We start from the raw sequence: 144179 nt of genomic DNA on the forward strand, positions 1-144179 counted from the left end.
GTGTCTGCGTGGGTTTTCTCCGGGTGCTCCAGTTTCCTCCCACAAGCCAAAAGACTTGCAGGTTGATAGGTAAATTGTCCATTATAAATTGTCACTAGTATAGGTAGGTGGTAGGGAAATATAGGGACAGGTGGGGATGTTTGGTAGGAATATGGGATTAGTGTAGGATTAGTATAAATGGGTGGTTGATGTTCGGCACAGACTCGGTGGGCCGAAGGGCCTGTTTCAGTGCTGTATCTCTAATCTAAAAACCTTCTCAAGGGCAGTTAGGGATGGGCAATAAATACTGGTCTTGCCAGTGATGCCCTCATCCCATTAACAAATAGAAACAAGATACCTATTGTTGAAATAAAAACAGAAAGTACTGGAAATACTCATCTGGTCAGGCAGCATCTGTGGAGAGAGAAGCAGAGTTAACATTTCAGGGCTGTGACCTTTCATCAGAACTAGCAAAGGTTAGAAAAGAATTAGCTTTTAAGGAAGTGAAGGGTCGGGGGTGGGGGTGTTGTTGATTGGGAAGCGGACAAAAGGGAAAGTGTGTGATAAGGCAGAGGACAGGAGAGATTAAATAACAATGCTGTAATGGGACAAAAATGCTTGTGGTGAAAGACAAAGCATTAGTCCAGATAGAGTGTTAATGACAGAATAATGAGCACTGTCTACATGAAAAACAGGCACATGTTAAAAAATAAAATAAAATAATAAAAAAAGAAAAATATAAAAAAAGGCAGTCATGCTCTGAAGTTATTGAACGCAATGTTCAGTCCACAAGGCTGTAGAGTGCTTAATCAAAGGATCAGGTGCTGTTCCTCGAGCTTGCATTGATGTTCACTGGAACACTGCAGTAGACCAAGGACAGAAAAATGGACATGAGAGCAGGGGGAGGGTGTTGAAATGGCAAGCACCCGGAAGCTTGCGGAGGTGTTCCACAAAGCAGTCACCCAATCTGGGTTTGGTCTCCCCAGTGTAGAGGCAACTGCATTGTGAGTAGTGAATACAGTATACTAAATTTAAGGAAGTACAAGTAAATCACTGCTTTACCAGGAAGAAGTGTTTGGGGGCCTTGGATTGGGAAGACAGCATTGGCCAAAGTGAATTGGGAGATTAAGTTAAAAGATAAGACGGTTGAGAAGCAGTGGCAGACATTTAAGGAGTTTTTAAAAATTCATTTATGGGATGTGGGCATCGCTGGCTCTGCCAGCATTTATTGCCCATTCCTAACAGCCCTTGAGAAGGTGGTGGTGAGCTGCCTTCATGAACCACTGCAGTCCTTAGGGTGAAGGTACACCCACAGTGCTATTAGGAAGGGAGATCCAGGATTTTGATGCAGCGACAGTGCAGGAACGGTGATATAGTTCCAAGTTAGGATGATGTGTGTCTTGGAGGGGAGCTTGCAGGTGGTGGTGTTCCCATGCATCTGCTCGCCTTGCCCTTCTAGGTGGTAGAGGTTGTGGGTTTGGAAGGTGCTGTCTAAGGAAACTTGTTGAGTTGCTGTAGTGCATCTTATAGATGGTACACACTGCTGCCACTGTATGTCGGTGGTGGCGGGAATGAATGTTTGTGGATGGGGCTCTAATCAACTGGGCTGCCTTATCCTGGACAGTGCCGAGCTGTTGGAGTTGCACCCATCCAGGCAAGTGGATAGTATTCCATCACACTCCTGACTTGTGCCTTGTAGATGATGGACAGGCTTTAGGGAGTCAGGAGGTGAGTTACTCGCTGCAGAATTCCTAGCCTCTGACCTGCGCTTTAGATGCCAGGTAGATGCCAGTGTTGTAGCTGTATTGGAACAGGTTTAAGAGTGGCGCATCTCGTTCTACAGCACAAGTCTTCAGTTGCCGGAATGTTGTCAGGGCCCATAGCCTTTGCAGTATCGAGTGCCTTCAGCCATTTCTTGATTTCATGTGGAGTGAATCGGATTGGCTGAAGACTCGTATCTGTGATGCTGGAGCCCTCAGGAGGAGGCCAAGATGGATCATCCACTCAGCACTTCCGGCTGAAGATAGATGCAAATGCTTCAGCCTTGTCTTTTGCACTGATATACTGGGCTCCCCCGTTTTTGAGGATGGGAATATTTGTGGAGCCTCCTCCTCCTGTTAGTTTTTTTGTATTTGTTTGTGGGATGTGGGCGTCACTGGCCAGGCCAGCATATATTGCCCATCCCTAATTGCCCTTGAGAAGGTGATGGTGAACTGCCTTCTTGAACTGCTGCAGTCCATGTGGGGTAGGTACAGCCACAGTGCTGTTAGGAAGGGAGTTCCAGGATTTTGACCCAGCGACAGTGAAGTAATGGCGATATAGTTCCAAGTCAAGATGGTGTGTGGCTTGGAGGGGAACCTGCAGGTGGTGGTGTTCCCACGCATCTGTTGCTCTTATCCTTCTAGGTGGGAGAGCTCGTGGGTTTGGAAGGTGCTGTCTAAGGAGCCTGGGTGCATTGCTGCAATGCATCTTGTAGATGGTACACACTGCTGCCACTGTGCGTCAGTGGTGGAGGGAGTGAATGTTTGTAGATGGGGTCCCAATCAAGCGGGTTTCTTTGTCCTGGATGGTGTCAAGCTTCTTGAGTGTTGTTGGAACTGCACTCATCCAGACAAGTGGAGAGTATTCCATCACACTCCTGACTTGTGCTTTGGAGACGGTGAACAGGATTTGGGGAGTCAGGAGGTGAGTTACTCACCGCAGGATTCCTAGCCTCTGACCTGCTTTTGTAGCCACAGTATTTATATGGCTATCCCAGTTCAGTTTCTGGTCAACGGTAACTCCCTAGGATGTTGATAGTGGGGGATTCAGTGATGGTAATGCCATTGAATGTCAAGGGAAGATGGTTAGATTTTCTCTTGTTGGAGATGGTCATTGCCTGGCTCTTGTGTGGTGTGAATATTACTTGCTACTTATCAGCTCAAGCCTGGATATTATCCAGGTTTTGCTGCATTTGTGCACAGACTACTTCCACATCTGAGGAGTCGCGAATGGTGCTGAACATTATGCAATCATCAGTGAACATCCCCAAACACTTTATGCTTGAAGGAAGGTCACTGATGAAGCAGCTGAAGATGGTTGGGCCTAGGACACTACCCTGAGCAACTCCTGCAGTGATGTCCTGGAGCTCAGATGATTGACCTCCAACAGCCACGGCCATCTTCCTTTGCGCTAGGCATGACTCCAACCAACGGAGAGTTTTCCCCCTGATTCCCATTGACTCCAGTTTTGCTAGGGCTCCTTGATGCCATACTTGGTCAAATGTTGCCTTGATGTCAAGGGCAGTCACTGTCTCCTCACCTCTTGAGTTTAGCTCTTTTGTGCATGTTTGAACCAAGGCTGTAATGTGGTCAGGAGCTGAGTGGCCCTGGCAGAACCCAAACTGAACGCATTTTATTGCTAAGTAAATGCTGCTTGATAGCACTGTCAACGATACCTTCCATCACTTTACTGATGATTGAGAGTAGACTGATGGGGCAGCAATTGGTCGGGTTGGACTGGTCCTGCTTTTTGTGTACAGGACAAACCTGGGCAATTTTCCACATTGCCAGGTAGATGACAATGTTGTAGCTGTACTGGAACAGCTTGGCTAGGGGCACGGCAAATTCTGGAGAACAGGTCTTCAGTACTATTGCCGGAATGTTGTCAGGTCTCATAGCCTTTGCAGTATACAGTGCCTTCAATTGTTTCTTGATATCACGTGGAGTGAATCGAATTGGCTGAAGTCTGGCATCTGTGGTGCTGGGGACTTCAGGAGGAGGCCGAGGTGGATCATCAATTCTGCACTTCTGGTTGAAGATTGTTGCAAATGCTTCTGCCTTATCTTTTACACTGATGTGCTGGGCTCCCCCATCATTGAGGATGGGGATATTTGTGGAGCCACCTCCTCCAGTTAGTTGTTTAATTGTCCACCACCATTCACGACTGGATGCAGCAGAACTGCAAAGCTTAGATCTGATCTGTTGGTTATGGGATTGCTTACCCCTGTCTATCACATGCTGCTTCTGCTGTTAGGCAGGCAAGTAGTATTGTGTTGTAGCTTCACCAAGCTGATAGCTCAATTTGAGGTATGCCTGGTGCTGCTCCTAGCATGTCCTCCTGCACTCTTCATTAAACCAGGGTAGGTCCCCCGGCTTGATGGTCATGGTAGAGTGGGGGATATGCCAGGCCATGAGGTTACTGATTGTGATTGAATACAATTCTGCTGCTGCTGATGGCCCACAGGCCTCATGGATATCCAGTTTTGAGTTGTTAGACCTGTTCAGAATCTATCCCATTTAGCTCGTTAGTAGTGCCACACAACACAATGGTGGGCATCCTCAATGTGAAGTCGAGACTTAATCTTCACAAGGACTGTGTGGTGGTTACTCTTACCAATATTGTCATGGACAGATGCATCTGCAACAGGTAGATTGGTTAAGTAGGTTTTTCCCTCTTTTTGTTTCCCTCACCACCTGCCGCAGACCCAGTCTAATAGCTGTGTTCTTTAGGACCCGGCCAGCTTGGTTAGTAGTGGTGCTACTTGGTGAAGTCCACCATCCAAAGTACATTCTGTGCCCTTGCTTCCCTTTGTGCTTCTTCCAATTGGTGTTCTACATGGAGAAGCACTGATTCATCAGCCGAGGGAAGGGTAGTAATCAGCAGGATGTTGCCTTGCCCATGTTTGATCTGATGCTATCAGACTTCATGGGGCCCGGAGTCAATGTTGAAGGCTCCCAGGGCACCTCCCTCCCAACTGTATGCCACTGTGCCACCACCTCTGGTGGGCCTGTCCTGCCGGTGGGGCATTACAGGAATTCATAATGGATAACAAGGAAATGGCAGAAACGTTGAACCGGTATCTTGTGTCGGTCCTCACTGCAGAAGACACAAAAAAAATCCCAAAGATACTTTAATAACAAGAGGTAAAAGGGAGGGAAGAACTTAAAGCAACCACAATCACCAGGGAAAAGGTACTGGGAAAAATATTAGAATTAAAGGCTGACAAGTCCCCAGGGCCTGATGGCGTGCATCCTAGGGTTGTAACAGAAGTGCTTGCAACGATAGTAGATGCATTTGTTGTGATCTTCCAAAGTTCCCTCAATTGTGGAAAGGTCCCAGTGGATTGGAAAATAGCTAATGTAACATCTCTATTCAAGAAAGGAGGGAGAGTGAAAGCAGGAAACTATAGGCCAGTTAGCCTAACATCTGTCATAGGGAAAATGCTAGGATCCATTATAAGGAAGTTATAGCAGGATACTTAGAAAACCATAATGTGACCAAACAGAGTCAACATAGTTTTGTGAAGGAGAAATCATGTTTGACTAATTTTTTTAGAGTTCTTTGAGGAAGTAACAAGCAACGTGGATAAAGGGGAACCTGCAGATGTGATGTACTTGGATTACCAAAAGGCATTCAATAAGGTGCCACATCAAAGGTTACGACCCAAAATAAGAGCATATGTTGTTGGGGTAACATATTAGCATGGATAGAGGATTGGTTACCAACAGGAAGCAGAGAGTAGGGATAAATGGGTCATTTTTGGGTTGGCAGGATGTGACTAGTGGAATGCCACAGGGATCAGTGCTGGGCCCTCAACTATTTACAAATCTACATTAATGACTTGGATGAAGGGACCGAATGTATGGAAGCTAAATTTGAAGCTCACACCAAGATGGTAGGAAGGTAAGTTGTCATGAAGACATAAAGAGTCTGCAAAGGGATATAGATAGGTTAAATGAGTGGGCAAAAATTTGGCAGATGGAATGTAATGTGGGAAAATGTGAACTTGTCCACTTTGGCAGAAAGAATGGAAAAGCAGAATATTATTTAAATGGAGAGAGACTGCAGAACTCTGCAGTACAGAGGGATTTGCTTGTCCTGGTTCATGAATCACAAAAAGTTAGTGTGCAGGTACAGCAAGTGATTAGAAAGGCAAATGGAATGTTGTTGGTTATTGCAAGGGGAATAGAATATAAAAGGAGGGAAGTTTTGCTACAGCTGTACAGGGTGTTGGTGAGACCACATCTGGAGTATTGTGTACAGTTTGGGTCTCCTTACTTAAGAAAGAATAAAACTGCATTAGAAGCAATTCAGATAAGGTTCACTTGACCAATTCCTGGGATGAAGTTGTTATCTTATGAGGAAAGGTTGAACAGGTTGGGCTCATACTCATTGGAGTTCAGAAGGATGATAGGCGATCTTATTGAAACATATAAGAGACTTGACCGGGTGGATGTTGGAAGGATGTTTCCACTTATGGATGAGACTAGAACGAGGGGACACAGTTTAAAAATAAGTGGTCTCCCATTTAAGATGGAGACGAGGAGAAATATTTTCTCTCAGAGGGTCGTTAGTCTGTGGAATTCGCTTACTCAGAGAGCAGTAGAGGCTGGGTCATTGAATATATTCAACACTGAGCGAGATAGATTCTTAATAGACAAGGGAGTCTAGTGTTATGAAGGAAAGACAGGAAAGTAGAGTTGAGGCCACATTCGAATTGCTAATGTTGTCCCCTTGTTTAAGAAGGGTAGCAGGGATAATCCAGGTAATTATAGACCGGTGAGCCTGACGTCAGTGGTAGGGAAGCTGCTGGAGAAGATACTGAGGGATAGGATCTATTCCCATTTGGAAGAAAATGGGCTCATCAGTGATAGGCAACATGGTTTTGTGCAGGGAAGGTCATGTCTTACCAACTTAATAGAATTCTTTGAGGAAGTGACAAAGTTGATTGATGAGGGAAGGGCTGTCGATGTCATATACATGGACTTCAGTAAGGCGTTTGATAAGGTTCCCCATGGCAGGCTGATGGAGAAAGTGAAGGCGCTTGGGGTCCAAGGTGTACTAGCTAGATGGATAAAGAACTGGCTGGGCAACAGGAGACAGAGAGTAGCAGTAGAAGGGAGTTTCTCAAAATGGAGACGTGTGACCAGTGGTGTTCCACAGGGATCCGTGCTGGGACCACTGTTGTTTGTGATATACATTAATGATTTGGAGGAAAGTATAGGTGGACTGATTAGCAAGTTTGCAGACGACACTAAGATTGGTGGAGTAGCAGATAGTGAAGGGGACTGTCAGAGAATACAGCAGAATATAGATAGATTGGAGAGTTGGGCAGAGAAATGGCAGATGGAGTTCAATCAGGGCAAATGCGAGGTGATGCATTTTGGAAGATCCAATTCAAGAGTGAACTATACAGTAAATGGAAAAGTCCTGGGGAAAATTGATGTCCAGAGAGATTTGGGTGTTCAGGTCCACTGTTCCCTGAAGGTGGCAACGCAGGTAAATAGAGTGGTCAAGAAGGCATACGGCATGCTTTCCTTCATCGGACGGGGCATTGAGTACAAGAGTTGGCAGGTCATGTTACAGTTGTATAGGACTTTGGTTCGGCCACATTTGGAATACTGCGTACAGTTCTGGTCGCCACATTATCAAAAGGATGTGGATGCTTTGGAGAGGGTGCAGAGGAGGTTCACCAGGATGTTGCCTGGTATGGAGGGCGCTAGCTATGAAGAGAGGTTGAGTAGATTAGGATTATTTTCATTAGAAAGACGGAGGTTGAGGGGGGACCTGATTGAGGTGTACAAAATCATGAGAGGTATAGACAGGGTGGATAGCAAGAGGCTTTTTTCCCAGAGTGGGGGTTTCAATTACCAGAGGACACGAGTTCAAAGTGAAAGGGGAAAAGTTTAGGGGGGATATGCGTGGAAAGTTCTTTACACAGAGGGTGGTGGGCACCTGGAACGCATTGCCAGCGGAGGTGGTAGATGCGGGCACGATGGAGTCTTTTAAGATGTATCTAGACAGATACATGAATGGGCAGGAAGAAAAGAGATACAGAACCTTAGAAAATAGGCGACATGTTTAGAGAGAGGATCTGGATCGGCGCAGGCTTGGAGGGCCAAAGGGCCTGTTCCTGTGCTGTAATTATCTTTGTTCTTTGTTCTTTGTTCAGATCAGCCATGATCTTATCAAATGGCAGAGCAGACTCGAGGGGCTGAAAGGCCTACACCCGTTCCTAGTTCGTATGTTTATATGTTAACTGTCTAGTTGCACACATTAAATACTCTCTGGCAGTTTCATGGTGGGACGGACCTGTGTACACTATTGGTCCAAGGAAGATACTCTCATCGTGTGTTACTGGTATGGACGTTTTCTGATTTACTTTTTGACCAGCTGAAATTTATTGAAATGCTCATTCACATAACCCAGGTCAGCGTTACTGTCCCTGAGAGCCTGGGCTGATAGATTCCCAAAGTCCAGGTTAGTGTTACTGTCATTGAGAGCCTGGGCTGATAGATTCCCACAGTCCATGTTAGTGTTACTGTCACTGAGAGCCTGGGCTGATAGATTCCCAAAGTCCATGTTAGTGTTACTGTCCCTGAGAGCCTGGGCTGATAGATCCCCAAAGTCCATGTTAGTGTTACTGTCACTGAGAGCCTGGGCTGATAGATTCCCACAGTCCATGTTAGTGTTACTGTCCCTGAGAGCCTGGGCTGATAGATTCCCACAGTCCATGTTAGTGTTACTGTCACTGAGAGCCTGGGCTGATAGATTCCCAAAGTCCATGTTAGTGTTACTGTCCCTGAGAGCCTGGGCTGAAAGATTCCCACAGTCCATGTTAGTGTTACTGTCACTGAGAGCCTGGGCTGATAGATTCCCAAAGTCCATGTTAGTGTTACTGTCCCTGAGAGCCTGGGCTGATAGATTCCCAAAGTCCATGTTAGTGTTACTGTCCCTGAGAGCCTGGGCTGATAGATTCCCACAGTCCAGATTATTGTTACTGTCCCTGAGAGCCTGGGCTGATAGATTCCCACAGTCCATGTTAGTGTTACTGTCACTGAGAGCCTGGGCTGATAGATTTCCACAGTCCATGTTAGTGTTACTGTCCCTGAGAGCCTGGGCTGATAGATTCCCAAAGTCCATGATAGTGTTACTGTCCCTGAGAGCCTGGGCTGATAGATTCCCACAGTCCAGATTATTGTTACTGTCACTGAGAGCCTGGGCTGATAGATTCCCACAGTCCATGTTAGTGTTACTGTCACTGAGAGCCTGGGCTGATAGATTCCCAAAGTCCATGTTAGTGTTACTGTCCCTGAGAGCCTGGGCTGATAGATTCCCACAGTCCAGATTATTGTTACTGTCCCTGAGAGCCTGGGCTGATAGATTCCCACAGTCCATGTTAGTGTTACTGTCACTGAGAGCCTGGGCTGATAGATTTCCACAGTCCATGTTAGTGTTACTGTCCCTGAGAGCCTGGGCTGATAGATTCCCAAAGTCCATGATAGTGTTACTGTCCCTGAGAGCCTGGGCTGATAGATTCCCACAGTCCAGATTATTGTTACTGTCCCTGAGAGCCTGGGCTGATAGATTCCCACAGTCCAGATTATTGTTACTGTCACTGAGAGCCTGGGCTGATAGATTCCCAAAGTCCATGTTAGTGTTACTGTCACTGAGAGCCTGGGCTGATAGATTCCCAAAGTCCATGTTACTGTTACTGTCACTGAGAGCCTGGGCTGATAGATTCCCAAAGTCCATTTTAGTGTTACTGTCACTGAGAGCCTGGGCTGATAGATTCCCAAAGTCCATGTTAGTGTTACTGTCACTGAGAGCCTGGGCTGATAGATTCCCAAAGTCCATGTTCGTGTTACTGTCCCTGAGAGCCTGGGCTGATAGATTCCCAAAGTCCACGTTAGTGTTACTGTCCCTGAGAGCCTGGGCTGATAGATTCCCAAAGTCCATGTTAGTGTTACTGTCCCTGAGAGCCTGGGCTGATAGATTCCCAAAGTCCATGTTAGTGTTACTGTCCCTGAGAGCCTGGGCTGATAGATTCCCAAAGTCCATGTTAGTGTTACTGTCCCTGAGAGCCTGGGCTGATAGATTCCCAAAGTCCATGTTAGTGTTACTGTCCCTGAGAGCCTGGGCTGATAGATTCCCAAAGTCCATGTTAGTGTTACTGTCCCTGACAGCCTGGGCTGATAGATTCCCAAAGTCCATGTTAGTGTTACTGTCACTGAGAGCCTGGGCTGATAGATTCCCAAAGTCCATGTTAGTGTTACTGTCACTGAGAGCCTGGGCTGATAGATTCCCACAGTCCAGATTATTGTTACTGTCCCTGAGAGACTGGGCTGATAGATTCCCGAAGTCCATGTTAGTGTTACTGTCACTGAGAGCCTGGGCTGATAGATTCCCACAGTCCAGATTATTGTTACTGTCCCTGAGAGACTGGGCTGATAGATTCCCAAAGTCCACGTTAGTGTTACTGTCACTGAGAGACTGGGCTGATAGATTCCCACAGTCCATGTTAGTGTTACTGTCCCTGAGAGCCTGGGCTGATAGATTCCCACAGTCCATGTTAGTGTTACTGTCCCTGAGAGCCTGGGCTGATAGATTCCCAAAGTCCATGTTAGTGTTACTGTCCCTGAGAGCCTGGGCTGATAGATTCCCAAAGTCCATGTTAGTGTTACTGTCCCTGAGAGCCTGGGCTGATAGATTCCCAAAGTCCATGTTAGTGTTACTGTCCCTGAGAGCCTGGGCTGATAGATTCCCAAAGTCCATGTTAGTGTTACTGTCCCTGAGAGCCTGGGCTGATAGATTCCCAAAGTCCATGTTAGTGTTACTGTCCCTGAGAGCCTGGGCTGATAGATTCCCAAAGTCCATGTTAGTGTTACTGTCCCTGAGAGCCTGGGCTGATAGATTCCCAAAGTCCATGTTAGTGTTACTGTCCCTGAGAGCCTGGGCTGATAGATTCCCAAAGTCCATGTTAGTGTTACTGTCACTGAGAGCCTGGGCTGATAGATTCCCACAGTCCAGATTATTGTTACTGTCCCTGAGAGACTGGGCTGATAGATTCCCAAAGTCCATGTTAGTGTTACTGTCACTGAGAGCCTGGGCTGATAGATTCCCAAAGTCCATGTTAGTGTTACTGTCCCTGAGAGCCTGGGCTGATAGATTCCCAAAGTCCATGATAGTGTTACTGTCCCTGAGAGCCTGGGCTGATAGATTCCCAAAGTCCATGTTAGTGTTACTGTCACTGAGAGCCTGGGCTGATAGATTCCCAAAGTCCATGTTAGTGTTACTGTCACTGAGAGCCTGGGCTGATAGATTCCCACAGTCCATGTTAGTGTTACTGTCCCTGAGAGCCTGGGCTGATAGATTCCCACAGTCCAGATTATTGTTACTGTCCCTGAGAGACTGGGCTGATAGATTCCCACAGTCCATGTTAGTGTTACTGTCCCTGAGAGCCTGGACTGATAGATTCCCAAAGTCCATGTTAGTGTTACTGTCACTGAGAGCCTGGGCTGATAGATTCCCAAAGTCCATGTTAGTGTTACTGTCCCTGAGAGCCTGGGCTGATAGATTCCCAAAGTCCATGTTAGTGTTACTGTCCCTGAGAGCCTGGGCTGATAGATTCCCACAGTCCAGATTATTGTTACTGTCCCTGAGAGACTGGGCTGATAGATTCCCAAAGTCCATGTTAGTGTTACTGTCACTGAGAGACTGGGCTGATAGATTCCCACAGTCCATGTTAGTGTTACTGTCCCTGAGAGCCTGGGCTGATAGATTCCCACAGTCCATGTTAGTGTTACTGTCCCTGAGAGCCTGGGCTGATAGATTCCCAAAGTCCATGTTAGTGTTACTGTCCCTGAGAGCCTGGGCTGATAGATTCCCAAAGTCCATGTTAGTGTTACTGTCCCTGAGAGCCTGGGCTGATAGATTCCCAAAGTCCATGTTAGTGTTACTGTCCCTGAGAGCCTGGGCTGATAGATTCCCAAAGTCCATGTTAGTGTTACTGTCCCTGAGAGCCTGGGCTGATAGATTCCCAAAGTCCATGTTAGTGTTACTGTCCCTGAGAGCCTGGGCTGATAGATTCCCAAAGTCCATGTTAGTGTTACTGTCCCTGAGAGCCTGGGCTGATAGATTCCCACAGTCCAGATTATTGTTACTGTCCCTGAGAGACTGGGCTGATAGATTCCCACAGTCCATGTTAGTGTTACTGTCCCTGAGAGCCTGGGCTGATAGATTCCCACAGTCCATGTTAGTGTTACTGTCCCTGAGAGCCTGGACTGATAGATTCCCAAAGTCCATGATAGTGTTACTGTCCCTGAGAGCCTGGGCTGATAGATTCCCAAAGTCCATGTTAGTGTTACTGTCCCTGAGAGCCTGGGCTGATAGATTCCCAAAGTCCATGTTAGTGTTACTGTCCCTGAGAGCCTGGGCTGATAGATTCCCAAAGTCCATGTTAGTGTTACTGTCCCTGAGAGCCTGGGCTGATAGATTCCCACAGTCCAGATTATTGTTACTGTCCCTGAGAGACTGGGCTGACAGATTCCCACAGTCCATGTTAGTGTTACTGTCCCTGAGAGCCTGGGCTGATAGATTCCCACAGTCCATGTTAGTGTTACTGTCCCTGAGAGCCTGGACTGATAGATTCCCAAAGTCCATGATAGTGTTACTGTCCCTGAGAGCCTGGGCTGATAGATTCCCAAAGTCCATGTTAGTGTTACTGTCCCTGAGAGCCTGGGCTGATAGATTCCCAAAGTCCAGGTAAGTGTTACTGTCACTGAGAGCCTGGGCTGATAGATTCCCAAAGTCCATGTTAGTGTTACTGTCACTGAGAGCCTGGGCTGATAGATTCCCAAAGTCCATGTTAGTGTTACTGTCCCTGAGAGCCTGGGCTGATAGATTCCCACAGTCCAGATTATTGTTACTGTCACTGAGAGCCTGGGCTGATAGATTCCCACAGTCCACGTTAGTGTTACTGTCACTGAGAGCCTGGGCTGATAGATTCCCATAGTCCAGGTAAGTGTTACTGTCACTGAGAGCCTGGGCTGATAGTTTCCCAAAGTCCATGTTAGTGTTACTGTCACTGAGAGCCTGGGCTGATAGATTCCCAAAGTCCACGTTAGTGTTACTGTCACTGAGAGCCTGGGCTGATAGATTCCCACAGTCCACGTTAGTGTTACTGTCACTGAGAGCCTGGGCTGATAGATTCCCAAAGTCCATGTTAGTGTTACTGTCCCTGAGAGCCTGGGCTGATAGATTCCCAAAGTCTAGGTTAGAGTTACTGTCCCTGAGAGCCTGGTCTGTTTGTTTCCCGTGCACTAAATACAGCAACATTCTCAGTGCAATAAACATATTGTGCATTTCAACAGAAATGATTGCAATTTCCTTGTTATGAACAACGCCCAGATGAGTGCAATTTGAAATAATTACAACATAACACAAACTTCCTCAGTAATCTGTTGAACAAATCTACAGAGAATTGTGGTCTTTTTTCAAGAAGATTAAGGGACAATCTAATTGAGGTGTTTAAGATAATCAAAGGAGTTGATTGGGTAGATAGAAACTATTTCCTCTGGTTTGGTAAATCCAGTACATAGAGGCATAGCCTTAAAATTAGAGCTTGGCTTTTCAGGGCTGATGTCAGAAAGCACTTCTTCACAGTGTAGCAGAAATCTGGAACTCTCTCACCCCAAAAAGTTGTTGAGACTAGGCCAACTGAAAATTCCAAAACTAACATTGATGGATTTTTGTTAGGCAAGGGTAATAAAGGTTAGAGAATCAACGCGGGTAGATGGAGTTAACATTTAGATCGGCTAAGATCCAACTGAATGGCAGAACAAGTTTGAGATGTTGAATGGCCTAATCCTGTTCCTATGTTTCTACGTAAATACTTTGCCTTATTTTGCTGCTGGGATTGAAGGGCATCAATTAATGTGAATTAAGGAAATAGTTATTTCAAATGTTAACATCACATGATGTTACAGGGATACAGAAAGGAGGCAGTCCCATGGAGCTTTTGTTAGCTTGTGTTTTGGATCTTATAGCTTCTTCATGTTTAAAGGAACTGTCATCAGAGCCCTTGAGGACTTCAGTATAGCTTCTGTCCCAAGAGTAAAAACGGAAAACTAAATTTTTAATTCTTTTGTTAACAACCATTAATTAAGACATCAGGTTTTCCTCTGAATTACTGCCTGTTTTGTGGTAGATTTGAAGTATTAAATAGAGTAAGATGGGGTACAGATGACTAGCACCTCAAAATCGTCAATTCCCTTTAGGGCCTGGCAGGAGCCTGCTCTTCACATTTAAATGGGGTCAAGTGGGGGTGACTAACCTCTACAATCCATTTCCCCAAATTCCACCCCAATCTAATGGGCATGATGATACAAGTGGCAGTAGGAGCACCAGTAGGGTATTTCTGAGGTGGCTATTACATGGAAGAGACCATCATGTCTGATACAACTGAAGATTGGTGTTACTTTGCCCGTGCATTGAATAGTTTTGTATTTGGTTCTGTCAGGACAGGAAATTCATTTCAACACCACCCCCCTCCGTCCCTCATGGAAGAATGGTACAATCCCCCTCTTTTACCCACAGTTCATTATGCTTGCTAGTGCTTCATGCCTCAGCCAATGAAAACCCCTCTGACTCACTAACTACTTCTTCCTGAGTAGGTGTCTCTGTGCTGGTGCGTGCACAGGTAAGATACAATGACAAAGTGAGTGATGAAGTGATAGACATTAGGGGAACACAGGAACAGGAGTTGGCCATTTCGCCCCTTGATCCTTCATTCAATGAGCTCATGACTGATTTGCAGCCTAACTCCATATATCCATCTTTTCCCATATCCCTTTATACCTCTGGCTAACAAAAATCTATCAATCTCAGTTTTAAAATTAACAATTGATCTCGCACTTCATTTCTGAAAGGTCTGGCTCTAACCTCTAGACTATGGCCCCTAGTAGAGCAGGGAGCAGTAGTTGTGAGGGCAATCGCAGCTGTTGAGTTTGTGAGTGGAACGAGAAAGGGATGTAGTGAAATGACCCCGTCCACGGGATTTGGGCTAGGTTCTCCAGCCTAGGGCAAGGGTAGGTGTGGGCTCTGCCTCATTGACCTTGCCACAACAGAAATAATTCCAGAAATTTTGGGGCAGTAGTATTTAATCATGATTCAGCGTTACTCAAAAGCATCTTAATCCAGTGTAATATGCTCAATATATATGAAGAAACCACTGAATGCACTGGATACAGCAAAGACAATGGGCCCTGACAACATCCCGTCACTACTACTGAAGACATGCTCCAGAACTAGCCACACCCCTAGCCAAGCTGTTGCAGTTCAGATACAACACTGGCATCTACCCAACAATGTAGAAAATTGTCCAGGTATGTCTTGTCTACAAAAAGGAGTACAAATCCAATCTGGCCAATTACTGCCTCATCAGTCTACTCTTGATCATCAGCAAATTGATGGAAGGTGACATTGCTATCGAGTGGCACTTACTCAGCTATAACTGGCTTAGTGATGCTCAGTTTGGATAGCACCATAGTCATTCAGCTCCAGATCTCATTACAGCCTTTGTCCAAACGTGGTCAAAAGAGCTGAATTCCAGAGATGAGATGAGAGTAACTGCATTGACATCAAGGCAGCTTTTGACTGAGTGTGGCATCAAGAAGCCCTAACAAAACTGAACTCAATGGGAATCAAGAGGAGAACTCTCCACTGGCTGGAGACATATCCAGGACATAGGAAGATGGTTGTGATTGTTGGAGGCTAATCATTTCAGCCCCAGGACATCACTACAGGAGTTCCTCAGGCCCAACCATCTTCAGACGCTTCATCAATGACCTTCTCTCCATCATAAGGTCAGAAGTGGGGATGTTCACTGATGATTGCACAACGTTCAGCACCATTCGTGACTTCTCAGATACTGAAGCAGTCCATGTCCACATGCAGCAAGACCTGGACAACATTCAGGCTTGTGCTGATAAGTGGTAAGTAACATTCGTGCCACACTTGCTTAATCGGAACCTCATCCCCCACCTTAGACATTCACTCCCTCCACCACTGGCGCACAGTGGCAGCAGTGCATACCATCTCCAAGATGCACTGCAGCAACTCAGCAAGGCTTCTTGGACAGCACTTTTCAAACCACCTGGAAGGACAAGGGCAGCAGACGTGTGGGGATACCACCAACTGCACGTTCCCCTCCAAGTGACACATCATCCTGACTCAGAACTATATCGCTATTCCTTCAGTGTCGCTGGGACAAAATCCTGGAACTCCCTCCTGAACAGCACTGTGGGTGTATGTACACCACATGGACTGCAGCAGTTCAAGAAGAGGGCTCACCACCACCTTCTCAAGGGCAATTAGGGATGGACAATAAATGCTGGCCTAGCCAGCGATGCCCACAACCCAGGAACGAATAAAAAAAGTCCTAGACACCTGCAACCAGTAGAAATAATTTCTCTCTACCCTATCTCTTCCCTTTAATATCTTGAAAACTTTAATCAAATCACCCTTAATCTTCTAAATTCCAGGGAATACAATCTTAGTTTGTGTATCATCTCCTCATAACTGAACTCTTGGAGTCCAGGCAATGTTCTGGTAAATCTACGCTGCACTTCTTTCAAGGCCAGTTTATCATTGCAAAGGTGTGGTGCCCAGAATCTCTCAGTTTTCCAGGTGTGGTCTAACCAGGGCTTTGTGGAGTTGGCACATAACTTCCACCCTTATGTATTCTAGTCCTCCAGATATAATGGCCAGTATTTCATTAGCCTTTTTGATTATTTTCTGTACCTGTTCATGATATTTTAATGTTCTATGTACCTGGACATCTAATTCCTTTTGGATCTGCACTGTTTCTAACTTTTCACCATTTAGAAAGTACCCTGTTCAATGCTTTTTAGGTCCAAAGTGGATGATTTCATATGTGCCTACATTGAAATCAATTTGCCACAGTTTTGCACATTCACTTAATCTATCAATAGCACTGTAATTTTATGCTTCCATCTTCACTGCTTACAATGACACCTATCTTTGTGCCATCAGCAAATTGTGGCTTCCTATTACATCATCTAAGTCATTAATAAATATGGTGAATAGTTGAGGCATCAACACGGATCCTTGCAGGCCACAGTCATATCAAACAACAACAACTTATATTTACATAGCACCTTTAACATAATAAAACATCCCAAGGCACTTCACAGGAGCATTCTAAAACAAAATATTACACTGAGCCACAATAGGTCAGATGACCAAAAGCTTGGTCAAAGAGATAGTTTTTAAGGAGTGTCTTAAAGGAAGAAAGTGAGGTGGAGAGGTGGAGAGATGTAAGGAGGGAATTCCAGAGTTTAGGGGCTAGGCAACTGAAGGTTGGCCACCAATAATACAGTGATTAAAATTGCGGATGCTCAAGAGGCCAGAATTAGATGAGCGCAGATATCTCAGAGGGGTTGTAATTATTTGTATAAAGAACGTTTATTTGGGCTGTACACTCTAACCTGTCCTGCTGTAATGTTTAACTCACATGTTTCTTATTTCTCTCTCTTGGTTTAATCACTTTACATCTTTTAGTTTTATTTACTTGTGGTGCCTACTCTCTTCACTTTTGTTTGTTTTCAAATTATTATCTATATTCTTTTTCCACCTGAGGCCTCCTCCCACTTATTCATTTAAAGTTCTTGTGATTGCCCTATTTATCTTTTCCGCTCGGATGCTGGTCCCAGCCTGATTCAGGTGGAGTCGATCCCAATGGTACAGTTCCTTCCTGTCTCAATCCTGGTGCCAGTGTCCTATTAAATGGAACCCCTCTTCAGCCACAGGTTTACCTCCTTAATCTGCTTATCCATATGCCAACTTGCATGTGGCTCGTGCTATAAAACAAAGATTATAATCCTTGAGGTCCTGTTCTTTAATTTAGTTCCCAGTTCCGAGTACTCTCCAACAGGACCTCTTGCCTACTCTTTCCAATATTGTTGCTTTCAACATGGAGTACATCACCTGGATCCTCCTCCTCCTTCTCCAATATCTTTTCAAGATGGTTCAAGATGTCCCTCACCCTGGAACCAGGTGGACAACATACCATGAGGGAATCTCAATCCTGCTTACAAGGGATGCTATCTGTTCCCCTAATAATTGAATCCCCTACAACTAAGACAATATGCTTCCCTTCCTCCTTTTCCACCTCCTCCTCACTTTGGACAGTTTCCTGCTCTAAGGTGTCATGGCCCACAGTCTAGCTGTCCTTTCCACAGCCTTTATTCTTATTCTCACAGGTGGCAAGTATATTGTACCCGTTGGATAGGATTAGTTTTTGCTGATCCTTATTCCCTATCTAACCTGGGTTCCCTTTCCTCTACACTCTATTGGTCACCCCACCCCTGTTTTGAACCTGCACCTCTCTATGACCGAAGTCTAGCGCAAATTGTTCGGATACTGCTACCCCACCCTTATCTATTGGAGTGTTTCCAACTCATACCCCAGCTCAACGACTCTGAGTGGGAGGGATTTAAGATGGAGACATCTATTGCAAATGTTTTCACTGTCCACAAACTCTCATATATTGCAGCCCAGACACACAACCTGCTCTGCCATACCTCAGTCTAGATTATATCTTTTTAGCTGGTTGTAAGCTTTCTTTTTCTACACGCTAACTTGCACTAACCACTAACACAATGGAAAAATGTTAAATGCTTCTATTTATTAGACTACTATGTAAACTTACCAGAAATAAACTTAAGTCTAGCCCCTGATTTGATTTGGAAAAGAGATGCTCACTAGTTACTTACTATTCAGCTCCTTCCCTTGTGCTGACATCTCTTTATCTTTTTTTTATTATATCTCTCTTTTTGATGCTGATACTCCCTTATCTCCAGGCTCTCCGATTGAGGCCTACTCTCACAAACTCGCTACTAATTACTCTCCCGCTCCTGTCACTGTAATCTCTTCCCTCTCATTTGCTTTTGAACTGTGATCTGCTGCTTTTTATACTCTTGTGATCATTTTCCTGCTTTCTCCCACCACTGTTGACTCTCAAAGTTGCTCTCTCGCTCTCTCTCTCTTTCCCTCACCCCCCGCCCCACCACTTTCTACTCTTGAAGTTGCTCTCTTGCTCCCTCCCACTGCTTTCTACCTCGGAGTCTTTCTCTCTCTCTTCCACTGCTTTATACTCTCGGGACTGCTGTACTGGACATGACTGCTGTTACGACTGAGGCAGAAGGAGTGCACTGTTTATTCTAGTCCCACTTCTCCACAGGTCACAATGTATAATTTAAAATTTTCCTACTTACTGATACAGTCAATCATATACTCTATTTTTCCCAGAATAGAACACACTAACCAGATTTCTTTAATGAACAACAAAATTAACAGTTTATTATAGAACAAGGCTTAATTAGTAATGAATTAAAGCATAAACACAGAGATAGAAATTTTTAAAGTTCCCTTTTTACCTCAACCAACTTTTAAAGTCCCTTTTTTTTACCTTAGCCTCACACACCCACACACACACATATACACTGTTTAACCAAAAAAAAGGGATTTTTAAAAATTCAGAGCTCTGTTACAGCCAAAAAGCACTTGGGCTGATTACTTACTCATTGTTAAAGAAAACAGCAGATGAGATGTGTTGTTCCAAAACTGGCATACAGTCTAACTTCCGAGTACATGTAGCAATCCAAGGGATTGGGGGAATGAGGAATTGAAGAAAATTAATATTAGTAATAAGGTTGTATTGGAGAAATTAATGGGGCTGAAGATTGATAAGTCCCCAGGGCCTGATATTCTACATCCCAGAATGTTGAAAGAGGTAGCTATGGAGATAGTGGATGCATTGGTGATCATCTTCCAAAATTCTATAGATTCTGGAGTGATTCCTGCAGATTGGAAGGTCGCAAATGTCACCCCACTATTGAAGAAGAGAGGGAGAGAGAAAACAGGGAATTACAAACCTGTTAGCCTTACATCAGTCTTTGGGAAAATGCTAGAATCTACGCTAAAGGATGTGATAAATGGACATTTGGATAATAATGATCTGATTGGGCATAGTCAACATGGATTTATGAATGGGAAATCATGTTTGACGAACCTGTTGGAGTTTTTTGAGAATGTTACTAACAGAATTGATAAAAAGGGAGTCGGTGGACGTGGTATACTTGGATTTTCAGAAGGCCTTTGATAAAGTCCCCCACAGGAGGTTGGTTAGCAAAATTAAAGCACATGGGATAGGAAGTAATATACTGGCATGGGTTAAGGATTAGTTAACAGGCAGAAAGCAGAGGGTGGGAATAAACGGGTCATTCCCGCATTGGTAGGCTGTGACTAGTGGGGTACCACAGGGATCAGTGCTTGGGCCCCAGCTGTTCACAATATATATCAATGATTTGGATGTGGGACCATATGTAGTATTTCCAAGTTCGCAGATGACACAAAACTAGGTGGGAATGTGTGGTGTGAGGAAGATGCGGCTTCAAGGGCATTTGGACAGGCTTAGAGAGTGGGCAAGAATGTGGCAGATTGAATATAATGTGGAAAAATATGAGGCTATCCACTTTGGTAGGAGGAATAGATGTGTATTCTTAAATGGTAAGAGATTAGAAAGTGTAGATGTACAAAGGGACCTGGGTGTCCTTGTCAATAAGCCACTGAAAGCTAACATGCAGGTGCAGCAAGCTAATGGTATGTTAGCCTTTATCGCAAGAGGATTTGAGTACAGGAGTAGTGAAGTCTTGCTTCAATTGTATAGAACCTTGGTTAGACTGCATTTGGAGTACTGTGTGCAGTTTTGGTCCCCTTACCTTAGGAAGGATATTATTGCATTGCATTGAGGGAGTGCCACGAAGGTTTACCAGACTTGTTCCTGGGATGGCAAGACTGTCCTATGAAGAGAGATTGGGGAAACTGGACCTGTATTCTCTAGAGTTTTGAAGAATGGGAGGTGATCTCATTGAAAGCTACAAAATACTTAAAGGGATAGACAGGGTAGATGCAGCTAAGATGTTTCCCCTGGTTGGGAGTCGAGAACCAGGGGACACAATTTCAACATAAGAGGGAAGCCACTTAGGACAGAGATGAGGACAAATTTCTTTACTCAGAGGGTTGTGAATCTTTGGAATTCTCTACCCCAGAGTACTGTGGAAGCTCAGTCATTGAGCATGTTTAAAGCAGAGATTGACAGATTTCTAAATACAAATGACATAAAGGGATATGAGGATAGTGTGGGAAAAAGGCATTGAAGTGGATGATCAGCCATTATCATATTGAATGGCAGGGTAGGCGCGATGGGCTGAATGGCCTACTTCTGCTTCTATGTTCCTATGTCCTTTGTTCTTGCAGGTCACTGGGATCTTTTAGAACAGTTGTTTTCAGGCGGCATTGAGAATTAATGTAGCAGGCTTTCTTTAAAGATAGGAGGCAAGATGAACTGACACAGTGGACTTCTCAGGGTCTTTTAGAGATTTGCTGGAAAACGAACAGGGTTGTGGTCTTCTCTCCTTACTTCACTACTTCTTCAGGCTAACTTAATCAGCCATTCACTCCAGAAGGTAAAACACACTGTGACAAACAACCAAAAGCTTGTGAGTTTTCTGCCCGCTCAGGTGTGCTGTGCTACTGCCGGGCTTGCCCAATCAAGGGGCGTGACTGTCTTCTCTGCCCACATTTTTCTCCTGTTACCAGAGTTTCTGTTCTATTTTTAACTTGAGTCATGCGACAACCAGTATACGTTGTTGCTAAATTAGTTCTTTCAGTGCCCTCTTGAAAAAAAAACTGGTCCAACATTTATTCAGTTTGACTATGAATTCCTCAAAAAATATTTTGTCAAAAAAAAACAGAATCACTTGCATAACACAGCATATTGGGATTTGGGAGTGCCAGGATGGAGTAGACAATTTTTTGCTGCAAGACACACCCTATGGTGAAATATAGAAGTATTTGTTTAGCTGCATACATACTGACATTCCCCCTTGTATTGCAAACTTTTGAGAAAGGTCATAAAGCTGCCACTATGATAATCAATTCACAACTTTTACCAACCTTCTGTTTTCACCTTGCCTCCAAACATGCCTTCTCCTATACCTTTCCTGTTTGACCATCAATAATTTCCAACAATAACAACTATCATTTATATATTAACATAAAAACAAATACTGTGGATGCTGCAAATCTGAAATAAAAAACAGAAAGTGCCGGAAATACTCAGCAGGTCAGGCAGCATCTGTGGTGAGAGAAACAGAGTTAATGTTTTGAATGTTAACTCTGTTTCTCTCTCCACAAATTCTGTCAGACCTGCTGAGTATTTCCAGCACTTTCTGTTTTTATTTTGTATTTATATAGCACTTTTAACATAGTAAAACATCCTAAGGAGCTTTACAAGAGTGTTATCATAAAGCATTTGGCACTGAGCCACATAACAAGATGTTAAGTCAGATGACCTAAAGCTTGGTCAAAGTGGTAGGTTTTAAGGAGCATCTTAAAGGAGGAAAGAGAGGTCGACAGGCATTTAGAGAGGTATGTCCAAAGCTTAGGGCCAAGACAGCTAAAAGCTGGAGCAATTAACATCAGGGATGCACAAGCGGTCAGATTGGAGGAGCACAGATATCTCGGTGGGTTATGGAGCTGGAGAGACTGCAGAGATGTAGAGGGGCGAGGCCATGGAGGGATTTGCAAACAAAGAGGAATATTTTAAGATCAATACATCGCTTAACTAGGAGCCAGTGTAGGTCAGTGAGCACAGAGGGAATAGATGAACGGGAGTTAGGAAAAGGGCAGCAGAGTTTTGAATGAGCTTGTTTATGGAGGGTGGAAAATGAAAGGCTGTCCAGGATTGCGTTGCAATAGTCATAGTCTGGAGGTAAAAAAGGCATGAATGAGAGTTTCACCAGCAGATGAGAGGAGGCAGTGGTGGAATCAGGTAATGTTATGGAAAGTGGTAATAGGCGGTCTTAGTGATGGCTCGGATACGTGGTCAGAAGCTCACCTCGGTGTCAAATATAACATCAAGGTTGTGAACAGTCTGGTTCAGCCTCAGACAGTTGCCAGGGAGAATGATGGGGTTGGTGGTTAGGGAACAGAGTCTGTGGCTGTGAGCAATGACAATAGCTTCAGTCTCCCTAATATTTAGTTGGAGGAAATTTTTGCTTATCCAGTATTGGATGTCTGTCAACTTAAAGGCTTTGAAAGAGGTGTGTGGTAGGGTACAGCTGGGTGTCATCAGCATATACAGGGAAGCTGGTGCTCTGTTTTTGGATGACATCGCTGAGGGGCAGCACATAGATGAGAAATAGGAAGGGGCTAAGGATAGATCCTTGGGGAACACCGATGTAACAGTGCAGGATTGCAACAAGAAGCCATTGCAGGTGATTCTCTGGCTACAGCTGAATAGATAAGATTTGAACCAGATGAGTGCAGTTCCATCCAGATGAAAGATAGTGGAGAGATTTTGGAGGAGGATGGTGTGGTCAGCTGTGTCAAAGGCTGCAGACAGGTCGAGAAGTAAGAGGAGGGAAAGTTTGCCTTTGTCACTGTCACAGAGGATGTCATTTTTGACTTTGATAAGAATCACTTTGGTACCTTGGCGAGGTGCAAAACTGGTTGGAGGGAAAGATGGACATGGATTTGGGTGGCAACTGTACATTCAAAGACTTTGGAAAGGAAAAGGAGGTTGGAGATGGGGCAGCAGTTTTCAAGGACGGTAGGATCAAGAGTTGTTTTTTTGAGGAGAGGTGTAATGATGGAAGATTTGAAGGAAAGGGAGGCAGTACCTGAGGAGAGAGAAACCCTTAACAACACTGGCTAACATGGGGATCAAGAGCAGAAGTTAGATGGTCAGCAGTTTTGTGAGAATAGGGTTGAGGGAGCAAGAGATGGGTTTCATGGACAAGATGAACCCAAAGAATGTTATGACAGAAGGTGGGAGAGAAACTAGAGGAAGATGCGCGTTCAGGGCCAGGGCAGGGGGAACCTTAAAAGAAGTTTGGCCCAGTGGACTAGGGGAAGGGAGGGAAGAGGCAGTGGCAGCTGCATGGCTGGCCTCAATCTTAGTGACAAAGAAATCCTGGAGTTCCTTACACATTGTTGGAGGGGAGGCTGGAGGATGCAGGAGAGAGGGGTTTAATAAAGCATTTTGCAGTAAAGAAAAGAAGCCAGGGATTATCTTTACATTCCAGGATGATCCTGAAATAGTGAGCAGTTTTGGAAGAGGAGAGCAGGACCCAATAGTGCTTTATGTGGTCCAGCCAAATCTGGTGATGAAAGGATAAACCAGTAATTTCCAACACATCCTATTCATTTTGACATAGGTTTTTCAGTGATAGCACTCCTCCTCCAGTTGCATTTACATATTACATAGAATTTACAGCACAGAAGTAGACCATTTGGCCCAATTGGTTTATGCTGCACATGATCTTCCTTCCACTGTACTTCATCTAACCCTATTAGCACCACCTTCTATTCCTTTCTTGCTCATGCACCTATCTAGCTTCCCGTTAAATGCTTCCATGATATTTCTCTGGTGCTGATTATTGGACAATTTTTCCTTTGGAAGGAGAGAATACTAGTTAAATGCAAATCAGTAGCATGGACACTTGACCCATATGAGCACATGCATCCCATGATAAGAGGTGAAGGTGTATTGTCCCCTTAAATGAAACGTCCCTGGAAAATAGAAGTGAACCTTAGAGTTGCCAGGGTTGCTAGTGTTGCTATCTTTAACTAAAGATTGGTTGAGTATTTGCAGAGGTTTCCCTGTGAGTAAGTGAGTTCTCCTGACTCCGAGGCTCTACCAGAGAAACTGTATAATAGATAAGGAGGTGAGTGAAAACTCTGTGGAAAATGTGGATTGGCAACAGAGCTTTAATTAATTGGCCACCCTTGAGAAGTATTTGAACTGCTTTCTGCACTGTGCTACAGTTCTTGGGGTGACAGAGGTGTACTGATTGCCTTTGCCATGCCCTTCCATATAGTCCGAACCACCTTCTTTTGGCACTTCTTGTTCTCAGTGTCCAACAGTTGTTCCTTTCTGATCCTGACTTCAGCCAGCCACAGCTCAAAGATATATCCAGGCATGTGGAAGCCCTACCTGCTGCTGATCCTCCTGAGGCTGTTGCTGCTAGAGACAATGTTGCATGTTTAAAAAAAAATTGCCCGAGGACAAAACAAAGCAAATCGCATCACAAGACAGGTACAACTGCATATGCACGAAAATGCTTGTAAATAGAGAACATTGGATTCCAGTCTAGTTTACTGAAGTAAGTAGTGACACCAGTATGCTTCATACATGAGCAGAAAGTCCAATTTGTGCTCTACAAATGAGCTTCCCAGCGGGTCTAGAGGGAGAGTATCGGCAAGCTATAGTAGAAATCAGGTTGTGTGGCCCCTGGAGGTTATTGGAGCAATGTTCCTGGGGAACCAAATGTAAAGTGAAATTGCCCTGAATGAGCAGCTGCAGCCAGCAATTCTGTCAAAGCCCTGGTTTGGTCCTGGATAAATGTGGCAGTCCTACTGATGTACTCTTTGCAGAAGCTTTACCAATTAGTACCAATGAATATATGCTGTGCATTCAGCTCCATTGGGAATTGGGCTGGGAGGCTGCCCAGATACATTTCATGTCATTTAGCTTCAGAAAGTGGAGATTTTCATCTTATCAGTTTGGACTGGATTCAGCAGGCTCAGGAGGTGAAGGAAAAAAATTCAACTGTTGGTTGCACCCAATCCCTTGACCCTGGTATTCGCAATGTCACTGGAAACAATCCATGATTCAACCATAGGATTATTTGTACACTTCAAAGAATCTGACTGAAAGATAAATGGACAGCCATCCCCACATGCACAAGTCAATACACAAACCTAAAATATCAAGCCAAAACATCAGTTGAGTGGTGAATAATGCCCAATAATGTTTGATGTAAATGGAATTGCCTAGACTTCAGGAATGCTGTGGAAATATTTCAATTCTATACGTAACTATACATTCTTTTCCCCCAAGTTTCCCTGAAAGTCCTGACTCCTTGCTGAAGTACAGTTCTAAAAGCATCAGTAGACCTTCCTTTAACTTGATCAATTGGTCATTCCTCATGTATAAAGCTCGATAATGAAGAACCAAAATTTCTCAATCCTTCTCTGCTGCCATAAGTGTATGGAATAGGAATATTCATCTGCCAGTAATCTGCACTCTTGACCCTTCTGGAGTTTGCAGGGTTAAATTTAAATAAATCCAGGAAGTGCCCATCGGACGGATACTGCTAAAGGGGGAGAGGAAGATATGATGGGTACATGCTGTGTGGGAAAGCAGCCAACTGGCCACATGCTCATCCATGGTAAACAAACCCATTTATAATTGGGGCAACTTCATGCAGCCAACTTTGGGAGTATTCAAAGCCATGACTCCAGCCTCTTAAACCTCTGTGATCCCAGTTCCGTCATTCCATTGACCTGAATGTCAGTACCTTCACAGTACCTACGTCACTCAGTGCAAAAGAAGCAGAAGCAGTGAGAGTTTGCGCTGGTGATACCATCCCATCAGGCCCACCTCCTTTTATATATCAGGCCATCACTGGGGGATATGGAACCTCTGCACATCTCTGTTTCCAGTAGAAAATCCTTGATGGAATATCTTCAAGGGTTTTTTTTAGTTGTTCTTGCTGACAAAACCACATTTATTTCCCCTTCCTGATTGCCTTGGAAGGTTGTGGTGGGGTTTTAGCATGAACCACTGCGGTCCTTGTGGTGATGATGTTCCCACAACTGTGTTAAGTAGGGAATTCTACATTGAAGAAACTATATATGTCCAATTCAGGATGGTGTATGACTTGGACAGGAAATTGGAGGTATTGCTATTCCCATGAATTTTTTGGTCTTGCTCTTCTTGGTGGTAACGGTTATGGGACTATGAGGTAGTGCTGACAAAACCTGTAGATAGTACATACTGCAGTCATAGTCAGCAATGCTAGGATAATACTAAACACTGTGTTTATAATAGTTTTGTCTTGAACAGCACTACATAGATCTGCACAGAGTGGTGCAACATGTATCCCACTGTTTTCGCACCTTTCACAAGATTACAAGGCTGTGTGTTTTTTGCATATTATTGGCACAGCAACAGAGTGCCAGACAGTACAGGTGTCTCATGAATTTGATCTTGGTAGTTACGACAAACATAAAAGGACTCAGAGAAAATGTATGGAGTTATTAACAGGCAAATCACACATTTCCTAAAGGCCACAACAAAAGCAAAGTACTGTGGATGCTGGAACGACAGGCCATTGACCTGGAACATTAACTCGGTTTCTCTCTCCACAGATGCTGCCTGACCTGCTGAGTATTTCCAGCATTTTCTATATTTATCTCAAAGACCACAGGTGTTTTTACCTTACTTTCATGTTTTGGGATATTTCATCATTTTTTTTTTCTTCACCGAAGTAATCTAGGAACGAGTTGTGTTTAAGCCAAAAGCAAGATACCAGAAATCTGAAACAAAAACAGAAAACATTAGAAACATTCAACAGCTCAGACAGCATCCTTGGAGAGAACAAACTAAAGCCATCATCAAAGGGTCTATACCAGAAATGTTAACTTGACTGTTCGGTCAACAAAGGCTGTCTTATCTTTAAGACATGTGTTTCAAAACAACGTGAATTTGCACAGATTTTTTAAAAATTTAATTAAGTTTAATTTAAATTGCATATTAATGTTGGATTGGTCAGTTCATGGAATATCTCAGCTTACTATCTAATTCAACGTAAAAGTGTGAGAGTGAATTGTTTAATCCCCAGCTCATTAAGTCAGGATGGCTCATGTTCATTTTGAGAATGATGGGGTAGAGTTTCTGCAATGGACACAATGGGGAAAATTTTCATGAACCAGTGTATTTGGGCAGTGTAATAGAAGGTAACCTGTCATGCTTAGAAAGCATCTCTCTTAAAATGTGGGCTGTGGAGATCTGGTTTCTTGACTTTAACAGCTGGGGAAGGTGGGGTCCTCATCCTTCAAGAAAGGACTCCCTTTCTCCTGACTATCCACGTTCTGTAACTCACCACTTGCACTGCCCTCCCATCTAAATCAGCCAGGGTGGATGTATTGGAAGTGATGGGTGAGTAAGGTAAATACAGTGAGGGTTTGCTAGGTTTGCTGCTACTTCTCCTGGGGATATCGTCAAGTGAGTCCCAGGATGGGATAACACCGGAACCTGTAAGCAATGCTGCACGGACAACAGCACATACAAAAAAGTACTGAGAATGCTCATACTGACTTGGCAGAAGCAAATATTTCACATGTTTCTAGCTCTCCTAAAATGATTGTGTGAAAGCCCTTTAGATAGGGTTGTGGTATTCTGCAAAGAATCTTGGAATACTAACTGAAAATGCTGGAAATACTCAGCAGATCTGGCAGCATCTGTGGAGAGAAAAACAGTCTGACTTGAAGTGGTAATTTCCAGCATTTTCTGTTATTATTTCAGATTTCCAGCATCTACAGTATTTTGCTTTTGAATAATTGTACGGGGCTTTGGTGAAACTGCACCTGGAATCATGTGTACTATTTTGGTCTCCATATCTAAGGAAGGATATACTTGCATTGGAGGCAGTACAGTGAAGGTTCACTAGATTGTTTCCTGGGATGAGGGGTTGTCCTATGAGGAGAGTCTGAGTAAATTGAGTTTATACTCTCTGCAGTTTAGAAGAATGAGAAGTGATCTCATTGAAACATATAAGACGCTCAAAGGGCTTGACAGGGTAGACACTGAGAGTTTGTTAGCCCTGGCTGAGGAATTTAGCACATGGGGACACAGTCTCAGGATAAGGGATGGATCTTTTAGGACTGAGATGAGGAGAAATTTCTTCACTCAAAGGCTTCTGAATCTTTGGAATTCTCTACCCCAGTGGTTTGTGGATGTTCCATCATTGAATATATTTAAGGCTGAGATAAACACATTTTTGGTCTCTCTCAGCCAATTAAGAGATAGGGGAGTGGGCAGGAATGTGCAGTTGAGACAATAGATCAGCCACGATTGTATTGAATGGCAGTACAGGCTCAATGGGCCATATGGTCTACTCCTGCTCCTATTTCTTATGTTGTTCTATTTTTAAGATGGCAGCGAATGCTTCAGCCTTATCTTTTGCACTCATGTGCTGGGCTCACACATCATTGAGGGTGGGAAAGTTTGTGGGACCTCCTCCTCCTCCTATTACTTGTTTAATTGTCCACCATTATTTGCTACTGGATGTGGCAGGAGTGCAGAGCTTTGATCAGACCGTTGGTTGTGGGATCACATAGCACTGTCTATAACATGCTGCTTCTGCTATTTAGCATGTTTGTAATCCTGTGTTGTAGCTTCACCAGGTTGGCACCTAATTTTTAGGTATACCTGGTGCTGATTCTGGCATGCTTTCCTACATTCCTCATTGAACCGGGGGTTGATCCCCTGGCTTGATGGTAATGGTAGAGTGAGGAATATGCTGGGCCATGAGGTTACAGATTGTGGTGGAATACAATTCTGTTGCTGCTGCTGATCCACAGCACCTCATGGATGCCCAGATTTCAGCTGCTAGTTATGTCCTGAGTCAATCCCACTTAGCATGGTGGTAGTGTCACACATCACAATGGAAGGTATCCTCAGTGTGAAGACAGCTCTTGTCTCTACAGGGACTGTGTGGTGCTCACTGCTACCAATAGATGCATTGGTGACAGATTGGTGATGACAAGGTCTAGTAGGATTTTTCCCTAGTGTTGCTTTTCTCATCACCTGCCTCAGAGCCAGTCTAGTAGAGATGTCCTTCAGGAATCGGCCAGCTTGCTCAGTACTGGTGCTACCAAGCCAGTTTTGGGTCAAGGACATTGTAATCCCCAACCCAGAGAACATACTGTGCCCTTGCTACCCTCAGTGCTTTTTTCAAGTGAGGTTCAACATGTTAGGAATACTGATTCATCAGCTGAGGGAGGGCAGTAGGTGGAAATCAGCAGGAGGTTGCCTTGCCCATTTTTGACTTGATGCTGTGAGACCTCATAGGATCCAGAGTCAATGTTGAGGACTCCCAGGACCACTCCCTCCCAACTGTATACCACTGTGCTGCCACCTCTGGTGGACCTGTCCTGCCGATGGAACAGGACATAGCCAGGGATGCTTGCTGAAAGGTGTGAATCTGTGAATATGACTGTCAAGCTGTTGCTTGCCTAGTCTGTGGGACAGCTCCCCCAATTTTGGCACAAGTCCCCAGATGTTAATAAGGAGGGCTTTGCAGGGTCAACTGGGCTAGGTGTGCCGTTGTCATATTTGGTGCCAGGTGGACCATCTGGTTTTATTCCTATTGTAGATTTGCGTAGCAGTTTGATACAACTGAATGGCTTGTTAGGCTATTTCAGAGGCCAGTTAAGAGTCAACAACATTGCTGAGGGTCTGAAGTCTAGGTAAAGACAGCAAATTTCCTTCCCTAAAGGACATTAATGAACCAGATGGATTTTTATGACAATCCAGTAGTTTCATGGTCTCCATTATTGATGCTAGCTTTTTATTCCAGATTTATTTAATTAACTGAATTTAAATTCCCCAGCTGCCGTGATGGAATTGGAATCCCTATCACCAGATCATTAGTCAAGTCCTCTGGATTGCTAGTCTCGTAACATAACCACTATGCTATTGTGCCCATAATGAGGTGCACAAACAATCACCTTTTATTTGTTGAGAACCACTACCAGCCATTGCCCTACTTTTCCCCTTCTCACAAGGTCAGTAGACTTTCGGCTCCACATCCATGAGGGGATTTAGATGGTATAATGAGAAATCAGTACTTTGCTATTTGCTGTCACATGTTATGTCCAGCTGTTTGTCCCAATGTGAGGTACAATCCCACCTTCTGCCTCTCACAGCCTGCAGCAACACTTCGATGCTCATGGATCGCTTTGCTTTTTCTTCATGCTGCTGCCGCCTTAGACAATCAAGAAATTGAACTTGAAATACAGCAATGGCACACACATTCCAGGGCAAACTTTTTATGGGCCTTTGCACTGAAAGTTCCTGTCAGCTAACTTTAAAAAAATGAAGTGCCCTCAACAGAACATCTAGGACCTATGTATCTCCTCAAGCAATCAGACTACAGAATTTTTAATGAGCAGCACCAAGTGTGAACCACAAAGTATCAGTTAGTATAATTAATACAATGTCAAATCATGTAGAGAAAGCAAACCAAAGAGATGGGAAGAAAGACTGGATTAAGAGAAGAATAGATAAAAGAGAAAGAAAAAGTAAAAAATTATTTTTTTACTTTTTAAAATCGCCAACAATAATTAAAATTGAAAGAATGAGACACTTCACTTGTAAAAGTTAATTTTCAGTGCTAAAGAAGTTGTTTGGCAGTAATTAAGACTAAACATGCCTTTATTGGAATGGACAAGCCCTAACCATTTTTGGCATGTTTATCATGCAAGTACAGCAACTTCACGCTGTTGCATGCATTTCAATGCCGAGTCTCTCGGTAAGGTATGGAATATAGGAATAATAGGCTGAATTAAGTAGAATTTGAAAATAGTTTGTGTACTATGCCTTTTAGAAGTAAAGATTGAATAAATGGTCAGTTTATAGAACTCACTGAAATTCCCCTTTAAGAAGTTAGAAAGTTTCAAGGTCCCTGTTAGAATAGAATTTTTGTTGGTAGGGAATCGGAAGGTAAACACACAAATTGAAATATCCTGTGTGACCTCAGTAAGAGGTAGCAATAAACTTAATTAGTTTACTGGGTTGTTGATGCAGACAAATTGGCTCCGGAGGTTGCTTTAAGGTACCATAAAAAAAGACAATTATAGAAAATGGACTTACAGGAATAACAGGTCAAGTGAACACAATTATAAACATTTTGACCAGATAAAGGCTTACAACTTCAGAAAACAGGGGGTTTCCAGTAAAACATTAAGTGGAAATGGTAATTAAAAATATGGATTTTAAGAGGAACACAGGAAGGCCACATCTAAATGCTGAAGTCATATGACCCCTTAGAAATAGTATAAAAATGAGAGGTTTTGAAAGCAAAGTTTAGGGGTGTTGTATCCTCAAACAACACTTTTCATCCCATGCCTTGCTTGGGGGATTTAAGGAAAAAGTTTACTTTACATTTTGATGGATATTCTGGATATTCTAGGATAGTTTTGCTGTAACATTAGCAAGGTTAAACTTTTGGCTTCTATGTTAGAAATAAGAATGTGTGTTACATCTCCCAGTAATATTTGATATTGTAATATACTTAAATCGTCTCATCTAGTATTCTGCATACAACTACAAGAACACCCTCTCTGTGTCTCTTTAAGTGGAGAGATATGTATTGAAGAGAGTTTCTCAGAGCCTTATAATATCTGGGATATTTATGACTTAGCCATAAATATTAAAAATAGGCTATCCAAAAGATGATAATATTCTCTGTTGGTTTTCTTTCTTTGAGGGAAACTAGTTCAATTCTTTGGATCCAAATAAGTGTTAGAATTTATCTGGTTTGAACTTGATTAAAGGCGATTTATAGGGATGTACTTCTGATTTGGTTTAGTCCCTTTAAGGGATTAAAGTCAAAAATCACTTCAAGTACTGTTTCTGGGGGAGAAGGGAAACTTGAACAGCAACTTCCTGATTTCTGTATTTAACCATGCATGTGTGACTGCCAGAAGTTGCTGTCTGATTTCTTTCTTTTGGGCCTCCTTATCTCGAGAGACAATGGATACGCGCCTGGAGGTGGTCAGTGATTATGGAGTGACCTCTCCATGGCGCATGCCTGGGCAAATTTATGGAGGTTGAGAGTTGCCCAGTCGTCAAAACCCCCCTCTCGGCCTTTCTGGTGGGGTCCAAAGGAGTGCAGGACACGACGTTTGGCACCAGTATGGCTGCAGGAACTGCCGGAAACATGCCAAAGGTGACACATGACCGCCTACGGGGTTCCGCTCCGGATTTTCTGTTAGGGTTTACTCCCTTAGCCTTGGTCTCTCCCGAGACGCCCACAAGGCAGTGGGGTTGTTGGGGCCCCTACACAGGTGTAGGATGGTGCCGGTGGGAGGAGGGGATGCAAGGGGGAGGGGTAGAGGGAGGGGGTGGGGGGGGGGTGCAGGGGAAGGGGGTGCGGGGTGAAGATGGTGCGAGGGGGGGGCGGGCTGGGACGGGGTTGTGAGGGGGTGAGCTGAGAGGGTGGAGCAGGGAAGGGGACGGGGGTGGGGGGGGGGTGGAAGGGGGGTAAAGGGGGGGGGAGGGGGGGTGGAATCTGGTGCAGGTAATAAGCCATTTCCTCAGTGCCCACCATCGACGTCCGGAAAGCTCATCCACGTCCTTCGGGAGGTGAAGCATCATTTGGCAGACTTAGAGGTGATTACATTTGCTAAGGGTTTTTTTTTTGCAGTGGTTTAAATAAAGGCATGCAGCATTGCCGACAGTGCGCTGCAGATGCTCTCCGAGCCATCTCCCGCGGGCGCTTTGAAGTTGCGGCCGGGGGGGCCGCTCGTGGATGTTTTGGGTGTTCGGGGCACCTTTTCACAGGACTTCTCTCGGGTCCCGCAGCTCCTTCTTCACCTCAATGGACTTACCGCATGCCGTGGCTGCAGACACTCTGGACTGTGAAGACAGCAGGATCGGAGATTGAAGTATCGGCAGCTGTGCTCGTCAGTTTCATCCGGATCAATTTCATTGAGAAAACAAAGAGCAGGTGTGGTTGGGGGAGGGCAGTGGGCCCAGGTAACATACACTAAACTAACTGTTAACTTTTAGATAGGGCTAAAATGAACTGATTTAAAGAGCCAGGGGAATTTAAACAGTTTAAGAGGGCAGATTGGGGGAGAAAACGTTAGGGATGGGAGCAGATGGCCATGGATAGAGTTGAACAGCAAGGGAGCTTCCAGCCCAGGAGCCATCTTGAAAGGCCCTGGAGAGCCCCAGTCCTGCTGTCTGATTTACACTGTAACAATGGTGAGTGCTGTTAGCCTCATTGTTACTTCTACAGCAAAGACCAGCCCATTCATTTTTATCCTAAACTTTTAGCCAGATTCAATTTTTTTTTACTCTTTTAACTATCACTTATACCTTCGTCCAAGCACCCGAGGGCCAATAAATTACAATTGTTCAGCTGTGCATCCATGATCTTCTTGGCCCTCGAGTCACTGACAAACTTTCTAGAATTCCATGCTGTGCATACAGTTCACCCAAATATAACCCACCAGGGAAAATTGGCCTTATTTGGTATGTCCATATATCATTCATGGTGTGCATAGAAGTAATGTAAGCACTCGTATCATATATCACAGTATATATCACATAAATTAGTAAGTACAACTTTTTTATTCAAGACTTTGTCAAGTGATAAGTGTCAAGTGTCTAGGATATTTTTATTGAAGTCATTGCACTGCAACTTTACAAATAGCACCCCCCACCTCCCCAAAAAAATCTATTTTACTCTCTTTTACTCTTTCTGGAGAATTCTGTTACTGAAGATGGCGAATTTAAATTAACTTGTGATATTTTTGGGACCTGTAGAATGAAGGATGCTCGAAACACAAGGCCAGCACCTAGGACTTCCAAATCATTGATTACCTGGGCTAAATGCAGAGTAAAGCTACTTCAAAAGAACACTCCTATATGAATGTGATCAATGGTGCAAATTATGAGTTCTGGACTTGCACCAAGTCTTATTTTATATGACAGCTTTACAGTTTTCAGATTGAAAAGACTTTCACCCCATTAGTCAGGTAATGATTAAACTTGCATTTCTGAGGCAAGAGATTAATTTCCTCAAATACGAGTTCCTTATTTGCACTTTTGTACTTCATTAACTCTCCAGGAACTTGTCAGATTCCCCAAGCTATACGAAAATCAGCAGCTGTTACTTTCTCTTTAAACATAAGTCCCCGTTTTAACCTCAGACTTCAGCTTATAGCATATTATTTATTAGAATGAGACATTTCAAGAGTTTCCACTGATATAATCTAAGATTGAAATGATGTCATTATTTATTCTGGGAAATGACAACCAATTTTGAATTTCCTTCACAACTAATTGTGCTAATGGATAAATGTTCCCTGCGAATGCACAATTATTTTAAAAGCATATCTTACTGTCTAGTCAGAAAATGAATCAGTGTTTGGTCACAAGTCAGCTAGTGTGTGTGTGTGTGTGTGATGAGGGCATGGGGATGTGGGTGACCTGTCTGCATACACATGCTGAGGGAACATGGGTACATTTCTGCTTTTTGTTCCTCAGCAGTTCCTTAGTGAAAAAGCAAATAAAGATTTTCATTTATATAGTGCCTTTCATGAGCACAGGACATCCCAAAGCACTTTACAGACAATTAATGACTTTTGAAATGTGATCACAGAGGACAATCGGCACCAGTTTGTGTATAGCAAGCTTCCACAAACAGCAATGTGATAACCAGATAACCTTTTTTTGTGATGTTGATTGAGGGATAAATATTGTCCAGGACACCAGGGATAACTCCCCTGCCCTTCTTTGTAATAGTGTCATGGGATCTTTTACCTGAGAGGGCAAATTGGGCCTCGGTTTAACATCTCATCCGAAAGATGGCACTTCCAACAATGCAGCACTCCCTCTGTACTGCATCTGGAGTATTAGCCTAGACTGTTGTGCTCAAGTCCTGGAGTGGAACTTAAACCCTCAACCTTCTGACTTAGAGGCGAGAGTGCCAGCAAGTGAACCGCGGCTGACACAATATCGTATGGATTGGATCCTGGTGGCTAGATGATGATGGTATTGAATATTTACCATGCAATTCAGGGAAGGCCGGCTTACAAATCAACCTTTGGCATAGAAATCTAACAGAGAACAAGCATTATAATATTGGCCAGGATTTTACAGGACCTGGCAGAAAAGGAAAGGCAGAACCAGAAGTGAGTGGTGAAAGCCCTCCCGCTCCCTTGTCCCTTCCCATCGTGACCTCTTGCCAGCCGACCAATTAACGGCCGGCAGGTGGGGTGGCCAACTGCTCAGCAGCCTAAGGTGGCGGCTGTGCCTTCACCTGACATGCAAAGAAGTCCTGACGGCATGTTTAAAGGGCTGCCAGCACCTAACCCTGAGGCAAGTGTTCTTTGCTGCAGCACTCATCCCTGAACAGTCAGGCCTGCAAACCTCCTCTGAACATTGAATCCTCCAGCATACTTGGAAGAAATTCATTCCTCCCTCTCTCTGGTTCTCCTCACTGGAGGACCCTCCTCCTGAATGAACGATGCCCATGGCACTTGGATATTGCCAGTCTGACTAGGCCACCCTGTCAGTACCTGCTGCAAAGCAGCCCACCCCACCCTCTCAAGTGATTCCCCCTACCAGGGCCACAATGGCATCAAGGTGGGGGCTCAAGACCAGATCAGTGGCTTCATAATTCCTTCCTACCTATGAATGAAAAATGCCTCATTCCACAGTTGCCAAATGCTGCAATGACAGCAGCTGCTGCCCCGTTACCACTCTTTAAAACCTGATGAGGCTCCAATGGCCCATGTCCCCCATGTATTCACTGTTAAAACTGAAGGGGCCTGTAAAGCTTCAGTGTATTACCTCGATAACTATCTTAAATGACTGTCCATTGCTCCTTGTGAAAATGCAAACAGTATCCCCGTGCAGCTTTTCATCATAATATTCAGGCCTGTCGTGATAAGCTTGGGGGGTGCGAGCCGACGCCATCCCACGCAATGTAACAGTTGCTGGCTCCATTGCTGTCTATTTCTGCAGCACAAATCTCCTTCAGAGATTTCTTCTGTTGCAGCTGTTTATTTTTTTTTAAAGCACAGACTTGCCTTGTGCAGCCCAGATGTTGCAGTGTTCACCTGTTTTCTCTATTTTGGATACAAACATACACACGTTAGGTACTGTGGGTGTGATTGCCTGCAGCCTTCACAGGAACAGTTCTACAGCTCTAGCAGCACGGAGTCTCCTTCCTCTCAACCTCAAATGTGCTGCAGGGTTGGAGTTTGGACTGTTTTCTTGCTCTGTCAGTTTGACAGTTGTGTGTATTGTTCTGGGCTTTCTCAATGATCCTCTTTAATGCTGGGACGTTCTATTAATATGAGGCAGGTATCATTCTGAGAACTACATATCTCTGCATATAGAAACAGATCAACGTAGCTGTAGATAACTTTTTTTTTATTTGTTCATGGGATGTGGGCTTCGCTGGCCAGGCCAGCATTTATTGACCGTCCCTAATTGCCCTTGAGAAGGTGGTGAGCTGTCTTCATGAACTGCTGCAGTCCATGTGGGGAAGGTACACCAACAGTGCTGTTAGGAAGGGAGTTCTATTATTTTGACCCAGCGACAGTGAAGGAATGGCGATATAGTTCCAAGTCAGGATGGTGTGTGACTTGGAGGGGAGTTTGCACGGAGTGGTGTTCCCATGCATTTGCTGGCCTTGTCCTTCTAGGTGGTACAGGTCACAAGTTTGGAAGGTACTATCTAAGGGGCCTTGGTGCAGTGCATCTTGTAGATAGTACACACTGCTGCCACTGTGCATATATTTTGCTATTTCTGAAAGGTTTTCCATTGTTATCCCCCCTATGAGTAGAGTCCGTGAAATAAAACAGTAACTCCTGCCCACTTTACTGTGGCTAGATGCTCATGTGGTGACCTAGGTTTTTTTTCCCCCTCAGCTGTGAAGCATGTAACTGTAGGGCTCCTAGTCAACAAGGCTGTGTAGAGCACATGACAAAAGTGGAAAGTGCAGTAAAAACATACTGAACACAAACATGAAATATAGACACCATATTCACAAACAATAAAAATAACAACCTCGCATATATGTTGCAGCATTTATTGGACAAGCAACTGTACAACAATAAAGTAAACTAAGTATATTCAGGATTTTCCAGAAATTAAGCAAGCAGGCTTATTTATATGCAATAAAAACATGAAATGTTGGAAACAGTGCATTGCAAACAAATGGGCTTCAGTTACCTGCTCAATGCAGTAATGGCTAACACTGAAAACTCGTATAATAATTGCCAGCATCTGCAGTATTTTGCTTTATTTAAACTCTTATAATGTCCAGAATGGTGTCTGGAACGTCAATGTTGCATACAAGTTGAGGGCAGTGGTGATCTTCAATACTATGAAAGTATGGAAGGTTGATTATTCCTGTCCCTGGACTAATTCACTGCATAGTTGATTCTGCACAGGATGCACAGAGAATGCATTGTGTTCTTGGGCGGCCTTCTCCTGTAAATGCATTGTGAACTCTGATCGTGCCCACAATGACCACTGTATAAGTTCTATATGGTTAAAAATACTTTGCCAATGCTCTGCTTATAGTTTCTTTCTTATTATTCTAGGTTTTCTGACGGACTTGGATGTCTATTGCTACATTTTCTTATGTGTTTACTGCTACAGACAAGGTACTGAATTGTTTTTTTTTTAGATAACCTAACAACAGCTATCAGTTGACTATGGTGCTAAATTCCCAGTCACTGAAGTGTGTCGCATTAAATGTCCTCCCTTTGTGCCCAGCTTCCACACTGCCAGGTGTCCATGGCTGGAGACTATGGGTCAGTAATCAACACCTGAAAGAGCAGCAAGGATTCTTAAACCTCCCTGTGAACAAGGGAATTGCTACAAAATCTGTCCATGCATTCTAAAAACAAATTCTCAACTAATACTACAAGAAACAAGGCAGGAAAACACAAAGCATTCTGTTGTGCAAATTTTTTCAGTGACAGCTATTTCTTTCAGTGATGTAATATGATTTAATGACAAAGTACATTGGAAAAATGCTGCAGAGACTTTCTGTTCATAGATTCAGTGAAAGCTATTTTGTTTGTGTTATTTCATGCCCTGGGGTGGTACTTGTGACAGATGCAAATTGTAACACTACCAAAGGCATAGGTATTAGATGACACTTTTAAAAGTCTGTGCTTACTGGTCCATAATATTTAAATTGAGACTTGGGGGGGGAAATGGGGGACAGTACATAAAATTGCATGTTGTACCAAATCACTTTCCTTGTGTCTAATTTTCCTGCAATCAAAAGAGGAACACTTCCTGACTTATGCTAACTGTACATGTCAGAAAATGGAAGCCTCTTCCATTGTTATATTTTATGATTTATGAAGTGGTTCAAAGCAATGTTTAAAAATAAAAACATGCAGAAAAAGTTAAAGTTTTACAAAACATTTTTACAAATTAAGCAAATCACTGCATTGAATACAAAGTTTTGAGAGCATTAAGAGATAAAATGCTGGAAATGCAGGCTACACTTTGGGGTGCAGATCCTTCTTCAAAATTTAGGGCTTACTATTTTTAGGTGCTGGTGGACGTTTTGTGTGTTTCCAGCATTTTCAGCTGCATAAAAGATTTCTACAGTCTCAAGGCATATGAAGATAGGAGCAGAATCGAGGAACTAGATGTGGAGCAAGCCATCCTGCAGTTGCTCTGACTACTGGAAGTGGGTGTGATTTTAAAAGGCAGTACAGGTAGCTTGGTTTTGTCATTAAAATACAATAAAATAATTTACATAATTTATTCAAATATAAAATGCAAGAGAGTTTTATGATTGCAACATTTCTTTAAAAATTATTTTGCTTTAGTCTGGAATCCATTTTCAACCCTCAAAAGGACAGGAATGAATTTCACTGGCACAAATTCTCCTGTGAATTGGGAGGCAACAATGGACTGATACTAGTCCTTATGCCAAAATGGAGAACTGATTTGGCATTCAGCACTAAATCAGTTTAAAGATACAGCACTGAAACAGGCCCTTCGGCCCACCGCGTCTGTGCCGACCATCAACCACCCATTTATACTAATCCTACACTAATTCCATATTCCTACCACATCCCCACCTGTCCCTATATTTCCCTACCACCTACCTATTCTAGGGGCAATTTATAATGGCCAATTTACCTATTGTATCTCCAATCTTTACCGTATCTCCAATGCAGAAGTCCTTGAGGCAGCCAACATCCCCAGCATATACACCCTACTGAGCCAGCGGCGCTTCAGATGGCTTGGCCATGTGAGCCGCATGGAAGATGGCAGGATCCCCAAGGACGCATTGTACAGCGAGCTCGTCACTGGTATCAGACCTACCGACTGTCCATGCCTCCGCTTTAAAGACATTTGCAAACGCGACATGAAGTCATGGGAGTCAGTTGCCAGTGATCGCCAGAGCTGGCGGACAGCCATAAAGGCGGGGCTAAAGAGTGGCGAGTCGAATAGACTTAGCAGCTGGCAGGAAAAAAGACAGATGTGCAAGGAGAGAGCCAACTGTGTAACAGCCCCGACAACCAATTTTATCTGCAGCGCCTGTGGAAGAGTCTTTCACTCTAGATTTGGCCTTTATAGCCACTCCACAAACCACCTCTAGGCTCTTACCCATTGTCTCTCGAGTCAAGGGTGCCAAAGAAGAAGTAGCAGCTAACTATTTAGTATATTCTTAAAGGTCCAATGGTAAATATATAGGGTAGAAAGTTGCTCGATCGGAGGATGATAAAAATTCTTCTCTGCTCAAAAGCACAGTGATAATTACATGCTTGGAGAAGGAATTAAAAAGGGAGCACTATTTTCCCTCATTTGGCTGTTCGTCATGGATTTACTGCTGCCTAGAAATCCAATTGTGAAGCGCTTTCCCTTTTTTAAATACAAAGATAAATACAGGGATTAAGCACTGTTGAAGTTTACAATCACAGCTGCTGTGCTGAGGATGGCCCGAATGTCCAAAGATTGTTTCCCTCCTGTGAATTCTCTTTCATCATCACCTGATATTAGTGTTCTACAAGTGCCATCACCTCTGTGCTGCCTCATTCAAAGTCCAATATTAATGTGTGATTGGAAACTAAGTCTGGAACTTTCAGGCCTGTATAACATAGTGCTACAACTTCTGGTTCATTTAGTCGTTAGAATATTGGTGGAGTTGTCGCTCATTTTTAAATAAGCTTGTTTAATTATTAAGAAATTGAAGACATAAATCTATGTTCCACTCCTTTTCCCCAATAAGCATCCATGCCATAAAATGGCTCTATTATTGTCCTGTTAACAGCAACACAGTCAGCCCTTTCCTTTCTCAACAGGTAAGGCGGGTAATACAGTACAATTGGCAAATTTGTTGTTGATCTCACTACCAAGTGGTTTATCCAAGGACTGTTGGTAACAATGCATTCCCCAGTTAACACTGTACAGATGACATTTCCTCCTTGGCAGTTGGTCTTTCATTCTCCATCTTATTCAATAATAGGTGCACGGGGAGCTGTTTGCTCTGTATCGTTAGGACAATCAATATCTGCACCACCTTTGTTAATCTTTGCAGGTTCGTCTGTAGCCAAATAAAGAAGAGTAAGCAGCATTCCACACAAAATGCAGTAATTTACAACTCTAGAAAGTTTCACAAATTTAGCTTTTTCTAAAAAAAAAATTAACACATCATTGACAGATTAAATGGGGAGGAGAAATGCAAATAGCCCTGGGAAGGATGACTTTTTTTTGTCAAACAAGTTTGCTCCAATCTTGAAGGTGAAGGTGCTGATTCATACTGGGGCACAATTCTACAAGCATTAGTTGTTTTCGTGTATTTCATCCATGTGATCTCTCTTCATCTGTGAGCCTAGACTTCAACAACTACAACTACTTGCATGCATATAGCACCTTTAACATAGTGAAATGTCCCAAGGCATTTCACAGGAGCATTATCAAACAAAATTTGACACCATGCCCCATGTGATGATGTTAGGGTAGATGACTAGAGGCTTGGTCAAAGAGGTTGGGTTTTAAGGAGTGTCCTACAGTAGAAAAGATGGGGAGGTGAAGAGGTTTAGGGAAGGAAGTCCAGCGTTTAACATGACTGTTGAAGACATGGCCGCCAATGACGGAGTGATAAAAATCAGATGTTCCAAAGGGCAGAACTGGAACAGTACTGATATCTCAGAAGGTTGGAAGGCTGGAGGAAATTCCAAGAGATAGGGAAGGACGAGGCCATGAAGGAATTTGAAAACAAGGGCGAAATTTAAAAAATCGAGGCATTGGTTCACTGGGAGCACAGGGGTGATGGGTGAATAGAATGTGGTGCAAGTTAGGACACAGGCAAAGAGTTTTGTATGACTTCATGTTTATGCAGGATAGAAAACAGGAGGTTGCCCAGGGGTCCGTTGGGATATTCACATCTAGTGATAACAAAGGCGTGGATACGGGTTTCAGCAGGGGCGCAAGTTGTGCAATGATAGAGGTGGAAATAGTGATGGTACGGATATGTGGTCGGAAACTCATCTTGGGATCAAATATGACACTGACGCTGCAAACGGTGAGATTCTGCTTCAGACAGGCAGTTACCAGGGAGAGGGACAGAGTCTAGGAAGCAGTATTTGTGGCGGGGCTGAAGACATTGGCATCGGTCTTCTCAATATTTAGTTGGAGAAAATTTCTGCTTATGGAGTATTGGATGTCAGACAAGTAGTGTGACAATTTAGCGACAATGGAGGAGTCGAGAGAGGTGTTGGTGAGGTAGAATTGGGTATTATCACTGTACATGTGGAAACTGGACACTTTTCAAATGACATCGCTGAGGGGCAGCATGTAGATGAGAAATGGGAGGGGACCAAGGATAGATCTTAGGGGAACAACAGAGATAATGCTGCAGGAGTAGGAAGAGAAGCCATTGCAGATGATTTTCTGGCTATGACTAGACAGATAAGAATGGAACCAGGTTATGTGCAATCCCATCCAGTTGGATGATGGCAGAGAGGCACTGAAGGAGAATGGTGTGGTCAAATATGTCAAAGGCTGAAGACAGTGTGAGGCAAGCCCCCTCCACCTGCTAAGAATGAGCAAAATTAATTTCGCCACATGAACATTGATTTAAAAAACTATTGAAGAAACAAACTGCTTTAAAAAAAAATTGGAGATTTTGGCTGGAGAGAGACATTAACATATCAACAGACAAGTACTTCAAAAGGTCAAAGGAGCTATTCCCTGCTCCAACTTAATCCACAATGGACTTTTGATTACCAGACGTTGAAGGTGGAAAGGCTAGCATTCCAGGTTAACTGCTAAGATGGCCAAACACACAAACAGACGTGGTCGGACCAGTTTAGTCACGACTGGCTGACTGTTGGAGTTTTTTGAATTTTGAACTTGCCACAGAGTGTTTGAAACTCAGAAGGCTATAAGTTCCTGGACTGGAAAAGACCTCTCTCCTGTCTGCTCTCATCTCGCTCTCACTAGCTTTGGAAACCACTGAAGACATATGAACCCCGAGAGAAAAGTCTCCTACACTGAACAAGGTTTAAAAAGAATACTGGGCCCCAATGAAAAGTAGGAGCTGTCTACAATCAAGGGCTCTACGGCGAGCTGGAAACACAGAAACAATAAACAAGAAACACCCTTTACAGACTACCTTAAACCTCTCCATTTTATTTTGCTTCTGTTCTTTCCTGTCCGTATTTGCATGTGTGTATCGCATGTGCATGCTAGTGTGGGCGCGTCGTATATCCGTAGGCGTTAACTGTATTAGAGTTAAAATTTAAGTTTTAATAAAATGTCACCTTTCTTCTTTAAACCTAACGAAAACCTGGTGTGCTCATTTCTTTGCCTTATAATTGGAAAGTGGTGAACAAGGATTCACAAAGGGGGAGCTCAAAACACTATGTGTTTAAAAATTAAACCCTGTTACAATAAGACCAGGTGAAGACAGTAAAAGACCCCTCGACACCTTCCTCGCCTGGCCGTAACAATAGGTTGAGGAGGAAGAGGATGGACGTTTTACTTTAGTCACAGTGAATGCCATTTGTGACTTTGCTAAGAGCTGTTTCTGTACTGTGGCAGGAGCAGAAACCTGATTGTAGAAATTCAAGCATAGAGTTTCGGGAGCGATGGGCATGGATTTGGAAGGCGGCAACACATTCAAGAATATAAAAGCAAAATACTGCGGATTCTGGAAATCTGAAATAAAAACAAGAAATGCTGGAAATACTCAGCAGGTCTGGCAGCATCTGTGGAGAGAGAAGCAGAGTTAACATTTCAGGTCAGTGACCCTTCTTCAAAACTAGCAAATATTAGAAATGTAAAAGGTTATAAGTAAAGCGGGGGTGGGGTAAGAGCTATTGTTTGCCTTTGCTCCACGACCTTTTGGTCAGCTATTCTGTGACCTCTCCTATTTACACCTTCTCCTTTGTTATCTCTTGCCCCACCCCCGCTTTACTTGCTTATAACCTTTTACATTTCTAATATTTGCTAGTTCTGAAGAAGGGTCACTGACCTGAAACGTTAACTCTGCTTCTCTCTCCACAGATGCTGCCAGACCTGCTGAGCATTTCTTGTTTTTATAACACACTCAAGGACTTTGGAGAGGAAAGGGAGGTTGGAGAAGGGGTGGTAATTTGCAAGGAGAGAGGGATCAAGGGTTTATTTTTGAGGATGGAGTGGTGACGGCAAATTTGTAGAAGAGAGGGACTGTCCCTGAGGCAAGAGAACTGTTAACAATATCAGATAACATGGGGACCAGGAAGGGAAGCTGGTGCACAGCACTTTAATGGGAATAGGGTCAAGCGAGCAGAGGTGGGTCTCATGGACCAAGAGGAGCTTGCAGAGAGCAGCAGGGGAGATAGGAGAGAAACTAGAGAAAGATGCAGGTTCAAGGCTGGGACAGAGAGGAATATTATGTGGGCAGGCTATTTAACAGTTGAGGCCATCACAACTGAGCCATGTTTTGTCCTCAGCAGATGCTCTTAAGTACAATTGCAGCAGGTGTTACTGAATAACATTCAGCAAGAACAGCAATCGGCAAGAACAGCATTCGGCAAGAACAGCATTCGGCAAGAACAGCATTCGGCAAGAACAGCATTCGGCAAGGGGATCCCTGATTGTGTTTTTCCTTTCTTGGGCGAATTGCCACCCTAGCTAAGATGACTGAAAGCCCTTTTATATTCTCAGGATATCTCAAGGTGCTTCAGAGACAATTATTAACTTCTGTAGTCACTGTTATGTAGGCAAATAAGACAACAAAGTCCCATAAATTGTAGCGAGATAAATGAACAGTTAATTTGATTCATAGAAACATAGAAAAATAGGAGCAGGAGTAGGCCATTCGGCCCTTCGGGCCTGCTCCACCATTCAATATGATCATGGCTGATCATCCAAACTCAGTAACCTGTTCCCGCTTTCTCACCGTATCCCTTGATTCCATTAGCCCCAAGAACTATATCGAACTCTTCCTTTTTATATATTTAATGATTTGGCCTAACCATCAGCCTCAAGAAAACGAACATCATGGGGCAGGATGTCAGAAATGCTCCATCCATCAATATTGGCGACCACGCTCTGGAAGTGGTTCAAGAGTTCACCTACCTAGGCTCAACTATCACCAGTAACCTGTCTCTAGATGCAGAAATCAACAAGCGCATGGGTAAGGCTTCCACTGCTATGTACAGACTGGCCAAGAGAGTGTGGGAAAATGGCGCACTGACACGGAACACAAAAGTCCGAGTGTATCAGGCCTGTGTCCTCAGTACCTTGCTCTACGGCAGCGAGGCCTGGACAACGTATGCCAGCCAAGAGCGACGTCTCAATTCATTCCATCTTCGCTGCCTTCGGAGAATACTTGGCATCAGGTGGCAGGACTATATCTCCAACACAGAAGTCCTTGAAGCGGCCAACACCCCCAGCTTATACACACTACTGAGTCAGCGGCGCTTGAGATGGCTTGGCCATGTGAGCCGCATGGAAGATGGCAGGATCCCCAAAGACACATTGTACAGCGAGCTCGCCACTGGTATCAGACCCACCGGCCGTTCATGTCTCCGTTATAAAGACGTCTGCAAACGCGACATGAAATCGTGTGACATTGATCACAAGTCGTGGGAGTCAGTTGCCAGCATTCGCCAGAGCTGGCGGGCAGCCATAAAGACAGGGCTAAATTGTGGCGAGTCGAAGAGACTTAGTAGTTGGCAGGAAAAAAGACAGAGGCGCAAGGGGAGAGCCAACTGTGCAACAGCCCCAACAAACAAATTTCTCTGCAGCACCTGTGGAAGAGCCTGTCACTCCAGAATTGGCCTTTATAGCCACTCCAGGCGCTGCTTCACAAACCACTGACCACCTCCAGGCGCGTATCCATTGTCTCTCGAGATAAGGAGGCCCAAAAGAAAGAATGATTTGGCCTCGACTGCTTTCCGTGGTAGAGAATTCCACAGGTTCACCACTCTCTGGGTGAAGAAATCTCTCATCTCAGTCCTAAATGGCTTACCCCTTATCCTTAGACTGTGACCCCTGGTCCTGGACTTCCCCGCCATCAGGAACATCCTTCCTGCATCTAGTCTGTCCAGTCCTGTTAGAATTTTGTAGGTTTCTATGAGATCCCCTCTCATTTTTCTAAATTCTAGCGAATACAAGCCTGATCAATCCAACCTCTCTTCATACGTCAGTCCTGCCATCCCAGGAATCAGTCTGGTGAACCTTCACTGCACTCCCTCCATAACAAGAACATCCTTCCTCAGATAAGGAGACCAAAACTGCACACAATACTCCAGATGTGATCTCACCAAGGCCTTGTATAATTGCAGCAACACATCCTTGCTCCTGTACTCGAATCCTTTTGCTATGAAGGCCAATATACCATTTGCCTTCTTAACCTGCATGCTTACTTTCAGCGAGGGGTGCACAAGGACACTTAGGTCTCGCTGCACTTCCCCATTTCCCAATCTATCGCCATTCAGGTAATAATCTGCCTTTCTGTTTTTGCCACCAAAGTGGACAAACTCACATTTATCCACATCATACTGCATCTGCCATGTATTTGCCCAGTCACTCAACCTGTCCAAATCACACTGGAGCTTCTCTCCATCCTCCTCACAGCTCACACTTCCACCCAGCTTTGTGCCGTCTGCAAACTTGGATATATTACTTTTAATTCCCTCATCAATATCATTAATATATATTGCGAATAGCTGGGGTCCTAGCACTGATCCCTGCGGTACCCCACTAGTCACTGCCTGCCACTCAGAAAAAGACCCGTTTATTCCTACTCTTTGTTTCCAGTCTGCCAACCAATTCTCTATCCAGGCCAGTACCTTACCCCCATCCCATGTGCTTTAATTTTGCATGCTAATCTCTAATGTGGGACCGTATCAAAGGCCTTCTGAAAGTCCAAATACACCACATCCACTGGTTCTCCCTTATCTATTCTACTAGTTACATCCTCAAAAAATTCCAGTAGATCTGTCAAGCACGATTTCTCTTTTGCAATGTGATTCTGGTGATGTCAATTAAGAGATAAATGGTGTAATAGAGTCATAGAGTTATACAGCACAGAAACAGGCCCTTCGGCCCATCATGTCTGTGCCGGCCATCAAGCACCGAACTCTTCTCATCCCATTTTCCAGCAGTTGGCCCATAGCCTTGGATGCTATGGCGTTTCAAGTGCTCATCTAAATACTTAAAAGTTGTGAGGGTTCCTGCTTCTACTACCTTTTCAGGCAGTGCATTCCAGATTCCAACCAAACTCTGGGTTAAAAAGTTTTTCCTCAAATCCCCTCTAAACCTCCTTCCCCTTACCTTAAATCTATGCCCCCTGGTTATTGACCCCTCCACTAAGGGAAAAAGTTTCTTCCTATCTAACATATCAATGCCCCTCATAATTTTGTATACCTCAATCATGTCCCCCCCTCAGCCTTCTCTGCTCTAAGGAAAACAACCCTAGCCTATCCAGTCTCTCTTCATAGCTGAAATGCTCCAGTCCAGGCAACATCCTGGTGAATCTCCTCTGCACCCTCTCCAGTGCAATCACATCCTTCCTATAGTGTGGAGCCCAAAACTGTACACAGTACTTCAGTTGTGGCCTAACTAGCATTTTATACAACTCCATCATAACTCCATCGGTGACTGCAGCGTTGATAGCAACGGAGGTGCGTGAACGGGCTTACAGCTGAGAAGTCAATTTCAGCGTAAGTTTAAAAGTGAATTCCCTTTTGTTTTCGGAGGACCAGGGGACTGCTGGGTAAGGAAAAGGGTATATATTTGTGTGGTTTAGAATCTCTTTCTTTTAGTTTCGGTGACTGCAGCGTTGATAGCAACGGAGGTGCGTGAATGGGCTTACAGCTGAGAAGTCAATTTCAGCGTAAGTTTAAAAGTGAATTCCCTTTTGTTTTCGGAGGACCAGGGGACTGCTGGGTAAGGAAAAGGGTATATATTTGTGTGGTGGCTGTACCCGAGACACTACACGTGTAGTGTCTCCCACCCACCCTCCTCCTCTAACCAAAAAAAAAGGACTCTGGTGTGTTGATAAGGTAAACTTTTTATTTGGGAAGTTCTGTCCGTTGAATTGCTAACCTAACAAGTTTTGACTTTTTGTTTTTTTGGTTCTTCAGTAGATTTGTTGGGAATTTGGAATAGTGGGAATGGAGATTAAGGCAGTTGTATGTTCCTCCTGCAGAATGTGGGAGGTAAGGGTCGCCAAGAGTGTCCCTGCTGACTGCATCTGTGGGAAGTGCACCCAACTCCAGCTCCTCGAGAACCGCGTTAGGGAACTGGAGCTGGAGCTGGATGAACTTCGGATCATTCGGGAGGCGGAGGAGGTTATTGAGAGGAGTTATGGGGAGGTAGTCACACCTCAGGTAAAAGAAGTAGGTAGATGGGTTACCGTCAGGGGAAGGAGAGGGAACCAGCAGGCAGTGCAGGGATCCCCTGTGGCTGTTTCCCTCAACAACAGGTATACCGTTTTGGATACTGTTGCGGGGGACGACTTACCAGGGGTAAGCAATGGGGTACAGATATCTGGCACAGAGTCTGTCCATGTTGCTCAGAAGGGAAGGGGGAAGAGGAGCAGAATATTAGTCATTGGGGACTCCATAGTTAGGGGAACAGACAGGAGGTTCTGTGGGAACGAGAGAGACTCACGGTTGGTATGTTGCCTCCCAGGTGCCAGGGTTCGTGATGTCTCGGATCGTGTTTTTGGGATCCTTAATGGGGAGGGGGAGCAGCCCCAAGTCGTGGTCCACATAGGCACCAACGACATAGGTAGGAAGAGAGATGGGGATTTAAGACAGAAATTTAGGGAGCTAGGGTGGAAGCTTAGAGCAAGAACAAACAGAATTGTTATCTCTGGGTTGTTGCCCGTGCCACGTGATAGCGAAGCGAGGAATAGGGAGAGAGAGGAGTTGAACACGTGGCTGCAGGGATGGTGCAGGAGGGAGGGATTTGGTTTCCTGGATAATTGGGGCTCTTTCTGGGGTAGGTGGGACCTCTACAAACAGGATGGTCTTCACCTGAACCAGAGGGGTACCAATATCCTGGGGGGGAGATTTGCTAGTGTTCTTCGGTGGGGTTTAAACTAATTCAGCAGGGGAATGGGAACCCAAATTGTAGTGCCAGTGTACAGGATGTGGAGAGTAGTGAGGTCAGGGATATGGTTACAAGGAAGCAAGAGGGCACTGGCAAGCAAGAACCTGGTTTAAAGTGTGTCTATTTCAACGCCAGGAGCATCCGGAATAAGGTGGGTGAGCTTGCAGCATGGGTTGGTACCTGGGATCTCGATGTAGTGGCCATTTCGGAGACATGGGTAGAGCAGGGGCAGGAATAGATGTTGCAGATTCCGGGATTTAGATGTTTCAGTAAGAACAGAGAAGATGGTAAAAGAGGGGGGGGGGGTGTGGCATTGTTAATCAAGGAGAGTATTACAGCGACAGAAAGGACGTTTGAGGACTCGTCTACTGAGGTAGTATGGGCTGAGGTTAGAAACAGGAGAGGTGAGGTTACCCTGTTGGGAGTCTTTTATAGACCTCCGAATAGTTCCAGAGATGTAGAGGAAAGGATAGCGAAGATGATTCTCGACAGGGGTGAGAGTAACAGGGTAGTTGTTATGGGGGACTTTAACTTTCCAAATATTGACTGGAAATACTATAGTTCGAGTACTTTAGATGGGTCAGTTTTTGTCCAGTGTGTGCAGGAGGGTTTTCTGACACAGTATGTAGACAGGCCAACCAGGGGCGATGCCACATTGGATTTGGTACTGGGAAATGAACCCGGCCAGGTGTTAGATTTAGATGTAGGTGAGCACTTTGGTGACAGTGATCACAATTCGGTTAGGTTTACCTTAGCGATGGGCAGGGACAGGTATATACCGCAGGGCAAGAATTATAACTGGGGGAAAGGAAATTATGATGCGATTAGGCAAGATTTAGGATGCGTAGGATGGGGAAGGAAACTGCAGGGGATGGGAACAATCGAAATGTGGAGCTTATTCAAGGAGCAGCTACTGCGTGTCCTTGATAAGTATGTACCTGTGAGGCAGGGAGGAAGTTGTCGAGCGAGGGAGCCGTGGTTTACTAAAGAAGTTGAAGCGCTTGTCAAGAGGAGGAAGAAGGCTTATGTTAGGATGAGACGTGAAGGCTCAGTTAGGGCGCTTGAGAGCTACAAGCTAGCCAGGAAGGATCTAAAGGGAGAGCTAAGAAGAGCAAGGAGAGGACACGAGAAGTCATTGGTGGATCGGATCAGGGAAAACCCTAAGGCTTTCTATAGGTATATCAGGAATAAAAGAATGACTAGAGTTAGATTAGGGCCAATCAAGGATAGTAGTGGGAAGTTGTGTGTGGAATCAGAGGAGATAGGGGAAGTGTTAAATGAATATTTTGCGTCAGTATTTACAGTAGAGAAAGAAAATGTTGTTGAGAATACTGAGATTCAGGCTACGAGGCTAGATGGGATTGAGGTTCACAAGGAGGAGGTGTTAGCAATTTTGGAAAGTGTGAAAATAGATAAGTCCCCTGGGCCAGATGGGATTTATCCTAGGATTCTCTGGGAAGCCAGGGAGGAGATTGCAGAGCCTTTGTCCTTGATCTTTATGTCGTCATTGTCGACAGGAATAGTGCCGGAAGACTGGAGGATTGCAAATGTTGTCCCCTTGTTCAAGAAGGGGAGTAGAGACAGCCCTGGTAATTATAGACCTGTGAGCCTCACTTCGGTTGTGGGTAAAATGTTGGAAAAGGTTATAAGAGACAGGATTTATAATCATCTTGAAAAGAATAAGTACATTAGAGATAGTCAGCACGGTTTTGTGACGGGTAGGTCGTGCCTCACAAACCTTATTGAGTTTTTCGAGAAGGTGACCAAACAGGTGGATGAGGGTAAAGCAGTGGATGTGGTGTATATGGATTTCAGTAAGGCGTTTGATAAGGTTCCCCACGGTAGGCTATTGCAGAAAATACGTAAGTATGGGGTTGAAGGTGATTTAGAGCTTTGGATCAGAAATTGGCTAGCTGAAAGAAGACAGAGGGTGGTGGTTGATGGCAAATGTTCATCCTGGAGTTTAGTTACTAGTGGTGTACCGCAAGGATCTGTTTTGGGGCCATTGCTGTTTGTCATTTTTATAAATGACCTGGAAGAGGGTGTAGAAGGGTGGGTTAGTAAATTTGCAGATGACACTAAGGTCGGTGGAGTTGTGGATAGTGCCGAAGGATGTTGTAGGGTACAGAGAGACATAGATAGGCTGCAGAGCTGGGCTGAGAGATGGCAAATGGAGTTTAATGCGGAAAAGTGTGAGGTGATTCACTTTGGAAGGAGTAACAGGAATGCAGAGTACTGGGCTAATGGGAAGATTCTTGTTAGTGTAGATGAGCAGAGAGATCTAGGTGTCCAGGTGCATAAATCCCTGAAGGTTGCTAACCAGGTTAATAGGGCTGTCAAGAAGGCATATGGTGTGTTAGCTTTTATTAGTAGGGGGGTCGAGTTTCGGAGCCACGAGGTCATGCTGCAGCTGTACAAGACTCTGGTGAGAACGCACCTGGAGTATTGCGTGCAGTTCTGGTCACCGCATTATAGGAAGGACGTGGAAGCTATGGAAAGGGTGCAGAGGAGATTTACTAGGATGTTGCCTGGTATGGAGGGAAGGTCTTACGAGGAAAGGCTGAGGGACTTGAGGTTGTTTTCGTTGGAGAGAAGGAGGAGGAGAGGTGACTTAATAGAGACATATAAGATAATCAGAGGGTTAGATAGGGTGGATAGTGAGCGTCTTTTTCCTCGGATGGTGATGGCAAACACGAGGGGACATAGCTTCAAGTTGAGGGGTGATAGATATAGGACAGATGTGAGAGGTAGTTTCTTTACTCAGAGAGTAGTAAGGGCGTGGAATGCCCTGCCTGCAGCAGTAGTAGATTCGCCAACTTTAAGGGCATTTAAGTGGACATTGGATAGACACATGGATGAAAATGGAATAGTGTAGGTCAGATGGTTTCACAGCTCGGCGCAACATCGAGGGCCGAAGGGCCTGTACTGCGCTGTAATATTCTAATTCTAATTCTAATAACCTCCCTGCTCTTCTATTCTATGCCTCGGCTAATAAAGGCAAGTATCCCGTTATGCCTTCCTAACCAACTTATCTACCTGTGCTGCTGCCTTCAGTGATCTATGGACAAGTACACCAAGGTCCCTCTGACCCACTACTTCCTAGGGTCCTACCATCCATTGTATATTCCCTTACCTTGTTAGTCCTCCCAAAATGCATCACCTGACACTTCTCAGGATTAAAATCCATTTGCCACTGCTCCGCCCATCTTACCAGCCCATTTATCTTACCATGAATCAGGTTGGCACTAAACTGACTGCTAAAGCAGGTCCACAGATCTAATATCTATTAGCACACAAGAGAATATAAACTATTCCTTAGAAAACTAGGATTTATACTCCTTGCAAATTATGAATACTATAAAATTTATGAGTGCATTAGCACCACCACTCTAATCATGGCATGTGCTGTACCTTTTCAAATTATGCTTGACTAGTTGGAGTTGTGGAGCTATAACGGCAGATGCTTGTCTCTCTGGACAGCAAACTGTGGATATGTAACAACATTCACAAATATAGGGCTGAATTTTATTCATGCACCGCACTTCGAACTCGACGGCCTTCCAGCACTGAAGTGCCGCCGAAGAGCCTCTGCGATATTACGTGCGGGGGCTCATTTAATTTTGCGCCGGCGCCATTTTTAAAGGGCTTCAAGCCCTTCACTTACATTTCAATGGTTAAAGTGGCAGGTTTTGAAAAAGTTTGAAAAAAATGTTATGCACATTTCAAATCCCCTCTCCCAGCCGCTCAGCGAATATTTAGAGTCCAACCCCCCAAAAAACATTAAAGTTGCCATAACAACCTTCCCTTCCCGAACTTTTATTTCCTTTAAATTTCAATCCCTTCCCACCATCCCCTCACCCAATCACCATTGTTTTTGCCACTCGCCCCCCACCCCCCCCACCCTGAAAATTTTATTCCTCCCCCCCAACCAGGTTCTTGCCTCGGAACTCTGTATGGAGGATGAATGGTGGCCATAAAATTGGCGTGGGACATCCGCCGCCTGCAGGGAATATGCCTCATTGAAGGTAGGCAAAAAAACGCAAGAAGCCATTCGCCCTTTGCAGTCTGGTCCCAAGGAAGTTGGCACCCCCAAAATTCCTGGGAACCAATATGAGAAACTGGATATTTAAAATTGGGTATTTATTTTGACTCAGTGGAGCACTTGTTTGCCTCGTCAGAAAATTGTGCATTAAACTCCACTCCCCAAAACATGAGCATGTTACCTAGACTGACACCTCAGTGCAGTACCCCGGGAGTGCTGTATTGTCAGAGCTGGTGTCTTTTGGATGAGACATTAAAGAGAGGTCATGTCTCCCTCTCAGGCAAGATTCCATGTAAAGGATTCCATGCACTATTCAAATAAGAGTAAGGGAGCTATTTTGGTATCCAGGCCGACATTTTTCCCTCAACCAGTATTGCTCTCCTTATTTAAGGAAGGATGTAAATGCGTTGGAAGCAGTTCAAAGAAGGTTTACTAGACTGACACCTGGAATGGGCAGGCTATCTTATGAGGGAAGATTCGACAGGCTATGCTTGTATCCGCTGGAATTTAGAAGAGTAAGAGGCAACTTGATTGGAACATATAAGATCCTGAGGGGTCTTGACAGGGTGGATGTGGAAAGGATGTTTCCCCTTGTGGGAGAATCTAGAACTAGGGGTCACTGTTTAAAAACAAGGGGTTGCCCGTTTAAGACAGAGATGAGGAGAAATTTTTTCTCTCAGAGGGTCGTGAGTCTTTGGAATTCTCTTTCTCAAAAGGCAGTGGAAGCAGAGTCTTTGAATATGTTTAAGGCAGAGGTAGATAGATTCTTGATAAGCAAGGGGGTGAAAGGTTATCGGAAGTAGGTGGTAATGGGAAATCTGTTCAGCCATGAACTTATTGAATGGCGGAGCAGGCTCGAGTGGCCTACTCCTGCTCTTAATTCGCATGTTTGTATGTACTAAAACAGACAATCTGCTAATTTATTGCATTGCTGTTTGTGGGGCCATGCTATGTGCAAATTAAATGCCACATTTCTCCTTATTACAACAGTAGCTACACTGATCCACCCATTTTATAAAATAGATATAAGGAGTACAAATATAAAGTCTGCAGATAATACAAAACTTGATAATGTAGTAAATAGTGAGCAGCGTGGCAGCAGTGTGTACCATCTACAAGACACACTGCAGCAACTTGCCAAATCTCCGTCTATAGCACCTTTCAAACCCGTGGCCTCTGCCACCTAGAAGAACAATGGCAATAGGCACTTGGGAACACCGCCATCTGCAAGTTCCCCTCCAAATCGTACAACATTCTGACTTGGAAATATAATCACCATTCCTTCATAGTCACTGGGTCAAAATCTGTAATTTTCTATTTATCAGCACTGTGGGTGTACCTACATCACATGGATTGCAATGGTTCAAGGTGGAGGCTCAGCAGCATCTTCTCAAGGGCAATTAGAGATTGGCGGTGATGCCTACATCTCATGAATGAATTACAAAAGTATAGTTGCAGATATCAGGAGGACTCAGACAAGACTGGTGAGATGGGCAGATGCAAACAAATGCGGTTAAGTGTAAAGTGATGTACTTTGGGAGAACAATGTGGAGAGGCCATATAATCTAAATGGTACTATTTTGTAGAGGCTGCAAGAGCAGAGGGACCAAGAGGTGCAGAGTCACAAACCCTCGATGATGGCAGGGCAAGCTGATAAGGTGGTTAAGAAAGTGTTTGGGACACATGGTTTTGTAAATAAGGGCACTGAATAACAAGAAAGTCATGCTAAACCTTTGCACATCACTGGTTCGGTCTCAGCTGCAGTACTGTATACAATTCTGGGAACCACACTTTAGGAAGGATGTCAAGGCTTTGGAGAGAGTACAGAGGAGGTTTACCAGGATAATATGAGGGGATGAGGGAGTTCAGTTATTTGGAGAGATTGGAGAAGCTGGGATTGTTCTTTTTGGAGCAGAAAAGTTTAGGGGGAAGGGGGACCTAATAGAGGTATTCAAAATTATGAGATGTTCTGATAAAGCAAGTATGGAGAAACTGTTCCCTCTTTTGAAAAAAGAACTAAGGGGAAAGGAGAAATTTTCTCCCCCACAGTGGGTTATGATGTGTGGAATGTACTACATGAAAGGATGGTGGAATCAGATGCCATAGGAAGACAACTGAACAAATATTTGAAATTAACTAATTTTCAGTGTCATGGGAAAAGAGCTGAGGTATGGGTCGAAATTGGATAGCTCTTTCAAAGAGCCAGCATATGCACGATAGATCGAATGGCCTCCTTCTGTCCTGTAAAATTCTATAGTGAGTGCAGCACATTAGATTTCAGTTGACACAACACATGAGAAGAAGCACCACAATTCTTTCAGAAATGCCTGGAATCCCACCTCGACCCCCACCCACTCTTACTGTTAGAATTAGGTCAGGTCTAGTCTTTTCTGGAAGATAATTAAGCAAGAAAACAGGAAGCAGCAATTACTCAGTAAGGGCTGTAAGATACTTGATGCTGGACTGTTTTGACTTGTCAACTCTTCTGAATTGTCTAAACAAATAAAATTATAAAAATACACATCACAGAGACGAAGAAGAAGAATATTTATGATTACTGATGATAGCAGTAGGTTGATACCTTGTGATGCTTCAGGATTTAGAGGTTCACATGCGTCTTGGTCTTTACTCTCAATGGCAGCTAAAAAAAAAAAATCAGCTTTATTATAAATTTATGGCATGTCCATCAAAAAGAACAAGAAATCTGGAACAATTACAGATTGTTAATCTTGCATGCAGATTCAGAATCTGAAAACAAAAAGTGCGGGGCGACATTTGTTTTCTGTCCATTGTGCGTTACGTTGACCATGGATTGTGATCATTTGTTATCTTGAATGCTTGTCGATGGTGAAGCACTCAGCTTCTGGATTGGAGATAACCTGTGACAGAACACCACTCCTCACTGTGAGAGGCAGTCTCTTGTTCACTAATCATGGAATACCTTGCTGCTGGTATGGAATGCAAAAGTGAAAAAAAAATCTCACAGAGATACTAACAGCAACCATAGAGTTAGCTGCCACTCAGCTCCTCTGTTTCCCCTTATATATTTTGAAATTGAGCTGTCAGAGATTAGGGAGCACAGATACTATATTATATTTGATAGGTGAACGGAAGATATCCCATTTATGTATAATTAGGATTTGGTTAACTCTCAAGGTTTTTGCTTTCTGTTTAACTTGCGTTTGCAAGTTAAACAGAAAGCAAAAACCTTATGAGAGCTTGTGGATTTGTACTGTAGCTAGAAATAATGAAATGGTTAAGTTGTTCATTCCCAGGATGCTTTAGGGTTTGATGCATTAGTGCACAATTTAGCTTGCTGTGCTGTTGAACTGCAGGATGTGAGATGTCTGTCTGTTTGACTAAAACGTGAATATATTTTGAAACAATGGACCCTAGATGGTGCCTGTTACTATGCGAAAGTATTGTAGGAACTCTCATTTCTCAGGGTCTCATTCACAATAACTATAATCAGGACATAATGAATCATCTAGGACAACTTACGCAACTGCAGACTATAAAGATCTTGAGCTTTCCTTCACAAGTTGCAGAGACACAAGAACAACAGCTTTGATGAAGCTTATATCTCTGCCAGAAACAACTGTGTTTTATTTCTCTATATGACTACTGCTCTGAGACATTGAGAGTGTCAAGACTCAGTCAAACACAGTACAAGATTTAAGTTGCAAATTGTATTTGATGCCAGATTTGAATTCTCTCACAGGATACATTTGATGGAAATGTTATTCAGATAAATAGTCTCAAGCGAACAATGAGTGAGGAGTTATTGATGTCCTGTTTACAAGCTGTATAAATATTACATCCGAAGGGACCTCTCTGTTTTATGTTTATGCTATGGTTTAATTGTTTTGTGCAAGAATATTAAAATGGGTGAGTTTTCCAATTAAATGGTCTTGTATTTAAATCAGGTAGCTGGGTGCTGCTTCTAGTGTGGATTTTATTCTGAATGGTAGCATAGTGGTTATGTTATTGGACTAGTAACCCAGAGAACTAGACTAATGATCCAGTGACATGGGATCAAATCCCACCACAGCAGCTGGGAAATTTAAATTCAATTAAATAAATCAGGAACAAAAAGCTTGTATCTGTAATCATGACTGTGCAACTACTGAATGGTCATAAAAACCCAACTCATGCACTAATGTCTTTTAGGGAAGGAAATCTGCTGTCCTTACCAGGTCTGGACTATATGGTACACTGGATCCACAGCAATATGGGTGGTTCTTAATTGCCCTCTGAAATGGCCCTGAAAGTCATTCAGTTATTGAGAAGGTCATCTACTGCCATCTTCTGAAGGGTAATTAGGGATGGGCAATAAATGCTGACTTTGTCTGCGACACCCATATCCCGTGAATGAATAAAAAAGGCAAAAAGGTCCCTATGGTGTGATTCTTGAGTTCCATTTCCTTTGAATAATGATTTTGTTTTTGCATATTTTGAACAGTATTATAATTTTGTCAGGATTTCCTTTTTCTAACCATCTGTCCTGATTGCCTGATTTCTATTAGCTAATTTTAATGTTTTTTGTTAGAATTATTCTTTTTTTTTTGTTAGAATTATTCATCATTTTGCTCAGAGAAGTTCTCCAGGATGAGTCTTATTGCTATTACTTGTAACAGTAATTCACTTAGCAAGGGAAACGTGTCCTGTCTTGGTGTGAGTGCCTCAAAAAAGCCATTAACAAGTAAGTGTGGCAAGTTTAATGAGGCTATGGTAGTGTAAGATAATATAAATAGACTATATCAATGTAGTCTGTGACAATATTGAAAATGCTGGTCCCTTTAATTAAACAGGACTCATTTCAGTGTTAATAGAGAGCAGGTGATGCTCATTATAGTTTTGTATTTAAGGGCTGGGTTTTCCCCCAGTTGGGGAGTTGTCTCTGGACAGAGAGTTAGTTTGGAAGGAAAGAGTGAGAATTGGTGTTTGGACTGAACTATGAATTGCCAATAAAACAGTTGTGGATCAGAGACTGTCATTGGCTTCCTCATTTTGGTGACTGGACATCTGCCTGTTTAACAGTCTGTACCAACAAAAGTCATTTAGGAAGAGAAGAACTCAGTGCCATTAAGCTGACATCACTGGGTTGGGGCATTTGGGGTTAAGGTTGTGATTGTGAGTGTGGAGGAGGAATGTAATAGCTGGAAATGGCTTTAATTTTGGGTTGGGAGCAGCACTCCTGTTCCTCCTGGTTCCACATTCAGGTAAGTAGCTTTAACAAACTTATTTTTTGGATGGTGGCCTGCAGTGGTTGCTTCAAAGATCATTTGCTTGGTCACAGGTCTTCTGAATGAAGCTGGGGTCAACTGTTTTGGGAAAACCAATATTGCAGGAGGCCTCTAATAGACAGTAGTCCCTTTATTTACCTGTGCAAAATGATCAACACTGGTTTAGGGGCCTGGATGTCTTTTTTATTTGGATAAGACAGTAACTGAGCTCCAATCTGCCTTCTCTGGTAAGATTCCACATAATAGATTCCATGGCACTCTTCAAGAAAAAGCAGGTGAGCTCTTCTGGTATCCTGGCCTTCATTTATCCCTCAATTACCAACACTAAAATAGACTATCTAGTATTTCACTGCTGTCTGTGGAACCTTGCTGTATGCAAATTAATGCCATATTTCCCTGTATGACAACAATGGCTACACTGCTCCAACTATTGTGCAAGATGGTTGAGGAGTTCAATAGATTTCAGTTCAGTCCACAACAAATTTCTGAAAAGAAGCGCAACAATTCTTTCCAAAATTCCCACAATTTCACCCCCACCCCTATTGTTTCAGAATATCTGGTCCAGTCTTTTCTGGAAGATAATCAAAAAAGAAAACGGAGCTGCAATTACCAAGGGCTGTAATACACTCTATGCTGGACTGTTTTGTCATATCAACTCTTCTGGGATTTTTTTTTTGAACAAAAGAAATTCTTAAAAATACACAAAATAGGAAAAAGAATATTTGATTACTGATAGCTGTAGAAATTATACCTTGTGATGCTTCAATGTTTAGTGGTTCACTTGTGAATTCCTTAATGCTTGCTAAGAAAAGAAAAAACAGATTTATAACAAATTTATGGCATATCTATCACAAAGAACCACAAGAAACCTAGAAAAATTATACTGATTGGTGGTGCAAAACCATCAAATTTCTCAGACATTATCTTCCTCCATGGCTTAGCAATGGTTTTTTTTTCAAATTCTTATTTCTCCACTAATTTTCCTCTGCATAGTGGGGGGGGGGGGTGTGTTCAGATGCAGGACAAAGGATAGAGTGGTGAATTGGGGTGGGGTGAAGGGGCTTTCTGAACATTTCAGCTACTACACAGATTTTATTATTTTAAAAAAAGCAAGGTGCAGTAGGAAATGCATATATTCAGATCATGTTTACACATTTCCTGTTGACTTTTTCTTCTAGAAATTCCTATGTCTACATAAACCTGTCATACTGTAATTATATTCTAACTGTAGTGAAGACACTGCAGCATTACTGCATGACAAATTTACACTGGTAATTTTTGTTAAATGTGGACAAAGCAATTTGTAAGGGAAATGTAAAAGTAACAATGGATGCCTTTTAAGATGGGCACTGAATGGACCTGGGTATGCAGATCTCAATCATCCTGTAACCCCACTTCCCCTGGAGAGTACACTTGGTCTCAATTCTCTTGGCACTCATGACATTTCACAGGAGATTGATGCCTCATGGTACTGTAACTGAGGATTCAAGATCAAGTGTGGTCTCCAAGTAAAGTAAGAGGGCAGAGCTAGACAAGAGCATACAGATCTAATTCAGTTCCCATTTTAATGTCATATTCTGTGCATTTTTATACAATACTTGCATTTTGTTATTTAACTATAAAATACAAAATGCATCAGTGGAAGTGAAGATTTTCTGCAATGTAAGCTCTGGGGCTGAGATGAAACAAATCACCATCACTGGTAGGAAGGTGTAATTACAGGGTGATGAGCTTAAATTGGCAGTTTCCATTATAAATGTAGATGTGGGAATTTTGTAATGGAATCATTTGGAGTGTGCATAGAAGTAATATTTTTAATGCACAAAATAGAAAACTGCTTCACTGGCAAAACATTGAAGATTAGCTTTGCCAGTTAGGAAGGCAGAGGTGGTGAATACCTACCTTTCCTTTGCTTTTGACGATAGCAGGTTAAGTAGCCAATGACGCCTAAAATAATGAAAACAACCACCACCACCACCACCACAATGGCATTATGGGCACGCCCATTTCCTAAAGAGAAAAAACAAAACATGAGATCCATTTTTCAGAGTCTGATTTAATACATTTTTAAAAGTTATTTTGAGAGCCCCTAATGACTCAGTGGGTAAATACTGTGCGGTACCGGTTAGGAAGGTGCTCGGTTCAATTTCCAGTCTGTCTTACTTTAGCTGATCTCAACCAGGGCACCAGTGAAACAGATCTCTGATTTAGGCCATCTTCTGCATCAGGTAGATCCAGGCAATGCATGGTAGAACTCTAATCTCCCATAATACACCTGGGTGCACCATACATTAATGAGTCTTCAGAGTCAATCATCTGTGACACTCTGAACAGTAGGTCCAACAAAAGCATAGCCTAAGATCAAGTGAAAGCCCAATCATCCTTTGGCAAAATTACTTTACCAAACAAAAAAAGACACCAGTACTATAATAGGAAGATGGGAACAGAAGCAGGCCGTTTAGCCATTCAAGTTTGTTCTGCCATTAAATGAGTTCATAGCTGAACTGCAACCTACTCCATATACCTGCCTTCTGGAATGTGTTTTTGCAAAGTAGGTGTGGAAAGGGAGGCAGTGGTTTTTGTTGAAGTTCATCCCAAGCAGCTCTAACACAGGAGTCTGTGGGCTGTTCCCAGGGATGCACACAGAGATAAACGTCAACTGCTGCTGGAGGACTATCACTTCGGTGAAAGACGCCCTTTGGTCTGCCTGAAACTTGCTGGTCTTCCAGCACAAAGAGTTGTCCATGACCGAATGTTGCAGACTGGCACATTCCAAGGTCCAGGACTACATGCTGAGGGACGCACTAAAGCTTGGGGCAGCCGCAGCAAAGGATTAATGGGGAAAGATCACTAAGGTCCCCCCACCAAGCTGAACAAAGGGGCTGGATCCATGGGAAACTCCTCAAACTGTATCAGGAAAATTTCGTGCGCTGTAAAATGTATATGGCATAACAAATGAAATGGAAGGGTTGTGAGGCAACTCATGAATGTATTGAAGGAAACTGATCACCTTTGCACTGTTTGTAACTGTTCGGTAATGTATTTTTTTTTTTACAGATTTTTATGAATAAAGTATATTTTGGAAATTAAAAAAAAAAAATGGGCCTTTGCCCCATATCTCAATACCTTTGGTTAACAAAAACCTATCAATCTCAAATTTAAAATTAACAATTGACCCACTGTCAACGGCTGTTTCCGGAAGAGAGTTCCAAACTTGATGTGCATGTGGAAATGCTTCCTCACTTCACTCCTGCCTTAAAGGCCTGGCTCTAATTTTCAGGCTATGAACCTAGTCCTAGAGACTACTACAGACTACTACAACAACTTATAGCATATTTTAACAACTGAGATTTATATAGCACCTTTAATAGAATAAAACGCTCCAAGGTGCTTTCAAAATTAGATACCAAGCCACATAAGGTGCTATTAGGTCTGCCCATTCCCACCTCCATAACAATCACCCAAATTTGCCCCTGCCTCAGCTTGCCCACTGCTGAAACCCTCATTCATGCCGTTGTTATTTCTAGACTTGATTATTCCAATGCACTCTTGGCTGGCCTCCCACATTCTACCCTCTATAAACTTGAGGCCATCCAAATCTCAGCTGCCCTTGTCCTTGCTCACACCAAGTCCTGTTCACCTATCATCCCTGTGCTCACTGACCTACACTGTCTCCCAGTCAAGCAACGCCTCGATTTTTAAAATTCTCATCCTTGTTTTCAAGTTCCTCCATGGCTTCGCCCCTCCCTACTTCTGTAATCTCCTCCAGCCCCACTAACCTCCGAGATTTCTTGCACTCTAATTCTGGCCTCTTAAGCATCCCTGATTTTGATTGCTCCATCATTGGTGGTTGTGCCTTCAGTTGCGTAGGCCCTAAGCTCTGGAATTCCCTCCCTAAACCTCACCACCTCGCTTTCCTCCTTTAAGACACTCCTTAAAACCTACTTTTATAACCAAGCTTTTGGCTGTCTGCCCTAATATCACCCAATGTGGCTCGGTGCCTAATTTTGCTTTAAAATGCTCCTGTGAAGCACCTTGGGATGTTTTATTATGTTAAGGACACTATATACATTGTTGTTGTAATAGAAAAGAAGTTTAATGCTGCAGTTATATTAGCGAGCTTTTCGCTAGAGGCAGAACCTCATCCGTAGCCCTGAACTTGAGATCTGATTTGCATAAATATTCCTTCTAAATTAGGTTTGTGTGTACTTGTAGCTCCGTTGGCTTGCTCACTGCAAATTGCATTTTGCAAAATAGGTGCACTGTGAATCAAGTGCCCTCGGTGAGGGATCTAATTCACCCGGCATCAGTGAGGCTTTTTGCCATGGAGGTAAAATGTACTTTTCTGATTAGATTAGATTTTAATTACTTTTGGTCGTTTTATTTACAATTGCTTAGGGCAGGCTAATCCTCCCTGGGATCTATGTGGTGCCACACCTTTTGGGGGATGACTGGGTAGAATTCTTGTGGAAGGGGGAATGGGCTTTGCCCATTCCCACAGTCCCATTACAAAATGGGGTCCCTTGCAATGATCTATTTTCCTGTTGATAGGGAGTCCATGTTCCATTTGCATATGCAGTGCTGCAAACTACAGGCTCCATTTCATTTCTCTAAGTGCATTTTAAATTTTTAGTTATCTTTCCCAGTACCTCTATTTACCCAATTGGCTGGCCATGCAAATCACAGAATGTCCACCATTGATAGTTCCAGAATGTACAAGATCACTGGACATGTTTCATCCAGCTGCTTGATGTTTCCATTTCTAGTTGGCATTCACATGATTCCTTAACACCAACAAGAATCTCTCTGGATTCCTTCAGTGACCAGTGGGTATGGCATGAAAATTTTGCTTTGATTTGCCACAATTTTACTGTTTTGATTTTATTTTGTTATTTTAGAAACATTACAATTTCAATGACCACACATTCATCTAGTTTGCCTTTCTGTTGTCCTAGAAGTTATTACATAGAAATAACTGCATAGAAACATGTGATTTGGACTAACTGGTCTACATCCATGTTTATGTTCCATACAAACTTCCCAACAGCCTGCTTCATCTAAAGCTATCAGCATACCCTTCTATTCTGAACATACGAATTAGGAGCAGGAGTAGGCCACTCGATCCTTCGAGCTTGCTCTGCCATTCAATAGGTTCATGGCTGAACTGATTACTCCACATTTCCACCTACCCCTGATAACCTTCCACCCCCTTGCTCATCAAGAATCTATCTACCTCTGCCTTAAAAATATTCAAAGACTCTGCTTCCACTGCCCTTTGAGGAAGAGAATTCAAAAACTCACGACCCTCAGAAAACATTTCTCCTCATCTCTATCTTAAATGGGCGACCCCTTATTTTTAAACCGTGACCCCTCGTTTGAGATTCTCCCACAAGGGGAAACATTCTTTCCACATCTATCCTGTCAACACGCCTTAGAATCTTATATGTTTCAATCAAGTTGCCCCTTACTCTTCTAAATTCCAGCAGATACAAGCCTAGCCTGTCCAATCTTTCCTCAAGACAGGCCACCCGTTCCAGGTATTCGTCTAATAAACCTTTTCTGTACTGCCTCCAATGCATTTACATCCTTAAATAAGGAGACCAGTACGGTTACACAGTACTCCAGATGTGGTCTCACCAATGCCCTGTATAGCTGAAGCATAACTTCCCTACTTTTGTATTCGATTCCCCTCGCGATAAACGATAACATTCTATTAGCTTTCCTAATTATATGCTGTACCTACATACTAACCTTTTGCGATTCATGCACTAGGACACCCAGATCCCTCTGCATCGCAGAGCTCTGCAATCTCTCCATTTAGATAATATGCTTTGTTATTCTTCCTGCCAAAGTGGACAATTTCCCACTTTCCCACATTATACTCCATTTGCCAGGTCTTTGCCCACTCACTTAACCTATCTATATCCCTTTGTAGCCTCCTTATGTCCTCTTCACAAGTTACTTTCCTACCCATCTTTCTCCCTCAAATATTTATCTAACTTCCCCTTAAAGGCATCTATTTGATTTGCCTCAGCTACTCCATGTGGTTGCAAGTTCCACATTCTAACCACTCTCTGGTAAAGAGGTTTCTCCAGAATTAATATATTGCTCTACAACTTACTAATCCAACATTGCACTGCAGTCAACGAAAATATTCTCTATAACCTCTGTAGAATTCTAATGAGCTCTACAAGAAAAAAAGGCACATCCAAATATATTGTTTCAACAGGACCCTAAGTTAGCCACAAAAGAAAGCCTCAAATCATTTTTCTAGAATGTGATAAGCTACCAATTCTACGTGGCTTTCAATGAAGTGATTCAGCTGTAGGAGGCTGTGGAGAAGTAGATGAAGGGTAGGGTAGGAGTGAAAATAATTTTGATAATGCTTAGTATCGCACCAAATTAGGAAAAAAACTGAAACTTCAGCATAATCCAAGGGAAACAGAACCAAGACTTCTCCTGGTGATGATTGTAACTTTGTAGTAAAACCGTAGAAGTTTCTGGAGATGCCACACTGCCGCCAGATTAAAGAAATGATTTGTGAATTGTTGCTAAAATATCTGCATTCCCTCAAGATTCTGGAGTTCTACAAATAATGTTTAATTAGAAAAATCTCACCTTTGTTTTCTATGCAATCCTGCACACGAACGGGGTTACTCTGACTGCTGTTTTCTGGTTGATTCATGATACAGATAAATTCTTCAGGAAATTTTTGAGGGTTCAATATTGTTAAATGTTTGTTCTCATCAGATAAAGCAAAATTATCATTTGACATTACAGCAGCATTTTGATATTCCCATTCAGAGGTAACATGGGAACCAAGGCCATTTAGATAGCAACTGAGAAAAACAATGGAGGCATTTCCAGTGCAGTTAATTTCCGGCATTGCGAGTGGTTCTACAATTTAAAAGAAATGAAAGAGCAATAAGTCTTCTTCATACTTTGAGTAAACTAACATTCTCTAAAATAATTGGTAAATTGGATAGGTAACTTTCAAGTCTTATATACGTTACATGATCTGCACGCTTTGTCAGGACAACTCCAAAAAGTGTTGTCTCCACAGTCATGCTCTATATCGATATCCTGACCTTCAGACAGAATTGAAGGATGTGATTCTATCAATTCTATTTCTAAAAGTTTTAACTCTTCAGCTGGATTAGCTGAATTTGGGTAGAGGGAGCACACTATCAAAACTGGCTGATGATACAGAAGTGGGAGATTTGTTAAAACAGCAAGGGAAGATTGTAAAAGACTTCAGAAAAACAGACAAATTAGATAAATTGCAGACAAATGGAGAAGTATGACAGAAAACATTTTGGAAGGAAAAAGCAATGAATGGGAGTATACACTGAAAAGATGCTGAAGAGTGTAGATATTATAAAGCGAGATTTAAGATACTAGAGCTATTTCCACTGGATAACAGATTTCACAGAGGTTTTAAGAAATTTTTTAAAATTCATTCATGGGATGTGGGCGTCACTGGCCAGGCCAGCATTTATTGCTCATCCGTAATTGTTCTTGAAAAGGTGGTGGTGAGCTGCCTTCTTGACTGCTGCAGTCCATGTGAGGTAGGTACACCCACAGTGCTAACAGGAAGGGAGTTTCAGGATTTTGACCCAGCAACAGCGAAGGAACGGCAATAGAGTTCCACGTCAGGATGGTGTGTGGCTGGGAGGGGAACTTGCAGGTGTTCCCATGCATTTTCTGCCCTTGTCCTTCTAGGTGGTAGAAGTCACGGGTTTGGAAGGTGATGTCTAAGGAACCTTGGTGTGTTGCTGCAGTGCATCTTGTAGATGGTACACACTGCTGCCACTGTGCAACAGTGGTGGAGGGAGCAAATGTTTGTAGATGGGGTGCCAATCAAGCAGGCTGCTTTGTCCTGGATGGTGTCGAGCTTTTTGAGTGTTGTTGGAGCTGCACCCATCCAGGCAAGTGGAGAGTATTCCATCACACTCCTGACTTGTGCCTTGTAGATGGTGAACAGGCTTTGGGGAGTCAGGAGGAGTTACTCACTGCAGGATTCCTAGCCTCTGACCTGCTCTTGTAGCCACAGTATTTATATGGCTACTCCAGTTCAGTTTCTGGTCAATGGTAGCCCTTAGGATGTTGATAGTGGGGGATTCAGCGATGGTAATGCCATTGAATGTCAAGGGGAGATGGTTAGATTGTCTCTTGTTGAAGATGGTCATTGCCTGGCACTTGAGTGGTGTGAATGTTACTTGCCACTTATCAGCCCAAGCCTGGATATTGTCCAGGATTTTCTGCATTTCTACACGGACTGCTTCAGTATCTGAGGAGTCACGAATGGTGCTGAACATTGTGCAATCATCAGCGAACATCCCCACTTCTGACCTAATGATTGAAGGAAGGTCACTGATTAAGCAGCTGAAGATGGTTAGGCCTAGGTCACTACCCTGAGGAACCCCTGCAGAGATGCCCTGGAGCTCAGATGGTTGACCTCCAACAACCACAACCATCTTCCTTTGCGCTGCTAGGTATGACTCCAACCAGCGGAGGGTTTTCCCCCTGATTCCCAGTGACCTCAGTTTTGTTAGGGTTCCTTGATGCCATACTTGGTCAAATGCTGCTTTGATGTCAAGGGCAGTCACTCTCACCTCACCTCTTGAGTTCAGCTCTTTGTCCATGTTTGAACCAAGGCTGTAATGAGGTCAGGAGCTGAGTGACCCTGGCAGACCCCAATCGGAGCATCACTAAGCAGGTTATTGCTAAGCAAGTGCCGCTTGATGGCACTGTTGATGACACCTTCCATCACTTTACTGATGATTGAGAGTAGGCTGATGGGGCGGTAATTGGCCGGGCTGGACTTGTCCTGCTTTTTGTGTACAGGACATACCTGGGCAATTTTCCACATTGCCGGGTAGATGCCAGTGTTGTAGTTATACTGGAACAGCTTGGTTAGGATGTGGCAGGACTGCAGAGCTTAGATCTGATCCGTTGGTTATGGGATCGCTTAGCTCTGTCTATCGCATGCTGCTTACGCAGTTTGGCACGCAGATAGTCCTGTGTTGTAGCTTCACCAGGTTGACACCTCATTTTGAGGTATGCCTGGTGCTGCTCCTGGCATGCCCTCCTGCACTCTTCTTTGAACCAGGGTTGGTCTCCTGGCTTGATGGTAATGGTAGAGTTTGTGATATGCCAGGCCATGAGGTTACAGATTGTGGTTGCGTACAATTCTGCTGCTGCTGATGGCCCACAGCACCTCATGGATGCCGTTTCGCATTGCTAGATCTTTTCGAAATCTATACGGTAGTAGTGCCACACAACACGATGGAGGGTATCCTCAATGTGAAGGCGGGACTTCGTCTCCACAAGGACTGGGCGGTGGTCACTCCTACCAATACTGTCATGGACAGATGCATCTGCGGCAGGCAGATTGGTGAGGACGAGGTCAAGTATGTTTTCCCCTCTTGTTGGTTCCCTCACCACCTGCCGCATACCCAGTCTAGCAGATATGTCCTTTAGGACTCTGCCAGCTCGGTCAGTAGTGGTGCTACCAAGCCACTCTTGGTGATGGACATTGAAGTCCCCCACCCAGAGTACATTCTGTGCCCTTGCCACCCTCAGTACTTCCTCCAAGTGGTGTTCAACATGGAGGAGTACTGACTCATCAGCTGAGGGAGGGCAGTAGGTGGTAATCAGCAGGAGGTTTCCTTGTCCATGTTTGACCTGATGCCATGAGACTTCACGGGGTGCAGAGTCGATGTTGAGGACTCCCAGAGCAACTCCCTCCCTACTGTATACCACTGTGCCGCCACCTCTGCTGGGTCTGTCCTGCCGGTGGGACAGGACATACCCGGGGATGGTGATGGCAGAGTCTGGGACATTGTCTGTCAAGTATGATTCCGTGAGTAATATTATGTCAGGCTGTTGCTTGACTAGTCTGTGGGACAGCTCTACCAACTTTGGCACAAGCCCCCAGATGTTAGTAAGGAGGACTTTGCAGGGTCGACACGGCTAGGTTTACCATTGTCGTTTCTGGTGCCTAGGTCGATGCCGAGTGGTCCGTCCAGTTTCATTCCTTTTTATTGACTTTGTAGCAGTTAGATACAACTGAGTGGCTTGCTAGGCCATTTCAGAGGGCATTTAAGAGTCAACCACATTGCTGTGGGTCTGGAGTCACATGTAGGCCAGACCAGGTAAGGACAGCAGATTTCCTTCCCTAAAGGACATTGATGGAGGGTATCTTCAACGTGAAGGCTGGACTTTGTCTCCAAGGACTGTGCGGTGATCACTCATACCAATACTGTCATGGACAGATGCATCTGCGGCAGGCAGATTGGTGAGGACGAGGTCAAATATGTTTTTCCCTCTTGTTGGTTCCCTCACCACCTGCCGCAGACCCAATCTAGCAGTTCAAATGCATAATGTTCTGAAAGTAAAAGAGCAGGTAGATAAAACCATAAATTATGTAAACAGTTTTTTTTTAATATAAAAAGGAGTATAAAACACAAGTGTAAAGAGCAACAATAAATTGGTACAAAGCAATGGTTAGGTCACAGTTGGTATAGCATATGCAGTTTTGGATGCCCTATTATAGAAAGTGCAATAAAGTTGTGCAGACTGTACTGCATGCATTCACCAGGATAATGCCAGGGATGGGAAATTATGGCGAAGGAGAAACTTGAGATATTGGCACTACTTTTACTGGTGCAGAGAAGGATCAGACAAAATTTCATAGAGGCTTTTGACATCATTCAGGATTTTATAGGGTAAATAGGGAAAGACTTTTCCCTCTGGGGTGGGGGGGGGGGGGGGGGGGGGGGAGAGAAAAGAATGTTTTGGTCAGTAATGAACAAAAACAACAATTATCTAGCAACTAGAAGACTTCAGGGTGCCATGGTGACTGAAGGGGCAATCCATAGTACTGCAAGAAAATGTAATTGGTTGATTTAACTGAAAGAGGAATAAGTAGGCATTTATCCAGTATTAAGACATTCCTCAGGTGTAGCAGTGATGGTCATTCATCCAAGTAGCCTGAGCATCTTGCAGTTGGGCGGGGGATGGAGGGGGGGTAGCGGTAACAAGATTCCCTTGTGATCTGAACGGGCACCCGTTTCATTTTTGTATGTTTTTTCAATCTCATATAGACAAACTTAGAAAGCATGGTGAGATTAAGCCAGATAAGCTACCTTATTTCATGGAACGTGATCATAGAGCAACAGTTATGATCAGATTCACTCAGTGCAACTTGTCTTCAGGTAATAGCACAAAATAATGAATATGCTATGCTTCCCCACAAGTGCTTCATCTCATTTAACAAAATAACTCCCAACTACCCTCCTTCATGCTAAACTTCACCTGACCAATTCTTAACCTTACTGCTTTCGGTTTAAATCCTTTAGCGGTGTTTCTAGATGTTTCTTTTTCTTAACCCTGTCCTCGCAGACAGGAGAAACCAAAGACTTCCCAACACAATGGGTGTGAGGCACTTATTGAGTGATGCGAGAGGCCAACCGATTGCTCATTGTTTATAGACTATGGGGAAACAGCATCAAAGCTTAGCTCATTAACAATTTAACCATTGGCTCAATGTTTCTCTTTTCTAAAAAAAAACACATGTAAAAGCAACTTTTTTTCCCCCAAATCCTTTCTGTAAAATCACAGAAAAATTCCAAATGTGATATCTAGTCTTCTAGCTGCCTTGACTAAGGCATAGGCCATCATCTCAAATGGAGGGAGCACTACTCCCCAAATATTAATAACGGGTGAGGGTGGAGGGAGGATCAGTTGCAGCATCTGTGTGCCTCCTGATGTTTGTTCTTTTATCTGAATAGAGAGATGGAAATGCAACAAGGAAAAAGCAAGAGAGAAAGCACAAAACTAGTAGTTCTTTTTACAGACTCAAAACATCCATTATATATAAGCTTAACAAATTCTCCTACATTCAGTGGGAAGTCATGAGCAAGAACATCTTCACGCCTTAGAGTCTCATTCATCTGTGCATCATACCAGCACATCCTACCATTATTATTGCATTCTCTTACCGAATAGTGACAGTTGCAAGTGTCTTCTGTTGTGGCTATGGAGGTGGGAATATAATAAAATTTATATTGGTAATGAAAACCCAGTGCTTAAAACCATCGGCTCTATAGTTTTAGATAACTTTGGGTTTTTTTAAAAGAGGGCTTACTCAAATAATTATATGGTGCAGAAACACAACTTGCAGTGTCAAAGGGTTGGATAGAACACAAAGTTCAAAATGAAGCAAACCGAATCGGTACAGACACAAGTGCATTTTCAGATTCAACTTCTGCATGATTAAATACACCATTATGAAATAAGAGATTAATGTATGTTTAGTTAGAGTACAGCAAGAGAAAGACCATCAGTATTGCTGAAAATAGACGTTATCGAAGCTTTTCGTCTTGCACTCATCAGGGCAATATGCAAGAATAACCAATGTAAGGGAAAACAACAACAACTTATACTGCATGAGAAGAGAGTGCTGATTGGTTGGCAAGTGAACTCTGCTACTGGTGCAGGCCGTATCCAAGCAGCCCGTGCTTGCAAAACTCAAAACATAGTGTCCAACATTAGATGTGATTCCACGATTGGACAACATCTGCTAAATAATCTGCTGTGTGCTAAGAATTATGCTGACAATCAATTTAAGATTGTCAGTAGGGCATGCAGTGTGGTGTATCTACGTGTACTGGAAGCGACATATTAATACACAGGGTTCTGTTCTTTGCAGACAGAAAGAACATGTACACACATTGCGCCTGTTTTAGCTGAACAAAACAAATGACAGCCATTTGCTGGTTCATTCCTCGGGGCAATGCCTTGACCAGAGTCAAACTGCCTGGTTTAAATTTCAAACAAAGCTTGGCAGTTAACTGTCAGTCACAGTAAACTGGTGCATTCTCTATGGCAATGCGTCTCCCAATCAGAGCTCACTTACCAACCAATCAGCCCTCTCTTCTCAAGCAGTATAACCTGTTGTTTTGCCTTAGATTGGTTATTCTTGTGAATTATTGGTTATTCAAGATGAGTGCAAGACGAAAAGCTTTGACAGCATGTCTCTATTTTCAGCAATACTCAAGTTCTGTACTACCAAACTACTATTTAGGTAGACCATCATAAAACAGATTACTCACCAAGCACTATGAGGGAGATAACTGTTTTTGTAATGTGCCCATCTTGAAGTATGAACTCTAGTAGGTACTCCCCGGTATCATTCTTCTGTAATTCCTTCAGCAACACACTCTTTTCTTTGAGCTCAGTTCTTCCCTTATATGATCCAAAATATTGTGTGTTTTTCTCTGTTTCCCATTCAAAAACCTTGTTTCCATCAAGCTTGCACACAATTTCAGCTGTATTAATGGGTCTTAAGGCAGGGAGAGATACAGAATGGTCCAAGAATCCATAGATTTCAAATTTTGTTGAGTTACATGTAGAAACTGGAGGAAGAAGAAAATGTGAAAAATAAACAAATGTTATGATGAATAATTATTAAAATAACAACTTCCTGTAAACAAATTAAAAGTTTGACCATATTAGTTGGCAATTGGAAGCTATTATAAAAAAAAAACAAATTTGCAGTTGCTTTATCCAACAAAGGCATTCACAGATTATGCAAGTAGATAGTAGAGAAAAGGGACCATGCCACCATATAATGTTTACATTTAACAAAAACATGCCAACTCTTTACTCAGTTCTAAGATCCCGGTAGACCCAAAATACAGAAGTTGTTCAAACTTGAGTGCTGGCTAGAATAGGGCTAAACTGGTACACGACAGAAAGGATGAATTTCATTCAAATTCACATTATAAGAAGTTTAGATTTTGTGTACATTCAGAAAGAGAATGGGTATCATGACTTACCTCTTCCGCTCCCCCACCCCCAACCATCTAAAACTTGCCCCTGTCTATTTTCTGGACATAATCCATGAGGCTGATAGGACCACCACTATTATGATGACTTGCATTTATATAGTGCCCCAAACACAGAAAAAGCATCCCAGCGTACTTTAAGGAAAAATGGAGTCTGATGCAAAGGAGGAATGGTCAGAAACTTGGTAAATGAAGTGAGATTTTAAGATTGGTCTTTGCCTTCCATCTTGCACCCTTCATAAACTGGAGTGCACCCAAAACTTGAAACAAGTCCCATTCACCAATCACCCCTGTGCTTGCTAACCTACATTGGCTCCGAGTCCAGCAACGCCTCAGTTTTAAAATTCTCATCCTTGCTTTCAAATCCATACAAACATACGAATTAGGAGGAGTAGGCCACTTGGCCCCTCGAGCCTGCTCTGCCATTCAACAAGATCATGGCTGATCTGATTGTAACCTCAACTCCACATTCTCGCCTACCGCCGATAACCTTTCACCTCCTGCTCATCAAGAATCTATCTACCTCTGTTTTAAACATATTCAAATTCTCTGCTTCCACTGCCTTTTGAGGAAGAGCGTTCCAAAGACTCACGACCCTCAGAGAAATAACTTCTCCTAAGCTCTTTTAATGGGTGACCCCTTATATTTAAACAGTGACCCCTAGTTCTCCCGCAAGAGGTAACATCCTTTCCGCATCCACCCTGTCAAGACCTCTCAGGATCTTATATGTTTCAATCAAGTCGCTTCTTACTCTTCTAAACTCCAGTAGATACAAGCCTAGCCTGTCCAACCTTTCCTCATAAGACAACCCACCCATTCCAGGTATCAGTCTAGTAAACCTTCTCTGAACTGCTTCCAATGCATTTACAACCTTCCTTAGATAAGGAGATCAATACTGTACACTGTACTCCAGATGTGGTCTCACCAATGCCCTGTATAGCTGAAGTATAACCTCCCTACTTTTGTATTCAATTCCCCTTGCAATAAACCTACATGCTAATCTTCTGCGGTTCACGCACGAGTACCCTCTGAACACTCTGCACCTCAGATCTCTGCAATCTCTCACCATTTGGATAATATGCTTCTTTTTCATTCTTCCTGCCAAAATGGACAATTTCACATTTTCACATTATACTCCATTTGCCTGATCTTTGCCCACTCACTTAACCTATCTATATCCCTTTGTAGCCTCCTTATATCCTCTTCACAACTTACCTTCCTACCTATCTTTGTGCTGTCAGCAAATTTAACGACCATACCTTCTGTCCCTTTATCAAGTAATTTATATTGTCATGATCCTGTTTTTTTTCTCCTCGGGAAATATACAGACTGTTCTGGCACCTGAAGGAAAGAGGAGAGCTCTCCCTCAGTCTATTTAAACCCTATTTATGATCTTTCAAAATTCTGAAAAGTCAAACCAGATTAATTCTTTTCAAAAATAATAGCAACAGATTGATCTGCTGTGTTCATCGCTGGAAAGAGTAACACTTCAACTGCTGAACTGGACTTCTGAATTTCTTATCGTTGAAGAACCTTTTTTTTTTACCCCCATCAGACAACTGCGAAGACATCAAGCAACCTTGGACTGTGTCTACATTGAAGATTCCATTCCGTCAGGAACGTAAATCAACAAAAACTTTGTTATTTCTATGTTTCGGGCAGCTAATGAAATACCAAACTACCGATAATTTGGGTACATGTATGCGAATGCTGTAGTTAGATTCCTTAAATAAGTTATAAGGTCTTTCGATATTGGTTTATTTTAGCAGTGTTTAAGATTTTAGTTTTTTTTTAAATGAACAGTTAATTGGTTGATATCTAAAGATACCTTGTTTGGTTTGCCTCATTCGGGGTGACTAGATTATTTCAAGTCAGCTGTGTCTTGCTTTGATTTGGGAAAGCTTAAAGATATGTATGATGCGACCTTGGAGCGACAGTGCAGTGCTCCCAACGCAATCAGAATGATATATTTTGACTGGGGACTTTGTCTTGAGCAGTTGTGTCATAACAATATAACATTGTAAAAAAGTTCAAGCCCCAGCACTGATCCCTGCGGCACACCACTTGATACATTTTGCCAACCAGAAAATGACCCATTTATGCCTCCTCGGTTTCCTGGTGGCTAGCCAATCCATGCCAATAAGTTACCCCACACCATGAGTTTTTATTTTCCACAATAACCTTTAATGTGACACCTTATCAAATGCCTTCTGGAAATCTAAGAACAGAACATACATCAGTTCTCCTTTATCCACAGAACATGTTAGTTCTTCAAACAACTTCAATAAATTGGTTAAACATGATTTCCCTTTCACAAAACCATGTTGAATCTGCCTGATTACCGTGAACTTTTCTAAGTGCCCTGGTATAGCGTCTTTAGGAATGGCTTCTAACATTTTCCCTAAGTGATGTTAAGCTAACTGGGCTGTAGTTTCCTGCTTTCTGTCTCACTCCCTTTTTGAAGAAAGGAGTTACATTCACTATTTTCCAATCTAATAGAACTTTCCCCATATCTAGGGAATTTTGGAAAATTAAAACCAACGCATCAACTATCTCACTAGCTACATCTTTTAGGACCCGAGGATGAAGTCCATTAGGACCAGAGACTTGTCAGCCCACAGCTCCAACAATTTGCTCAGTACAACCTCCCTGGTGATTGTAATTTTCCAGAGTTTCTCCATCACTTCCATTTCCTGATATACAACTACTTCTGGGATGTTATTTATATCCTCTATTGTGAAGACCAATGCAAAATACATGTTCAATTCATCTGGGATCTCCTTATTAATTCCTCACTCATTTTCCATAGGACCAATGCTCACTTTGTTAATTCTTTGCTCGTTTAAATGTCTATAGAAACTCTTACTGTTTTTATAATTCCAGCTAGCATTCTCTTGTACTCTAATTTTTCTCCCCTTATCAAAATTTACTCATTCTTTTCTGTTTTTTAATATTCTGTCCAATCTTCTGACCTGCCACCCATCTTTGTGTAATTATATGTTTTTTCTTTAAGTTTGATACTATCTTTAACTTTTTTAGTTAACCACGGATAGTGGGTCCTCCCCTTGGAATTTTTCTTTCTCGTCGGAATGCATCTATTCTGTGTATTCTGAAATATCCCCTTAAATGTCTGCCATTGCATCTTTATTCACCTTAACCTAATTTGCCAGTTCACTTCAGCAAGCCCTTCTTTCATGCCCTCATTTAAAGTTTAAAATACTAGTCTTGGACCCATCCCTCTCTCCTTCAAACCAAACGTAAAAATCAATCATATTATGACCGCTGCTACCTAGGGGTGCCTTCATAACGAGGTCATCAATTAATCCCATCTTGTTGCTGTTATGTGAATGTTTCTATTTTTCTTTGCAAAGTGCTTTAAGAGCTGATATTTGAATTGTGGACTGAGTGAAGTGTGCACAGACTGCAAGGCACCTGTTTCCAAGCAGCTCAACAGGGAAATGACAGGAAGATTTATGATTGTCACATGACTTGACTGTGGGATTTAATTTCACTTTGCATTGTGAAAGAAGTGTGGGTTGGACCAGCAGCATGCAGTGAGCTGGCTGGGACCTGTTTGCAGACCAAAGAAAAAGACCTACTCTCTGTAAAAGACGACTTGCCTTTTTTGGGGATAATAAATCCTACATTTGAGGTGGTGGCTGTGGTCTGCCTGGAGAGAGAGAAAAGATCCAGGAAAAGAGGAGCTGTTGCTCTCTGTGGAGGAAAACTGCTTTGCAGAGAGAAATCCCTGCATTTCAAAAGTAGCATTCCTATTGCATCCAGACTCTGAAAAATCCCTGCCATTTGTGTTTGGGAGATCCTGAAATCTCCAAGAAAGCTTCTATTGCTGGACTGATACTTCAAAACCCCAGCAGACCTGGTGCTACACCGTTTTGCTGAAAGATCTGTGTGACATCTGCTGCAGAGGATTTGCATTGAATGTCTACCCATCACAGACTGTTCAACAACCTCGCCTGGAGAGACTTGGAGTGGCATCCAACTATTAGACTCTGGGACACCTACCAGACCGTGACAACCCAAATATATTATACTGAAGAAATAGCTATAAACTGAAAAAGCTTTTTTCCCCCTACCCATTAACTTTTTTAAGACTGTATGTATGAGTGCATGAGGGTTAGGAAGCATAAGAAGTTTTAAAAGAATCTTTCACATAGAGTTATCTCATTATTTTTTAAGACTTAGTTTATTAATAAATCATTAACTTTATTGGTGTTGAAAGAAACCTGGATGGTGTGCTTTATTCTGAGGGACATCATAGCCTTACATCAGTCGTTAGGAAAATGGTAGAATCTATTCTAAAGGCTATGATAAATAGACACTTGGATAATGATCTGTTTGGGCATAGTCAACATGGATTTATGAATGGGAAGTCATATTTGACGAACCTGTTAAAGTTTTTTTGAGGATGTTACTAACAGAATTGATGAAGGGGAATCAGTGGATGTGGTATACTTGGATTTTCAGAAGGCTTTTGATAAAGTCCCCCACAGGTGGTTGGTTAGCAAAATTAAAGCACATGGGATAGGAGGTAATATACTGGCATGGCTTAAGGATTGGTTAACCGGCAGAAAGCAGAGAGTAGGAATAAATGGGTCATTCTCACATTGGCAGGCTGTGACCAGTGGGTTTATTTTTTATTCATTCATGGGATGGGCGCATCGCTGGCCAGGCCAGCATTTATTGCCCATCCCTAATGGCCCTTGAGAAGGTGGTGGTGAGCCGCCTTCTTGAACTGCTGCAGTCCATGTGGGGTAGGTACATCCACAGTGCTGTTAGGAAGGGAGTTCCAGGATTTTGACCCAGCGACAGTGAAGGAATGGCGATATAGTTCCAAGTCAGGATGGTGTGTGACTTGGAGGGGAACTTGCAGGTGGTGGTGTTCCCATGCATTTGCTGCCCTTGTCCTTCTAGTTGGTAGAGGTCGTGGGTTTGGAAGGTGCTGTCGAAGGAGCCTTGGTACGTTGCTGCAGTGCATCTTGTAGATGGTACACACTGCTGCCACTGTGCGTCGATACTGGAGGGAGTGAATGTAGATGGGGTGCCAATCAAGCAGGCTGATTTGTCCTGGATGGTGTCGAGCTTCTTGAGTGTTGCTGGAGCTGCACCCATCCAGGCAAGTGGAGAGTGTTCTGTCACATTCCTGACTTGTACCTTGTCTATGGTGAACAGGCTTTCGGGAGTCAGGAGGTGAATTACTCACTGCAAGATTCCTAGCCTCTGACCTGCTCTTGTAGCCACGGTATTTATATGGCTACTCCAGTTCAGTTTCTGGTCAGTGGTAGCCATAGGATGTTGATAGTGGGGGATTCAGCAATGGTAATGCCATTGAATGTCAAGGGGCAATGGTTCGATTCTGTCTTGTTGGAGATGGTCATTGCCTGGCACTTGTGTGGCGCGAATGTTACTTGCCACTTATCAGCCCAAGCCTGGATATTGTCCAGGTCTTGCTGCATTTCTATACGGACTGCTTCAGTATCTGAGGAGTCACGAATGGTGAACATTGTGCAATCATCAGCGAACATCCCCACTTCTGACCTTATGATTGAAGGAAGGTCATTGATGAAGCAGCTGAAGATGGTTGGGCCTAGGACACTACCCTGAGGAACTCCTGCAGCTCAGATGATTGACCTCCAACAACCACAACCATCTTCCTTTGCGCTGCTAGGTATGACTCCAACCAGCGGAGGGTTTTCCCTCCGATTCCCATTGACCTCAGTTTTGCTTGGGCTCCTTGATGCCATACTCTATCAAATGCTGCCTTGATGTCAAGGGCAGTCACTCTCACCTCACCTCGAGTTCAGCTCTTTTGTCCATGTTTGAACCAAGGCTGCAATGAGATCAGGAGCTGAGTGGCCCTGGCGGAACCCAAACTGAGCATCACTGAGCAAGTTATTGCTGAGCAAGTGTGGCTTGATGGCACTGTTGATGACACCTTCCATCAATTTACTGATGATTGAGAGTAGGCTGATGGGGCGGTAATTGGCCGGGTTGGACTTGTCCTGCTTTTTGTGTACAGGACACACCTGGGCAATTTTCCACATTGCAGGGTAGATGCCAGTGTTGTAGCTGTACTGGAACAGCTTGGCTAGGGGCACGGCTAGTTCTGGAGCACAGGTCTTCAGTATTATTGCCGGAATATTGTCAGGGCCCATAGCCTTTGCAGTATCCAGTGCCTTCAAGTCGTTTCTTGATATCATGCAGAGTGAATCGAATTGGCTGACGTCTGGCATCTGTGATGCTGGGGATTTCAGGAGGAAGCCGAGATGGATCATCAACTCAGCACTTCTGGCTGAAGGTACTGCAGGGATCACTGCTTGGGCCCCAGCTGTTCACAATATATATCAATGATTTGGATTGGGGACCAAATGTAATATTTCCAAGTTCGCGGATGACACAAAACTAGGTGGGAATGTGTATTGTGAGGAAGATGCAAAGCGGCTTCAAGGGGATTTGGACAGACTTTGGTGAGTGGGCAAAAATGTGGTTGATGGAATATAATGTGGAAAAATGTGAGGTTATCCACTTTGGTAGGAGGAACAGATGTACAGAGTATTCTTAAATGGTAAGAGATTAGAAAGTGTAGATGTAGAAAGGGGCCTGGGAGTCCTGGTCAATAAGTCACTGAAAGCTATTATGCAGATGCAGCCTTTGGAAGGGTATTATTGCCATAGAGGGAATGCAATTTAGGTTCACCAGACTTGTTCCCGGGTTGACAGGACTGTCCTATGAGGAGAGAATGGGGAACTGGGCCTGCATTCTCTAGCCTTTTGAAGAATGAGAGGTGATCTCATTGAAACCTACAAAATACTTGAAGGGATAGACAGGGTAGATGCAGCTAAGATGTTTCTCCTGGTTGGGGAGTCTAGAATCAGGGAACACAATTTCAAAATAAGGGGGAAGCCACTTAGGACCGAGATACGGAGAAATTTCTTTACTCGGAGGGTTGTGAATCTTTGGAATTCTCTACTCCAGAGGGCTGTGGAAGCTCAGTCATTGAGTATGTTTAAAGCAAAGATTGATAGATTTCTAAATACTAATGACATAAAAGGATATGGGAATAGTGTGGAAAAAAGGCATTGAAGTGGATGATCAGCCATGATTGTACTGAATGGCAGGGCAGGCTCAATGGGCTGAATGGCCTACTCTTGCTCCTATGGTCCTATGTTTAATTTGGCTACTTTCCAGTAGGTGGGTAGGTAGGTGCTATGACCTGTGGAGTAGTGGGACTGAATTAACAATGCATTACTCCTGCCTTGGTTGTAACATATTAATTGGGGACTCTTGACGGAATAGTTTCCAAAGCTAATTACAATAATTGTGACGGGAGTAATAATATGAAAGAGAAAAAAATAAAAGAACCAGGTTTCTTGCATAATAGGGTACACCATTAGATGGCATTAGCAGCTGCTGCGGTTTTTTTCTGGGAGAATGTGTTCCTCAGTGACTTGACAACTTTAACCAAGATTAAACTAAAAGAGTTGGCGGCACAATTGGGGTTAGAATTGAAATCAGGTGCTAAAAAAGCAGAGCTAATTGATGTAATAGCTCAACATTTAAAATTGAAAAAGATGATAGCAAGTCAGAGGGTGATGCAGTGGAAGTGGCTAAGATTCAGTTAGAAATGTAAAAACTTAGGCTTCAACAGGAAAAAGAATTGAAAAAAAACTTGAGCCTGAGAAAGAGTTGACAATGAAAAAGCTCTAATTTGAAAACTAAAGGGAAAAAGAGAGCATTTCGGAAAGAAAATGAAGAAAGGGAATTCAAATTAAGAGACATTGAATTAAGAAAGGGGTAGTCTTGACTCCAGGTAAAATTCTGGTCAGGAAGAATCTATATTCAGCCCAGGACCCTTCGAAAAGTTGTTAAAAATTTATTCAAGCTCTCCCTAAGTTTGAGGGAAAGGACGTAGAGGCAGTTTTCATATCTTTTGGAAAAGATAGCCAAACAAATGAAACGGCCAAAGGAAAGCTGGACACTCCTTATGCAAAGCAGGTTGATGGGCAGAGCACATGGCATTTATGCCATGCTTCCTGAAGAGGCTTCTGCAGATTGAGATGGCAAAAAAGGCTATTCTTGATGTGTATGAGTTGAGCCCTGAAGCTTACCGTCAGAAGTTTCAAAATCTCCAGAGATTGACTGGCAGACTTATGTAGAATTTGAGGGTGAAGCAAATTAATTTTGATCGTTGGATACGAGCAGTAAAGATGGAAGCAATGTATGAGAATCTTAGAGAACTGATTTTCTTGGAAGAGTTTAAAAATTCAATCACTCCAGTAGTGAAACTCATGTAGAGAACCAGAAGGTTTCAAAAGCCAGGCAAGCAGCGGAAATCACTGATTTTGAGCTTGTGAATAAGCCAAAACCCTTTGTCCATCACCCCCACAAACCCGAGAATGATAGAAAGTGGGACAGTGAAAAGGCGGCAAGTAGCCGGGGACAAGAAGGAACAGCTGGCAACACCCCAGGATCCCCTCGTCAAGCCAGAAAGGAAGGTGCTGAGGGTGGAAGTGAGGTCTGCAAGCCAAAGTGTTATCATTGCCTCAAGGTGGGACATCTTCATTCAGAATGCTGGAAGTTGAGGTAAATCCTTGGGACTTGTTGGGGTACACAAAGCTAATGCAGGGATAGGGGCTCAGAGTACAGTAGATCAGGCTGTTGCTTTAACAGCACCTGTAAAAGCAGATACAACAATCAAAGAGTGTAGAGGCTGGGAATAAAATACCTGAAAGTTATAATGAATTCTTGTCAAAAGGGAAAGTAACTCCATATGCCTCAAGTGAGGTTGGCAAACCTATCGTTCAACATAAGGATACAGGAGCAACCCAGACTGGGGAAAGGAATAACATTTCCACCAGAGAGCGCACTGAATGCTGACGTTTTAGTTAATGGTATTGGCGGGGAGTATATACCCGTACTTTTGTATCCAGTGCACCTAGAGTGTGACCTAATGTCTGGGATGGTAGCTGTAAGAGTTGTCCATAGTTTGCCAGTAGAGACAATTGACCTACTCCTAGGGAATGATTTGGCCGGAGCAAGAGCATCAGTTTCTCCTGTAGTCAGAGAAATCAAGTCAAGTTAAAGAAACGGAACAATTCCAGGAACAAGTTCCAGGAATATTTCCTGCATGTTGTCGAAGGTAAAATTGGCATCATAAACAGAGTATCTGAAACTTTCCTTGGGGATTTAGATAATCCAAATGAGATGTTTAACAAGTCTTTGTTAATCGCAACACAAGAAGCTGATCCAGAGTTCCACAGAATAGCACAGTCGGCTCTGACAGAAGCTGAGGCAAAAGGAGTTCCAGAAGGCTATTATGTTGAAGATAGGGTTCTGAGGAGGAAATGGAAACTGCCTCATAGACCTGCGGATGAAGAATGGACAATTGTTCGACAAGTAGTGGTACCACCTAAATATCGCCAAGAATTATCATCATTAGCACATGACATTTCTTTAGCAGAACACATGGAGATCTGAAAGACCAAACCATGTATAAGTCAACATTATTACTGGCCAGGCCTTACAAAGGACGCAAGGCAGTTTTGTAGGACATGCCATACGTGCCAAATGATGGAAAAACCACAACCTACCAGAAAACCAGCACTTCTAATTCCCATACTAGTTATTGAGGAACCATTTCATAGTGTATTGGTAGACTGTTTAGGACCCTTGACAAAAACAGAAGCAGGATATCAATATATACTAATCTATCATGGATATGTCTACTCGACTTCCAGAGGGCATTCCCTTGAGGACAACTACTGCTAAAGTAGTAGTATAGAAGTTCACCCAATTTTTTATTCATTCAGGGATGTGGGCGTCACTGGCCAGGCCAGCATTTATTGCCCATCCCTAATTGCCCTTGAGAAGGTTGTGGTGAGCTGCCTTCTTGAACCGCTGCAGTCCACTTGGGGTAGGTACTGTGCTGCCACTGCCACAGTGCTGACAGGAAGGGAGTTCCAGGATTTTGACCCAGTGACAGTGAAGGAACAGTGATATAGGTCCAAGTCAGGATGGTGTGTGACTTGGAGGGGAACTTGCAGGTGGTGCTGTTCCCATGCATTTGCTGCCCTTGTCCTTCTAGTTGGTAGAGGTCATTGGTGTGGAAGGTGCTGTCTAAGGAGCCTTGGTGCATTGCTGCAGTGCATCCTGTAGATGGTACACACTGCTGCCACTGTGTGTCGGTGGTGGAGGGAGTGAATGTTTGTAGATGGGGTGCCAATCAAGTGGGCTGCTTTGTCCTGGATGGTGTTGAGCTTCTTGAGTGTTGTTGGAGCTGCACCATCCAGGCAAGTGGAGAGTATTCCATCACACTCTTGACTTGTGCCTTGTAGGTGGTGGACAAGCATTGGGGAGTCAGGAGGTGAGTTACGTGCCTTAGGATTCCTAGCCTCTGACCTGCTCTTGTAGCCACGGTATTTATATGGCTACTCCAGTGCAATTTCTGGTCAATGGTAGCCCCTAGGATGTTGATAGTGGGGGATTCAGCAATGGTAATGCCATTGAATGTCAAGGGGCAATGGTTCGATTCTCTCGTTGGAGATGGTCATTGCCTGGCACTTGTATGGCGCGAATGTTACTTGCCACTCATCAGCCCAAGCCTGGATATTGTCCAGGTCTTGCTGCATTTCTACATGGACTGCTTCAGTATCTGAGGAGTCACGAATGGTACTGAACATTGTGCAATTACCAGCGAACATCCCCACTTCTGATCTTATGATTGAAGGAAGGTCATTGATGAAGCAGCTGAAGATGGTTAGGCCTAGGCCACTACCCTGAGGAACTCCTGCAGTGATGTTCTGAAGCTCAGAGGATTGACCTCCAACAACCACAACCAACTTCCTTTTGCACTAGGTATGACTCCAGCCAGTGGAGGGTTTTCCCTCCGATTCCCATTGACCTCAGTTTTGCTAGGGCTCCTTGATGCCATACTTGGTCAAATGCTGCCTTGATGTCAAGCGCAGTCACTCTCACCTCAAGATATGGATTACCAGTTGAACTTCAATTGGATCAAGGTTCTAATTTTATTCTAAGATATTTCAAGAAGTTATGGGAAATTTGAGTACCAAACAGTTAAAATCTTCAGCATATCACTCAGACACAGGGAGCTTGAGAGAGGTATCATCAAACTCCCAAAACAATGATTAGAGCATACTGTCATGAATATCCCCATAATGGGATAAAGGGCTACGCTTCCTTTTATTTGTCACTAGAGTTTCACCGAATGAGTCTACAGGTTTTAGTCCTTTTGAATTGGTTTATGGACATGAAATAACAGGTCCTCTAAAACTCATCAAGACAGGTTCTTAGAACAAAGGAATGAATCTTCGAAACTAGACTATGTATCTGGGAAAGGCTCACAAAAGCTTGCAATGTATCTCAGGAACACCTTACATCATCCCAAGCCAATATGATATAATAGGCAGACAAGAACGCTAAGAGCTGAAATTTTCAACCAAGGGATGAAGCATTAGTATTACCGTTACAGGGTGAACCATTAAAAGCACAGTTTAGTGGTATGTATAAAGTGATAAAAAGAGTGGGTAAGGTAAATTACTTGATTGGTTTTCCGGCAATTGGGGGGTCAATCAACTGTGTCATATCAATATGTTAAGGCAATATTATCGCAGGGAGCAGGATAAGCCGGTACAGGTATGTCAGGTAATGGGAACTGTTGAAGGAAAAGAATAGTGAGGATGAAGCAGAAGGAGGCTGAGACTATTCTCAGGTTGAGCCTCTAACGATCCAGTTAGCTAATACAGAATGGCTAGGAAAATTGGATAACATGGTTTTGTACTTGGATGCAGAACAACGAGAAGACCTAACAAGGCTACTCATAGCATTTAAAAGAGTGCAGGGATAAACCAGAATGTACAACCTTACCCACACATGATGTGGATATAGGGGAATCCATTCCTTTAAAACAGCATCCTTGACACTTGAATCCAGACAAACAGGCCCAAGTGAAAGCAGAAGTCCAATCCATGCTGGAAAACAATTTAATTGAACCTAGTCAAAGCAGCTGGAGTTCACCAATAGTATTGGTGCCTAAACCTGATGGGTCAACCAGACTTTGCATAGACTGCAGAAAAGTTAATACAGTAACGAAGGCAGGCTGCTACCCAATTCCTCGCTTAGAAGACTGTATTGACAGAGCGGGCAGTGCCAGGTTTCTTACAAAGATAGATTTGTTAAAGGGATACTGGCAAGTTCCTTTGACACATCGAGGTAAAGCAATATCAGCTTTTGTCACACCAGATGTCTTTATCAGTGCTGAGTGATACCATTCGGGCTAAAAAACGCTCCAGTAACTTTTCAGAGACTAATGAATCTTCCCAACCGTGTCGTGTATCTTGATGATGTACTAATCTATGATAACACTTGGTAGGAACAGAGGTAGAAACTCTGTTTAAAAAATTACAAGCTGCTGATTTAATGGTAAATCTGGCAAAAAGTGAATTCGCAAAAGCAAGAGTGACCTACCTTGGACATATAGTGGGGCAAGGACAAGTCTTGCCAAGAACGGCTAAAGTACAAGCCTTAGTGGAGTTCCCTATTCCTGAGACTGAATGTGAAATCATGAGGTTTTTGGGAATATGTGGTTTCTACAGAAAGTTTGTACCAAATTTTAGTGCTGTAGCTGCTCCACTAACTGACTTGCTACAGAAAAAGAAAACCAAGGTAGTGTGGTCAGGTGAATGCCAGGCATCTTTTGAAAAGCTAACAGCAATCTTGACTAATGAACCAGTGTTGGTTGCTCCAAATTATGTTAAACCCTTCAAGGTAGCGATTGATGCTCATGACCGGGGAGTCGGGACAGTACTATTGCAGGATGACGAATCGGGCATAGAAAAACCAGTAGGGTACTTTAAGAAAACTGAATTGCCACCAAAAAAGGTATTCCACTGTGGAAAAAGAAACATTAGGACTATTGCTGGCTCTTAAACATTTCAAAGTATATGTCCGCCATGACTACAAAGAAACATTAATATACACTGACCATAACCCATTAAACTTTGTGGAAAAATTTAAAACTGAAAATGTCAGAATATTGCCAGTTTATTGTTACAGCCTTATCACTTGGAGTGTACACATTTCAGGAAAAAACAAGGTTATTACTGATGCTTTGTCACGAATTTAACCTTACTGAGTTATGAGTAACAATGGTACAAAGCAAAATTTTGTTAGCTACCAGTAAAGTGAATGATAGGCATGAATGGGAAAATATGTTTAAAATGTTTTTTCAATTTCTGTTTTACATTGTAATGTCAAGCATCCAAGAATGGCATTTCATTTCACCAAGGGCAGAAATATTATGTGAGTGCTTCTGTTTTTCTTTGCAAAAAGTACTTTAAGAGCTGCTATCTGAATTGTGGACAGAGTGAAGTATGCACTGACTGCAAGGCACCTGTTTCCAAGCAGCTGAACAGGGAAATGACAGGAAGGTTTGACTGTCACATGACTTGATTGTGGGTTTTAGTTTCACTTGCATTGTGAAAGAAGTGTGGGCTGGACCAGCAGCATGCAGTGAGCTGGCTGAGACCTGTTTGCAGACCAGTGAAAAAAAAACACTCTCTGAAAAAGACGACTTGCCTCTTTTGGGAAAAGAAATCCTACATTTGAGTTGGTGGCTGTGGTCTGCCTGGTGAGAGGAAAAAGACCCAGGACAAGAGCAGTTGCTGCTCTCTGTGGAGGAAAACTGCTCTGCATAGAGGAATCCCTGCAATTTAAAGGCAGCAGATTCCTATTGCCTCCAGTCTCTGAATAATCCTGGTCTCAGGAGTGATTCCTATTACCTCTTGTATTTTGGGAGATCCTGAAATCTCAAGAAAGCTTCTATTGGTAGACTGATAATTCAAAACCCAAGTAGACCTATTGCTCTACCCTTTTGCTGAAAGACATGTATGACGCCTGCTGCAGACGAATTACCATCAGGCTGTTCAACAACCTCGCCTGGAGAGACCTGGAGTGGCATCTGACTATTCGACTCTGGGACACCTCACTGATCCAGAAATATCCTACCAGATCGTGACAACCCAATTATTTTATTATTCCTGAGAAACTGTTGTAAACCGAAAAAACCTTTACACCATGTTAACTATTTTTTTTGAATGTGTGTGTATGAGGGTTAGGAATAATAAATTTTAAAAGAATCTTTTTCACACAGAGTTCTCATTATTGTTTAAGACAGTTTGTTCATAAATAGTTAATTTTGTTGTTGTTTAAAGAAACCTGGTTTGGTGTGCTTTATTCTGAGGGACAAATAGTGTTTAATTTCGCTACTTTCCAGTAGGTGGGAAACTTTATTAATATACTATGACCTGTAGAGTAGTGGGACTGAATTAACAGTACATTATTCCCGCCGTGGTTGTAACACTGCACAATACCAGTCTAGTATAGCCTGCTCTCTGGCTCCAGAACGTGCTGTTCTAAGAACCTATCCCAAAAACGTTCTATGAACTCATCATCTCTGCTCCCTTTGCCCATCTGAGTTTTCCAGTCTGCATGTAGATTAAAATCCCCCTTATTTATTGCTGTACCTTTCTGACAAGCTCCCATTATTTCCTCCTTAATACTCTGTTCTTTTTAACAGTAACCACACAGTAGGACAAAGAACAAAGATAATTACAGCACAGGAACAGGCCCTTCGGCCCTCCAAGCCTGCGCCGATCCAGATCCTCTCTCTAAACATGTCGCCTATTTTCTAAGCTTCTGTATCTCTTTTCTTCCTGCCCATTCATGTATCTGTCTAGATACATCTTAAAAGACTCCATCGTGCCCGCATCTACCACCTCCGCTGGCAATGCGTTCCAGGTGCCCACCACACTCTGCGTAAAGAACTTTCCACGCATATCCCCCCTAAACTTTTCCCCTTTCACTTTGAACTCGTGTCCTCTAGTAATTGAAACCCCCACTCTGGGAAAAAGCTTCTTGCTATCCACCCTGTCTATACCTCTCATGATTTTGTACACCTCAATCAGGTCCCCCCTCAACCTCCGTCTTTCTAATGAAAATAATCCTAATCTACTCAACCTCTCTTCATAGCTAGCGCCCTCCATACCAGGCAACATCCTGGTGAACCTCCTCTGCACCCTTTCCAAAGCATCCACATCCTTTTGATAATGTGGCGACCAGAACTGTACGCAGTATTCCAAATGTGGCCGAACCAAAGTCCTATACAACTGTAACATGACCTGCCAACTCTTGTACTCAATGCCCCGTCCGATGAAGGAAAGCATGCCGTATGCCTTCTTGACCACTCTATTTACCTGCGTTGCCACCTTCAGGGAACAGTGGACCTGAACACCCAAATCTCTCTGGACATCAATTTTCCCCAGGACTTTTCCATTTACTGTATAGTTCACTCTTGAATTGGATCTTCCAAAATGCATCACCTCGCATTTGCCCTGATTGAACTCCATCTGCCATTTCTCTGCCCAACTCTCCAATCTATCTATATTCTGCTGTATTCTCTGACAGTCCCCTTCACTATCTGCTACTCCACCAATCTTAGTGTCGTCTGCAAATTTGCTAATCAGTCCACCTATACTTTCCTCCAAATCATTTACGTATATCACAAACAACAGTGGTCCCAGCACGGATCCCTGTGGAACACCACTGGTCACACGTCTCCATTTTGAGAAACTCCCTTCCACTGCTACTCTCTGTCTCCTGTTGCCCAGCCAGTTCTTTATCCATCTAGCTAGTACACCTTGGACCCCAAGCGCCTTCACTTTCTCCATCAGCCTACCATGGGGAACCTTATCAAACGCCTTACTGAAGTCCATGTATATGACATCGACAGCCCTTCCGTCATCAATCAACTTTGTCACTTCCTCAAAGAATTCTATTAAGTCGGTTAGACATGACCTTCCCTGCACAAAACCATGTTGCCTATCACTGATGAGCCCATTTTCTTCCAAATGGGAATAGATCCTATCCCTCAGTATCTTCTCCAGCAGCTTCCCTACCACTGACGTCAGGCTCACCGGTCTATAATTACCTGGATTATCCCTGCTACCCTTCTTAAACAAGGGGACAACATTAGCAATTCTCCAGTCCTCCGGGACCTCACCCGTGTTTAAGGATGCTGCAAAGATATCTGTTAAGGCCCCAGCTATTTCCTCTCTCGCTTCCCTCAGTAACCTGGGATAGATCCCATCCGGACCTGGGGACTTGTCCACCTTAATGCCCTTTAGAATACCCAACACTTCCTCCCTCCTTATGCCGACTTGACCTAGAGTAATCAAACATCTGTTCCTAACCTCAACATCCGTCATGTCCCTCTCCTCGGTGAATACCGATGCAAAGTACTCGTTTAGAATCTCACCCATTTTCTCTGAGTCCAAGCATAACATTCCTCCTTTGTCCTTTAGTGGGCCAATCCTTTCTCTAGTTACCCTCTTTCTCCTTATATATGAATAAAAGGCTTTGGGATTTTCCTTAACCCTGTTTGCTAAAGATATTTCATGACCCCTTTTAGCCCTCTTAATTCCTCGTTTCAGATTGGTCCTGCATTCCCGATATTCTTTCAAAGCTTCGTCTTTCATCAGCCGCCTAGACCTTATGTATGCTTCCTTTTTCCTCTTAGCTAGTCTCACAATTTCACCTGTCATCCATGGTTCCCTAATCTTGCCATTTCTATCCCTCATTTTCACAGGAACATGTCTCTCCTGCACGCTAATCAACCTCTCTTTAAAAGCCTCCCACATATCACATGTAGATTTACCTTCAAACAGCTGCTCCCAATCTACATTTTCCAGCTCCTGCCGAATTTTGGTATAGTTAGGGCCCTGTACACCACTCCCGCGAGTGACTTCTTGCCTTTTATCATTTTTCATCTCTAACCAAACCGCTTCGAAATCCTGGTTTTCTAAACTTAGGTCATCCCTCTCTAATACGCTAATACCATTGTTAATTAACAGAGCCACGCCTCCACCTTTTCCTAGCTTCCGGTCCTTCCCAAATGTCATGTACCCGTAAATATTCAGGTCCCAATCTATGTCAGCCTGCAACCATGTCTCTGTAATGGATATCGGACTTATTTATTTCTATTTGCAGTTCATCTGTTTTGTTTCGAATGCTACGTGCATTCAGATAGAGCCTTTCATTTTGTCCTTTCATTATTTTTGTAATGTCTAGCCTTGACTGCTGATTTACTCTTAGATTTGTACTCTCTGTCCCTTCCGGTCATGATCTGTTTATCATTTCCCATATTAATACCTTTCTCTCTTGCCTTGTCTCTACTCTTTGTTTGGACACATCTTCCCACATTTGATCCCTTGCCCCCACTATTTAGTTTAAAACCCTCTCTACTTCCCTAGTTACACGGCTTGCTAGAACGCCAGCCCCAGCACGGTTCAGGTGTAGACCATCCCAAACGGTACAGCCTCCACTTTCCCTAGTATTGGTGCCAATGGCCCACACACCAGAACCCATTTCTACCACATAAGTCTTTGAGCCACGCATTCATCTCACTAATCTTATTTGCCCTATGCCAATTTTCATGTGGTTCAGGTAATAATCCAGAGATTATTACCTTTGAGGTTTTGCTTCTTAATTTGGTACCTAACTCCTCATACTGACATAGGCAGGACAAGGAAGGAGGTTCTGCATAGTCAGTTGTACCTACATGGACCATGACAACTGGATCATCCTACTTCCACTGTAAGTTCCTCTCCAGCCCTGAACAGATGTCCAGAACCCTTTGCTGCAGAGAACATGTTAGGGCATAGCCCTATCTCTGTAACCTCCTCCAGCCCTGCAACCCTCTGAGATCGCTGCACTCCTCCAATTCTAGCCTCTTGCACATCCCAATTTTAATTGCTCCACTACTGGTGGCAATGCCTTCAGCTGCCTAGAGTTCTGAAATTCCCTCCCAACATCTCTGCCTACCTACCTCTTTATTTTCCTTTAAGATGCTCCTGAAAATCCACCTCTGGTCAAACATTTGGTCACCTGTCCTCATATCTCCTGGTCTCGCAGTGCCAAAGTTTATATAATAGATCTCCTGTGAAGCTCCTTGGGATATTTCACTATGCTAAAGGCATGATCTAAATGCAATGTTGTTGTTGCTGTTGGTCTTAAAGCAGGGTAGGGAGCTGCAGAGAGGGGCTTAGGAAAGTTTCCACAGCATGAGACTAAGATGGCTATAGGTATAGCTGATGGGGTGAAGGGCAGGAGAATGCAGAAGATACTTAAGTCAGAGGAATGGAGAGTTCAGATTTTTTTGGGGGATGTAGATGGTTGTTGTAGGGCTGAGCTAATGAGAGGTGAAGCCATAGAGGGACTTAAATGCAAGAACGAGAATTTTATATTGACAAGTGTTTTCTTTAGAATCAGTAGAGACATGGCAGTATTGCTTATTCTTAGCATTTTCTGAATTCTAGGCCTTGTGAAATCTGTGAAATTCTTTGATGGATCTCTCAACTTTGCACCTACCAAGTCAACAGATACGTTTCTCTCAGCAAGATAATTTTTATTCCATAAATTTGCAGATCTGCTCCCCCATTTAGCTGTTTTGCAATTAGCTGGGTCTTCAGTTGCTCTGGAAATCTTATTTACACTGCAATGTGAATTCCAAGACACCATTGGCAAGATTGCATGTGCTCAGTTATATTAAAGTTACCTTTTTTTTTTTGGCCCCAGACCTTTCCTGATAGCAGACCAGCAATACAGGAACAACTTGCATGACACTTGTAGCTAAAAAAAAAAGTACCAGCACTTGGCAGATGTTGGCAGAAACTTAGATGACCCCTTACGTTTACCAGCAGTAGCACAAGATTAAAAAAAGTTCAGAACACAGTACTAGCAATGCAATGAGATTATATACACCCACAATTATTTATAAAGTTAAATCCTCATTCTCTAAGCAATAAGCTTATGAAGTTTTGAAAGCTTATGGAACCATATGCTTTTTGTTATGAACCCAATAGAAAAGAGCGGGAGCAGAGCAAAGATTCAAAAAAGCATGCCAGGAGTTCGGAGGCCAAATAGAAAGAAGTGGGAGCCAAACCAAACATAGTTGAAATCAAAAAGTAATGTTAAAGTGACATCAATCAAGAGAGAGCAGGGAAACAGAAAGCAGGCCAGTGAGAGTACACTGGTAAGCTTTTAATTTAATTTAAATCAATCGACTATAAAGTAAGACTTAATTGATTCATTTCTATAGAAACAAAGCTAAAACTGATTTTATAATTTATTATACTTAAAATTAGTGCTCACTGAAGCAATCAGATCTCAGGGTAAAGTTAAAAATTAAATAGGGGATAGGAGGACCAAAGATGTCTGTATTTTTCAGGAAATTAAAATCTAAGGTTTTAGATAAAAATTAAGTAGAAACATTTTAATTAACCTCCCTATAAAGCACAGGAAGAGTCGCTGATTGGTGAGTTATTTTATTTAAGTAGTAAGTTTAATAAATAGAGGCATAGCAGGGCAGCCCTGACCCATGGAATGTGCATCCTGTTCCATGTGGGAACTCCAGGACACTTCTCAGGTCCTGGACACCACATGTGCAGGAAGTGTCATCAGCTGCAGCAGCTCGAGCTCTGGGTTTCGGTAATTGGCGACATTGTGGCGCAACCACAAGGCTGAGATAGAACATTTATAGATGTGTTCACCAGGCAGCTTAAGGGTATGCAGGCAGAGAGAATGGGTGGCCACCAGACAGACAGTCAAGGAGGATCAGGCAGGAACTGCAGGAATCCCCTGAGTGCATCTCACTTACCAACAAGTACTCTGTTCAGAATACTGGTGAGAGTGATGGTTCATCTGGAGGGTGCAGCCAGAGTCTAGTGCATAGCCAGATGGCTGGCTCAGCTGTACTGGGGGTCAGGAGGAAGACTGTGAAAACAATAGTGATGGGGGTTTTTATAGTTAGGGGAACAGGCAGGCATTTCTGTGGCCACAGACATGAATTCAGGATGGTATGTTGCCTCCTAGGTGCCAGATCAAGGATGTCACTGGGCAGCTGCATAACACTGAGGGTGAACAGCCAGCAGTCCTGGTACCAATGACATAGGCAGAAAGAGAGATGAGGTCCTGCAGACAGAGTGTAGGGAACTAGGAAAGAAATTAGTAAGCAGGACCTCAAAGGTAGCAATCACCAGATTACTCCCAGTACCAAGTGCAAGTAACTATAGAAATAGGAGGATTGAACTGATGACTGCATGGATGGTGACGGTGGGACAGCTTTAGATTCCTGGTACATTGGGACCGGTTTTGGGGGAGACCTGACCTGTACAGGCCAGATGGGTTACACCTGAACAGAGCCAGGACCAATGTCCTTGCGGGGTGATTTGGGGAGGGCTTAAACTAACTTGGCAGGGAAACAAAGAGGTATTATTAGAGAGGAAACCAAGAGGTATTATTAGAGAAGAAACCAAGGTGCAGAGAATTGGGAAAGACATAGCACTAGAGTAGGAAATAGTAAGGTATTAGGTTGGGCCAGATGAGGGAATGTAGTAAGGTCTAAATTAGGTTTACTGTGCAGAGTGTAGTAAATAAGGTTGATGAGCTGCAGGCGCAGATAGCCACATGGAAATATGATATGACCAGAATGGAGATCTAGCTCAAAAAAAGGCAGGAATAGGTACTAAATATTCCTGGATACAAGGTGTTCAGGAAAGATATGGAAAGAAGGAAAGGAGGAGTGGTAGCTGTACTGACTGAGAATTTTACAGTGCTGGAGAGAGAGGACATCCTAGAGGGTCAAGGACAGAATCTATTTGGTTAGAGCTAAGAAACAACAGAGATACCATTATATTGCTGGATGCATTCTATTGTCCACCAGCTAGTGGGTAAGACAGAGAAACAGATCTGCAAGGAAATTATAGAGTTTAATGGGTGGACTTTAGTTATCTTAATATAGACTGAGATAGTAATAGTGTACAGGGAAAGTGTTTCCACAGTGCATTCAGGAGAATCTTCTACATCAGTATGTTTCCAGTCCAATAAGGAAGGAAGCATTGCTGAATCTGATTCTGGGGAATAAGGTGGATCAAGTGAATAGAGTGTCAGTAGGGGAACATTTAGGAGACAGCGACCATAGCATTATAAGGTTTAAGTTAACTATGGAAAAGGCCAAGAAACAATCTGGAATAAAGATAATTAATTGGGGGAGGGCCGACTTCGATGGGACGAGAATGGACCTGGCCCAAGTAAATTGGAATCAAAGATTGGCAGGTAAAACTCTGTAGGAATAATGGGCTGCCTTTAAAGAGGAGATGGTTTGGGTACATTTCCATGAAGGGGAAAGGTAGGGCAAACAGATCCAGAGCTCCCTGGATTTTGAAAGAGATAGAAAGATGAAGCAGAGAAAGGGTGTGTATGACAGATGTCAGGTGAATAATACAATTGAGCACCAGGCTGGATATAGAAGGTTCAAAGGGGGAAGTGAAAAAATAAAGATCAGCAAAGAGAGAGAGAGTATGAGAAGAGACTGGCAGCTAACATAAAATGGAAGCTAGAAGTCTTCTATAGGCATATAAATGTAAAAGGGTGGCAAAAGAAGCAGTGGAGCTGATTAGGGACCTAAAAGGGGATTTATGCATAGAGGCAGGAGGCATGGCTGTGGTACTAAATAAGTACTTTGCTTCGGTCTTTACCAAGAAAGATGATGTTGCCCAAGCCATGGTGAAAGAGGAGGTAGTTGAGATGCTGGATTGGCTAAACATTGATAAAGAGTAGATATTAGATAGTGGCTATACTTAAAATTTGGTAAGTCACCAGGACCAGATGAGATGCATCCAAGGATACTGAATGAAATAAGGGTAGACATTGCAGAGGCACTGACCATAATCTTCCAATCCTCCTTAGACACCGGGCTGGTGCCAGAGGACTGGAGAATTGCAAATCTTTCACCCTTGTTCAAAATCAGGTGCAAGGGCAAGCCCAGCAACTACAGGCCAGACAATTTAACCTCAGTGGTGGAAAAGTTTTATGAAACAATAATTCGGGGCAAAATTAACAGTCACTTAGACAAATGTGGATTAAGTAAGGCAAGCCGCACAGATTTGTTAAGGGCAAATAGCGTTTAACTAATCTGCTTGATTTTTTTGAAGAGGTAACAGAGAGGGTTGATGAAGATAATGCAGTTGATGTGGTGTACATGGACTTCCAAAAGGCATTTGCAAAAATGCCACATAAACAGATTGGTCAACAAAGTTAAAGCCCATGGAATAAAAAAGCGACAGTAGCAGCATGGATACAAAATTGGCTGAGTGATAAGAAAGAGAATAATTGTGAATGGTTGTTTTTCAGACTGGAGGAAGGTATATTTTGTGGTTCCCCAGGGATTGATATGAGGACCCCTGCTTTTCTCGTCATATATTAATGACCTAGACTTGGGTGTATAGGGTACAATTTCAAAATTTGTGGATGACACAAGATTTGGAAGTATTGTGTACTGTCGGGAGCATAGTGATAAACTTCAAGAGGACACAGACGGGTGGGTGGAATGGGTGGACAAGTGGCAAATAACATTTAATGCAGAAAAGTGTGAAGTGATTAATTTTGATAGCAAGAACGAGGAGAGGCAATATAAATTAAAGGGTACAATTCTAAACAGCAGAGGGACCTGGGGGTATATGCTCACAAATCATTGAAGGTTGCAAGGTAGGTTGAGAAAGTGGTTAATAAAGCATATGGGATCCTGGTCTTTATAAAAAGCGGCACAGAGTACAAGAACAAAGAAGTTATGAAAAGCCTTCATAAAGCACTGGTTCGGCCTCAACTGGAGTATTGTGTCTAGTTCTGGGCACCGCACTTTAGGAAGGATCTTAAAACATTAGAGAGGGTGCAGAAAAGATTCACGAGAATGGTTCGAGGGATGAGGAACTTCAGTTACGTGGATAGGCTGGAGAAACTGGGGCTGTTCTCCTTGGAGAAGGGAAGATTAAGAGGAGATTTGATTGAGGTGTTCAAAATCATGAGGGGTCTGGGTAGAGTAGATGGGGGAAGCTGTTACCATTGGCGGAAGGGTTGAGAACCACAGGACACAGATTTAAGGTGACTGGCAAAAGCAGCAATGGAGACATGAAAGAATGGATCTGGAATGCACTGCCTGAAAATGTGGTGGAGGCAGACTTAATCAAGTCTTTCAAGAGAGAACTGGATAATTATCTGAAGAGAAAAAAATTTGCAGGGCTACAGGGAAAAGTCAGGGGAGTGGGACTAGGTCAGTTGCTCTTGCAAAACGCCAGCAGAGACACGATGGGCCGAATGGCGTCCTTTGGTGTTGTAACCATTCTATAATAACAACATTACCCTGAATATTGCTGAGTGAACTCTTCACACCAATAAGACCCGAAGCTTAGGTTTCATATTTCAGGCCACTCAATTTTTTAGACTGTTTCCATATGTTGCTTATTCATATTATCTTCAAGCGTTTCTGTTTGAGTAAAAAGTATGAAAGTTGTAAGCAGACATTCCATTATTCCATTCAGTCTTAAATTGCAATTTAGTTCTGGTTGGGAAAAAATTGTCTTTAATATTTGAATAAAACTGTTTATTTTGTTTAACTTAGAGAAATAGCTACGAAGGTTGACAAGAAGAGGAACTACAAGAAGGTAAATCAAGAAGTAGGGATTATATTGTGCCCAAACTGGCTATTATTTCCATACAGAAGGGGAGATTAAAACCATTTACAAGGAATGAAAGGGAGGGAACAGTGAAAGAGCTTGACTGAAAGCTAGCGATGAGAAGGATCATATACCAGAACACAATTTTTTTCCCATTTCGTAATGAACGTGAGAGAGAGTTGATGAAACAGCCTCCCCAGATATGGGAGCAGTATTGAGGTAATACATAGAGCGGGGCTTTATATAAAGTAAAAGGTGTTGACATTTAAGAATTACAAACTGTAACTTGTAGACAGGCCTACCAGCCAAGCTAGAACCTTAAACCTTTGTGACACTACTGCCTTCATCAGTACTGTCACTTAGCATGTCTCATCTCAGTATGATCAGTGTGACCAAACTGGCTGTAATCTATAACAGAAAACCACAGATACACACAAGTCTACAGCACAGGTGGAGGCCTTCAGTCTATTGTGCGATGGCTTTGCTAGAGCAATCCACAACTTACCCCACTCCATAGCCCTCTACCTTGCTCTACTTCAAATGTTTATTTATCTTTTCCTTTAAAGATACTGTTACGCCCTGGTGAGAAAGAGGTCTAGGGTTCCCTTTCAGCCTTCACTTACCGTAACAGGATTTAATTTTAAACAGTGTTTTTAGCTCCCCCTTGGTGAATCCTTGTTCACCACTTTCCAATTATAAGGCAAAGAAACCAGCGCAAATTGGTTTTCTTAGGTTTAAAGAAAAGGTTGAAATTTATTAAAAACTTAAACTCTAATTCGGTTGACGGCTACGGATACATGACGTGTCCATGCTAGCATGCATACGCGATACACACATGCAAATAGAGACAAAAAAAAAAGAAGAAAAATAAAGTGGAAAAGTTTGAGGCAATATCTGAAGAGTTTTTATTACGGTTCTTCGAGCTCACTGTAGAGTCCTTGATTGTAGGTAGATCTTGCTTTTTGTTGGGGCCCAGTATTCTTCTTAAACCTTGTTTGCTGTAGGAGACTTTTCTCTCTTGGGGTTCATGTGTCTTCAGTGGATCCAGAAGCTTGTGAGAAAGAGATGGGAGCAGACAGGAGAGAGGTCTTCTCTGTCCAGGAGCAAACAGTTCTTCTGAGTTCAAACTCTGTGGCCAGTTCAAAAAATCCTGGAACAGTCAGGTTGTCATGTGACCAGCTGGTCTAACCAGTCCTGGCCCTTGTGGATTGTATCCTCCTTAGCAGGCCCTGGAATGCGCTTCCTCACCTTCGATGTCAGTTTGCAAGTGCTTTTTCCCAGCCATGGCTGATCTGTTTAACAAGTCATTTCCTCACTCCAACAATGGTTAAAAATCAATGTTCATGACAAAATTGATGTGCCTCATTCTTGGCAGGTGGCTAGCAAGACAATACAATGGCTTCCACCTCAAGCATTCTTGGGGTCAAAACTTTCCAGGTCCCAACTGGCTGTGAAGAATTTTTACCAAAATTTCTTTTCACTCATGATGATTTTAAATTTATGACCCTTCATCAAACTAAAGGAAATAGTCTTCCCCAATTTATAATAACACTTCATAATTTAAAAACCCCCTATTAAATTTTATCTTCTTTTCTCCTTCAGCATAAATAATCCCAGTATCTCAAACCATTACTCGACACCATAGTTTCCCATCCTTCAACCAAGCTCAGATTAAGTGAGGATCAAGATGAGGTAAGTGTCTTATTATCCCAGTTCGGACATATAGATCATGGGCTCTTACAGTTCATGATCAATCAAGTGTGGATGCCTTTGACCACTGGTGCCTCCGATGAATACTCAGTCTGCTGGTACGACCACATCAGCAACATAGATGTGAAGATGCACAGCACAAAATGTTGCCTTCAAAACCATCAGTCTCCGATGATTACAACTATTCAATCATATTGCCTGGTCAGAGAGGAACTTTGATGTAAAGCAAGGTCTGCAAGTATCCTAACCAAGGCTCCCTCCAGATTGACCTCAATCCACTTGGACCCACACAGTCATGCAGGATCTGCAAAAGCTCAACATGGGCTTCCCCACTGCATGGTACTACGCACAAGAAAGAGAATACTGGAAACATTGCCTACTCCACCAATGGGAGCGTGGTGGTATGTGTACAATCAGTAGGAGTACGTAAATTGATTTTTTTTTTAAAGTTATGTTTTCAGAAAGATGGCTCAGAGAAAGTGCTGGGTAGTTCTGAGATTTAGGTTGAAAGGATGTATTCCTTGTAAGATGATGCCGGTTTATCTCAAATAATAGCCCAGTAACAAAACAGCATGATGTAAACTGTACACTCCCTTTGGACAGTTCTTTTTTTTTTAGAAAGGTAATAAAACTTCTTCCTTGATTTTCCACCATATAGAGCAGCTGGTATTATGTATAGGATCCGTTCTCTGCTGCTCTGCACAAGATTGCTATTTTCAGGCGAAAAGGTGTGAGATCACAAATGTACAGGGTAGTTGTCCCTGGTGTTCTAGTCAACAATTATCCCTGAACCAACATTAAAGGCATATCATCTGGTCATTACTTCATTGCTGTAAAGTACTTCGGGAGATCCTGAGGTTGTGAAAGGTGCTATGTAAATATATGTTTTTCTTTTTTTTTACACAAGGCTCCCACTATTTACAGGAGAATTGGTGGGCCTGGTAGATGTGAAGCTATATCTTGGTGTTAATGATTCTAAGTAGAATGCCAAAGAATGTTTTTTTGTAGATTACACACAATAATAGAATCAATATTCGAGGTAGCTGGAGTAAAGAGCTCCTGGAGCACAACATCTAAGACAAAGGGCACACTACATTAGCAAGGGCAGCCATCGAAAAAACAAAAATCAGTGATTAAAACACTAATTGTATTCAGACAACAAACATGAAAAATATTACTTGCTTCTACTTCATGGGTTTATAAAATGACACTTAGATGGCTGATTTGCAACACCTGAAAAAATCCTTATTTCAGCTTCATTCAAAATAAGAAACACTTGAAAATTATCACCGATTCTCCTCTGGCCTCGGATCTAAATACTCTTAAAATAAAAAGCACACAGATGGCATTGTGAACAGGGTTTTAGATTAACAGGAAATAGAGAAGTGACAGTGATGCAGGTGGCATGATTATTTGCTAATACCAATGGACATGTATATCAAAAACCCATCAGAACAGGGACACGCTGAAAGTATTTACTTTTGAAACACAACCTCTGTTTAGCAAGTTTGCTAACAAATAAGGAAAATCAAGAGTAGTCTGATCAGAGAAATTTCAAAATATAAATATCAAATTTTTGGAGTTCAATTCGCCTCGAGTAGAATGGAAGACAGCAATATGTAATTTCTCCTTCAAATGGTTATAGCTTCAAACTGCAATTAATTTCCCACAAATGATGATGCACTGAAATTCCAAGGACAAGTCGGCACTGAAAAATTATACCATTTACACATCAGAAATCCAATGCATTTAAAAGACGCAGGGGTATTTTGTTCTATCCTCTGCAGCCAGTGAACTGGAGATCTGCTCCAGTTCTCAAATACATCACTGCAGGCCATGTGCCCCAAAAAACACAACCTGTAACAGCTTGGAGTTCCCCTTCTCTGTATACAATATGTTAAGTAGTGCATTAATAAATGTTTGCTTGTTCCACCCCTTCAAAGAAGTGGAAAAACCCATTTCACTCAAGGGGCACATGTTTTGCATGCCACCAAATTGAAGTAGTGCATGAGTAACAGGCCTAACACCTTCATACTAGTAATAACATTTTGGCGGTATGAAATTTCCCAAAAACTCCCCTGAGCACATGTGCGGGCAGAACAGCAACTATACATCTGCATGGTGGGAGGGAGGGGGAATGGAAATAGTTAGAGAATCAGTGCTGATGCTAATCCTGGCACTGGATAGCAACGAAATCTAAGAGTCATCCACAGCAAAGGAAACAGAGACCGACTGTAGCATCCAACTGGTTGTAGCCAGCTAAATTTAACTACTTATTAAAGATCAAACCTGAGATATTCCCTGTTTATAAGGCTCACTACCACAGCAGTGGATGTATTTTCTGACCAAACCTGGTTTAACCTAAGCTGGGAACGAAAGTTATATTATCAATTTCTTGTAAATAGGGCCAATGATAATGCTGGAAGCCACATGTACAGATTATTCTTGCAAATTGAATGTTCACAATATTGGCGTCCCATTTAATCCCAGGTTTAGCTTCAGAGCCCATATTCTCTCCACCCAAAAGGACTGTTCACTTTCACCTTCACAACACTGCCTATCTCAAACCTTCGTCTCTGAAATACACACGGCTTTGTCACCATGATACTCAACTATTCTCCTTTCTGGATGTTCATCCTTCATAAACCCTAATTTGTACAAAACTATCACATTCATCCTGACCCACACTAAGACTCATTTATCACCCCTTTCCTGACTGATGCACATCAGCTCCCAACCCCTCCCCTTACACATTAAATATAGAATCATTATCCTTGGCTTTGCATCGCCCCTGGCTTTACCCCATCCAAACTCTGCAATCTCCTCCAGCCTTATATCCTGCCTTCTGAACAATCCAGTCCTTTGACTTTGTCAGGCAAGCCCCGCCACTTGTCAAGAATGTGTAAAATTAATTTCACCACATGAACATTGATTTTAAACTGTTGTTGGTGAAGAAAGAATTTGCTTTAAAAAACAATTGGAGACTTTGGCGGGAGAGACACATTAACACATCAACAGACAGTACTTCAAAGGACAAAGGGGCTATTCCCCGCTCTAATTTAATCCACAATGGACTTCTGATTACTAGACATTGAAGCATTCTAGTTCAACTACTAAGGTGGCCGAATACACAAACAGACGTGGTTGGACCGGTTTGGGTCACATGACCAACTGTTGGAGTTATTTAAATTTGAACTTGAACTTCCAACAAGGAATTTGAAATCATAAAGCTGTTTGCTCCTGGACTGGAAAAGACCTCTCTTCTGTCTGCTCTTATCTCTGTCTCCAGCTTCGGAAACCATTGAAGAACATGAACCCAAGAGAGAAAAGTTTCCTACATTGAGCAAGGTTTAAGAAGAATACTGGGCCCCAATGAAAAACAAGACTACCTACAATCAAGGACCCTACAGAGAGCTCGAAACACAGTATAAAACCCCTCTTCAGAGACTGCCTCAGACACCTCCATTTTATTTTTCTTCTCTTTTCTGTCCCTATTTGCATGTGTGTATCGCGTGTTCATGCGATCCGTAGACTTAACCGAATTAGAGTTTAAGTTTTAATAAATTTCACTTTTCTTCTTTAAACCCAAGAAAACCTGGTGTGCTCATTTCTTTGCCTTATAATTAGAAAGTGGTGAACAAAGATTCACCAAAGGGGGAGCTCAAAACACTGTAAAAATAAAACCCTGTTACAAGACGACCAGGTGAAGACAATAAAACAACCCCTAGACACCTTTCTCACCTGGTCAGAACTTTTTTTGGACACCTGCCACCCAACACCCCACCCTTCATCCAATCAGCTGTTTGGGACCTACTTTGTGGAATCCCCTTCTTAAACCTCCTTATTTCCTCCTTCCTCAAAAAACTGCTTAAAACCCATCTCTTTGGTTAAACTTTTGGTCACATCTCCCTTCCTGGCTTGGCATCCATTTTCCTTATGCCTAACTGAAAGGCATTGAAACATTCTTTATGTTAAAGGTACTATTATAATACGGGCTCTTTACATTGTGTGGTACTCCGGGTTGATAGAATATATTGCCATAGCACACCTCCAATCATAGTAAGAGATTATAATGAAGATCAAGGACTTTATCCAACTGTGTTTGCTTGCTAAGGTATTACTTTCTCCATCTTATTCAATGATCACTAAGGATTTTATGAAATGTGCAAATCACTGCAATAATTAACAAGTAATAATCCAGCAGTAAATTTGCTATTGACGACTTAATTTTGAATTATGGATAGGCTGCTGTAAATAGGGCAGTTTTAATATGTAACTCAAACTGAAAATGCTGGAAATACTCAGCAGTTCTGATAGAAGGTCATGACTTGAAACATTAACTCTGTTTCTCTCTCCACAGATGCTGCCTGACCTGTTGAGTATTTTCAGCATTTTCTGTTTTTGTTACAGATTTCCAGCATTGACAGTATTTTGCTTTTATTTTAGTGTTTAATTCACTGCCACTTATCTTCCTGGAATGCCCACCTTGTAGAGCTGCTCTTATCTCTGAAGGGATTTGTGTTTGTCTCGTCTACCTTGCTCACCCTCATTGTTTTCTACCTCCCTCATTGGGTTTGATCAGATAACTACCAAAACTTGCTTTCAGAGCCACATCTCCTTCCTCAACAACTGTCTCCAGCTCCAACTTATTCCTCATGGATTCTGACTGCAATTCCACCCATCAAGTTTCAGATCCACCCACGATTACAGATATCTCGACATTCAAACCTTTGTTCTTGCTGCATCCGGAGATCCACATTCAACGCCATGTGTCACCACATGCACACTCTCGCCCTCTCTTTCAAGCACACCAACTCACTATCTCAAAGCTGTCTTGGTCCACAGTTTCATTTCATCTTTTGCCTCATCGGGCACTTTAACAAAAATCTTTTTATCTTCCTTTCAGGTGTGAAGGATTGCAAGCTTCAACAACTCGGATACCAACACCCCTCTAGATCCTTCATCCCCTCCCCTTTCCTCTGACTCCATCTCCTCTTTGAATCTCACCCCTTGCTGTGCATTCATGATACCCTCGGATCTTTCCCTCTCTGACCCTGAACCATTTGTCCTCAGTAAAAGCTTCATCCCCTTACACCCCGACCTCAATGAATTTTGAGCTCGGCATGAAGCTAAGCTCTTCTTCCGTCGCCTCCACGCCTACTTCTTTGGCCAGGAGCCATTCTCCCACTCAGCAAACTCTTTCACTCGTCTCCAATATTCTCCCTCCACCTGAACCCCTCTATTTGCCTCTTACGCCCCTTCGATCTTTTCACTGAGAACTGCCGGCGTGACATTGACCGTCTCAATTTCTCTGCTCCCCTCACTTGCTCTAAACCATCTCCATCTGAACTTGCATCACTCCATTCTCTCAGGTCCAACCCTAATATTGTCATCAAACCTGCGGACAAGGGGGTGTCATTGTTGTCTGCCGTACTGACCTCTACCTAGCAGAGGCTGAACACCAACACTCTTGACACTTCCTCCTACCGTCCCCTGGACCACGACTGAACATCAAGCCACTGTATCCAGGACCGTCACTGACCTCATCTCCTCTGGAGATCTTCCCTCCACAGCCTCCAACATCATAGTTCCTCAAACACAAATAGCCTGCTTCTACCTCCTTCCCAAAATCCACAAATAGGACTGTCCTGCTAGACCGATTCTTTCAGCCTGTTCTTGCCCCACTGAACTGATTTCTTCCTATCTCGATTTTTTTTTTCCTCCCCTAGTCCAGTCTCTTCCCACCACCATCCGTGACTCTTCCGATGCCCTCTGTCAATTTAACAGTTTCCTGGCCCTAACTGCCTCCTCTTCACTATGGACATCCAATTACTTTACAATTCTATCCCCCACCAGGATGGTCTGAGAGCTCACCGCTTCTTCCTTGAAGAGGCCCAACCAGTCCCCATTCACCACCACCCTCCTCTGCCTGACAGAACTTGTTCCAACATTGAACAACTTCTCCTTCAACTCCACTTACTTCCTCCAAATAAAAGGTGTTGCGATGGGTACCTGCATGGGTCTTAGCTATGCCTGCCTTTTAGTGGGATATTTGGAACATTTCTTGTTCCAGTCCTACTCAAGCCTCCTCCCTCACTTCTTCTTCTGGTAGACTGATGACTATATCAGTGCCACTTCCTGCTCTCGCCCTGAACTGGAACATGTCATTAACTTTGTTTCCAATTTCCATCCTTCTCTCACTTTCACATGTTACATCTCCGACTCTTGACTTCCCTAGTTCGACTTCTCTGTTGCCATATCTGGGGATGGACTATCAACCAATATTTACTACAAGCCCAGACTCCCACAGCTACCTAGACTACACTTCACTCCCCTTCCTGCAAGGACTCAATTCCATTCTTCCAGTTTCTTCAGCTCCATCACATCTGTTCGGACCATGTAAAAGGTTCTGATGAAATGTCACGACCAGAAACATTAATTCCGTTTCTCTCTCCACAGATGCTGCCTGATCTGCTGAGTATATTCAGCATTTTCTGTTTTTGTTTCAGATTTCCAGCATCTGCAATATTTTGCTTTTGTATTAGTTTTAATATGTTAGTTAGTAAGTAAGGCTGACAGCCAGCATCATAAAACCTTCACTAGCAGCAAGAGGAAATTCAAATTAATATCCTTTGAAAGGTGAGTAGAGACTGAACAAGAATCTTTATTCAAGAATTATTTGTGTCTCCTTCAGATAAAAGGCTTTCGTAGCTGACAAAGTAATGCATGATTATACCCTTTTAGTGAGAATTGCAAAACATGAGTTACATGAAGTCCTCCAATGTCACCAGCAGTACAGGAAGGTCAAGGAACAACAATGTTGACAGACTTTCAGGTTACCAACCTAGACAAGGTAGCTCAAAAACATTAAAGCGTATGTAAGTGGCAGTCTAGCATGACAATGGCTAGGGCGATATTTGGTTTGATTGTCCACCTTCTCAGGAAAACAGATCAAGGTCACAAAGAAAGGTGATTATCAGGTCTCTGAAGTACATTAATGACCTATTTGTACCAAAATTGAGTGAAAGACATGAAACTCACAGCAGACTACTATCATGAAGTCAAAGGAAGAGAGGAACTTGGTGAAATTACAATCACCAGGAAAGTGCTACTGAGCAAACTGATGGAGCTGCGGGCTGACAAGTCCCGGAGTCCTGATGGACTTCATCCTAGGATCTTAAAAGAGGTGGTGAATGAGGTAGTAGATGCGTTGGTGTTAATTTTTCAAAATCCACTGGATTCTTGAAAGGTTCCATCAGAGTGGAAAGGAGCAAATATAGCCCCTCTATTCAAAAAGAGCAGAGGGGTGGTGGAGGCAGAAAACAGGTAACTGTAGGCCAGTTAGCTGTCCTGGGGAAGGTGTTAGAATCGATCATTAAGGAGGTTATAGCTGGGCACTTAGAAAAACTCAAGGTAATCTGGAATAGTCAGCATGGTTTTGTGAAAGGGAAATCATGTTTAATTAATTTATTGGAGTTCTTTGTAGGAGTGACGTGCTGTGGATAAAGGGGAGCCCGTTGACGTACTGTACTTGGGATTTCCAGAAGGCATACGAATTAGGAGCAGAAGTAGGCCACTTGGCCCCTCTAGCCTGCTCCACCATTCAATAAGATCATGGCTGATCTGTTTGTGTCTCAAATTCCACACTCCCACCTACCCAATAGCCTTTGATTCCCTTGCCGAACAAGGTGCCACATAAAAGGTTATTGCACAAAGTAGCAGCTCATGGTGTAGGGGGTAACATATTAACATGGATAGAAGATTGGCTGGCAGAAAACAGAGTATGCATAAATGGGTCCTTTTCTGATTGGCAGGATGTGATGAGTGGAGTCCCACAGTGGTCTGTGTTGGGGTCTCAAAATTTTACAATTTATATCAATGACTTAGATGAGGGGAGCAATGGCATGGTAGCTAAATTTGCAGATGACAAACATAGGTAGGAAAGTACGTTGTGAAGAGGACATAAGGAGGTTGCAGACCTATATAGATAGGTTGAGTGAGTGGGCAAAAATATGACAGATGTAGCATAATGTGAGAAAATGTGAAGTTGTTCACTTTGGCAAGAAGAATAAAAAAGCAGAGTATTACTTAAATAGATAACGACTGCAGAATTCCAATGCGCAGAGGGCTCTAGGTATTCTACTGCAGGAGTAACAAAATGTTAGTATGCAGGTACAGCAAGTAATAAAGAAGGTTAATGGAATGCTATCTTTTATGATAAGAGGAATTAAAAATGAAAGTAAGGATGTTATGCTTCAGTTATACAGGGCATTGGTGAGACCACATCTCGAATACTGTGTGCAGTTTTGGTCTCCTTATTTAAGGAAGGATGTAAATGCGTTGGAAGTGGTTCAGAGGAGGTTTACTAGATTGATACCTGGAATGAGCAGGTTGTCTTACGAGGAAAGGTTGGACAGACTGGGATCGTTTTCATTGGAGTTTAGAAGAGTGAGGGGAGACTTGATCGAAATATATAAAAGGTCCTGAATGGTCTTGTCAAGGTAGGTGTGGAAAGGATGTTTCCTTGTGGGTGAATCCAGAATTAGGGAACACTTTTAAAATTAGGGGTCACTCTTTTAGGACGGAGATGAGGAGAATTTTTTTCTGTCAGAGGGATGTGCTCTCTACCTCAGCAGGTGGTGGAGGTGGGGTCATTGAATATCGAAGTAAATCGATTCCCTTACCTAACAAGAATCTAAGGTTATGGGGGGTAGATGGGAGTGTGGAATTCGAAACACAAACAGATCAGCCAGGATCTCATTGAATAGCAGAGCAGGCTCGAGGGGCCGAATGGTCTACTTCTCCTAATTTGCATGTTCATATGTAAATCAAATCAGCTGGAGAAATGAGAGCACAATCAGTCAATTACTTTCATTTCTGATGAAAGGTCACAGACCTGAAACATTAACACTGTTTCTCTCTCCACAATGCTGCCTGGCCTGCTGAGTATTTCCAGCATTTTCTGTTTTTAATTCAAATTTCGAGCATCCACAGTATTTCACTTTTGACTTTGAGGAACTTGTTAAAATACATAGGAAGGTCAATACCAGACTGGCGGAAGTTTCTTTTTATTTTAAACAGTTTTCTGCAATCTCTGCCCATTCAATTAAGTGATTTAAAAAAGTATATTGCATTGATTTTTAAAGGCTTTCAATTCAAGGCTTTGTGTTTGGAGACTGGAATCTTGAAAACATGTCCCCTTTATCTACAGGCCTGACTCCAACAGAACTCAATACTATTGGAGGCAAATCTGATGCCAGTGCCTTTGCAGATAATGAAACTTTCCTAAAGAGGTAGTTTCCTTGGCACCAAAGGATTACCAATGGTGATTCTTGCATCTGCAATTCTACTGGAAGCAAGATTAATGTAAAAGGAGCAAAAAAAGATGTTGCAGGTTCCAGGATTTAGATGTTTCAGTAAGAACAGAGAAGAGGGTAAAAGAGGGGGGGGTGTGGCATTGTTAAATCAAGGAAAGTATTACAGCGGCAGAAAGGACGTTTGAGGACTCGTCTACTGAGGTAGTATGGGCTGAGGTTAGAAACAGGAGAGGTGAGGTTACCCTGTTGGGAGTCTTTTATAGACCTCCGAATAGTTCCAGAGATGTAGAGGAAAGGATAGCGAAGATGATTCTCGACAGGAGCGAGAGTAACAGGGTAGTGGTTATGGGGGACTTTAACTTTCCAAATATTGACTGGAAATACTATAGTTCGAGTACTTTAGATGGGTCTGTTTTTGTCCAGTGTGTGCAGGAGGGTTTTCTGACAGTGTGTGGACAGGCCAACCAGGGGCGATGCCACATTGGATTTGGTACTGGGTAATGAACCCGGCCAGGTGTTCGATTTAGATGTAGGTGAGCACTTTGGCGATAGTGATCACAATTCAGTTAGGTTTACCTTAGCGATGGGCAGGGACAGGTATATACCGCAGGGCAAGAATTATAGCTGGGGGAAAGGAAACTATGACGCGATTAGGCAAGATTTAGGATGTGTAGGATGGGGAAGGAAACTGCAGGGGATGGGCACAAACGAAATGTGGAGCTTATTCAAGGAGCAGCTAATGCGTGTCCTTGATAAGTATGTACCTGTCAGGCAGGGAGGAAGTTGTCGAGCGAGGGAGCCGTGGTTTACTCAAGAAGTTGAAGCGCTTGTCAAGGGGAAGAGGGCGGCTTATGTTAGGATGAGATGTGAAGGCTCAGTTAGGGCGCTTGAGAGTTACAAGCTAGCCAGGAAGGATCTATAGGGAGGGCTAAGAAGAGCAAGGAGAGGACACGAGAAGTCATTGGCGGATAGGATCAAAGAAAACCCTAAGGCTTTCTATAGGTATATCAGGAATAAAAGAATGATAAGAGTTAGAACAGGGCCAATCAAGGATAGCAGTGGGAAGTTGTGTGCGGAATCAGAGGAGATAGGGGAAGCGTTAAATGAATATTTTTCATCAGTATTTACAGTAGAGAAAGAAAATGTTGCCGAGGAGATTACTGAGATACAGCCTACTAGGCTAGATGGGATTGAGATTCACAAGGAGGAGGTGTTAGCAATTTTGGAAAGAGTGAAAATAGATAAGTCCCCTGGGCCAGATGGGATTTATCCTAGGATTCTCTGGGAAGCCAGGGAGGAGATTGCAGAGCCGTTGTTGTTGATCTTTATGTCGTCATTGTCGACAGGAGTAGTGCCGGAAGACTGGAGGATAGCAAATGTTGTCCCCTTGTTCAAGAAGGGGAGTAGAGACAGCCCTGGTAATTATAGACCTGTGAGCCTTACTTCGGTTGTGGGTAAAATGTTGGAAAAGGTTATAAGAGACAGGATTTATAATCATCTTGAAAAGAATAAGTTCATTTGCGATAGTCAGCACGGTTTTGTGAAAGGTAGGTCGTGCCTCACAAACCTTATTGAGTTTTGAGAAGGTGACCAAACAGGTGGATGAGGGTAAAGCCATGGATGTGGTGTATATGGATTTCAGTAAGGCGTTTGATAAGGTTCCCCATGGTAGGCTATTGCAGAAAATACGGAAGTATGGGGTTGAAGGTGATTTAGAGCTTTGGATCAGAAATTGGCTAGCTGAAAGAAGACAGAGGGTGGTGGTTGATGGCAAATGTTCATCCTGGAGTTTAGTTACTAGTGGTGTACCGCAAGGTTCTGTTTTGGGGCCACTGCTGTTTGTCATTTTTATAAATGACCTGGATGAGGGTGTAGAAGGGTGGGTTAGTAAATTTGCGGATGACACGAAGGTCGGTGGAGTTGTGGATAGTGTCGAAGGGTGTTGTAGGGTACAGAGGGACATAGATAGGCTGCAGAGCTGGGCTGAGAGATGGCAAATGGAGTTTAATGCGGAGAAATGTGAGGTGATTCACTTTGGAAGGAGTAACAGCAATGCAGAGTACTGGGCTAATGGGAAGATTCTTGGTAGTGTAGATGAGCAGAGAGATCTTGGTGTCCAGGTACATAAATCCCTGAAAGTTGCTACCCAGGTTAATCGGGCTGTTAAGAAGGCATATGGTGTGTTAGCTTTTATTAGTAGGGGGATCGAGTTTTGGAGCCACGAGGTCATGATGCAGCTGTACAAAACTCTGGTGAGACTGCACCTGGAGTATTGCGTGCAGTTCTGGTCACCGCATTATAGGAAGGATGTGGAAGCTTTGGAAAGGGTGCAGAGGAGATTTACTAGGATGTTGCCTGGTATGGAAGGAAGGTCTTACGAGGAAAGGCTGAGGGACTTGGGGTTGTTTTCGTTAGAGAGAAGGAGGAGGAGAGGTGACTTAATAGAGACATGCAAGATAATCAGAGGGTTAGATAGGGTGGATAGTGAGAGTCTTTTTCCTCGGATGATGATGGCAAACACGAGGGGACATAGCTTTAAGTTGAGGGGTGAAAGATATAGGACAGATGTCAGAGGTAGTTTCTTTACGCAGAGAGTAGTAGGGGCGTGGAACGCCCTGCCTGCAACAGTAGTAGACTCGCCAACTTTAAGGGCATTTAAGTGGTCATTGGATAGACATATGGATGAAAATGGAGTAGTGTAGGTCAGATGGTCGGCGCAATATCGAGGGCCGAAGGGCCTGTACTGCGCTGTAATGTTCTAATTCTAATGCTAAAAAATCAATTAAATAGAGACTGGATTTTAATTCCTGGCCGGGAACTTGGCAAAGTGACTGGCCAGCTCGAGCTAAAGTGGCACCAAGGAGGCTCAGGCTATTTTAACAGCTAGGTATTAACATCCTGCTTGTTGACTTCCCAACCAAAACATGAATGCTAAAATTACTGTGCAGAGTAGGAGGAGAAACAATTGCTAAAAATACACTTGGCTGCTTAGGGACTAGCATGAGTAGAACAATATAGGGACAGATAAATGGAGGTGGAGCAGACAATAGGCATTGGAGGAGAATAGAATGGTTGTGTGTTGAATGTCATGAAGAAACAGAGTATGTCAAGGAGGGAAATTGCACTATAGCTGCAGTCATACTGGATACTGTCACTGACTGAGAAGGTTGATCATGGTATTGTGAGCAGAATAGACACAGGACTGAAGTGATTCAGACACGTGTTGTGGAAGTGACTGACTATTTAAGAAGGGAGGGAGAAAACAGGGAATTACAGACCGGTTAGCCTTACATCAGTCGTTGGGAAAAATGCTAGAATCTATTCGAAAAGGTGATAAATGGACACTTGTATAGTAATTATCTGATTGGGCAAAGTCAACATGGACTTATGAATGGGAAATTATGTTTGACAAACCTGTTGGAGTTTTTTGAGGATGTTACTAATAGAATTGATAAAGGGGAGTCGGTGAACATGGTATACTTCAATTTTCAGAAGGCTTTTGATAAAGTCCTCCACAGGAGGTTGGTTAGCAAAATTAAAGCACATAGGATAGGAGGTATTATAATGGCATGGATTAAGAATTGGTGAATAGGCAGAAAGCAGCGAGTAGGAATAAACAGGTCATTCTTGCGTTGGCAGGCTGTGACTAGTAGGTAGCACAGTGATCAGTGCTTGGGCTCCAGCTGTTCACAATATATATCGATGATTTGGATGTGGGAACCAAATGTATTATTACCAAGTTCGCAGATGACACAAAACTAGGTGGGAATGAGTGTCATGAGAAAGATGCAAAGTGGCTTAAAGGGAATTTGGACAGACTTAATGAGTGGGCAAGAACGTGGCAGATGGAATATAATGTGAAAAAATGTGAGGTTATCCATTTTGGTAGGAGGAACAGATGTGCAGAGTATTTCTTAAATAGTAAGAGATTAAAAAAGTGTAGATGTACAAAGTGATCTGGGTCTCCTTGTCAATAAGTCACTGAACACTAACATGCAGATGCAGCAAACAATTAAGAAGGCTAATGGTATGTTAGCCTATATCACAAGAGGATTTGAGTACAGGAGTAGTGAAGTCTTGCTTCAATTGTATGGAACCTTGGTCAGACTGCACCTGGAGTACTGTGTGCAGTTTTGGTCCCCTGACCTTAGGAAGGATATTATTGCCATAGAGGGAGTACAACAAAGGTTCACCAGACTTGTTCCCGGGATGGCAGGACTGTCCTGAGAGAGAGATTGGGGAAACTGGGCCTGTATTCTCTAGCGTTTCGAAGAATGGGAGGTGATCTCATTGAAACCTACAAAATACTTAAAGGGATAGACAGGGTAGATGCAGGTAAGATGTTTCCCCTGGTTGGGGAGTCTAGAACCAGGGGACACAATTTCAAAATAAGGGGGAAGCCACTTAGGACAGAGATGAGGAGAAATTTCTTTACTCAGAGGGTTGTGAATCTTTGGAATTCTCCACCCCAGAGGGCTGTGGAAGCTCAGTCATTGAGTATGTTTAAAGCAGAGATTGACAGACTTCTAAATACAAATGACAAAGATATGGGGATAGTGTGGGAAAAAGGCATTGAAGTGGATGATCAGTCATGATCGTATTGAATGGTGGGGCAGGCTCGATGGGCTGAATGGCCTACTCCTGCTCCAATGTTCCTATGAAGAGGTTGACATGGAGCTGGGAGGGAATTACATGTTCGAGAATCCTGGACAGTGTCATGAAAATGCTATGCTGAATGAATTTTTAATCGCCCAGCTGGAAATGATTTTTTTTTAAAAAGGGAGAAAAGGAGCAGATAATAGGTGACTGCTAGCAGCTAAGATGGCCACCACATTTGCTATACACTATACCCTACATTTCAATGCGAGGTGGAGATGTGTTGTCTGCTCAGACCCAGCAAGAACAATGGCCTGGGAAGTCTACGTGAACTACCCATCCTGTCCCCATTAACAGAACTTTAAGGCTATCACTTTGACATTAAACTGGTAGAGATGGACTTCTCAAACCTAATCACTTAAACAATGGAATCCTGGTTGAGCGAAGGAATTCCCAGACTTGGGCTGATTAAGTTGCAAAAGAGCATACACACTGGTAACCTTCTTGTTGAATCACTGGGTGACAATCATATGACAGGCCCACCACCGATGTGTTTAAGCTGTTTTTTTTCCCCTCTCTGCAGACCAGACACTCAACTAGAGACGGACCAGAGAAGTGAGGTGTCTCTTTCTCTCTCTAGTCAACCTTACAAGTTTTGAACTCTGCCTGCTGGCCGTAACCACCTAGGCCAATCACTGCTGCAGACAGAGACCCCATGAAGGAAACCATCTGCATCGCTGTCTCCAAGAAAACCCTGAAATCGGCTGGCCACATCTGCAAGCCAGAAGCCTCAGGACCACCAAATTCATCCGGAAACAACCGTGTAACCAAACTCCACAGACAGCATACCCCTTTTTATTTCTCCGGTCTCTAATCCGACCAATCTATCATTCCCCACTCTGTAACCTATTTGTGCGCGCATCAGTAAACCTAGAGACAGCGTGTGTATGTGGGTGAGAAAGGTGGAGCATTAAAGTACAATAAAGCTAACCTCTTTCTTTGTTAAAATAAACAATCGGCAGGTTTTCTTGAGTTTATGTCATAGCATGTAAACAGTTAAACACTCACCGAATTGGCAAGCACATCTACTTTCAAAAAATAAACTTGTTGTGGTCACACAAGGAGAGGGACAAGAGGTGAGCCCTTTGACCCCTCCTCACCTGATCGCAACAAGAGGAAAGGGAGTTAAGGCAGGTGGCAGTAGTTAAAAAGGTTGGACATATCAAGAGTGGGTTTTCTGAGGGGGGGTGGTGGGGCAGCAATGGTGAGTGTGGATTTCGAAAGGAAAAAGGGCAGTGCCAGATCAAAGGGCGGCGCTGGTGATATCAGAAAGCATGCAGGCCAGGAAGCGTAACTCAGTAATCAAGAGTTGAATAGGAAGCGGATGGAGAGAACAGGACATAAGTCTCATGGGAAAAATGTATTTGGAAGAATCAGGGTCAAGAGTGTGCAAAATTGTAATGTATCCAAGTTTACTGACAGTACAAAGTTAGGTGTAAAAGCTGTGAGCAGGATGCAAAGCAGTTGCAAAGGGACATAGGTTAAATGAGTAGATAAGAATATGGCAGATGGAATATAATGTAGGAAAGTGTGAAGTTATCCACTTAAAAGGAAAATAGAAAAGCAGAATTTTTTTTAAACTGATGAGTGGCATGGAAATGTTGGTATTCAGAGCAATCTGGGTGTCCTTGTAAACAAATCACAAAAGTTAACATGCAGGTACAACAAGTAGGAAAAGTAGGAAAGCAAATATTACTTTACATTTATTACAAAGGGATTGGAGTATATGAGCAAAGACGCTTTAATAAAATTATACAGGGAATTCGTGAGACCACATTCTAGAGTGCTGTGTACAGTTTTGGTCCCCATACTCAAGGAAGGATATACTTCCTTCAGAGGGTGTGCAACAAAGGTTCACTAGACTGGTTCTTGGGATGAGGGGATTGTCCTATGAGTAGTCTGGGCCTATATTCTCTGGACGTAACTTAAACAAATATATTAAAGTATATAAAAGTATTGGGCTTTATAGGATAGATGCTGGGAGGATGTTTTCCCAACTGCAGAGTCTAGAATTAGGGATCACAGTCTCAGGATAAAGGATTGCCCATTTAGGGCTGAGATGAGGAGAAATTATTTCACTCAAAGAGTTGTGAATCTTTGGAATGCTCTATCCCAGAGAACTGTGGATGGTCAATCGTTGAGTATATTTAAGACAGATCGATAAGATTTTTAGATGCTAAGGGAATTAAAGAATATGTAGAAAGTGGAGTTGAAGTAGAAAATCAGCTACAATCGTACTGAATAGCAGAGCAGGCTCAAAGGGCCAAATGGCCTTCTCCTGCTCCTTTTTAAAAATGTTTTTACTATGAGAGAGAAGCTGTAGAGTGACCAAGGGTTGGACTAGGATGGGAAAAGAGCTGGAGGGGTTGAGGTGACTGATACAGCTGATTTCAGTCATGGTGATGAAGAAACCCATGAGCTCTTTAGTAAAGGTGGAAGGGCAAAGGCAAGAGGGAACTGTAGCATAGCAGTAATGTTACTGAGCTAGTAATCCAGAGGCCTGGACTAATACTCCAGAGATTATAGGAGTTTAAATCCCACCCTGGCAGCTGCAGAATTTAAATTCAATTAATTAAATAAATCTGGAATTTAAAAAAAAGTTAGTCTAAGTGACCATGAAACTACTGATAGTTAGAAAAACCCAAGGAAATCTGCTGTCCTTACCAGGTCTGGTCCACATATGACTCCATACCCACAGCAATGTTGCTGACTCTTAACTGCCCTCTGAAACTGCCTAAAAAGGAATTTTATTAAACTACTACAGAAAAGTGGAAAAGAAAACTGGTCAAACCACCTGGCAGCGACCTAGGTACTGGAAAGGACAAAGACACATCCAGCCTAGTCCTCCTCACTACCATCTGGGGACTTGTGCCAAAATTGAGAGAACTGTCTCACAGACTAGTCAAGCAACATCCTGATATAGTCATACTCACTGATTCATACTTTACAGCCAATGTCCCAGACTCCTCCATCACCATTCCTAGGTATGTCTTGTCCCACTAGCAGGACAGACCCACCAGAGGTGACAGCACAGTGGTTTCTTGTCGGGAGGGAATGACTACGAGAGTTCTCAACATTGGGTGCACTCCCATGAAGTCTGATGGCATCAGGTCAAACATGGGTAAGGAAATCTCCTGCTGATTACCGACTGCCCTCCTTCAGCTGATGAATCTGTACTCCATGTTGAACACTATGTGGGAGAAGAACTGAGCTTAGCAAGGGCTCAGAATGGACTCTGGGTGGGGGACTTCAATGAGGGTCATGCAAGGTCACACACTGAGTACACCCCCGCACTGTGTTGTGTGGCACGACCACCGTGCTAGATGGGATAGGTTCAGAACAGAACCAGCAGCTCAAAATTGGGCATCCGTGAGGCACTGTGGACCATCAGCAGCAGAATTGTATTGAACCACAATTTAACTTGCCATATCCCCCACTTTACCATTACCCTCAAGCCAGGGGACTAATCCTGGTTCAATGAGCATCAGGAACAGCACCAGGCACACCTAAAAATGAGGTACCAACTTGGTGAAACTACAACAAAGGACTACACACATGTTAAACAGCAAAACCAGCATTCGATAGATGAGCAAAGCAATCCCATAACCAATGGATCAGATCAAAGCTCTGCAGTCCTGCCACATCCAATTGTGAATGCTGGTGGACAATTTAACATCTAACAGAAGAAGGAAGTTTCACAATCATTCCCATCCTAAATGATGGCGAAGCCTAGCATGTCAGTGCAAAAGACAAGGCAGAAGTATTGGCAAACATTTGCAGTCAGCAGTGCCTAGTAAATGATCTATCTAAGCCTCCTGTGGAGGTCCCAAGCCATGTTTCTAAATCCATGGAATATCAGCACCTGCAAGTTTCCCTCCAAGTCACACAACATCCTGATTTGGAAATATATTACCATTCCTTCATTGTCACTGGGTCAAAATCCTGGAACCCCCTCCCTAATAATACTGTGGGTGTACCTACACCACATAGACTGCAGCGGTTTAAGAAGGCAGCTCACCACCAACTTCTCAAGGACAGTATGGAATAGGCAATAAATGCTGGCCTTGCCAGTGATGCTCACATCCCATGAATGAATTTAAAAAAGCACATAATCTAGGCTGACAACAAGGCAATGCTGCACTATCATCTTTTGGAAAGATACATTAAACCGAGGCCCCAGCTACCCTCTCAGGTAGACATAAAAGAACCCACGCTACTATTTCAAAGAGCAGGGGTGCTGTTCCTACTGTTTACGCCAATGCACATGCCTGGAACAACATCATTAATCTCTAGTCTGTCCAAGTACTGTTCAGTTTAAGTCTCTATTGTCAGGACTGCTTTCAAACCACCCTTTTATGGCTGTTCTCCAAACGTCAAATTACACATATTTTATCCGTTTTCCTTTTTTGTGCCTCATTGGACTCCCAGATTACAAATGCTTCTAAAGGTTTGACTCCTGAAGTGTCCAAGCATTTTTTTTTTTAAGCATGACAGACCAAATCAAATTACCTAAAATAAAAGTAAAACACTGTGGATGCAGGAAATCTGAAATAACTCTCTCTCTCGCCAGATGCTAGGTACTTCCAGCACTTTGTTTTTAAATCAAATGGCCTGCCTGACCTGCTCAGTATTGAGAATTTTGTTATTTTAGATCAAATTAAATTACTGCTGTTCTCAGCTATCAACACATTTTCTATAGTTAAGTTTTTTGTTTGCTTATCAGAAGATAGAAGACATGAATGAATGGACATTTTATTATTGGTATAGGAAATTAAATTAAGGTGCTAGTCATATTTTGTTTTATCTTGCTCCTGTGAAGCACCTTGGGATGTTTTATTATGTTATAATACAATATAAATATATGTTGTTCTTGTGTAGGAGTTATATTGTTGGTGTTAGAAAGGGAAAGAAATTAAACTGGATACTTAATATTAACATACAAATTAGGAGCAGAAGTAGGCCATCGACCCCTCAAGCCCCACCTGAAAATTATTTAATGACACATTCACGGTACATATTTGTGTACACTCCACTATCATGTTTGCCAAAAGCCACAATACTGGTTCATTAAACAGTTGCACAAAACAGTTTACTGTTCGTATTTTTAAAGTTGTAGTAAAATAAATCATTCTTACTAAGCAATAAAATTAGTTTTGGTTTGCCAATAAAGGTCCTGTTGCTCAATTTGTTCATCTGTTTTCCAATCGAGGACAACAAAACAGTTTAAATTGGTAATTTTTATTCACGGTCCTCATGTACAAATGTAGCTAAAGTTACTGAAGCAAGCATAGTACAAGGCTTATATTACCTTACAGAGGGAATGGTCGGTTTTAGTGCAGAATGAGGGCTTCAACTGCCTGCAGAGTGCAGTTAACAGTCCTGAGTTGGAGCAGATGGTAGAGGGAAGTATGAGTGAGAGAGACAGAAAGAAAGAGAGACAGAAAGAAAGAGAGAAAGAAAAATAGTGGGGCATCAGTTTTAACAAATGTCTGAGTGACTAAACTATCTCTTGAAATAATTGTGCATTTTGAGGAAAACACAAACAAAATTGGATTTACAAAGTCAAAGGATATTTTACCAACATTGCCAGTGCAGAGCGAGGTTATCTCAGCTTGTAGTTAGAGACAGAGAGGAAGGGACGACCAACTTAAAGCCACTCTAGAAAAGCGCCAGCCTCTGCACCTTGGACCGCAGCTTTTCTAACCGAGCCCGGGGCCTGAACGCCATTTCCCCATTGCAGCAACTTACCTAAAGTGAGAAGGAGGACGGCAGCGGCACAGACTTGCTCCATAGTCCAGTTTACAGAGCGAGAGACAGGGTCTCATTCACCTGCGCGGTCGGGGCCAGGATGGCGGAGCCGCCGCCCAGTAAACCGGTAAAATCGAAACTGAAACCAAACAAATTCAGTTTTTTTTTAAAAAAAAGGAAAGGTGTAAAACCGAAGTGTCGCAAATTTCAGAGATTTCAAACGGGTGAGTTCACGATGTGGAACCTAAACTGTTTTCTCCGTGGCCGGAAAGTACCCCCGAAAGGCCTCGCCCATTGCGGTATTCCCCAGAGCAGAGGCCCACCTCCTCCTGTAACCAGTCTGTCAGCCGCTTCCTCCTGGGTTTGACGTAAACAAAAATCAATCAGCACAGCCAGTACAGATCGTTACTTAATTACTGTAAACCACTTCAAAAAGAACGTTTCCCTTTCCGTAGACAAGGTTGAAGACCAGTTTGAAACAATCATTTAAAGTCTTTAAAAATGGCTAGCAGTTGAATTAGGATTCCCCACCCCTCCCAGAAGTTGGCCTTCAGCTACACCCAGTAACGCCAAGCTTCATAAGTCAGGATGATTAAAAAAAACAAGAGATTTGATGTAAAGGCTATGCTTTTTCCCCCCAACCATAAGTCAATATAGATTGGCAATTGCTTTATAAACCACATTTCTAAATAGGTCAAAGGTCTTTACTAAAACTATATTACTGTTCCAACACAAAAGCAAAATACTGCAGATGCTGGAAATCTGAAATAAAAACAGAAAGTGCTAGAAATACTCAACAGGTCAGGCAGCATCTGTGGAAAGAGAAACAGAATTAACATTTCAGGTCAGTGACCTTTCAAGGTCATCCACCTGAAACATTGGCCAAAATGTAACAGCTTCCCCCTATGCCTTCCTGCCTCCGCTGCAATTTTATGCAGGCTGGCGGTGCCACGAAACGGCCCACCTGCCCCACGCCAATCAAAATCCTAAGTGGCCAATTAACTGACTAGAAGGACATTTGCATAGTACTAGCGGTGTTGGAACAATGGGGACCCAGTCGTTGCTTCCCCAATGCACAGAAGAAGTGGTCAGACCACTTTTAGTCACATGACTAACTGGCTGCTGCAGACAATTTGGACTTCCAACAAAGGATTCTGAACTGAGACAAAGCCGTGTGCTCATGGAGAAAGGATCTCTCCTGGAACTGAAGCAAGAATGACCTCTTGTATCTGTCTGTCCCATCTCCTTCCCACAGAACTGAATCTTGAGAAAACATGTGAAACTCAAAGAGAGAAAAGTTTCCTACGTGAACAAGGTTTTTTGAAGACTACTGGGCCCCAACGAAGATCAAGACTACTTACAAAAAGACTGCTGTGAGCTCAAAGGACCGTAACAAGATATTGACTCAAACCCTACTCTACTATATTTTCCTCTACTCTTTTTGTCCCTATCTGCATGTGATATCATGTGTGCATGCTAGCATGGCGTGTCGTATATCCATAGGCGTGAACCGCATTAGAGTTTAAGTTTTAATAAAATTTCATCTTCAGAAAACCTGTGTGAAATAAAAACAAGAAATGCTGGAAACATTCAGCAGGTCTGGCAGCATCTGTGGAGAGAGAAGCAGAGTTAATTGCTGAAGCCTGTATGAATTGGTTTCTTTGTCTTATAATTGGAAAACTGTGAACAAGGATTCACAGAAAGGGGAGCTCAAAACACAGTGTGTTTAAAATTAAAAGCAAAATACTGCAGATGCTGTAAATCTGAAATAAAAACAAGAAATGCTGGAAATACTCCACAGGTCTGGCAGCATCTGCGGAGAGAGAAGCAGAATTAACATTTCAGGTCAGTAACCCTTCAGCAGAACTGACAAATATTAGAAATGTAATATGTTTTAAGCAAATAAAGCAGGGGTGGGGCAAGAGATAACAACAGAGAAGGTGTTGATAGGACAAGGTCACAGAGAACAACTGACCAGAAGGTCATGGAGCAAAGGCAAATGGTATGTTAATGGTGTGGTGAAAGACAAAGTGTTAGTGCAGAGAGGGTGTTAATTGACTAAAAAATGAACAGCCCTGGCCCAAAATACAAACATGAAAAAAACAGTGGGCAGGAACAGTACAAACAAACTAAAATAAAATAAACAAATAAAAAAGAAAATAATAACGAAAAATAAAAAGGGGGGCCCGTCATGCTCTGAAACTATTGAACTCAATGTTCAGTCCGGCAGGCTGTAGCGTACCTAATCGGTAAAGCCTGGCTTGGGTATAAAATTAAAACCCGACCGGGGCCTGACCCGGCAACAGCCAACCCAAACCCAACCCAGGCCTGAGTCAGGGCGGCACAGTGGTGCAGTGGTTAGCACCGCAGCCTCACAGCTCCAGTGACCCGGGTTCAGTTCTGGGTACTGCCTGTGTGGAATTTGCAAGTTCTCCCTGTGACTGCGTTGGTTTCCTCCCACAGCCAAACACTTGCAGGTTGATAGGTAAATTGGCCATTGTAAAATTGCCCCTAGTGTAGGTAGGTGGCAGGAGAATGGTGGGGATGTGGTAGGGAATATGGGATTAATGTAGGATTAGTATAAATGGGTGGTTGTTGGTCAGCACAGACTTGGTGGGCCGGAGGGCCTGTTTTAGTGTTGTATATCTCTCCTTTAATTTCTTTTCATGCCCGACTCGACCCGATTATCTCAAACATATTATTGAAACAGGAAATAATTGTAGATTAAAAAGAAAACAATACCACCAGCTAATGGGAACATCAATTAGTAGTGCAATTGGGAAATCTACATCAGTAGCACTGTGCCAGACAGTTCCCAAACTCTGCTAGGGTGCCTAAGGTAGACAAGATAAGTCAACAAGTGTGAGGATGAGCCACCCACATAACTCTTGCATTAGCAGACAGTTCAGTAACCCAGACATGGTGCTGTCAGAAAGCATAACCAACTTTTGTCAGTTTTAGATCCTCTGTACTTACTTCTTCTTCTACAATATTGAGAAAGGAGGTACTTGTAGCATTTGTTGCCTTCAGGTCCCTGTACAATTTGAGTAAACACAGAGGGAAATATCTAGCTTACAAACTGATGGAAATGATGCAGGAAAACTAGCTGGCCTATCAAGACTGCCCCACACCAAGATAGCTGGACCATCATGGCTAAACACTTCTTCCCTCTCCCTAACTCGCATCTAAATATACGAGAAGTGGCAAAAAACATAAAAACCCTGGGCCAAAGTGGGGCAAAAACTCAGTAAATTTCCTCTCTAATGCCCTGCTGCCCTGGCAGTCGAAAACCTGTAAAGGAGATTACATGGACCACGTGTTACCTATAAAGAAACTTACCTTCTATATGATGCAATCTTTCTCACAGTCAGGAACTGATTAAGCTCCCCCTTGAAGCCGATGAGAAAGTCAGCACCCACCGCGCCAGCTGATAATATATTCCAGAGGCTCCACATTCTCTGGGAAAAGAACCACCTAACATCCTGTCTATTCCTACACATACGTGCTTTGATATACTTTATTTAATTAAACTCATAGATGGTTTTCTGTCTGCAATATTACTTGTCTGCCACTGTGAAACAGTTAGTTGGCAAGTAATGGGGAAAAGGCTTGCTTTTGAAAATCAATCGACATTACTTCTACAGCAATTATAGCTTGTTTGAAATTATCTACATTTGATGAAAACATTGCATTAATAATTAACTGTTATACAATAACTGTTTAGTGTCTTCAAAATGGTTTTGACATGAACCGAAGTTTCTAGAGATAGCCAACTCTATCTTCACTCACATGGAACAGAACACCAGCCCTTTGGGATCAGAGAAATACTTAATTCAAGGAACACAAGCTATTAGGTTGACAGGGTGGCACAGTGGTGCAGTGGTTAGCACCGCAGCCTCACAGCTCCAGTGACTCGGGTTCAATTCCGGGTACTGCCTGTGTGGAGTTTGCAAGTTCTCCCTGTGTCTGCGTGGGTTTCCTCCGGGTGCTCCGGTTTCCTCCCACATGCCAAAGACTTGCAGGTTGATAGGTAAATTGGCCATTAGCAATTGCCCCTAGTATAGGTAGGTGGTAGGGAAATATAGGGACAGGTGGGGATGTGGTAGCATTATGGAATTAGTGTAAATGGGTGGTTGATGGTCGGCACAGACTCGGTGGGCCGAAGGGCCTGTTTCAGTGCTGTATCTCTAAACTAAACTAATATAGATGGTAACGGCAGATTAATATGCCAGGGTGTTTTAATTCATTACTGTGGAAGATTTAGAATTTTTACTTGGATGGCCAGTGGTAATTATTCAATGCCCCCCACCCCATATGTATGAAAAAAACAGTTTGCAGAATGCCAATTAACATCTAGACTAGATACAATAAATATTGGTTCTATGCATTTTGCATTTTTAATATTTGTATTTGAAACACTGGATTATCAAAACTAAGATAACTTGAGTATAAGTTAGTCTCTCACCCACTCAGTAATGAGAATTAAGTAAGTTGGATCCTGTGTTTTGGCTTATTTCATTATTCCTAGTGGATTTTGTCCACAAGATCCATTGCTGTGGTCAATGGCACTCGCTTTCAATCATAATGTGCCAGCTTTCCAGATGTCCATCACACAACAGCTACAACATGACTTTCTACATAAACATCCCATCATGGAATTTCGTGGTAGACTAATTTTTTTGTCCTCTTTCAATAACTGGGTGGATCTAATTCTTGAAATTTTTTTTTAAAGTTCAGACAAATCATCAACATGCTTACAACCAGGGTGGTCTGGGCAGGGCACTACAGCTATTTTTCCAAGTCTCTACTTGCAATTCTAAAACAAACAAGTTTATAAATTATATTTTAAGCATGCGTTATGTATAAAATGAAACATTAGTATTCCTTTAGAGGCTAATTTTAACTCACATGACTGTTAATCAAATAATCCAGTAAATTTCCTACCATTTTGGCAGCCACTATAACTGAAATGTGAATGGACTTTACAAATCTACTCCTGGGTTGCCTTTGGGCAGAGAAGGCAGCCTATAATTTCTATTATTGAATTTCATACTCTAAAGTCATTTTAAATACAATTGCCTTAGAAATGCAATTCACAAAAATTTCCAGACTTAAAACCAGTCCGGAAAAATAAAGCATGTGTCCCCACATTTAAAAAATTTTTTTTCATCACAACAGTGAAAAGTTTGGTTTAAAAATATCACACTTCGGTTGAAATACATAATATATATTTATATTGGGGTTTTCACATTAGTGGACATGACAAGTGTCACCAAGACTGCCAAAACTAAACAGTACAGTCCAGCCCGACCCGACCCGAGTCCGAATGCTGGACACAGAATATAGACCCGACCCGACCCGAACCCAACACATGTAGTTGGGTTTGGTCAGGTTTGGGTTGGGTAGCCCGGCTTTACTAATCGGTAAATGAGATGCTGTTTCTTGAGCTTGCGTTTATGTTCACTGGAACACTGCAGCAATCCCATGACAGAGATGTGAGCATGAGAGCAGTGGGGTGTGTTGAAATGGCAAGCAACCAGAAGCTCGGGGTCATGCTTTTGGACTGAGCGGAGGTGTTCCGCAAAGCGGTCACCCAATCTGCATTTGGTCTCCCCAATGTAGAGGAGACCACATTGTGAGCAGCGAATATGGTATACTAAATTGAAAGAAGTACAAATAAATCATTGCTTCATCTGCAAGGAGTGTTTGGGGCCTTGGATAGTGAGAAGAGAGGAGGTAAATGGGCAGGATTTACTCCTCCTGCGATTGCATGGGAAGGTGCTGTGGGAAGGGGACGAGGTGGTGGGGGTAATGGAGGAGTGGACCAGGGTGTCACAGAGGGAACAATCCCTTCGGAATGCTGACGGGGAGGGGAGGGGGAGATGCTTTTGGTTGTGGCGTCACGCTGGACGTGGCAGAAATGGCGGAGGATGATCCTTTGGATTCGGAGGCTGGTGGGGTGGAAAGTGAGGGCAAGAGGATCCCTGTCGCGGTTCTGGGAGGGAGGGGAAGGGGTGAGGGTAGTGGTGTGGGAAATGGGCCAGACATGGTTGAGGGCCCTGCCAACCACAGTGGGGGGGAATCCTCGATGGAGGAAAAAGGAAGACATATCAGAAGCGCAGGGTTTTAAATTAAACCCTGTTACCCTCAGACCAAGTAAAGACAGCAAAAGACCCCTAGACACATTTCTCACCTGGTCATAACAGTACCTTTTAATGCCTTCATCCTCTTGGCCCTTGCATCTGGTGAAGCAGGAGGGTGCCCTGCGAGGAGAGGGATTAATCCCCTCAGACATGGGAAAGGGTAGGGGATGCAAGATGACTGACAGTAGCATAGCGATGTGGCCCTGAAATGAGGCGCCCTGTCATAGCAAAATCTCGCGAAGTCCCTGACAAGGGGTCGCATGCAGGAGGTATCTGTGTGCCCCTATCATTGGCAGCTGGACTATCACCAGCCTATGTCTGTGCTTCTGATATGTCTTCCTTTTTCCTCAACCGAGGATTCCCCCCCCACTGTGGTTGACAGGGCCCTCAATTGTGTCCGGCCCATTTCCTGCACCTGTACCCTCACCCCTTCCCCTCCCTCCCAGAACCGCAACAGGGTTCCTCCTGTCCTCACTTTCCAGCCCACCAGCCTCCGCATCCAAAGGATCATCCTCTGCCATTTCCGCCACATCCAGCATGATGCCACTACCAGATGCATCTTCCCCTCCCCTGTCAGCTTTCCGAAGGGATTGTTCCCTCCAAGACACCCTTGTCCACTCCTCCATTACCCCTACCACCTCGTCCCCTTCCCACGGCACCTTCCCATGCAATCGCAGGAGGTGTAATACCTGCCCATTTACCTCCTCCCTCCTCACTATCCAAGGCCCCAAACACTCCTTTAACGTGAAGCAGTGATTTACTTGTACTTCTTTCAATTTAGTATACCGTATTCGCTGCTCACAATGTGATCTCCTCTGCATGGGGAAGACCAAATGCAGATTGGGTGACCGCTTTGCGGAGCACCTCCGCTCAGTCTGTCTGCAAGAGAAGATAGCACACAGTCAGAGAGAACGAGCCAAGACTGATGGTGGACTGCTGTATCTCCATGTCCTGACCCCAATGGATGAGGAGGCCATGAAGCTGGCTGCATCTCAGGATAGCTGAAGCATCGCAGATGGAGAGGCAGGGGCACCTTCCCAAGACAGTGAGTAAGGTTGCCATGGGGCACAAGGCTCCATCTGCAGTGATGGAGCCATGCTGCTCATCAGGCATCCAGTGCCCACAGGGGCCTGCAACATAGGGGTGTGTGCTATGGCAGGAGGGGAGGCCCTTGGCCCTTCCATGTCTCTGTTTTCTCATGTAGGTCAAGTGGTACCAAATCAGACAGTGTCCGAGGCTGTGGGGGAGCCTGCCAACTCTTGAGGGGGAGGAAGGAGCCTCCATCATCACCTCATAATCTCGCACCCTCCACCAATGTAGCTACTCGCACATTGGTGGGTTTGCGCTCAAGTTTATATCTAGGCACACAACCTGGTGAGCACAGCACACATGCACCTGAGCAGCTGATGGTGGCTGTGACAGCCCAGGCTTCTGACATCGGAGGACCGTGGGAGGCCAGGCCCATGCTGAGCCTCTGGCTGATGATGTGCCTCTGGTGTTAGCAGCATTATGGGAAATGCTGCAGCTGCAGCGAGAAGTGCGGCAACATCCAGTGGTGATGCCAGAGGCAGCGTGCACCCAGGCATGGATGATAGAGGAGTCTAGGCCTTGAGCTCAGTATTGTCTCTGACTGGTGCACAAGTGGCATCCTTCATTGAGAGATTGGTGAAGGTGATGGACAGCCACATCCAGCAGAGCATTCAGTGTCTCCTGACATTGATGCAGATCTGCATACTCATGTCTTGGCCATGGGCGCAAGGCAACAGTGGCAAGGCGAGAGGGGGCAGGGGACCTAGAGTCATGAACAGGTCTTCTGCACTCTCAGGTCAGCAGGGAGGCAGAAGTTTGCCTTGCTAGGGAGGAGAAGTGGCTGTTTCCACAGCTGGGGCCTCCTCTCAGGGTGTTCCTGGTGTGGGCAGCTGCTCCTCTGCCCCTCTGCCAGTGTCGCCAGATTCTCCTTCATCCCTGCTGACAGGGCGTGGAGAGGGTGGTACTACTTCTGTGCAGGAGGCCCTCAGCATGCCATGGCCTTCCAGGTCTAAGTCGTCCAAAGGATGACTGCCAAGGTCATGCCTAGCCAAGGGGCAGCAAGGTCAATAGCCTGCCTCCACCTCAGCTGACAGCGCAGGGGGAGCAGCGTGTACAAGTTCATGTAAGATAATAAAAAAGTGCAGATAGAATCATGGGGTTATCACAGGTGAGTGTATCTTTCACATGCAAAGCGCAGGCTCTATTGTGAAAGTAAATAAATCATTTCTGTTAAGCACAGACTCCCTCCCTTTCTCTTCCATCAGGCCTTTGGCCCTTTGCTGCAACCCAGCCTCTGAGAAGCTGGAAGTGAAACATCGTGCTGCAAGCAGTCAACTCTGGAGCCTGGCCAGCTCTGCGCTGTGTTCAATGAGCCAGTGCATCCTGAAGGAAGGAAGGAAGGTGACAACATGGCTGCAAAGAGGTAGATCTTTATTGGTCAAGCCAGAATTGGTGGGAATGATCAAAGGAAATTGGAATGTATAAAGGCATTGCGAGCCTCCCTTGCACATATCTCATGGCCACTCTTCTGTTGTCCCCTGGGTCCTTCATCTGTTGTAGCTTGCCCATCTTCCCCTGTGCATCCTCATCCTCTGAGGAGGCAGTCCATTCCTCGCTTTCCTTGTTGCTTATCGGCTCCCCCCTCTGCAGGGCCAGGTTGTGCAGTGCACAGGAGACCACGACACTACATGAGACTCTCGCTGGGGCATAGTGAAGGGCCCCACTCTATCGATCTAGGCACCTGAATCTCATCTTCAGCAGACCAACAGCCTGCTCTATGGTAGCTCAAATTTCCCCTGGCAGGTTTAGTATCTCTCCTCTGCATCTGTATGTGAGTTCCTCACAGGCGTCAGTGGCCATGCCCTCAGTGGGTAGCCCTTGCCTCCAAGGATCTATCCTTGAAGGTTGGAGGGAAGCTGCAAAATCTCTGGTACCTAGGACTGCCTCAAAACGTAGGTATCATGGCAACTTTCCAGGAAGCGTGCACAGACCTGCTGGATCTGTTTATGGTGGTCGCTGACCAATTGTACATTGAGGGAGTGGAAGCCCTTCCTATTGATGAAGGTCATTGGCTGGTGTTCAGGAGCCTTGATGGCCACAAGCATGCAGCTGATGATACCCTGCACCTGGGGAATCCAGCGAATGCCCCGAACACGATTTCCCTCTCGGCCTGAGAGTTGGGATCCATCTGGAAGCTCATATAGTCACCAGCCCTCCTGAAAAGGGCATTGGTTACCTCCTTGATGCACAATGGGATGCTGACTGTGAGATCCCACACATGTCCCCTGTGGACCCCTGGAATGATCCAGAGGTGTTCAGTGCCATGGTGAACTTCAGAGCCACTGACATCAGATTCCCATCAAGTCCCCTGGGGCACAGCTTGGGCTGGATTTTGTTCTCCCCTAGGCGCGGGTTCTGTGGCGGGGGGGCCTGAAGATGCCTCCGGAAGAGGGCTGCAACACACCCCGACACCAGGGAGAGCCCGGCCCAATATTACCGGTGGCAGCGAGGTCTTGTGGTGGCACCCCCCCACCCCCACCCCGCTGTTCGGCAACAGGACCCTCATTTGAATATTTAAAGAAATGAAAATGAATGAATTAATGATACTTACATCGCTGCTTGATGTCCTGTTGCGATCTTCGGTCCAGTGGCTGGCACTTCCGTGCCTTCGGATCCCTGTCTGGGAAGATGAGGCGCCACACTGCTGGGGAGGAGGGAGGAGGTAAATTTCTCAGTGCAACGGGTGGGGGTGGGGGGTGGGTGGTGGTGAACAGGGTCAAAGTAACATCATAGATGTAGGGGATGGTGGGTGGGGTTGGTTTTTAAAGTTTGTGCAGTTTGATGTGGGGGGGGGGGTGGTGGTCAGATGGAGAAGGTAAGTGTTTTGGCGGGTAAGGGCAAATAATTAATCTTATTGTTATGGGGGGTAGTGGGAAAGGGGCAGAAGAAATGTCTCTGTTTCTTTTTATTTAATTTACCTTTAAATATTTAAAATTTCCCAGTAGGGCTAACAGCACTTTAAAAATGTCATCGGTGCCTGCACACAGGCAGCTGACACCATTGCTGGGGTCAGACAGCTGCCCACTCCACGTGGTCGGTAAGGGGGGCATGTGTGGTGGGCTACCCCGGCTATTTAAATAAGCCACCAAACAGAAGATTGCAGTGGCTCTGCGGCGGGCACAGAAGATTCAGCCCCTTGTCCTGCATCAGAACGCAGAGGTTAGTGACAGCCTCCCTGCAGAGGTGGAGTCTTCATTGACACTGCCTTTCGGATATCTGCAGGTAGTTGATCCTTAACCTGGAGACCCTCTTTGGAGGGTACCTCTTTCTGCATGGGGCAGATCCCTCTCTCTCGCCTTTGTGCCCTTCTCCACCGTCTGAAGGATGCTGCTGACCCCCTGTGTGTCCACAGGTCATTATGATGCCACTGTAGGTGCCTGGCCCTCCCTCCCACTCTGCTGCACCTTCTCTTCAACAGGGTCCCCAAAGCCCGGATGAATGAGGTCCATGATAGGTGGCCTCTCCCTGGATGCAAGTCCTTCCCTGCAAGTGCCCCCCACTTCTTGCCCCCACTTTCGAGCCTTGTCTAGGTGCAACCTGCCTGTTGCCCTCCCCTCAATGCCCCCCACTGCAGCTCAACTACCCTTGCCCTCACTCCTCACACAATGCGTGATGCCCTCCCTTCTCCTCTCTGCCTCCTTGAAGGAGGCGATCCCCTGAAGCCTGCTGAAACCTGTAAAATCCAAACCGGACCATAAAATCACTTTCAATTGACCTCTAAAGTATCTTAATTACCTGGCTGCCGCATCACCGTTCGACCTCCGCCCTCTACCTTTGGGTTGGGACATCACAACGTGAGACTTTCTGTCTGAACTGTCCCTAACTGTTTTAATGACCCCAATGCCAGCATCTCCGTTCCCATCCTTGTCATTCCCATAAAATTCCGCCCTCTGTTTCTCTGTTCACAGATGCTGCCTGACCTACTAACTATTTCAATTTTCTGTTTTTGTTTCAGATTTCCACCATCTACAGTATTTTGCATTGTAGTTCTGAATCTAATCCTGGTACATTGTGACCCACACACAGTTAGTGCTGAAACTATTGTAATGATTCCAGTTTAGGTGTAAATTTTCCTAAGAGCCTGGGTTAAAAGTGGGCCCAACTCTCAAAGCAAATCACAGTGGCACTATTGATCCTTGACCCCTGGCTCATCAAGTGACAAATCCTGGCTCTCACATGATGTCGGGACTTGGGTCCCACTCTGTGTCATGGGGCCTTCCAATATGCTCGGTGACCATGAGACCAGATGTAGAAGTGAGCTCCATTCTTCGAGATGATGTCTTCGTCTCCCACTCCTAGATCACCAACAGCTCCGCTTGCACCGGTCTATGGCTCTACATGATAAGCTCACAGTGAAGGATCAGCAATCCTGGGAATCGGGGAAAACTCTCCGCTGGTTGGAATTGTACCTAGCACAAAGAAAGATGGTTGTGGTTGTTGGAGGTCAATCTTCTGAGCTCCAGGACATCACTGCAGGAGTTCCTCAGGGTAATATCCTAGGCCCAACCATGTTCAGCTGCTTCATCAATGACCATCCTTCAATCATAAGGTCAGAAGTGGGATTGTTCGCTGATGATTGTACAATGTTCAGCACCATTTGCGACTCCTCAGATTCTGAAGCAGTCTGTGTAGAAATGCAGCAAGACCTGGACAATATCCAGGCTTGGGATAATAAGTGGCAAGTAACATTCGCACCACACAAGTGACAGGCAATGACCATCTACAACAAGAGAGAATCTAACCATCTCCCCTTGACATTCAATGACATTACCATAGCTGAAACCCCCACTATCAACATCCTGGGGTTACCATTGACCAGAAACTGAACTGGAGTAGCCATATAAATATTGTGGCTACAAGAGCAGGACAGAGGTTAGGAATCCTGCGATGAGTAACTCACCTGATTCCCCAAAGCCTGTCCACCATCTACAAGGCACAAGTCAGGAGTGTGATGGAATACTCTCAATTTGCCTGAATGGGTGCAGCTCCAACAACACTCAAGAAGGGCAACAGCATCCAGGACAAAGCAACCCACTTGATTGGCACCCTGTCCACAAACATTTACTCCCTCTACCACTGACGCACAGTGGCAGCAGTGTGTACCATCTACAAGATGCACTGCAGCAACGCACCAAGGCTACTCAGGCCGCACCTTCCAAACCCACGACCTCTACCACCTAGAAGGACAAGGGCAGCAGATGCATGAGAACACCACCACCTGCAAATTCCCTTCCAAGCCACACACCATCCTGACTTGGAACTATATCGCCGTTCCTTTGTAGCAAACTCCCACAAATAACAATGGGATAATGATCAGATAATCTGTTTTGGGAGTTTGCTGTGCACATACTGGCTGCCGCATTTCCCGCATTAAGACGGTGACTGTGCTTTGAGATATCTGGTGGTTGTGAAAGACATTATATAAAAGCAAGTTTTTTTTTAAGGCACAGCAGATCACTAACATTCTGGAGACCCTTGTTGCTGGAACATACAGCTGGGTGCCCCTAGATCTGTCCAGGCACCTCAATTACATTTTTAGCAACCCTTGCTTGCTTTATGAGCGACTTTGTGCTTATGTGGCTCCAATTGTATCTTTACTCTGCATTAATGGTAAAGCTCTTCACTGGTGTCATTAGCCATATCCTGAGAGGATAGCCCACTGCTCCAAGGAGCCCACCTGCTGACTCTACTTGGAGGTGCCAAGCCCTGTGGAAGATGTGCTTGGCACAGAATGAAGACATCATGGCAGCTTCCAGGATAAATTGAACAGACATGCATATACCATGGTCATATACCAGTTGAACATTGATGGAATGGAAACTCTTCCAATTGACAGACACTGATGTTTAATTTGAGGGAGACTTGATTGTCACATGTATACAGTCTGTGACTCCCTGTACCTGTGGGAATCCAGTGACTGCGCCAAATCCGAAAGCCCTCTGGCCCTGCCTGTCATCATCAGTAGCAAAGTGCAAGCATGGCTATAGTCACCTGGGAGATGCACCTGTGGCCAGCAGATGTCACCAACAGATCTCTGGAAGGAGCTGGAGTTGAAGAAATTCAGGGCTGTAATAACCTTGACTGCCACTGGGAATGCATGCCCGCCTGATTCACTGGGAAGGGGGTCTTGTTCCAGGAGGCTGCAGATGTTATCAATAACTTGCTGTAAATGCCTGAGCCCCCGAGGAACTGTTGTTCCATCATCTCAAGAAAGCTGATCCTCTACCTATACATATTGTGATGGGTATATCGCTTCCTTCGATCTGGAGCTCTCTGTCCATCCCCTCTGTCCTGTGGAGCAGCATATGGTTTCAGAGAAAGTAGCTACAGCTGCTGTTGTGTTGTTGCTTCTCTAGTTCCTCATCAGAGGTCCAAGTTAGAGCTTCCTAATGCTGCAGTGAAGGCTGACAACAGGAAACTGCAGATCAAAGTAGTAGAGATGACTTCCAAAATGTTGGAAATCACCGACAAAGTAGTGAAAACACACTCTCAGAAAAAGACCTGTGAGCAAACGCCTTTCACTTTGGCAAGGAAGAAGCCATTTAGTTTCACTCTTTAGATGCTTTCTGGCCTACCAATTTCACTGACCAATCACTCCCTGCTGTGCTCTCGCCTTGTTGACCCTGGCGAGTTTCACACAGCTCAGCAAACCCATGCACTGGTTGCTAAAGCCAAAATTAATTGGTTTTTAACTTATTTCAATTAGAGACCTGACACCTCCATGGGATATTTCCTGCATACCTGCAAATGTGCCCCGGTAAAAACTGGAAGTGAGCAGGATCATGTCGTTTTCCTGCATACTGGCATTTTTGGGGGATTTAACCCCCCTGCCTGTACCCGAATCCATCCCCCTTGCCAGTTAAAATTCTGCCCAGTGTCTCTATAGACCTGCCTATGGCTAATCAGCAAATTCCATTGGGAAACACTGGATTTTAAGGATCAACTTGCATTAGAGGCAGTGCAGTGCACTAGATTGGTCCCTGGGATGAGGGGGTTGTCCTATGATGAGACACTAAGTAAATTGGATCTGTATTCTCTGGAGTTTAGAAGAATAAAAGGTGATCTCATTGAAACATAGAAGATTCTGAAGGGGTTGGATAGGGAAGACACTGAGAGATTATTTCCACTGATTGGGGAATCTAAAACATGGGGGCACAGTCTCAGGATAAGGGGCCATCATTTACGACTGAGATGAGGAGAAATTACTTAACTCAAAGGGTTGTGAATCTTTGGAATTCTTTACCCAGAGGGTTGTGGATGCTCCATCGTTGAATACATTTTAGGTTGAGATAGGCAGATTTTTGGTCTCTCACGGAATTAAGGGATATGGCGAGTGGGCGGGAAAGTAGAGTTGAATCCGAAGATCAGCCGTGATCCTTTAGAATGATGGAGCAGACTCAATGGGCCATATGGTCTACTCCTGCTCCTATTTCTTGTAAACCAGCAAAGCTCTGTCTCTGTTTGTGTGAGGGTAACCAGTTAAAGACTCCTCTTTTTATTCTGTCATGGGATGTGGGCGTCACTGCCCATTTGTTGCCCATCTCTAATTGCCATTGAACTGAATGGCTTGCCAGGCCATTTCAAAGGGCAATTAAGAGTCAACCATACATTGCTACAAATCTGGAGTCACATGGAGGCCAGATCAGGTAAGGATGGCAGATTTCCTTTCCTTTCCTAAAGGACATTCAGGAATTTTTTTTAAACAATTAATGAGAGTTTGTTAGTACCATGACTGAGACTAGCTTTCAATTACAAATTTTTTAATTAACTGAATTTAAATTTTATCAGCTGCCATGGGGGGGTTTGAATTTGTAATCCCAGGGCATTAGGATTACTAGTTTAGTGACAGCACCACTACACACCCTTAATTCACTAGACTAAAATGTTACCTTGGCAGGCTTACTTTTACTAGTCTCAGTAATGGTGCCAAGAAACTATCGTCAATAGTTTTTTAAAAAATCTGGTTCACTAATGTTCTTTAGGGAAGGAAATCTGCCATCCTTACCTGATCTGGCCTCCATGTGACTCCAGATTTGCAACAATGTGTGGTTGACTCTTAACTGCCCTTTGAAATGGCTTACTTTTACCAAAGCCTCACCTCGGTAAAGTTGAATGGAACAGTCTGTGAAATTGAATAACCTTTTATTTAAGAACACTTTTATTTTACAGTGCTTCCTGCTAAAATAATCTTGACTATTTCCTGATAAAGACATATGGAGGAACTGGATTTAATCTTGGCCAACTTGCCCACTTTTACTACATCCAGAAGCAAATGAAGCTGATTTCGTGCTCCAACATGGCCGGCTTTACCTGCTCAGCGGATACCTGGATATCTGTCACATGGTTGTGAAATGCTGCTAGCAGCAAGTAGCTGGGGGTGGCCTGAGTGCATGGGTCACAGGGTAGAACATAGCAGGCAGAGAGCACTGTACTGACATTCATGTTTGGAAAAACAATCCCCATTTAAAATACAAATAAAAGAAAAAACTCATATTATGACATCACAAAGCACTTCACAGCCAATTAAGTACCTTTTGAATTGTTGTCATTGTTGCAAAGTAGGAAAACAGAGCAGCCAATTTGTACACAGCAAGAGACCATAAACAGAAATGAGATAAATGACAAGTTAAACAGCACAACTCCCTCACTACTGCACTGAAGTGTGCTCAAGTTTCTGGAGTGGGATTTTAATCCACAACTTTTTGACTTAGAGGTGAGGGTGCTATCACTGATCCAAGGCTGACATCTACAAAATATCACTGTTCATCATGGGCACAGCCTCAATGAGACTGAGGTCTCATGCTCTATTAACTGAGCCACTTAGACAAAATATAGGAATATATAACACCATTTATTCCTTGAAAAAAGTTTCTCTCCTGTCAACAGAATTGACTAAATGGCAACAGTCATTCCGTTTCAGAGTAATTCATTGTTCGTAGATGCTTTGAAATGTTTCAGAGATGCTAAGATGTAAGATGCTACATAAATGCCAGGCAGTCAGTCTTCCTTTCTGTGAATATTATGATCCTACTCAGCTTGTTAAGAGCCTTGTTAAGCCCACTTAAAGGAGACGGGGGTTTCCCGTCATCCTCCAGTTTCCTGTTCCCGCACCGGTGGGGGGACAGTTTAGGTGTCTGGAGGTGGGCACCCAGTAGCAGGCTGGGGAGGCCAGTGCTCCAGACAGGCCTGGAGGCCCTCCCTGCCTACCTGAGTGCAAGAGCAGCCATATGCCACCCTGTAGAGGGGTTCCCCCCATTGCCCCCCCCCCTCCCCCGCCCCCCACCCCACAATAATGGTGGCCTGGGTGCAGGAACAATTTTTAAATTAAACTTTTAAAAAAGTTGGAGAGAGGTTGCCTCCATGTTGAAGCACCCTCTCAGTTACTTACCTGCCATCAAAGCCTGCTGATTAGCCCTTCAGCTGCAAGAGCCCGTCTGCCACCCTTAATTGGACAGGGAATCTGTCTCCATGCCAGTTAAGGGGGCGTCTCTGCGAAAATCCCATAGAGCGACTGTTTCCCCACAAGGACCTGGAAACAGTCCTGATTTCTGTAAATCCAGTCCATGGTTACTGTTAAATTTCAATGTTAGTTTCTATAATAACCACCTGAGGGAAGCATCGACTTGCCTAAAGATTGATCCAAGTCCAAACCAATCAATTTCACTAAAACTGATGCACGAGCAAGGGCAATAAATATATAAGGGTAGGTAGACCCTGTGATGCCCTGCTGCCAGCACTGCTGAATACAAGCACTGACCAGAGGTGGGGCTACCATAGTGCGGTCCTGATTCTGCATCCTACCCAGCGTGTGTACCTACTGATTCTGCTGCAAGAGCAGCAGAGTCTCACAATTTCTGAAAATGTCATTAATTTCTCTCACTCTCAGTTTTCTTTTTAAGTTCTTTTTTCTTTTGTCATGATGAAAACTATAAAAAACACAAGCAGGCATGAAACATGAAATAGGTAATAATTTGAATGATTATTTACTCCAAGTATTCATAAAACATGAACAACATGCCCTTCACAAAGGTATCCAAAGTAATTTCAATGACTTAATTATAAATGAAATAGAAGTGTTTGACAGGCTAAGTGGGCTTAAAACAAATAAATCTATGGGGACGAATTGTATTTATCCGATACTGCTGAGAGACTAGAGAGGAGATCTGCAAAGCTCTGCTAATCATCATGAGGGAGTCAATGGACACTGGGAAGGTATCATTACATTGAAAACAGGCATATATAGAATGCTTCAAATGGTGAAAAAACAAACACAGGCAACTACAGACCCATTGGTCTTACTTCCACTGCATGTAAAATTATGGAATCGATTGTCAGGAGTAAAGTTGAAGATGATTTGTATAATAGTAAACACCACCTGGTGTGGATTCAGAAGGGAAGATTCTGTCTGACCAATCACCTTGACTTCTTTGAGGAAGTGACTATCCAACTGGACTGTGGTAAATTTTATGACATGGTGTACTACTGCTCCTAAATTCATATGTTTGTATTTATCGGGGATAGGTGGAAATGTGGAGTAATCAGTTCAGCCATCAGTAGGATCCTGCGGCCTACTCCTGATCCTAATTTGTAAGTTCGTATGTTCATAACCACGACTTCCAAAAACCTTTTAATAAATGTTCCCATGAAAGGCTATTATTTAAACTCAAAGACAGCTCCTCTGTGCTTTCCCATATCTGGGCCAATGAAACCTCAATGGAGGAGGCAGAAAACTCGGGGCTGTAGGCCCTACTATTCCACCTTCATGATTCTGTGTGGCACAATTTAATTTTGTTTGCTCCCAGATTTCAAGTGCTGCAGCTTTTGAGATTTTTTTTTTTGGAAAAATGTCCATGAAATTCAATATGATCTGAAAGCAGGCATGTGGATTGCAATGTGCAATGAATTGCTTCCGATCGTTTAAATAATTGTAGTGTACAGCAAGTGCTAAGCATGATGTTGAGTGGCTGCATGCCTGAGCAGGGGATGCAAACGCGTGAGAGACGAGCACCACTTAAAGCTAACTTGCACTACTTAAATAAAAGCAAAATACTGCAGATGCTGGAAATCTGAAATAAAAACAAGAAATGCTGGAAATACTCAGCAGGTCTGGCAGCATCTGTGGAGAGAGAAGCAGAGTTAATATTTCAGGTCAGTGACCCTTCATCAAAACCTGGTTCTCTCTCCACAGGTGCTGCCAGATCTGCTGAGTATTTCCAGCATTTCTTGTTTTTATTACTGCACTACTTAAAGCCAGGCTGCACCTTTTAAAGGGGAGGTGCTTTCTGACTGGAGCAGTTGTTGGAATTATTTTCTGTTTGTTGATTGGATGTGACTGTCACTGGCAAGGCTAGTATTTATTGCCTATCCCACTTGTATTATTTTTCTCCTCGGATTAAAACAGTGTGCCTTTAAGACTAAATTAAAAACAGCACACCTTTAAGACAGGAAGAGAAATTTTGGATTTTCTGAAACACAGTGTGCCAGCTGCACTTTTTTGTTTGTTTATTGGATGTGAGTGTCACTGGCAAGGCTAGTATTTATTGCCCACCCCTAATTGCCCTTGAGAAAGTGGTGGCAACCCACCTTCTTTAATCACTGCAGTCCACGTGGTGTAGCTACATCCACAGTACTGTTATATAGAGTTCCAGGATTTTGATCCCGTGACATGAAGGAACAGTGATATAGTTCCAGGTAAGAATGGTGTGTGACTTGGAGGGGCAGGTGGTGGTGTTTCCATGTGCCTGCAGTCCTTGTTATTCTAGGTGGTAGAAGTCAGCACAGAAGTCAGAAAGTGCTGTTGAAGGAGCCTTGGCGAGCTGCTGCAGTGCATGGTACACACAGCATCCACTGGAGTGAGTGAATGTTTATGAAATGAAATCAAGTGGGCTGCTTTGTCTTGGATGGTGTTGAGCTTCTTGAGTGTTGTTGGAGCTGCACTCATCCAGGCAAGTGGAGAGTATTCTGATGATAACGTCATTGAATATCAAGGGGAGATTGTTAGATTCTCTCTTGTTGGAGATGGTCATTGCCTGGCACTTGTGTGGCGTGGATGTTACTTGCCACTTATCCACCCAAGTCTGAATGTTGTCCAGATCTTTGTGGATGCAGGCACAGACTGCTTCATTATCTGAGGAGTTTGAATGGATCTGAACACTGTGCAATCATTAGCAAACATTCCCACTTCTAACCTTATGATGGAGGGAAGGTCATTAATGAAGCAGCTAAAGATGGTTGGGCCTAGGACAGTGCCTTGAAGAATTCCTGCAGTGATGTCCTGGGGCTGAGATTATTGACCTCTGACAACCACAACTATATTACTTTGTGCTAAGTATAACTCCAACCAGTGGAGAGTTTTCCCCTGACTCCCATTGATTTCAGTTTTGCTTGGGCTCCTCGATGCTACACTCGGTCAAATGGTGTTTTGATGTCATGAGCAGGCACTCTCATCTCACCTCTGGAATTCAGCTCTATCATTCATGTTGGGAGAAATGAGATCTGAAGCAAGTGGCCCTGGCGTAACCCAAAGTGAGCAGTTTATTGGTGAATAAGTAAGTGTTGCTTGATAGTACTGTCAATGACAGCTCCCATTACTTTGCTGACAAGTGAGAGTAGACTGATGGGGCAGTAATTGTCCAGATTGGATTTGTCCTGCTTTTTATGGACAGGACATACCTGGGCAATTTTCCACATTGTTGGGTAGATGCCTGTGTTGTAGCTGTATGGCTAAGGGCGCGGCTAGTTCTGGAGCACAAGTGTTCAGTACTACAGCTGGAATGTTGTCAGGACCAACAGACATTGCTTTTTCTTGATATTACATGGAGTGAATTGAATTGGCTGAAGAGTGGCATCTGTGATGCTGGAAACCTTAGGAGGAGATCAAGATGGATCATCCACTCAGCACTTCTGGCTGAAGATGTTTGCAAATGCTTCACCTTGTCTTTTGCACTGACATGCTGGGCTCCCCCACCGTTGAGGATGGGGATGTTTGTGGAGCCTCCTCCTCTGATTAGCTGTTCAATTGTCCACCACCATTCATAACTGGATGTGGCAGGACTGCAGAGCTTTGATCTGATCCATTGGTTATGGGATTGCTTAGCTCTGTCTATCGCATGCTGCTTCCGCTGTTCAGCATGCATGTAGTCCTGTGTTGTAGCTGCATCAGTTTGGCACCTCATTTTTAGGTATGCTTCATGCTGCTCCTGACATGCCTCATTGAACCAAGGTTAGACCCCTGATTTGTTGGTAATGATAGGGCGAAGGATGTGTTGGGCCATGAGGTTACAGATTATGGAGGAATACAATTCTGATGCTTCTGATGGCTCACAGCATCTCATGGATGTTTGTTTTCAAATCTGGTCTGAATCGATCCCATTTGTTACAGTGGTAGTGCCACACAACATGATGGTGTCTTCAGTGTGAAGACAGGACTTTACTCCACAAGAACAGTTGTCACGGACTTGTATTATTTTTCTCCTCGGATTAAAACAATGCACCTTTAAGACTTTGTTAAAAGCAGTGCGCCTTTAAGACAGGGAGAGAACTTTTGGATTTTCTGAGACACAGTGTGCCAGCTGCATTTGTTACACTGGGTAACAGCAGGAGAGAGAGGTCACATGGTATAATGTTTCCACTTAACTGTCTGTAAAACTGGCAAAAACCACTCTGAACCAGACTCACCAGCAAAGCATGCTGAAGAGGAAAGAGCAGTCCTTTCTCTCTCAGCAGAAATTCTACAAGGAGCTACAGGCCAATATTAATTGCCTAGAGAGGAAATAATCCTTTCAAGAGACTATTTGGTGTTGCTGAAGGAACTGTTGATGCATGCTGCAGCCAAAGAATTTGAATGTCCATCAAAAAACAGACTGCTTCATCAAATCTAAGTGAAGACTTTGAGTAGCATTTGATTATTTCCACATTAAAATACCTCATCCATCAGGAACATAACCCACAAAGACTTAATGGTTTATTTATTCTCAAGGAACAGCTATTTTTTAAAACACCACTTTTAAAACCTGTTCACTATTGTTAATTTTGAATGTATGCGTGTGAATGGGGAAGTTAGGTTAAAATAAAAAGTTATAAGGTCTTTAGACATAGGTTTATCTTAATAGTGTTTAAGATATAGTTTTTAAATAAATAGTTAATTTGTTGTTGTCTAAAGATACCCGGTTTGGTCTGTTTTATTCCAAGGGTTACGAGAGTGTTTAATTTGGCTGTTTTCCGGTTGGGTAGACAACTTAAATAATATGCTACGTCCTGTGGAGTGATGGGACTAAATTGACAGTGCATTGCTCCTGCTGCAGTCATAGCACAGTGCTGTGGTCACTCATACCAAAACTGTCATAGTAGATTGTTGAGGACAAGCTGAAGTAGGTATTACCCTCATGTTAGTTCTCTCGCCACCTACCATAGGCCCATTCTGCCCAATATGTCCTTCAGGTGATGCACATTGAAGTCATAGAGTCATACAGCATAGAAACAGGCCCTTCGGCCCACCACGTCCATGCCGACCATAATGCCTATCTATACTAATCCCACCTGCCTGCATTAATTCCATATCCCTCTATGCCTTGCTCATTCAAGTACTTGTCCAGATGCCTCTTAAATGTCGCTACTGTTCCTGCCTCCACCACCTCCTCAGACAGCTCATTCCAGATACCCACTATTCTTTGTGTGAAAAATTTACCCCTTTGATCCCGTTTAAACCTCCTCCCTCTCACCTTAAATCTATGCCCTCTAGTTTTAGTCACCCCTACCATGGGAAACAGACTCTGGCTATCTACCCTATCTATGCCTCTCATAATTTTATATACCTCTATCATGTTCCCTCTCAGCCTCCTTCGCTCCAGGGAAAACAGACCCAGCCTATCCAATCTCTCTTTATAACTCAAGCCCTCCAACCCAGGCAACATCCTTGTGAATCTTTTCTGTACTCTCTCTAGCTTAATCACATCTTTCCTGTAGTTTGGCGACCAGAACTGCACACAGTACTCCAAATGCAGTCTAACCAACGTTATGCACAACTGTAACATGACGTCCCAACTCTTGTACTCAATGCCTCGGCCAATGAAGGCAAGCATGCCATACGCCTTCTTCACCACCCTGTCTACCCCTGTTGCCACTTTCAGGGAACTATGTACTTGCACCCCAAGGTCTTTCTGCTCAAGAACACTCCCCAGGGCCCTGCCATTCACTGTATATGTCCTGCCCTGTTTTAACTTCCCAAAATGCATCACTTCACACTTGTCTGCGTTAAATTCCATTTTCCACTCCCTTACCCACTTTCCCAGTTGATCTATATCCTGTTGTAACCTTAGACAACCTTCTTCACTGTCCACTATACCACCAATTTTGGTGTCATCTGCAAACTTACTAATCACGCCCCTTACATTCACATCCAAGTCATTAATATATATGACAAACAACAGAGGGCCCAGCACCAATCCCTGTGGCACACCACTGGTCACCGGCCTCCAATCTGAAAAACATCCCTCCACTACCACCTTCTGCCTCCTATCTCCAAGCCAATTTTGTATCCAATTGGCTAGCTCACCCTGGATCCCATGTGTTTGAACCTTCTGGACCAGCCTACCATGCGGGACCTTGTCAAAGGCCTTGCTAAAGTCCATGGAGACAACGTCCATTGCCCTGCCCTCATCAATCTTCTTGGTCACCTCCTCGAAAAACTCAATCAAGTTCTCGAGACATGCTTGCCCACGCACAAAGCCATGCTGACTATCCCAAATCAGACCATGCCTTTCCAGATGCATATGAAACCGGTCTCTCAGAATCCCTTCCAATAACTTTCCAGCCATTGATGTAGTTCCCTGGCTTATCCCTGCTGCCCTTCTTAAATAAAGGCACAACATTAGCTATCCTCCAGTCTTCCAGTACCTCACCAGTGGCTAACGATGATACAAAAATCTCTGCCAGGGCCCCAGCAATCTCCTCCCTTGCTTCCCATAGCATCCTGGGATACACCTGGTCAGGCCCTGGGGAGTTATCCACCTTAATACGCTTCAAAACCTCCAACACCTCCTCCTTTTTAATGTTGATATGCTCCAGGATATCGGTGTTCCCTCCCTTGAACCCACTAGCTTCCATGACCTTCTCCATGGTAAATACGGACAAGAAATATTCACTTAAGACCTCGCCCATTTCCCGTGGCTCCACACATAGATTGCCACACTGATCCTTAAAGGGACCTACTCTCTCTGTAGCTACCCTTTTACTCTTAATATACTTATTGAATCTTTTAGGATTCTCCTTTATCTTATCTGCCAGGGAAATTTCATGGCCCCTATTCGCCCTCCTAATTTCCTTCTTAAGTGTAGTCCTACATCCCCTATACTTCTCGAGGGACTCGCTCGATCACAGCTGCCTATATCTGACATATGCCTCCTTCTTTCTCCTGACCAGACCCTCAATATCCCTCGTCAACTAAGGTTCCCTAAACTTGCCAGCCTTGCCCTTCCATCTAACAGCAACATGCCAGCTCTGAACTCTTCCTATCTCACTTTTAAAAGCCTCCCACTTGCCAGACGTCCCTTTACCTGTAAACAGCCTCTCCCATTCAACTTTTGAAATTCTCCCACTCAGAGTGCATTCTGTGCCCTTGCTACCCTCAATGCTTCTTTCAAGTGGTATTCAGCATGGAGGAATACTAATTCATCAGTTGAGGGAGGGTGGTAGATGGTAATCAGCAGGAGGTTTCCTATCCTATGTTTGACCTGATAACATGAGTTGTCATGGGGTCTGGAGTCAATATTGACTCCAGGGCTACTCCCTCCCCTTTTGCCACCACCTGTGGTCAATCTGTCCTGCCGGTGAGACAGGACATACCAGGAGATGGTGATGGAGGACTCTGGGACATTGTATGAAAGGTATAATTCTGTGAGTATGATTAAGTCAGGTAAGTCAGGCTGTTGTTTGACTAGTCTGTGAGACAGTTCTCCCAATTTTGGCACAAGTCTCCAGATGTCAGTGAAATGAACATTTCAGGGTTGACTGGGCTGGGTGTGCCTTTGTAGTTTACAGTGCTTAGGTCGAAGCTGGGTGCTCCATCCAATTTTATTCTTATTGACGTTTTTGTAGCTGTTTGATACAACTGAGTGGCTTAGAGTCATAGAGTCATTTAAGGCACAGAAGGAGGCCATTTGGCACATTGAGTCCATGCTAGCTCTCCATGGAGCTATGCAGTGAGTCCCACTCCCGAGCTCGATCCCCGTAGCCCTGCAAGTCTATTTCTCTCAAGTGGTGATCTAACTTCCTCTTGAAGTCATTGATCTTCTTCGTTTCCACTGCCCTTTGTGGTGGATGTTAGGTCATCTCAGAGGACAGTAAAGTGTTAGCCACATTGCTGTGGGTCTGGAGTCACATGTAAGCCAGACTAGATAAGGACAACAGATCTCCTTCCCAAAAGGATATCAGTGAGCCCAATGGGTTTTTATGATAATCTGGTACATTCAAAGTCACCATTACTGATAGTAGCTTTTTATTCCAGATTTTCAAAAATTTATGTAACTGAATTTAAATTCCCCAGGTGAGGTGTTTGGATTTGAACTCAGAATACAGTGCAACCAAGAGGAGCACTGAATTATGGCACAACACGGCAGACAGTGGTTTCTAGGATTCATTTGAGCCCTTGGTACAGGTGGTGCAGAGGAGAAGAGATGTCATCTATCCACAGGGGATCAGGGGGCACTCCAGACCAACTCTTATATGGCAATGAGAGCAGATTGCCCTTGTGGTCACTGTCAGGAATGTAGTCCCGAGAACCTGGATGCAGTAAAAGTTCAATTACCTCACACAAGTGGTCAATGTCAGTGATTGCATCTTCAAATGCAATAACCCACTAACTGCTCCACTAGCCTCACACAATGCTCAATTCACCTCAACCCATAACTTATCTACCGAAAATCTCTGTCAATCATGCCTCATACCTAACATTCATAACTTCACCTCACCCTCACACACTTAGCACTGCCGCAAGCTTCACACCTACACCTTGCAGCTTGCACACACTGCCAGCTATTTAACCATAACAGCCGCATCACTCAAACAATTGCACCACACTCACTGACACACTTCCCACTCTCTTGCAGGTCAAAGTAGTGCAGAACTGGGAGGCAGCAGCTAACTGGTGTGGGAAAGGCACAGCTGCATGTCCTTACCCCATGGAGGAGGCAGTGCTCGCCTTTATTGAAGCAGCCATGACTGAGGCCATGGCCAAAAGCAAGGCTTAAATGATTGAAGGTGAGGGTATGTTCCCAGCTAATACCTCTTCTCATATCCCACTTTCCCCTCATCCCACAATCTCTTCTGATTTGCTCGCTGCAGGTGGTATAAGCACATCTTGCCTCCTTCCCTTCCCTCACCACAATCCTAGCCTTGTGCCTTTCTACTTTCAGATACCCAAGAACTGCAACCTGGGCAGACAGTGGTGGAAGTGAATGAGGTGGAAGAGAAGGAATACAGTGATGAAGAAGAAACACCACCATGTACTCTCATACTCGCAGACACCAGCTCAGATACTGGCATTGCATGTAATATAGAGGGTAGCTTCGAGGCAGTATCTGCAGGTGGTGAGACACTGGGCATGAGTGGACTGCAGCCAGGGCAGGGGCAAGGATAGCAAAGGTACCAGCATGCCTGAAGACAAGTTTTGCTGCAGGAGTATTGGATGAAGACTTGGTGGGACAGCCTACAGGAAAAGGCTGATGGTTATGCACATTGAAAGTCTAGGTGCATTGGCAAGCCTGCCAGAAAGTCTGCGGTCAATGTCTAGGAGCACGGAGGAGTCTGGCACCAATTTGGCACAGGGCTTTGCACAGAGGTTGGAGCCCATCCTTCCCAGCATGGAAGTGGTGACCAATTCCATGAAAACACTTGTGGACACATCCATGATGCAGCATATGATGGCCGATTTCACAGCTTCCACTGCAGCAGAATCAGAAGCCACACAACATCTGAGTGCTGCAGAGGAAGGTCAAATTGCTGTCACCATAACTGTGGATACCAATGTGCAAAGGGGCTTGCAAGGTCTCACAGAAGTCCAGCAATCTGTCCTCTAACACATTGCTAGGATTGCTGAGACCCAGGGTAGAGACAATGGCAGTGGTTCAATGGAAGACAAAACTGCAGTCCTCTCTCAGGATGACAGCATTCATGCTCCCACCATTGCCACTCTGCCAGTGCCCTTGCTGCTGCCTGTCTGCTAGCCAGCCCAGACTGCAGCCACCCATGCTGAGGTGGTGCAGCCAGATGACAGACCGCCTAGTAGGCTCAGAGCTGCTTGTTGGCATCCTCCAAGGCCGTCTGCATTTTCCCCACTGAAAATCAGCAGCCTTCCACCAGCCATGCTGCAGCCACTGAGATAGCACTGTGTAGGAGCACAAGGATAGACATAGGCACATGGAACACAGGCACTAATGGAATGTACAAGGTTGATTACTTGACTCTGTTTGCAATATTAGATTGTTTGATTTATAATGTTGGTTTTGTATGTTTGCATCTTGGTGGCTTTTACATCAGCATTGTGGCCAAGAGGACGTTGTGATGGTCAGTAACAGAGGGAAGGTTAGGTGGGACTGTCAGTGAATGAGGAATTGGGTTCCATTCACTGGTAGCAAAGTTGGATAAGTCGAGTACAGGCACCTTGGCCAGAAAGGGGATGTGTTGGTTGCCTCCTCAATTCCTTCTCCTCCTCTTGCTCCTCCCCCTCATCCCCTTCCTTCTCCTCAGCTTCTTACCATATACCTGATTAT

The 144179-nt window shown here is 43.6% G+C and overlaps 2 protein-coding genes across 2 annotated transcripts; both read right to left on the minus strand.

Moving 5' to 3' along the window:
* Window positions 1-8118: 8118 nt before the first annotated feature.
* On the minus strand, window positions 8119-13104 carry si:ch211-263m18.4 (putative uncharacterized protein DDB_G0282133). The gene has a single exon (XM_068039977.1). It carries the CDS (start codon window positions 13102-13104, stop codon window positions 8119-8121), a length of 4986 nt encoding a protein of 1661 aa, XP_067896078.1.
* A 24390-nt stretch (window positions 13105-37494) lies between these two features.
* LOC137374518 (uncharacterized) lies at window positions 37495-117464 on the minus strand. Its single transcript, XM_068040724.1, has 7 exons — window positions 117182-117464; window positions 71416-71718; window positions 64916-65194; window positions 60200-60307; window positions 59049-59099; window positions 55633-55692; window positions 37495-41000 (listed from the first exon to the last, which is right to left on the minus strand). The coding sequence occupies exons 1-7, from the start codon at window positions 117222-117224 to the stop codon at window positions 40909-40911; spliced, it is 936 nt and encodes a 311-aa protein (XP_067896825.1). The 5' UTR covers window positions 117225-117464; the 3' UTR covers window positions 37495-40908.
* Between the last annotated feature and the right edge of the window lie 26715 nt (window positions 117465-144179).

The sequence above is a fragment of the Heterodontus francisci genome, chromosome 10 (assembly GCF_036365525.1).
Source record: "Heterodontus francisci isolate sHetFra1 chromosome 10, sHetFra1.hap1, whole genome shotgun sequence".
NCBI lineage: Eukaryota > Metazoa > Chordata > Chondrichthyes > Heterodontiformes > Heterodontidae > Heterodontus > Heterodontus francisci.

What these genes read in the sequence shown, in the direction of transcription:
- si:ch211-263m18.4 (XM_068039977.1), bottom strand. Translation starts at nt 13,104, where the DNA reads ATGCACAATATGTTTATTGCACTGAGAATGTTGCTGTATTTAGTGCAC.
- LOC137374518 (XM_068040724.1), bottom strand. Translation starts at nt 117,224, where the DNA reads ATGGAGCAAGTCTGTGCCGCTGCCGTCCTCCTTCTCACTTTAG. An exon ending in CGTCCTCCTTCTCACTTTAG is followed by an intron (nt 71,719 to 117,181) that starts GTAAGTTGCTGC and finishes TTCTTCCTCCAG; the next exon opens with TTTCTACATGTAACTCAACA. An exon ending in AAATCCTGAAGCATCACAAG is followed by an intron (nt 41,001 to 55,632) that starts GTATCAACCTAC and finishes ATTTGGCTACAG; the next exon opens with ACGAACCTGCAAAGATTAAC.